Source organism: Spermophilus citellus, assembly GCF_964194105.1.
Source record: "Spermophilus citellus genome assembly, chromosome: 6".
Taxonomy (NCBI): domain Eukaryota; kingdom Metazoa; phylum Chordata; class Mammalia; order Rodentia; family Sciuridae; genus Spermophilus; species Spermophilus citellus.
Window position 1 is genome coordinate 83,982,670 of NC_138187.1, and position 118,161 is coordinate 84,100,830.

Genomic DNA, 118,161 nt, shown 5'->3' on the forward strand with positions numbered 1-118,161 from the left:
ATTTTTAAATAGAAAAATAATGATTAAGAAATAATTATTTCTGTATAATAAATACAAATTTGCCCACCTACTTGACAGGTATGAAAGCAGCAACATAAGCCCAGCACAGTGGCACATGGCCTGTAATCCCAGAGACTCAGCAGGTTGAAGCAGGAGGATCAAAAGTTAAGGACAGCCTGGGCAACAAAGTGAGACTCCATCTCATTAGGGGGGAAAAAAAGCAGTATAAGAAATATAGATAAATCTAAATAGACTATGCCAGAAGAGTAAAGAATTTCATAAAAAGTTACTTTATTATCAGAACAGTATGGTTTCCTATGTTTAAGATTTATTTATTATGTTATTTTTACAAGTAGCAAAGTCCCTCCATTTTTTTCCAGGTGAATATACATGAATATAAAAAGCTGCTGATTTCCACACTGTCCACTCCTACCCCACCCATTAGGGTCACTGGGAAGTTGTGGCCTTTGAGCAGCCTCCTGAATAGTCATGGATTCCTCTTTAACTTGGTCTTGGAACTAGCACTCAGTCATCCTCTTGCTGATTTCTTTTCTGTCAAAGGAAACCAAGAGTACACTGAAAAAGCATATTCTGATTGGGATATTTCTTCAGCCAAGATCATTGTTTCTGTCAGCAATCCAATTTTCCAAAGGCCTTAATAAAACCTTTGGTTGGAAATTTTCACAGAAAAATATGCTTTAACTAATTCAATAAGCTAATTTATCACTCTGGCTCCTGGGTTAACTGCCCTCTTCTTTTTCATCCCTATGTACATATACTCCCACACAGAAACAAACTTAGAAATACAAATATCACATTCCCCTTGAGAATCCACAGCAGAGACATCTCATAGTCCTGTGACAACATACCTACTTTACAGTTAGAAGTATTATGAATATTTTTCAAAAAGCATGCATATCATGAAAAAATTTTCTGCCATTCTAACCAATAAATCATTCATTCCTTCACTCATATTCCATTGCAAAATGATGTAATCCAGTAATTCTAATCCTTTAATTGATAATCATCCAATAAAAGCTCATGGGAGAGATGAGCAGCATAATAAATATACATATACTTTACCAGCTTAAGAAAATCTATTAGTTTGTGAGCATCTTCCCCAGTGGAGAGGTCTACAAAATCCTTGGGTAGTCGGTAGCTCAGATAGGGACTGGGCTGTACTGTAACTTCACTGTTTGTGCAACGAAAAGCTGGAGAATCCTTTATGAAGAAAAAATTTAAAAAGGAAAGTCTGTAAGTATTATCTATTCTCCAAACTAGGCTAGCATATAAATTTCAATTCCATGTTCTCTTCTTCACTACATAAGAAAGAAAATAAGATTCTAAAGTAGAACGCACCAAGATTCTAAAATAATTCTACATATTCACTAGAAAGTAAGTATAAGGTATCTGAAAACAGTATCCAATGGAGAACTAGGTCCCCCACTAAATGCTACCACAGTGTAGCCACTGTAGGCGAAAGGTAGGTTATGGATCTTGTGACCCCTCAGTGGACTGAGGACCCCAGCCATCTCTGGCCTCAAGCAATCTCATATAGACCAGAATACTTATAAATATTATTTTCTATAGGTGTACAGTTAAGAAGTACTATTTTTGAAAATAATAATAATAATTAATAATGAGGGTAATTGAGTGCTTTGGATTTCATGTCACTTTTGTACTTATCTTAGACCACTGGACTTACTATCTCTCTCTCATCAATTACATAAAAATTCAAGAATCATAATTTTAAAAATCCTCATATTCATTTCTTACTGTAATTCTTTTGCTTAGAGTTTTGCATATAATAGTTACATGCTGTTTTGTACCAAAAAGAATTTCAGAGACAAGAGGCCTTGGGTTTGGCTTCCATCTCAGTGGAGATGGAAGACAAGCTGGGTCTTCCTAGAAGAAAGAGGGTCATATCTGATGACAGACAGAACATACTTGGCAGCTAAAACATCTACTGTGTGCTAGAATTGTTCTAGGTGTAGGAGACAAACTGGTAAACAAGATTGGAAGGCAAATAAGAGTAAGTAAACAAAACCATTTCAGATAATAAAAACTGCTATGGGGCTGGGGATACAGTTCAGGTGGTAGACAGCTTGCCTTGCATGCACAAGGCACTGGGTTCAATCCCCAGCACCACACACACACACACACAAAAAAAAGAAAATGAAAAGAAGAAAGGGCTATGGAAACAAAGAACCAGGGTGATGTACTAAGAGGATAACAATATGGACTATTTCAGATGAATGGTCAGGTAGGAGTTTGCTGAGAAGTGGACAGGGTGGTGAAAGCAGCCTTGCAAGTCTGGGTGCAGAGCAGGCTCTGGTGGCTGTGGAAAAAACTAGTGCAAATACCTCAACCCAAAGTAGGGCTTCGTAGCTTTGCAAAACAGAGGGAAGACCAGTTCTCTGTGGTCTGAACTTGGAAAGACCAAGCAGGAGGAGACAAGCTGGGAAGAGCCAGGAACCAGGTGCTGTTTCCATTTTGTATACCCTTAACCTCTACCATTTAGAATAAATAAAAACTTTGGATCAGAGTTAATCTTACACAATTAACATCTGTGCCGAATAACTTAGATTCTCCTTCCTTATCTTTAGGTTTAATGGTTCACTGCAATTATACACCAGTAGGGATAAAATTCCTCCTTTTTTTTTTTTTTTTTTTTAGTACCAGGGATTGAACCTAGGGGTGCTTAACCACTGAGCCACATCCCTAGCCCTTTTTTAAAACTTTTTATTCTGAGACAGGGTCTTGGTAAGTTGCTTAAGACCTCGCTGAGTTGCTGAGACTGGCTCTGAACTTGCAATTCTCCTGTTTCAGCCTCCTGAACCGTTGGGATTACAGGCATGTGCCCGGCCAAATTCCTTTATTTTTAATTGGACAGCATTCATAGTACCTGACATTTTGGTAAGTCCTGCAGATGCATTGAGAACAGAAGAGACATTATCCCTGTTCTCAGAAACTTACTGTCTAATGCAGAACATAGGTAAATCAGCAAGCAATTTGAACAGTAAGGCCAAGTTCCAAATATTGAACTAACTCAGAGTTAGAAAAACAGGGCCAAACAGGGTCCAGGACAAAGCAAGATGAAAGGAAATGTTGGATAGATAGGCAAAAGATGTACTCAGTGAAGGTGCAGAAGCAACTTAAAAAAGCAGAAAGAGATGGAAGAGGAGAGCACGAGTTCCAGAAGCCAGGGAAGAAGCCGTGTAACAAGGAAGAGGGCACTGTATTTAGTACTACCAAGTGGTTCATTAAAAGGAGGACTGTGCTAGTCACTGCAATTCCCAGCAAGCCATTAGAGCCCCTGCTGGGAGCAGGTTCTGCTGAGACAGAGGCAAAAGCCACTGGCAGAGGGCTGAGGAGTGTGAACACCAACAGGCAGGAGGGAGACCACCATCCATAGAACCCTGATGTGTGATACACAGCCACTGAGTGGGCTAAGAAGAACAAGTCCTGTGACAGCATGAGGGCAACTATTATGTTCCTACCTATTGAAAAGTCTATGTGTATATTCATACCAAAAAGAGCCCGGAAAGCACTTGCTGAAGTGGTGAGGATTTCAAGCCCTGCCTCTAATTCTGTTTTCTTAAATGATTATGTAAAACATAAACTATAAACAGATGTGTCAAGATTCTTCAAGATTCTTCTTTAAAAGATATGCTCACTAGATAAACTAAATTATACTACTGGCTGCTCTCAATACTCCTGCCTCAGCCTCCCAAATTGCTGGGATTACAGGACCCAGCCACTGCACCCAGCTACACACACATTTTTAAAAGAAAACCAGGGGCTGGGGTTGTGGCTCAGTGGTGAGCGCTTGCCTAGCATGTATGAGGCACTAGGTTCCATTCTCAGCACCACATGTAAATAAGTGAATAAAATAAAGATCCATCTATGTTTTAAAAAAATTAAAAAAGAAAAAAATCATAAAATCATCTATGATCCTAAAATGTGAGAACCACCATTTATATTATGGTGTATAACATGCATATACACATACACTCCTTAAGGTCGTCAGCCTAGGCAACTTAGTGAGACCTTGTCTCAAAAACACACACATTACTTTTATAGGCAGAAAAAAAAATACAAAATCGTTGTTTAAAAAAAATATAGCTGTGAAGATGGGAGAAAAGAAGAGTGGCTGGGTGAGCAAATATGGTTGAAGAAAGCTCTTTTTTTTTTTTTTTTAAGGTGGGAGATATCTGAATATGGCTAGATCCTGAGGGACAGGAGTTAATAGAAAGAGAGAATCTGAAAAAATAGTACAAGAGATGGAGGGGGTGCTAAGCTGAGCAGACAAAAAAAAAATCAGATTTGGAGAGGGGAAGCTAAGTCTGTAGGTCTGATGAAAATTCAACCAGGTGAATTCTCATGAGTGGATTTTCTTTTCCTACGAAGGAAGTGAAATGACAGGAGGGAGAGTAGTGACAGATGGGAGTTCTGAGCAGGGAGAAGGTGCGGATTAGCCCCCAAGGACCATGGAAGAGAAAGCTGACCAGGAAAACTCATAAAACTGGAGGTCATGAATGAGAAGAGGCACTGCTCTGCACATGCATATAGGCGAGTGTTCTCCATCAGCATCAAGCAGCTAGGATTCGGGTCAAGTAAACAGATGTGTCAAGATTCTTCAGGTGGGGCTGGGGATGTGGCTCAAGCGGTAGCGCGCTCGCCTGGCATGCGTGCGGCCCGGGTTCGATCCTCAGCACCACATGCAAAACAAAGATGTTGTGTCCGCCGAGAACTAAAAAATAAATATTAAAATTCTCTCTCTCTCTCTCTCTCCTCTCTTCAAAAAAAAAAAAAAGATTCTTCAGGTGGGCATAACAGAGGGAACTAAAAAAGAGAAAACAAACTAGAAAAATATATATCAGACGACTATTATTTCTTTAAAGTTAAATGAATGAGGGACCAGGATGTAGTAATGGTAAACACTTGCTTTAGTATGTGCAAAGTCTTGGGTTTGATCCCCACGAAGGCAAAAAAAAAAAAAAACAGTTACATGAATGAATCACAATGTATACCTTTCTTTGATCACCTCCATGAGCAAGTAACTATTGGTATCCTGTGCTATACTCTACTTCCCAAGGGTACAAGTTACTTATATGTCATGTGTCTAAAGAATAAGCAAGTGATTGTTCAGTGGATTAAAAAGGTTGTCTTTATATCTTAAAAAATAAAGTCTTACCTGTTCCTGAGCATCTCCTTCACTAAAATCACCTTTTAAGTTTTTTCCAGATATTAGTTCTTCCCAAGTAAACAGTAGTGAATCTGTGACTTCACCAAATGGATTAAAATCAATTAGCCACACCTTCCCCTGTAGTACAGACAAAAGACAAATAAGTATAAAATAAGAACACAATCTATACTGTCTTATTAAAGGAAGATATTTTTGATATTATTTTCTGTCAAGGTCAATCTTACAAATTATGACTTATTTCAAAAGATATAATTCTTCCAGGTCTCATCTGAGAAAGAGCCATTTTTCTAAATAAAGTAGACACAGATCTAAAGGGAAGGTTGCCTATGATTGCAGAGAGAAGGGACTCAGGAAGGAAGACCTATCTTCCAACTCCTGCCTCAAGACACATTAGTATTTTAAGTCAAAAATCCAAGCAGGAAAAAAGGAAGATCTCGCAAAAAGTTCACTTGCCATACATGGTATGAATAAAATGCTTTCCAGGATGTCTTTAACGCCACTGCCAGCAGAAGCAGGCAGGGAGTTGGTGGCTCTCAGAGCACCTGAAAGGTTTTGGGCAGCTGCTATGAGTGGATTTAAAAAGAAATACTAAAGGAAGTATGGAAATACTGCTTTCTTTAAAAGTTAACATAGTATTTGTTTTTTAAGTATGACAAAGCTTGACAGCACATGAAAAGGAGATGAAAAAATACATATACCTTTGAAAGAAATGTCTCCTATCTGGTCAGACTGCCTGGGCTAGAGTCAGGTGCATGTGAGCCGGAACTGGCCAGCTCTGAGCTAACAAGTGGGAATGTGTGTAAGCCCCCAAGAAACCAGAACCACATGCTACATCACTAAGATAAGGCGTGCAGAATGGATAGACCCTTCCTTGAAGTTTTTATCTTTGCTACTCTTGGTTTTCTCACTGGCATTCATATATGTGCACTGTTTTGATGCTAATAATAATTAGGTTTTGTCTATAATGTACAGATGCCACATCTTGACCAGATGTGTGTGTGTGTGTGTGTAAAATCAGACACTCCTAAGGAGTGAAACTGGTGAGCCTCTCACAGTTCCTCACCTGGATTAAGCAAAATTATAGCAAAGATGAGACATCTCACTAGCACTTGCTTCAAATGTCAGAAACCTCTAGTGACACAGAACAAATACAAGACATTTGTACCATGGGTTACATGGGTAAAGTTCTGATTTTATTTAATTCCCAGGAAAAATCCTACAGATTATCTTGCCGCTTGTTTGCTCACTTCAGTTCAGCTCACTTCAGTTGTGCTAGAGATTGAGCTAATAAGGATCAGTATTACACAGAATCTATTCCTTCAATGAGCTCAGCCTAGATTAGAATCCCACCCCGTCCCCCCCAAAAAACATGAAAACCAACCAATGGTTACAACACAGAGGATACATTCTTGGACATGTGAAATAATATTAGCTATCAATTAATATTTTGACATGCTGTCAGCTTGTTTGGGGGCTCTATTACTGATATATTATTATACTGTATATTATTTTTACAATGGATATTTTCTAACCTCCAAACCCTCTCAACTGGATTTTCTTTTCTTTTCTCTTCTTTTTTTCTTTCTTTCTTTCCTTTCCTCCCTCCCTCTCTCCCTTCCTTCCTTTCTTTGTGCTAGGGATTGAATCCAGACCCTTGTGCTTGCAAGGCAAGTGCTCTACCATTAAGCCACAATCGCAGTTCCTCTATTGACTTTTTTAACAAATAAAACCACCTCATTATTAAAAGCAACAAAACCCCACTATTGTATCTGTTAATATAGGAGCTGAGCTTTATGAATTAAAACATGCCACACTGCAAAAAACAAAACTAAGAAACAAACTACCATTGTTAGCTGGCAAGATTTGCTCTAGAGTTCAGAAGCCATCCTCTAGTTCAAAATAATAAAATCAAACTGGCTATAGTCAGGCATAAAACTGTGAGAATTAGGATTTTATAGTGGCAACATGCTTTTCATGGATATCTCAGGCACAAGGCATCCTGAGAAAGTAATTCTATTTCAGTAATTCTGATAAGAGCAGTCAACCCAGTATTCTTCATACCAACCAAATGACCATCAGCCCAAATCAATCACTTCTGTGAATCAGACATTGTGCTAGAGATTGAGCTATAAGGATCAGTATTACACAGAATCTATTCCCCCAACGAGCTCAGCTTAGATCAGAATCCCACCCGGTTCCCCCCAAAAACATGAAAACCATCCAATGGTTACAACACAGAGGGTACTGCTCTGACAGAAGCAAGAACAGGGTGTTGAGAGACAACAGAGGAGCATGGGGGAACCTGACTGGAAACACTTTCAAAGTTCACTGGGAATTTAAAGAATAATTGTGTTGAAGATCTGGGAGGGGAGGGGAGGATGAAAGGAAAAGCAACCATTTAGGAGGAAAACAACTAGAACAATAAAAATTAACACATACAAAGACTATGTGAGGATGACCCATTCTGGGAATAGATTATTTTGGCTAAGAGTATGAAATATATGAGGGCTCCATAAATGTGGTGGGCTAGGGTAACTTCAAAAGCCTTCTGCTCCAAGCTGGATGAAATTCAGGTTAAAATTATCCTTTTAAATGTAGAGCTGTGATCATGACAAAGAGGAATCCCTAGGAATTAGAAGAGAAGAACATTAAGAAAACAGATGAGTATAAACTGAGCTGCCAGCGCCCTTGGGACAACTTTCCTCCCAGGAACCCAGGGCACAGGTGTTACTAGCACACAGGACTAGGAGACTGGCCATGAGGAAAGGACTTAGGATTAAGAAGTGATGCCAGAAGGCTATGACCTGTGAAGAGAGCATAAGAAAAAAATTCTAATGACGGGAACAGGAAATAATGATATCTTTCTCTGATGAGGTTTTGGGGATCACAGGAGAAACAAATGGAAAATTCAAACTTAATCTTTGGGATGCAGCAAAAAAAAAAAAAAAGAAAAGAAAACCACATCACTGTAGAGTTATAAAGTCAAAAGGAAAGAATATGGACGAGAGTCTGCAAATACAATAGGGATTAAAGCCAAGAACTTGGAAAAATCATCATCAACCTGAGGGACAATAAAGACAACTTGGCAAAAATCTAGAAAGAGACAGAGCTGAATTGATATTGAATACCAAACAGACAAATACCAAACAGATCAAAGGTTTAAATGAAAACCAAGAAATCATAAAACTAGACAAAACAAGCGGGGAGTTGGGGTGGCATTTAAAAAACTTTTTTTAATAAAATTCATAAATCATAAAATAAATGAACAACATATTTGATTATATTCATGGCAAAAGACTAATAACAAACTGTAATGCTCACAGAGGTCTAATTCCTGTAATAAAGATGTCCTATATTTTAAGGAAAATTAAAAAGACAAATTGGAAAAAACATAAAGCAATAATTCTCACAAATGATCCTTAAATTTATAAAAAGATATACTTCATTCTTATTCAATAAGAAAAAGAGAAAGTGAAATTATTCAGAAATATCATTTTTTTAACCCAATTAAAAAAAAAAACCTAAAAAGTTTGGATTTCGCAAGCTCTGAAGAAACACATAGGTTCTGTCATAAATTCTGGGTGGGGTTTTGTTTGGTATAACTTCTATGAAAGGTAAACTGTAATATCTCAAAATTAAAATAATCTAGCTTTTGAGTCAATATCTCACTTCAAGGAATTTATCCTTGTAGATAAATGGGCACATATATGAAATGAAATGTACAGTGTTATTCACCACTGTATAGATTGTGAAGATAAGAAACAACCTATGTTGTCCTATGTGTCCATTAACGAGGAAGTGGTTAAACGAACTATATAGGATATTAAAAAATTGAAATATTACACACTGGAAGAAAATGGCAGGGCTCAGGAGTGTAGCTTAGTGGTGGAGCTTGTGCCTAGTATTCATGAGGCCCTGGGTATGATCCTCAGAGTTGCAAAAAAATAAAAACAAAAAACTTGGAAACCTCTCCAAGAGACAGTGCTTTTAAATAGTGAAAAAAGTAAGGTGCAGAGTGTATATCACATATTGATTTGATTTTCAAACTATGTGAATGTATTGTCAATTAAAAATTTAAAAATAGTACAGAGGCTGGGGAACAAGAATGGTCATGAGCTGGGAGACTGAGCACTTCTCCATCTTCACACTTGGTGTTGGTTACACAACTGGATGTTTGTCAAGACACACCTCCACAGTAAAAAGGATGAATTTTAGTCTATATAAATTATTTCTCAAAAGTATGACCCTCAAAAATAGCAGTTTTAAGTAATTGAAAATATAAAAGGAATCAATACTCTAGGACATAAGAAACTATGATAAAAACAGGCAGATTTGAAAAAGGATTAAATAGAACCTACAGAAATGCAGCTGATGAGATTTAAAACTGAACAGACAGTCAAACACATCAGATTATACAAAACTCAAAGAGAACTGGCAAAAGAAGATGTACCTGAGAAAATGATACAGCACAGGACAGAAAAAGAGGCAGAAAAGGAAAAGAGACATGAGCATAAGGTGAGAAGCTCTAACATGCCTCCCTGCAGAGCTCCAAAAAGTCAGAAGAGAGAAAAGTGATGACATCTGAAAACATAAGAGCTGAGAATTCTCCACAACTGGTAAAGGAAATGAGTTCCTAGACTTAGTTTAACAAAAAAGGCAGACAAAAATAAAGAGTGAAAAGAAAGGCAAAGAAAAGCAAAGCAGAGAAAGGAAAAGCCAAGCCAAACAACAATGGGACAGTGTCTTCAATGTGCTAAGGCAACAGAACTGGTCAACTGAAAATTCTATACCCAGCTAATGCCTACCACTCACACATGAAAGAGGAACAACAACCTTTCAGCCAATGGATGAGGGGATGCACTATTAAAGGATGTACTACTAGAAAGAAACTGGATCTGCAGTCTGGGGTACAGCTCAATGGCAAAGTGCTAGTCTAGCACATACAAGGCTCTAGCACCATAACAAAAAGGTATGGAAGGCCGGGTGCAGTGGTGCACACCTGTAATCCCAGTGGCTCGGGAGGCTGAGGTAGTCTCAGCAAAAGCGAGGCAACTCAGTGAGACCCTGTCTCTAAATAAAGTACAAAATAGGGTTGCGGATATGGCTCAGTGGCCAAGTGCCCCTGAGTTCAATCCCTGGTACCTGCCCCCCACTGCTGCCCAAAAAAAAAGGTATGGAAAAGAGAAAATATATCAAAGTAGAAAAACAGCATAAGGGACCCCATTTCCTCCCACTCAGTTTCAACATATCAATTCATGGCCTATATTGTTTCATCTATATTCCCATTCACTCCTCCTGAATGTGTATTATTTTATATGAATCCTTGAACAGCATTTCATCTGTAAAATATAGAAGATTATTATTAACAAGTTTCGGGGCTGAGGTTGTGGCTCAGCAGTAGAACGCTTGCCTAGTACGTGTGAGGCCCTGGGTTCGATCCTCGGCACCACATAAAAATAAATAAAATAAAGGTATTGTGTCCAACTACAAATAAAAAATAAATATTTTTTTAAAATAAAATTAATAAACAAGCTTAATCTAAAGACATCTGCGGAATACTTCGTGAATTAGAAATTGTACTTTCTTTTTCAATCACATACAGAACATTCACAAGAGTGACCAAACTGCAAAGCCAATTTTGACAATACCAAGACTCAAGATCAGAGTTACTCAACCTCTAAAGCAATGAAAGTAAAAATTAATAACAATCATAATTGAAACAAATACACAAGGGGACCTGAAAAATTTCCTAAGAATCTAAGATAGTCATTGTAAACTCTAGCTGTATATTTTTATCACTTAAGAAGCTTCTTAAAATATATATTCCAATGCCTCAATCCAGACTTACTGAATGGATGGGCCACCAAAGTGACATTTATAGGCTGGTTAGAACCTATCAAAACTGAGTCAACTTCTCCAGTCACCGGAAAGCAGCCACAACAAAGTGCTGCCAAGTCCAAACACACTTCAGTTATATTTCATGAAGACTTAGCTTTCTATAAGAATAGTCACAAAATAATATATTCAAGAAAGTGTCTAACAAACTCTGATAAAAGTGCCATTGAGTAAATGCAAATGAATTTTACAATATGGTTTGAATCTCTTAACAGAAATTGTCAGGATGTTTATACTGGCACGTTTCTCACTTTTAAAAATGTAACTAGTTTCAGTTCTGCAAGATCACAGCAGTAATTAGTTATGCATATGTCCAACATCATTTTAAGACTTTCCTTAACTCTTTTACCACGTTAAACATCTGCATCTACATGTCAGCCCTACTGATTTACAGAAGACCACAACATCTGCAAGGGATAATTAAAACACCTTGTCAAATTCCAACATTTTCAACTGCCAATATATAAAATAACTGCCTCAGTTTCAGTGTCTATACTATGTGGGCAGATAATATATACTTCACAGGCTTAGATGGATTAAGTGAGAATTGAGTTAAATGAGGATAAAGCCCTTCTGGACAATGAGCTGGGTATAGTCATTAACTGCTCTGACACTGCTCGCCACCAGGTCATTCCCCGCAATGTTTACATGGCTGTCACCCTCACTTGAAGATGAAATCCTTCTAGAACGGAGGTTAACCTGTTTGAAGTTTCCTGTTAGAAGCATAGCATGTTACCGACTCTCATAATGTTGGCTCCATCAGTGGTCTGACTTGGCAATGTCTACAAGTCTGAAGCAGAGCCAGGGAGAGAGCCTTCTAGATCTCATTTTTGTCCATCCCATCACACCAGCTTTCCATGCTTTTCTACAGTTTGTTTCCACACAGTAGAAACTCTGCCAAGTAACATCCCTCTTCTTTGCTTAGTCTCATTTTATAGGCCCTCTTTCAAAGTCTTAATAACTACCATGATTCTGAGACAGGTGAAAATACAGCAATGTCTTTTGATTTAATAGCTTACACAGTTTACAGTTATTTGGGGACATGATCCAATGGGCCACAATCTTTTGCTCAAACAGTGATTCAAAGGTATCACACGCATCACTGCCAGAAGGCTGATACGTGCATGGAGAGGGACTGAAAGGTACTCTGCCAGTGTGTGGGTAACATATTAGAAAACACACCTGTCATCTCCTTAACAGCTGAGTCAATGGACAGAAATCACAAGATGACGTACAGTGACCTAAACCTCTCTAAAAAGATTACATGTCTTTGACAAGGAAATCTCTGAAGAAATTTTTTACTAAATCAGGCTTTTGTTTTCTTGTCACTTAAGTTCATGTTGCTTTTAAGATTTAACGAATGTTAGGCATTTTTCAAAAGATGATATACAAATGGCCAACAGATAATATAAAAAATAAAATGCTTAACATCACAAATCATTAGCTATGCAAATTAAAGCCACAATGAGATATCACCTCATTTCTGTCAGAATGGCAAGTATCAAAGGCAGCAAGTGCTGGCAAGGACTTAGAGAAAAGGGAACCCCTGTGCACTGTTAGTGGGAAGGTAGATTAGTACAGCAATTATGGAAACAGTATAGAGGTTTCTCAAAAAATTAAAACTAGAACTACCATACCATCTAGCACCCCACTCCTGGGTACATATCCAAAGGAAATGAAGTCAGTATGCCAAGGAGACATTAGCACTCCATGTTCACTGCAGGGCTATTCACAATAGCCAAGAAATGGAAGCAACCCAAGTGTTCATCAACCCATGAGTCAATAAAGAAAATATGATACACAATGAAATACTAATCAGCCACAAAAGGATATGAAAGCTTATTATCTATGATAACATGGAAGGATATGAAGAGCCTCATATGTTAAGTGAAATAAGCCAAGCACAGAAAGATAAGGACCACATGACTTCACCTATATTCCGTGAATCTATGACTTCCCTCATATGCGGTGCTTACCCTGATTTATACACCACACAATGTAAACAGGTATCAAAATACCACACAATGCCCTATGCACATGCGTAATTTTTATGTTTCTATATAGCAACTAAAAATACTAATTTAAATTTAAGAAATTTTAAATTGATTAAGGGTAAAAGACTTTCAAATGTAAACTTAACCTCATTTTTAGTCTAAAAAGAAAAGTGATTCAAATCATGCAAAGGCTCTTGCAGTTGGTTAAAAATAATTACCAAAATATCTAATAAAAAATTCCTGGCCTTTTAAGTATACAAAATGAACTATTTTAAGTAGGTCCCACACCTCTGACCAAAATATAAAGTAGGGTAAGGTGGACATTACCCCTGTTTGATTAATAATCCCTAAACCTACAGCACATAATTAAGACATTATGTCTCCTCATGTTAAGTATATCTTCAGGGAAAATTCGGGACCATTGTGGATTTCCCACACCTTAGCTGGTTTGGAAATGCATTTTTTGAGTAGTAGACCCTTAAATAATAAAAGATGTATACTGGCTTGCTTATAAGACCAGTCCTCATTTTAAACATATCAAATATAGCATGTACTTACCCTACTGTCTCTGTATATGTCAAAAACAACTGGAAAGGAGAAAAAAACTCAGTTATTAATGAATTAGTATTTTCATGATTTAAGCCTCAAGTGCATTTCGTTACTAAAAACAGAATGGACCTTGAGTATTTAGTGCTTCTAAATCTCAAAACATCAAATATAAAAAGGTACTCCTGCAGTGTTTTTTTAATAAGTATTTATATAATATTCTCTATCCCCAACTATAAAAACCCGTTATATTTAAAAAGTCAAACCAAACACCAATATCAAGTCAAGTAGTTCACCACTGTATAACTTATCATATAGGAATGAGGAAAGTTGTCAACAAGAAAAGTACTCATGAAAGGAGAATCTGTCATTTATTTGAGATATTAAATGAGTAAAATTTATCATACAAAAGCATAAAATCTAATTATGCTAATGGCATGATACATCTTTTTGAAAATAAGTCTGCCACCGAACCCAGTCTTGACAAGGAGGAAAAAAAGTAAAGCATAGTAGATATAAATTTTAAGATGCTTGGAAATTCTCTTACAGTGTACTTTCAATATCCAAAAAACAACCCACAAATGTTTACTTCATAATTGGTGCTATCTCTGATAATTAAAACACAGAATTTAGTTTCTATAGATGGACTCTATGAAATATAGGTCTGGTTTCTGTAGATGGACCCTATGAAATATTTGAACATCTAAAATGACAGGAGAGAGAATGGTTTTGGTATTAGAAATGAATTTTAATTAAATAAGGTGAAAATTAACATGCAAACCATGAGAAATATCAACTAGTAATATAGTAAATTTTTTTTTTCTTTTTCTTTTTCAATGCTGAGAACTGCAGCCAGGGCCTATAGCAGGCTGGGCAAGTGCTCTATCATCAAGCTTTATCCCCAGTCCTCATACAATAGTCCCATTTTTTAAAATATACTCCTTGGTGAAATAAGGTCCAGTAATAATATGTACTTTATTTCATTTCATTGTGTGAATTTAAAAATACTCACAATCTTCATCTAAGAATTTATACTGTATGTGTTTCTTGAAAAAGTCTTGAATGCATCTGCAAATTTCTTCCTTTTGTTTGGAAATATGATCATAGTATTGTGTGTAGTCCCTCTGAGAAATACCTGACAAGAAAATATTTTATATTGTTATTATACAATATTCTTAAAAAAAATACAAGATGTGATTTAAACTTTTTTGAGACAATCATTAAAGTAGGTCAGAAGTTCAATCAGATGAATATTGCATTAAACATTATTCAGTTGTCAATATTACACATAGAGAGGAATCCTACAGTTCAATATTGCCACACATTCTTACTTTTGGAAATATTTTTTTGAGCACAACATAAAGAATTTAGACACAAAATGGCTTACTAAGAGAAAATTTAAAGTAGCTATTTAAGCCTGCATACATTCAACTGATTTTATTTTTTTCCAAGAAAGTTTCCACAAATTAGTTCTCTTCCACTTTTTTGGTGAAAATTTAAAATATCCCTCACCATATGTCTGCAATATTCATTTTATTTCACAGAGACAATCTACTTTTCTTGTTTATACATGCTATTCAGGCTTCACAACACTGGTCTTTCAAGCTACGGAAAAGTAAATATTCCCCTTTTGGAAAGTGCCTTTGCTGATATGATTCCAAATACACTTGAAGGACTACTATATGAATTCCTGCAATACGCTTAAGTCCTAGGGAAAGGTGTCTGCTCTGAAATAAGGGCTTCCAGTTCCTTCATCACATGCCAATATGACTCTTGTCTTTAGCACATTTATTCTCTAGTTTTTCCAGGAATATTTAACAACATGATAAATTTGAACATAGCCCCAAGTCTCCTTCAGCTATGTTAATAAGCATCAATATCATATTTAATGAATATGATTGATTTGATTCAATTACACTTCTCTTGGTTGATCATATGTTTTACTTCACAGGAAACATGCATAACTAAAAATTTAAGGACAAACAATCTTCAATATTTAACTTGAATAAATCATAACAAACATAAAAAATAACCTGAAAGAAAAGAATATGGGTGACTTTTAGAATAACTTCTTTGTTTTCCCACATATTTTCTTTTGCTGGAATAATAAACAGTGTCCCAATAATAAAAATAAAGGTTCAGATCAGCGGCCACCATCTTGGAGAGCTGAAGTATCCACGGCCACTCTCCGACAGATTGCAACAACAAAACAGGTGTGTGTCACGCAGCTCAGCCCCCATACATAGGGGGATTTCGCATAAAATCTCTCCTAGACTTTCCGGGGGAGGGAGTTTCAGAGTGAGCCTGTGCTGAGGGCCATTACCAAGTAGGAATGACGCATCGAAATTTCCTTGCCAGTGTACCCCATGTTAAATGAACTTGCCTTGGAATTTCGCTGTTGACATTGCTTGTGTGTTTGAGAAAGATGACCCTACTCAAGGACGAGGGTGGATCCAGGATTAGGGTGTATCCTGCAGTTTGAGGAAGTATAGTATCCCGGTCCTTGGGTTTAGGGCGTTCCCAGTTTAAGACAATAGGGATTTTAGGGAAGTTGGAGGTTGAGGATTATTGCTGCTGGAAATAGGGCGTTCCTGCTACCTGAGCTCCTTTTGAGTTCTCATGAGATTCAGAGAGTATTTTGGGAAGGAAGCCTCGTGGAGTAGGTGAATTGGGTGGCAGCAGAACTGGGATTGCCCCAGAACGTGTGTGGAGGCCGGTGTGAGTTCGGGAATAAAGAATTGCTGTTTGAATCTACAAAGCTGTGTGGTGGCTCGTGATTCTGTGCCCAGCCAAGACTGCGGCAAGCCTGCATAAAGACTAAGGGGAAACTAGAGGCACCTGACCTTCAACCCCCCCTCCCATCAGCAGCCAAAACAAAACCTGTCTAGCCAGCGCTGGGGGAGGGGCAAGCAGAAAAAAATCAAAACCACAGAGTGCCGGGGATCCCAAAAGCCAACTGTGTGACCCAGGAGATCCAGGCTGTCTGATTCGCACGGCCTGCCCCGCGGCTACAGAAGGCGTGGCGCTGCAGAGAAGGGATTAACTAGCAAGCAGGGAGATAAGTGGCTGTGACACAGTGGAATCCCGCCAGCCAAGCCCGCACTGACCCCGGGGCTGAGTACGGGATTTCAGAGGGGGAAGGAAGCGGTACAGTTCTATCCCCCACAAGGGAAACAAAACAATAGAGTGCCGGGGTTCCCAATAGCCACCCTCCACACCCAACAAACGGCAGGCCCAGAGTACAGTTTGAACTGCCGAGAACCATCACTCAGGGGAAATCTGGTCTAGCAGGAGAAACCAAGACTAGCAGGAGAAACCAGGGGACTAGAGGCAAGGCCCTCGCGACTGGGCGGCTGTAAACTGCAGGCCCGCCGGCGACAGTTCACCCACTACCCGCGTAACTGGGCGGTAGGAGAACTCCCGCCCGCTGGCGACTGATCACCTGCCCGCGGCCTGTGATACTGGGAGGCTAGAGACCGCCCGCCTGCCGCGACCGGGAGCTGAAACCAAACAGAGACAGTCCAGTCACACCCCCCCATTAGGACACCCCGGCAAGGAGACGGAGGCCCGTCATAGCAGAGTAGTGTCATCACTGGAGCTCGGACGTCGGAATTCCTTCCCAGCGGAATCCACGTTAGCAGGCATAGTTTAACAACACAAAGGAGAGACATCAGAGTAATACAGAAACAAAACAAATCTATAGAAGAGAGCAGAAACACGACAATCAAATAGAGCTGGAAAGTAACGTGGACACACCAGAACATGAGAAAACAAGGGAAAAAAGGATTACAAACAATGCAAGACAATTCAATTCTACAGGAGGACATAGAAACATCAGAAACAGGGATAGGGAAAGAACTCAAGGCATACCTAACTCGAATGGAAAGGAATATTAGAGAAGACATGAGACAGCAAGTCCAAGAAATAAAAGTATATTTTGAAAATGAATTAAACAAACAAATTCAAATGGCAAAGAACGAGCTCTACCAGGAGATAGAGATCTTAAAAAAAGATTAAACAATAATCCTAGAATTGCAGGAAACTATAAACCAAATTAAAAACTCAAACGAGAATATTACAAATAGACTTGATCAAGTAGAAGTCAGAACATCAGATAATGAAGACAAGGTTTATCAACTTGAAAAGAATATAGTCATCACAGAAAAGATGCTTAAATCCCACGAGCAATCTATTCAAGAGATATGGGATGTCATAAAAAAACCAAATTTGAGAGTCATAGGGATAGAAGAAGGCACAGAGATTCAAACCAAAGGAATGGACAGCATATTAAATGAAATAATTCTAGAAAACTTCCCAGAGATGAAAGATGGAATGGATTGCCAAATCCTGGAAGCCTACAGGACCCCAAACGTTCAAAACCATAATAGACCAACTCCAAGACATATAATTATGAAGATAGCCAACGTACAGAACAAGGAGAGAATATTAAAAGCTACGAGAGAAAAGAGGCAGATTACATTCAGGGGTAAACCAATTAGGTTAACGACCGATTTCTCATCACAGACTTTGAAAGCAAGAAGATCCTGGAACAATGTATTTCAAACGCTGAAAAATAATGGATTCCAACCAAGAATACTGTATCCAGCAAAATTGAGCTTCAAATTTGACAATGAAATTAAAATCTTTCACGATAAACAAAAGCTAAAAGAATTCGCAGCAAGAAAACCAGCTCTGCAAAGCATTTTGAGCAAAACACTACAAGAAGAGGAATTGAAAAATAGTGCCCAAAACTAACAGCAGGAGGTATCTCAGTAAAGTGGAAGGAAAGTAACCAAAAACTAAAACTAGCCAAACTAAAATAAATAAATAAAGAAGCATGACTGGAAGTACAAATCATATCTCAATTGTAACCTTAAATGTTAATGGCCTAAACTCACCAATCAAGAGACATAGGCTAGTAACCTAGATCAAAAAAACAAATCCAACAATATGCTGCCTTCAGGAGACTCATATGATAGGAAAAGACATACACAGGCTGAAGGTAAAAGGTTGGGAAAAATCATACCACTCACATGGCCCTCGGAAGCAAGCAGGAGTGGCCATACTCATATCGAATAAAATCAACTTCAAACCTAAGTTAATCAAGAAGGACACTATATACTGTTAAAAGGAACCATCCACCAACAAGACATAACAATCATCAATTTGTATGCACCAAACAATGGAGCTGCAACGTTCATGAAACAAACTCTCCTCAAGTTCAAGAGTCAAATAGACCACAACACAATAATTATGAGTGACTTCAACACACCGCTCTCACCATTAGAGAGTTCCTCTAGACAAAAACTGGATAAAGAAACTATAGAACTCAACAACACAATCAATAACCTAGACTTAACCGACATATATAGAATATATCAACCATCATCAGGTGGATACACGTTCTTCTCAGCAGCACATGGATCCTACTCAAAGACAGACCATATATTATGCCATAAGGCAACTCTTAGTAAATATAAAGGCGTGGAGATAATACCATGCACCATATCTGATCATAATGGAATGAAATTGGAAATCAATGATAAAAGAAGGAAGGAAAAATCCTACATCACATGGAAAATGAACAATATGTTATTGAACGATCAATGGGTTATAGAAGACATAAAGGAGGAGATGAAAAAATTCTTAGAGTCAAATGATAATACAGATACAACATACCGGAATCTATGGGACACAATGAAAGCAGTTTTAAGAGGGAAATTCATTTCTTGGAGTTCTTACCTCAAAAAAAGAAAAAAACAACAAATAAATGAACTCACACAACACCTCAAAAACCTAGAAAAGGAAGAGCAAAACAACAGCAAATGTAGTAGAAGACAAGAAATAATTAAAATTAGAGCAGAAATCAACGAAATTGAAACAAAAGAAACCATTGAAAAAATTGATAAAACTAAAAGTTGGTTCTTTGAAAAAATAAATAAGATAGACAAGCCCTTAGCCATGCTAACGAAAAGAAGAAGAGAGAGAACTCAAATTACTAACATACGGGATGAAAAAGGCAATATCACAACAGACACTACAGAAATACAGAAGATAATTAGAAAGTATTTTGAAACCCTATATTCCAATAAAATAGAAGATAGTGAAGATATCGATAAATTTCTTAAAGCATATGATTTGCCCAGATTGAGACAGGAAGACACACACAATTTAAACAGACCAATAACAAATGAAGAAATAGAAGAAGCCATCAAAAGACTACCAACCAAGAAAAGCCCTGGACCGGATGGGTATACAGCGGAGTTCTACAAAACCTTCAAAGAAGAATTAATACCAATACTTTTCAAGCTATTTCAAGAAATAGAAAAAGAAGGAGCTCTTCCAAATTCATTCTATGAGGCCAACATCACTTTGATCCCAAAACCAGACAAAGATACTTCAAAGAAAGAAAACTACAGACCAATATCTCTAATGAACTTGGATGCAAAAATTCTCAATAAAATTCTGGCGAATCGAATACAAAAACATATCAGAAAACTTGTGCACCATGATCAAGTAGGATTCATTCCTGGGATGCAAGGCTGGTTCAATATACGGAAATCAATAAATGCTATTCACCACATCAATAGACTTAAAGACAAGAACCATATGATCATCTCGATGGATGCAGAAAAAGCATTTGACAAAGTACAGCATCCCTTTATGTTCAAAACACTAGAAAAACTAGGGTTAACAGGAACTTACCTCAACATTTTAAAAGCTATATATGCTAAACCTCAGGCTAGCATCATCCTAAACAGAGAAAAACTGAAGGCATTCCCTCTAAAATCTGGAACAAGACAGGGATGCCCTCTATCACCACTTCTATTCAATTTAGTTCTCGAAGTACTAGCCAGAGCAATTAGACAGACAAAAGAAATTAAAGGCATAAAAATAGGAAAAGAAGAAATTAAATTATCGCTATTTGCGGATGACATGATAATGTACTTAACAGACCCAAAAGAGTCTACAAAGAAGCTGCTAGAGTTAATAAATGAATTCAGCAAAGTGGCAGGTTATAAAATCAACACGCATAAATCAAAGGCATTCCTGTATATCAGCAATAAAACCTCTGAAATGGAAATAAGGAAAACAACTCCATTCACAATATCCTCAAAGAAAATAAGATACTTGGGAATCAACCTAACAAAAGAGGTGAAAGATTTATACAATGAAAACTACAGAACCCTAAAGAGAGAGATAGAAGAAGATCTCAGAAGATGGAAAAATGTACCCTGTTCATGGATAGGCAGAACTAACATCATCAAAATGGCGATATTACCCAAAGTTCTCTACAGGTTTAATGCGATGCCATTCAAAATCCCAACGGCATTTCTTGTAGAAATAGATAAAGCAATCATGAAATTCATATGGAAAAACAAAAGACCCAGAATAGCAAAAGCAATTCTAAGCAGGAAGTGTGAATCTGGAGGTATAGCGATACCAGAGGTCAAACTGTACTACAAAGCAGCAGTAACAAAAACAGCATGGTACTGGTACCAAAACAGGCAGGTGGACCAATGGTACAAAATAGAGGACACAGAGACTAATCCACAAAGTTACAACTATCTTATATTTGGTAAAGGGGCTAAAAGCATGCAATGGAGGAAGGATAGCATCTTCAACAAATGGTGCTGGGAAAATTGGAAATCCATATGCAACAAAATGAAATTGAATCCCTTTCTCTCGCCATCCACAAAAATTAACTCAAAATGGATCAGGGAGCTAGATATCAAATCAGAGACACTGCGTCTGATAGAAGAAAAAGTTGGCTACGATCTACATATTGTGGGGTCGGGCTCCAAATTCCTTAATAGGATACCCATAGCCCAAGAGTTAATAACAAGAATCAACAAATGGGACTTACTTAAACTAAAAAGTTTTTTCTCAGCAAGAGAAACGATAAAAGAGGTAAATAGAGAGCCTACATCCTGGGAATAAATTTTTACCCCCCACACCTCAGATAGAGCCCTAATATCCAGAATGTACAAAGAACTCAAAAAATTAAACAATAAGATAACAAATAACCCAATCAACAAATGGGCCAAGGACCTGAACAGACACTTCTCAGAGGAGGACATACAATCAATCAACAAGTACATGAAAAAATGCTCACCATCTCTAGCAGTCAGAGAAATGCAAATCAAAACCACCCTAAGATACCATCTCACTCCAGTAAGATTGGCAGCCATTATGAAGTCAAACAACAACAAGTGTTGGCGGGGGTGTGGGGAAAAGGGTACACTTGTACACTGCTGGTGGGGCTGCAAAATGGTGAGGCCAATTTGGAAAGCAGTATGGAGATTCCTGGGAAAGCTGGGAATGGATCCACCATTTGACCCAGCTATCGCACTTCTCCGACTATTCCCTGAGGACCTTAAAAGAGCGCACTATAGGGATACGGCTGCATCAATGATTATAGCGGCACAATTCACAATAGCTAGACTGTGGAACCAACCTAGATGCCCCTCAATGGATGAATGGATAAAAAAAATGTGACATCTATACACAATGGAGTATTATGCAGCACTAAGAAATGACAAAATCATAGAATTTGCAGGGAAATGGATGGCATTAGAGCAGATTATGCTAAGCGAAGCTAGCCAAGCCCTACAAAACAAATGCCAAATGTCTGCTTTGATATAAAGAGAGCAACTAAGAACAGAACAGGAAGGAAGAGCATGAGGAAAAGACTACAGTAAGCAAAGATGAATGGGGGGAGAGAAACGGAGAGAGAAGGGAAAGCATATGGAAATGGTAGGAGACCTTCAATGATACATAAAATTATAAGAGGTCATGAGGGGCAAGGGGAAGGAAAAAAAAGGGGGGAGTGAATTGAACAACAGCAGGGGAGGTAGAGAGGGAAGATGGGAGGGGAGGGGAGGGGAGGGGGGATAGTAGGGGATAGGAAAGGTAGCAGAATACAACAGTCACTAATATGACATTATGTAAAAATGTGAATATGTAACAGATGTGATTCTGCAATCTGTATTTGGGGTGAAAATGGGAGTTCAAAACACAATTTGAGTCAAATGTATGAAAGATGATATATCATGAGCTATGTAATGCTTTAAATAATCAATAAAAAAAATTAAAAAAAAAAAGGTTCAAAAACTCAGTTTTTTGTGATGCTTTCTAATAAGCTATTGTTAGTAATACTTTGGAAAGTTTCAAACAGAAAGAAGGTAACTTTATACAATGTCAAATTGGAAATCATAATAACCACCACTTTTATCTCTGGAATCCAGACAGACATCATTAATCAACAATACTACCTTTTTCTGTGGAAACTGATTATGGGCTCAGGATCCTTGTCAGCATAGCATTCCAGAGAGTCAGTACCAATTGGGTAGAGGTGGCATCTGAAATTAAAACTGATTGATAACCCTGTCGTAATTACTAGAAATTTATTTCCATCAAAAGTTTGTCTTCGGGCTGGGGTTGTAGCTCAGTGGTAGAGCACTTGCCTAGCACAAGTGAGTCACTGGGGTTTGAGCCTCAGCACCACATAAAAATAAATAAATAAAACAAAGGTATTGTGCCCATCTATAACTAAATTTTTTTTTTAAAAACTTGTCTTTTCCTTGATTTTATTTTTTATTTTTAGTTGATACATAATAATTGTATACTTTGAAGTACAATGTGATGTTTTAAGACGTATATACAATGTCTAATAATCAAATTAATATATTTACACTATGCAATACTATTCAGCCATAAAAATAAATATTGATATTGGCAACATGGTTTTCTTCTTTTAAAAAATACTTTCAAAGGTAGAAAGAACTCACCAATAAGCTTGTTTTCCTTGACAAAACATCGGAACTCAGCCCCAGGAATTAATTCACACCATTTTCGGAGAACAAGCTATACACAAAGAAAAAAATGTAACACAACTATGCAAGGTATAAGACAATTTCCTAATAAGACTATCCCTAATAGCTGCTATTAAAAAATGATTTTAAAAGCAGGAGAGAGCAGTACCATAGACAAGCTTGACATGAGGGCAAGGGCTATAATCTATCATTCCAATAAGAAAGGGAAATTATGCTGAAACTCTTCAGGACAAGATCCATCTTTGTCACATATTTCTGAGAGTTCTGACATAATACACAACAGCAAGGATAACCAAGTCAAATCGTATTGCCACTGTGCTATAAGTTGCCCTGTAATTTACATGTTCTCCATCCCTGTAGGAATATTAAAATAATTTCAGGGCTGGGAGGAAGGAGGTGCTTGCCTAGCGTAAACATTATAGGTATAGGTGAATTCTAAAGTTTCATATTGTCTTACCTCTGAAAATTGTTATTTTTATTTAGCACAAGGAAAGAATTTAATCATAAAAAGGCTTGTTATGGCTGGGATTGTTAGCACATTCTTCTCCACTAACTTGCAAGCTCCCTAAGGGTGAGAAAGCAGGTTTACTCATCTCTCTGTATATAATACTTAGCAGGTGCATGAGAAATTTGTTTCCCAAGTAAAACAGCAAATGTATAAGATAAGCAGCCACTAAAAATCATGTTATATGAAAATTAATGACCTGGGAAAATGCTCACACTATAAGTTTAAAGAAAGTTAACATATAATGCAAAATATTTGTAAAGAGAATACACACACACCCTCAAGAAAGGTGATGATGGTATAATTCCCAAAAAGCAATAAAAGAACAAATCACTGGTAAATATATCTTGGGGATAAATGATAATGTCTCAACAAAGATTATTCCTCGGGGAAAGGCTAAAAATAAAAAATAAAATTTCCTCATTTTTTTATTCCCAGCACAAAGTAATAATACAGTAACAGGTACTTCATAAACAGATGTTTGTTCAGTAAAATAGCAGATATGAATATATTACATAAATACAAATAATATTGTAAAAGACTGTGTAATAACATGGGAAACACTCTCATAAGGTATAAGGTGAAAAAACTTGCACAAGTAGTGTGTAAAGATCTCAATTACAGTGCACTAAGAAACACAGTAAAAATATTCAATACAGTGACAGACTTTTTTTTTTCATGTGTGTGGTTCTAGAAATGGAACCCAAGATCTCCCGCATGCTAGGCAAGTGCTCTTCCACTAAATTATATCCCCATCCCAGTAGGCAATTTTGAGAGCATGCATGTATACAAGTATTCAGAAGCAAAAGACAATGAAGAAAAGTTTTAAAAATCACCATACTAATTCTAATTGGTAGTATAAAGCCAAATAAAAGTGTGTAGCAATTATGTAGCCAAGATAACCAACAAATTTTTCTCTAAGTATTATATTCTGCAATGCAAATACAAGAATAACCAGAAGTGATGGTAAGTGAGAGTCTACCAGGGATGGAAAACATTAAAAAAAAAAAGTGTGGAGGGGTAGTTTTCCAGATTCACCCATGACTCTCAATGAGTTATTAGCTGCACTGAAGAACATGGCCCATTCCAGAGTTGTCTGTGCATGTGTACACTTTGAAAACTAGGAAACCATGGAATAAAAATTGAGGTTTGCTATGCTTAACATCATGAAAATAGCTAATAAGAGTTGTCTTGTTCACTATTCTTTCACTCTTACTTCAAAATTATTTCTAAGATTTGAGTGAACAATATTTTAAAAGTGTGTATAAGAAAAACTTATTTTTCCTGGCATATCAAGTTTAAAAACTTAACCAGGTTCATCTGAGTGGGAAGTATAAATTCTATAAGTTTATGTACGCTATATATATTTGGTATATATATATTTTCTATCAATAATACATATTCTTTTATATGTATCCTACATTTCATAAATTTAAAAATTCAGGGGTTCTTGGTTTTTCCTATAGAAATCAATCCAAAAAATTCCATTCATTTAAGTAGAAATTTTCAATACATCTTCATTTAGGATCATCAATGTCATCAAGGCAAAAGCAAAGCTTCTTACCCCATATTCCATACAAGGATCTGGAGAATCATCAGTACAATGAATAAATCTTTGGAAAGAAAAACAGTAATTGAATTTTTTAAAAAAGTTTACATACATACATTACTTATATTTAACATGAGAGTAGGATTTTATTAAAGGCAACCAGAAATAAGAGACAAATTCAAATCCAATGAACTTGTTTTATGTATTATTTGATGCTATGCATTAGCCTAAGCACCCTAAAGAAGTTATCTCATTTACCCTCAAAACATTATGAGTTCTTATAATCATTATAAAATATACAAATAGTATAATACAAAATATACAAATAGATAATATAGTATAATCTCCAATTTTCTATCAAAAGGCAAAGAAACTAAGAAGCAAAAAAAATTCCAAATTTAGTGACCAAGTTGGGTCTATAATTCAAGTGGCCTAACTCCAGATTCTCAATAAATGCAGGATGGCGCTGCCATTTTACACATTCTCATTCATTTCATCTCTGGCTGTGCCAGCAGACAGTTTACTATACATTGCTATTAATGTTACTTCTGCCATCTAAAGCTACATAAAGGTAATCTATTCCTTCTCCCACTTATCATTTTAAAAAATACTTGATGGGACTATTCAGTCCTCCATTAAGCTTCCGTCTCTAAAAACTCTTGTGTCATTAACAATATCCATACCTTTATTAAACATCTATCTATGCTAAAGGCAATTAGGCCCCAGGAATGCTAAAATGAGTAATATGCCTTTGCCCTTTATGAGGTTAGTCCTAAAGGAGAAAGGACTAACAAGTAGACAAACAATTTCAAAACACTGGGGAATAAAATACTCCGATAGCAAAAAGGAAGAAGTAATTGGTTATCTGCTGTGCGGGGAGTGAGATAAGGTAGTCAAGAAGAGGTCCACATTTAAGGCACAGAGAAATGTGTTAATATAGGGAGGGAAGTAAGAAATGTCACCTAGTATTCAAAGAACTGCAGGACATCTGTACTCGTGGGGTGTAGCATACAAGAGGGAAATTGAAGAATGATGGAGTTGGATAGAAATTTTGTACAGGAGAAGTACAGACCAATACAGTTCACCAGCCTAGGGACAAAGGGAGACCACAAAGTCTAAATATTCAAGGGAGATAGAACATTACCTTCATGTATTAAGAATGTCACTGTGGTGAAATATTGGATAGTTTGGGGAAAGGGTAGCAATGTGAGGCAAAGAGGCCAGTGGGAAGGCTTGTTGTAAGAGTCCTGGTAAGAGATGGGGACTCATGAAGGCAATGCTGGAGTGGAGAAGGAGAGGTATCACTATATAAAGATATCAGGCCAATTAATATAACTTGATGTATGACTGAAAGGAAGGGAGAAGCTTTTTAATTTCCCTGAATACATGATTAAGTGGGAATACTCTGTAATCATTATGCTTTATACTACAAACAATAACAAGTTTATTTGATTGGCTGAAATCCTGAGAACAGAGCTTCTTATACCACTAATAGTTGGGCACTGACTTATAAAACATATATTGCTAAAAAGATACATGTAGTGTGTTTTGTTAAAATGCCGGTAGGTTTTCTCTATTAGTGGGCTTGATGCACTGAACAATTAATGAACAGGCACAACATGAATCTTTTTTTATTTGCTTTCTCATTTAATTCTTCCAATAACCCTACGAGGACATGAATGTTATCTCTATCTACAGTTATCACACAAGGATACCAAGATTCAGAAAGGTACAATAACAAGGAAGTGGGGAAGAGAGAGAGCACTAAATCATAGACTGCAAGCTGTACTGTTTCTCTCAAGGATAAAGATTCTATTAAAACTCTAAAATTAAGAGGGGAAAAAGGCAGAACAAAACAAAAGCAACGCAAATACTAGTGGAACTTTAGGCGTAACCAGTATCAATACTAAAAAAAAAAAAACACACATGGGGTGGGGGTTGTGGCTCAGCGGTAGAGGGCTCGCCTAGCACATGAGAGGCCTTGGGTTTGATCCTCAGCACAACATAAAAATAAATAAAATAAAAGCATTAAAATAAAACAAAACAAAAACATACTGCTCACCAAATCCTATTTCCATAATATAAAATGGATCTTCTAAAATACCAACGTATTAACTTTCTGTTTTTATACATTCAAACACATGCTGGTGCTATATTTATTTATTTATTTATTTATTTATTTATTTATTTATTTATTTTTGAGAGAGAGAATTTTTTAATATTTATTTTTTAGTTTTCGGCAAACACAACATCTTTGTTTGTATGTGGTGCTGAGGATCGAACCCGGGCCGCACACATGCCAGGCAAGCACACTACTGCTTGAACCACATCCCCAGCCCCATGATGGTGCCATTTTAAAACCTAATTTTTCTCTGAAAAGCAAAACTCCCTTGTTTCAAATCAAACTAATATAAAGGTAAGCTACCCAGAGGAGTTAAACCCTATAACTAGAAAACTAGCTTTCAATATATTTAAAATTTGTTAAGTAAAAATTAATCTCATGTCGTTTCATGTTAATCAATTTTTATATTAAGGTCATAAACTGTCAGATTAATAAAACACAATTATTTTATCCTTAAGGAAATCCACCCTTTCTCCCCAAGATCAGCAGAACGATAAGCATTAAGAATGAAAGGCAGCAGCATACAACAGACACTAGTATGGCAATATGTAAATCAATGGAAGTGTAACTGATGTGATTCTGCAATCTGTATACGGGGTAAAAATGGGAGTTCATAACCCACTTGAATCAAAGTGTGAAATATGATATGTCAAGAACTATGTAATGTTTTGAACAACCAACAATAAAAAAAAAAAAAAAAGAATGTTTATAGGGGCTGGAGTTGTAGCTCAGCAGTAGAGCCCTCGCCTAGCACGTGCGAGGCCCTGGGTTCGATCCTCGACACCACATAAAAATAAATAAATAAAATAAAAGCACTGTGTCCTACTACAACTAAAAAATAAATATATAAAAAAGAATGTTTACAGAACTCTATGCTGTAACATTTTCTGTCATTTAAGAAAATTATGTTTGCTCACATAGCCACTATGAAAACAAGTAAAATATTCTGGATTAGATAAACTACATCACGAAGAAAATTAAAACATTCCAAGAAAACACTGGCCAAGAAATATCAAAAAATCAAAATCAAGAATTTGGGGGCTGGGGATGTGGCTCAAGCAGTAGTGCACTTGCCTGGCATGCGTGCGGCCCGGGTCGATCCTCAGCGCCACATACAAAGATGTTGTGTCCGCTGAAAACTAAAAAATATTAAAAAATTCTCTCTCTCTCTCTCTCTCTCTCTCTCTCTCTTAAAAAAAAAAAAAAAAATCAAGAATTTGGGCTCCGTACTAGCACACAGGCTGAGCATCCCTAATGAAAGAAGCAGAAATCTGAAATGCTCCAAACTCCGAAACTGTATGAAAACCAACATGACATCACAAGTGGAAAGGTTCACAATCAAAACACCAGCATACTAAAAATATTGTACAGAATCACCTTCCATCTGTGTATATAAGGTGTTTATGAAGCATAAATGAATTCAGTGTTTAAAAGTGGGTTCCATCCCTGAGGTCTTTGTATTTGCAAATATTCCAAAAAATCTAAAACACTTCTGGTCCCAAGCATTTCAGATAAGACCAATCTGTAGGCTTACAGAAAAGTCAGTTAATTAACTTCTCTGGATGGCTCTTGGTGCCTTAACAGAAAATGAGAGATGGAATTAGGTGATTACTAAAGTTCTTTTGCAGAGAATTCATCAGGCCTCCTCTTCTTCACTGCCTTTGTAGTTGGTTAACTATTTATTACATACTCAATTTTTTTAAATTCTGTGAAAAATGTGTTAAAAATTCATATAGTATTTTATTAGGGACAAAAAATTGTGTGGTAAAAGAATTATCTATAAAAGAAAAAATGTTTTTATAATACTTTTATAAATGCTTTTTCTTTTCTTTTTGTTTGGTGCTGGGAATTGAACCAAGGGCTTTTTGCATGTAAAATATGAGCTCTACCACTAAGCTATAACCCCAGCCCCATGAAGCCAATTTAAGTTTACTTTAAAACTTAATATTACAGTTTCTAACCAACCATTAGTTCATTATCAAGATAAAACTAAACTAATTGTCTATATTTTTCTCCATTTAAATGTATCTAAAAGATACAAAGAAGAGAAAAACAACTAAGGAATTAGCTTAGGCAAAATAATATGACATTGTTTTAATACTTAATGTAGTAACAGAACTGCTAACCATATTAAAGTTTTGAAATGTGATTTTAATCAGCTGGGTGCCATATTTTTATAAATCTGATAAATGAGAATAATTTCTTATTAACCTACTGTTCTATAAAGAAAAAGGTTTTAAAAAACAAGGTAGACTAGAACCTTAAGGCAAAAAAAAACTAAAAGAAACAATTCCAAGACATGGGTCTTCATTATCTAATTTTTAAAAATGCTTTTACATTCCTACAAATATTGATTTCAATCCTTGGTTAATCCTCATACTGCTACTTAAAAATAAATATATATTTTATGGACTGAGAATGTAGCTCAGTGGTAGAGCTCTTGCCTAATACATATGAAGCCCTGGGTTCAATCCCCAGCACCTGCAAAAAAAAAAGTATATATTTTAATAAATACACATTTGCATTCTATCATCCTATAACATCACTTAAAAAGGTCAGTTGGTTTAACATTTGTTATTTTAAAAACTTGACTAGTATTAGAAGGCAGAAAATATGTGGTATAGAAGAGATTATTACACAAGGCCTTATTAAGATGATTAGCCAGATGGCCAAGTATCCTTCCTGAAAGGAGAAGAAAGTGCTGATTCATCTAGCTAAGAGTGAATAGAAAGGTCAGCAAGAACATTTTCAGAAGCTCAACTGAAATACTACAAATGGCTGCATGTGAATATTTCAATTCTATTTACATTCTTGGGGAGGTGGGTTTGCTTTAAAAAAAAAAATCCACTTCTAAAAATGTTCTCCTCCATTGGTTAGTAGTATACAAATTAGTATACTAATTTGGAAGATTTCTTTAATTGAAAATTTCAAAATGACATCAACAAAAAGTAGTGTAAAACCAAAATCATTAATTTATAGTCTACATCAAAAGGACACTCCAACGTTTAATTCTAAATGCCTAATTCTAGGCAGAATAATTACAATTGCTCTAACTAGTCATGAAATCCCTAAAATAACACAACTGTTAAATAATAAATGTTATGTAATCTAAAGTGTAAATTATAAACTACATGAACTCCCAGATATAAAAAAAAAAATTATTTTAAGAAAACAAAAGCATGGGGCTGGGGATGTGGCTCAAGCGGTAGCGCGCTCGCCTGGCATGCGTGCGGCCTGGGTTCGATCCTCAGCACCACATACCAACAAAGATGTTGTGTCTGCCGAGAACTAAAAAAAAAAAATATTAAAAAATTCTCTCTCTCTCTCTCTCTCTCTCTCTCTCTCTCTCTCTCCTCTCTCACTCTCTCTTTAAAAAAAGAAAAAAAGAAAAAAAGAAAACAAAAGCAAAATCTCAAAGGTCTACTTTGATGAGAGTTACCACAAAATTATGCCTGCATATTATTAACATGTTTTGAATTTAGTTAATAGGAATTTTGGAGAGCAATGTTCTACATTCAGATTTTAAAAAAAGAGAAGAGTCTAACCCCAAATTAAAAGTAATAAGCTTAGTTATTACTAATGACTAAGAGTAGTGCTTTAGTTAGATTTTCTAAAAGTCCTTGTGACCAAAACACCTGAAGCAAGAACTTAGAGGAAGAAAGTTTATTTGGGGCTGTTCAGAGATCTCAGTTTAAAAAATGGCCAACTTCCTTGCTCAGGGTGGGTGGGGTTAGGGTTAGGTGGAAGGTGAGGTAGCACATCATGAGAGAAAGGCCCAGTGGAGAAAAGCTGCTTAGCTCATGGTTTGGGGGTGGGGATAAGGAAACAGAGAGAAGGAAGGGAAGAGGTATCCTCCTCTCAGTGACCCACCTCCTCCAGCTGCATCCCACCTGCCTACAGTTACCAACCACACAGTCCAATCAAACAGGATGGTCTGATTAAGTTACAGCTCTCATAATCTAATCATTTCACTTACCCTGCATTATGAGGAGATTTTGGAAGACACCTCATATCCAAACCATAATGAGGAGTGTCATGTTTTTTCCTTTTATTTCTACCCAAGCTCCTTCTAATTTATTACCTCAACTTAAACAAGACTATTTCTGCCAGCCAAATGCTCTTCCTGTAAGAAGGCATATCTATCATGTCCAAAACATGTTTTGAGACCAACATGCTTTTTCTGCAAATTTCATTATTATAATCATTATAATCCATCATGCCATTTCAAAGACTTCACACCTTGGAAGAGGACAAATGTAAATAGTCAGTGATGAGGATGCATGTCCAGAACTACGGGACTTGGGACACATGGATGATCAGGAAAACAGGGAATGCAAAATATGAAAAATAAGGTAGAATGTGTCCTCTGCTAGGCTATAAGGAAAGAAGGACAAAGATGAAAAAGATGCATATATATGTACTGTGATGGGTTATGCTATGATCAAGAAGTATATTTTGCAGGAAAAAGGTAGATGGAGGGGGAAATGAGAAGCTATTAGTGGAAAGCATTTGAAGATGAGCCCTGTATGCTGGACAAGGGATGAGATTCTAGCTTGGGTGATGTATGTGATTTACAGTATTACCTATTCCAATGGTGTGAGTTGCTCTCAAATTTGGGCCAGTGTGGTAGGAGCAGAGGAGGAGAATCAGAGTAATTAGTATGAGAATAATCTGTGAATTTATTATGGACTTAGATATTATCTAAATCTTATGATAATTTCATCATTTTTAAAGAAATGGACTTGAAAAATCATGGGGTACAAGGTTCTAATAGATCCAGGTCCAAACTGCTGCTGAACTTCAAGATTATAGTGGTTCCCTCCCATTTGCAATTTCAGTTCCCTGTGATCATCAAAAATATTTCTAAAAGTATGAAGTGAAAAATTCCTAAGTTTTAAATTAAGTGACATTCTGAGTAGTGTGATAAAATCTTGTGTTGTCCTGTTCCATCCTGCCCAGAACATGAGGCATCCCCTCTATCTAGTGTTTCCAGTACACATATGCCACCTACCTGTTAGTCACTTGGTTAGCTGTCTTGGTGATCAGGTCAACTGTCACAGTATTATAAGGCTTGTGTTCAAGTAACCCCTATCTTACTTAATAATGACACCAAAGTGCAAAATTTATGCTGGCAATTCAGATATTCCAAAGAGAAGTCATAAAGTGCTCCCCTTAAGTGAAAAGATGAAAGTTTACCATAGGTATATATGCATAGGAAAAAAAAACACAGCCTCTATAGAGTTTGGTACTAACTATAATTTCAAGCATCCACTGGAGGGATATATCCCCTGAAGATAAAGGACTACTTTATCACTAGTTTTGTGATAATCTTAAGGGAAAAAAAATCTAAAAATTACATTGAGTATAATTGAGTTTAAATACTAAGACAAGTGAAATTCCCTGATCTCTGGTCAATTCTATTTTTCCTCAGTCATGAGACTATCAGAGAAACAATGAATGGATTTAGTTTTCCACCCACTCAGCTTTTTCTTCTAAATGACAAGGGAATAACAGGTTTTTTTTCTTGCTTTGGCTTACTAAAGTGACATCTAATCAATAAAATAATTATTGAAAACAGCTTTATGATTCAATAAGTTTAATCAAATATAATGTTTATACTTGGACAAAGAATATAATCAGCAAAGATAACGCAGATTGATTATGTTATATGTGTTATATGTCAATCTCTATTTTTTTTTTTTTGTCTAGAGTAACAATTTGAAGAACAGGAAAAATGAAACTATATTTAATATTTTACAGCAAATTACAGCTGTGGCAGACACTGATGACTGGCCCTCTAGCTGTTCCTCATTTCCAAACTCGCTAACAGAATGTGAATTGTCCAGACACTGGAAACACTTGTGCTTCCTGATCACCTCTTGGTATGGTCTAGACCTTAAATGCCCCCCAAAAAGCCCATGTAGTAAAGGCTTGGTTCCCAGCCCAGGGTGTTACTGGAAGTAAGAATCCTGTAGAAAATGGGCCTATTGGAAGGAAGTTAGGTCACTGGGGATTTGCCACTGAAGGGGATACTAGGATCCTGGTTCTTTTCCACCTTTCCCTTTGTTTCCTGGCTGCCATTAGAAGAACAAGCCTCTTCAACCATGTGCTCCTACCATTGTGTACCATGCTGCCACAAGCCCAAAATAAACAGCCAACAAATCATAGAATGAAACTATAAGCCAAAATAAAGTTTTCCTCCTTATAAACTTTATCTCAGATATTTTGTTACAGTTATGCTAACATACCTCACTAATCCCAGGGATGCATGTATTGATCTAAACAGTCCTTAAGGCATGAACCTGGGCCAGCAGCATCAATGTTACTCAGGAACAAGTTAGAAATCATATGGTTGGGCCCCACCCTAGGAGCACTGAAATAGAAACTCCAGGAATGGGTCCCAGAAATCAGTGCTTTAGCAAACTGTCCTGATGACTCTGATGCATTCTAACATTTGAAAACCCCTCATCTAAATGGTCATGAATTCTGTTTCTGTTGCCAATTCTTGGATTAGACTAAGTAACTATGTAGTCAATGATGCCTGAGAGAAGTCTCCTGGGAAGCTTCCAGGAGTGCTTTACTTGTTCATATAGGAAATTAATCAGAGGAGATACACCTGTCTTTCCTATTTTTTTGTATGGATACTGTCATGTCTTCATGTGATAGATATTTGCAACTTTGACAGTAATCTTGTGACCAACAGGTGATAAACCCAAACACCAAGCCAATAAGCCAGGGATGGCAGAGAAGAAAGTCTGAAAGTCTTTTCCTGATGATCTTGGTGAGCTGCTGAATTAACTCTAAAAATACAGTCTCCAAGTTTCTTGTTAAAAAAATATATTTTTTAATTATCCAGATTTATTTATTTTTATTTTTTACAGTACTGGGTATTGGACTCAGGGCTTCATGCATGCTAAGCAAGCACTCTACAACTGAACCACACACACTTCTGGCCAAATAATATATTCTTTTAAACCCCATGTGTGTAAGCTATCTTCAGCTGGGCTTTTGTTATCTTGCAATCCTGACCATATCTTTGTTTTTAGTTAAGGTAAGTCTCAAAATAGTATAAACAAAATAATCTTATTTTTGTAATATTATATAATGTTACACATATTATGTATAACTATATAGTATAACATCCAGTTATACTGTATTTTGCATTTTAATTGGAAGCACTTTGAAAAGAATCTATAAATTAACTGAAAGTACAAAGAACTTTTAGAATCAGATTATTGAAACTATACTTTGATTTTGGTGGAAGAAATCAGCTGTGGAACCTTGGGCCAATTACTGACACATTTAGTCCTCAGTTTTCTAATCTGTAGAAGAAAAGGGTTAGATTAAATCACTGATATGACTCTATCTGATCTAAAGAATTACACTTTGTGTGTGTGTGTGTGTGGTGCTGGGAGTCGAACCCAAGGCCTCCTCACATATGCTAGGCAAGCACTCTACCAACCGGGCTACATTAAGAGTTTTAATCTTTTAAGAAAGATTTTTCTTAAATTTTTTGATAAGGCCTTGGGTCAAAAGTTCATCCTTTTTTATTTTTTGCAGTGCTAGAGATTGAACCCAGGGCTTTGTGCATGCTAAGCAGGTGCTCTACCACTGAGCTATATCCTCAGCTCCCAAAGTGCATCTTCAATGAGTTCTATCAATAAGGAATTTTAATGTGATGATAACTTTTACTACTATGCAACTAGCTTATTAAATGCTATGCAACTGACCACCAACAAATATTTCTAGAAAAGGGTGACACATTAGTGGTACCCACCTAAAAGTCTAAAAGCTCAGTGCTCAGTAGTTGTTCCTGCCAACCCCAACTGTTGACTCGGAGAAGAATGGCCTTTTCTGGGTAAACACTCTAAATCCAAGGCCTCAAATTCACTTGCTGAGCTAACTTCCTCCCCATGCAAAAGTCAAAAAATACAAAATGAGAAACAACTCATTGGTACCATTCATGGGAACATCAGTCAAATTAAGACAAAAAGGAAGAAGTGGGCTAAGTGGAAATAGTGGATCTCTAAATTATAAAGCTGAGTTAAAAAAAATCAGCCTCAGAACTGAAGTGATTTATAACGGTTTCTGGAAAGGCAAGGTGCTCTCACACTCTTGCTACAACCAGTACTAAAGGTATATAAAAGTTCATATCAGATGAATTATCCATGCAGAGTAATTTTAATGTAATATATTTCAAGGCCTCTTTACTTAAAGCATTGGCTGTCAGAAAGCTTTACAATGGAAAGACATGATTTTCTTTTAATCAGAGGGCATCTCCTAAAATGAAAATGCTACTGACTTATTACTAAACAAGGACTACTAACCCCTAATAGCACCTGCACCAACACAGCCATAAAAGGCTGACAACTAAATGTCAAAATAATACAGGGCTGGGCATGGTGGCACACGCCTATAATCTCAGTGGCTTGGGAGGCTGAGGCAGGAGGATCACAAGTTCAAAGCCAGCCTCAGCAACCTACTGAGGCCCTAAGCAACTCAGTGAGACCCTGTCTCTAAATAAAATACAAAATAGGGCTGGGGATGTGGCTCATTGGCTAAGTGCCCCTGAGTTCAATCTCTGGTGCCAAATATGTGTGTGTGTGTGTGTGTGTGTGTGTGTGTGTGTGTGTATGTTTTTTTCTTAAAGCCAGAAATACCAATGCAGGTAAAAGCCTGCTTCTTCCAGCTGGAAGAAGAATCCTACCCTGTGCTGAGGACTGAACCCAGGGTCTCACACATGATAACACATTATTACTGAGCTACACCCTCAGCTCCTAAAATCCTTTTATAATAAGTGTGCAAGACAACCATGCCCATTAACAGTTACATAACTTTGTTTTCTCTAATTAATATAATACTATAATTACATGCCCAAGCTACAAAACTCGGATTCAACAAAGTTCATGAAGCAAAGTTATTTATTCAGGCCAAGTTCCTTTTTAGAAAAGGATATGATGCTGAATTGGGGTAAACTATTATGGAAAAACTCAAATGAATGGGTAGGAAAGAAGTAGCATAGATATACAATATTTTTTACCTTTGTTCTCCTACTTAGCTTCTAGATTTTATGATATCTTTTATTTAAAGGACAGTTTAAAGAAGTTTGAGATAACTGGTGTAAGATAGGAAGAGAAACTTAGAAAAATAACTGCCACTTGATGATAGAACAAAAGCACAAACAGCAACTACAGCTTAATAGTGCAGATGCAGATCATACAAGGTCAAGTTCTTTAACTATAGAGTGACTGGCAAAGGAAGGAAAACAGCAATTCCACTTTTGAAATTTATTCTAAGGAAAAAATTAGGGAAGCACACAAAGATTTAACTTCAGAATATTCACTGTAGAACTTTTTTTTTTTTTTTTTGGTGGTGGCACTGGGGATTGAATCCAGGGCCTTATGCCTGAGAAGCAAGCACTCTACCAACAGAGCTATATCCCCAGCCCCACTGCAGAACTTTTTAGAAGAATTGGTCACACACATCATGCCACTGCTATTCAGGGACATATCATTAAGGTAACAAAAAATAATGAAGAATTAAGTATTTAAAGACATGCAAAGATGTCACTCTATGCTGGTAAGTGCAAATTTAGCCTACTAAGCAATATGAATTATAGGATACCATTTATATATATACAATTTATTATATAAATTTATATATATAAATAAATGCATAGACAGAACTCTGGAAGTATATAGAGCCAATTATAATGATTCATAAGTGCTTTTATATTTTCTGTTTTTGTTTAGCTACAGTTTCTAATTTTGCTTTTCTATGATAAACATATCAGTTTTATACAAGAAAAAAGAGTATTAAAATATTTAATATGCAAATACACAGAAAGTTCTTTATATTTAGGAAAATCCACTATATAAGTCATTACTGCAAAAGGAAAAGAAAGGTATGTTTTAATAGGTAATTTTGGGAACATAAAAGACTTTGAAATATAAAGCTGTTGTTTATAATAGTACTAGAACTATGGAGTTCTACCAATAGAAAAATCAGCACAAGTACTGAAATAACTGATACTGAGGGAATGAGATGCTTACGGTTGAGTGAAGTCACGAGTGATGAAATCAGAACTCTTGAAAAGTAGAAAGATGTCACTGAGGGTTTTACACTTCAGAGAACTATTCATTGCTATCCAGTATGCATCCTAAATAATAAAGCATATGTGATTTAGTACATATTCCATGTTACTTGCTCTAGTAAAAAAAGGTCTAGTAGATCTTAGCAATACTGTCAAATGTCAAATTATACTCCTTTACAAGGAAGAGCATGACCATTGCAGGACAGACCCTCAGTTACAACCACTGAGCTGGCTTGGTCCCCACATTTCCTCTTGGGGCCCAGGCACTTTCCAATGCTTTTCTTGCTGATGATGGAAGAAGGGGAAAATGAAATGTCAAAAGCACACTTCAATTGAAAGAGTAATATGGTAAAGAAATAGCCTGACCAGCTACTCTCCAAAAATAAAAGAGATCACTTCCCTTCTTCCTATCTCAAGAGTGACAGTCAAACATCAGAATTAAAATAATTAAGACCTTAAGTAATTAAGACCCATGTAAATCAAATCTAGGAAGGAAAGAGGGAAGATATTTGGAGCCATTACTCCTTTAAATGGTGAATGTCTCAAACACATCAAAAAAAGGAAGAAGAGCAGGCACACAGCTTAGTGGAACATGCCTAAAAGGTAATATTACAATTAAGTAATTTAAAAAACACTCCTCTCTTATAGATAGAACAGAAGTAGGAACACTGTATACTTTTGAGAAACAAATGATTGCAAAAAACTAAAAAGCTATTCTACATGGAAGAAAACACTGGTGTGTAGAAGAAACTCAATAAACAATAAAAAAATGAAAAAATAAATAACCACCACAAATAATTTTCCCATCTCAAGTGGAAAGTCTAAATTCAATTTAGTGGGAAAAAAATGATTAAAAAGATTGCTGTACAAATGAAAAATTGACTGTGAGAACTACAAATGAGGTCAATAATTTTGTATATTGTAATATAAGATATTGTAACTTCTTTACAATAACTTTGTGTGTGTGTGGGGGGGGGGGTACTAGGGATTGAACCCAGAAGGCCTTTCCCACAAAGTCACATCCCCAGACATTTTTATTTTTTAGCATCCTACTAAGTTTCTGAGACTGGCTTTGAACTTACAGTCCTCCTACCTCAGCTTCCCAAGCTTCTGGGATTACAGGTATATGTTACCACTGCACTCAGTCAATAAATATCTTTTTTAAAAATTTCTCCCATGAAAAAGATGATGAACTTCTGATTAAAAATAGTATATTGAACACACATTTAACTCCACTGAAATAAGTATGTACACAGCAAATTGTGCAGCTGAATAAACAAGGCAATTATCAACTCCAGGGAAGATAAAATATTGAATAAGAAAACATAAGTAATCATAGTATGGTATATACCAGATGTGTACATGTTTTTTGCATAATCACAGTAAATGAAAACACTGAATGCTGACCTAACCAAAATCAGATATAACTGTGAGGAGCATAATGAAACAGGAAGTAAAGGGGATAGGAGATGAAAGAGCTGAGTCTTCTAAGTAGGAAGCCAATAATAAATATCTAAAACTGAAAAGTCAGGAAAGAGAGATAAGTAACAAATGTACTAAAATATTTGAAAGTGGTTGCTCCAAGGAAGAGGAAACAAAGTAAAACAGGTATAGGACCTGCTGATTTTTGTGGCAAGATTCTGTATCTACTTAAAAATTTTAAACTGCATACAAATATAACTAATTATAAAGTAAAAATAAAAGTTAGATTAAATACGTTACTCATTTTATAATTAAAAGAGAAAGATACATGAGATGATTTTTGAAAATGCAAGTTAAGTCTTTAATTTCTTAAATGAGCTTTACTGGCATAAAATTATTTTCTAATGAATTAAAAAAAATAAGAGTATTTTTCCACAGATCTTAACTTCTACAAAAATCTTTTTAATAGAGTGTAAACATAAGAAAATACAAGTTGAGGGCTGGGGATGTGGCTCAAGCGGTAGCGCACTCGCCTGGCATGCGTGCGGCCCGGGTTCGATCCTCAGCACCACATACCAACAAAGATGTTGTGTCTGCCGAGAACTAAGAAATAAATATTAAAAATTCTCGCTCTCTCTCTCCTCTCTCACTCTCTCTTTAAAAAAAAAAAAAAAAAAAAAAAAAGAAAATACAAGTTGATTTCTCAAACCACTCTATTTCTACATCTTGTAGCATTCTGATTATTACTTTAAAATGAACAAAACTTTCTCTGTTAAATTGCTAAAGTTTTTTAAAGGGCAAAGAATGAACTTCCTCAGAATTCTAGAATAAGCAGCAACTTACGAGGTCTAAACTGTCTTTTTGACAGAATATATAGTATTTCACAAAACCAGTAACAGAGAAAAAATAATAAATTCCACACTATTTTCCCTAAAATTAGGAATATAATTAGTCTCTCTTTGAGGATATAAAATGAAATGAATAGCAAAGCAAAGACTATTCAAGCAATAAGAAATTTACTTATGTGTTCCTACCCTTGGGGCACTCCAGTTAAGCTTGGGAAAGACACTGCCACCTAGAGAATTGATAGCTTCCTGGACTTTAGTGGCAAACTCAGGAAATTCTGGTGCCTACAGAGAAAAAGAAGAAAGCATTAAGGCAAGTCAATATTACCACAGTGAACACAGAAAATATGATCAAAATCTCAGGGGTATACTCTATGGCATTAAAAACAGAATGCAGAATACAAACTACCATCCAAATTTCAGAACTCAATAAAATAAGTGATTAAATAATATTTACCAGAAAGAGAAATAAAATAACAAATTGCTCAAATGGCACTTTCCAAAACAATCAAAACCCACAAATTAAAAAACAAAACAAAGCAAAAAAAAAAAAAACCCACAAATCCAAAAAGATAAGAGTGGGCAACTGGAATTTAAGAAGAATGGTTCTTTCTGTATACCTACATAAAACAGGATTTATTAAGTGAAGTGACAGGAATGTCAATAGTATATATATTCCAGTTCTCAGAAATAACACCCCAAACTTAAAGGGCCAGATGCTTTTCCATCTGTAAAAGGTCTTTGAACATACCTCCAAAAGGCTTTATAAGAATGAAAAATAAATGATGTGGTAACCTGTATTTAAATACTGCTATTTCCAGACAAGTTTTAATGTAAGCAAAACTCAAAAGTCAGACCTTGGTCAAATTAAAATGTTCTTTGCTTTCTGGATGGTTCAAAAAATGCATATATATAAATAATGTATTCATTTCAACCAGGAAATTTAAAATTGAAATACTGTTGTTGAACAGGAATTTAAACTTGATTGCCAGTGTATCTGGCGTTGAACTTTCTCTTATTATCGCAGGAGCTCATGGATACAAACTAGATAAAAGGAACATTAAGAGAGGTGGAAGTGGAGGTTTCAGGAGGAACAGAACACAAAAATATTAACATAAATTCTCTACATAATCATTTAATTTCATTTATCCCTACACAGGGAGTTGCTGCCCCCTATTGGGCATCTGTAAATTCTGGGGAAAAAAATCCAGTAATTAACTTTCATATGGAAAAAAGTTAGACTAGATCTAGAATTAACTACATATTCTAAAACTAAATGAAATGGTTAGTGTGGATCCCCAAGTTTAGCCTAGCCATGAGAGAAAAGAAATTGACAGATAAGACTCTGTAAACAAACCTGCTGCAGTCTGGCTGGGCACAAATCACCCAGCCGCCACAAAGCACTTGTATGTTCAAACAGGAAACTTTATTGCCTGAACTCCAACAGCACTCCAGGCACACTCCCCAGGAACTCTCCCGAGAATGCCACCCACGTGGCCCCTCTCCGGCACACCACCCCAACCGGAACTCCCTCCACTGGAACTTCTCCAACCAATCGAACTCCCCAGGAACTCCCCGGAAAGAACTCCAAAGGCAGACAGCAGGGGTCTGTATACAATTGAATCAATCCAGCATCATCTTAATGGCTGCCTCTCAACCATTACTTCTGGCAAAATGCCAGGGGCCATTCCGACTCGGCTGTGGCTCTCAACACAGACCAAAGAAATAATTTTTTTAATGGTTATATGTCTCCAAATGAGAAACATTTTGTTTTTGTTGTTTAATGCTAGGGATCAAACCCAGGGCCTTGCACATGCTAGGCTAGTACTTTACCACTAGGCTATACCCCCAGCCCTAGAAAGAAATTTAAGCAAAAGGCTAATAAGTAGAGAAGAGAGAGCTTAAGGCCCAATTAAGCTATCTTTTTGCTACAGGTAAATCTGATCTCTAGACTGTTAACAACAATATCTTTTAATTACTTGATAGACTGTCTCCACATCTAATTTCCATTAGACTACTTCTTCAGCTTAGAATCATAAAATTAAAGTAGTATAGAGAGGCTTTTGAAGCCTCTCTAAATCAAGGGTCCTTTATTTTCTACTTAACTCTCCCCATCAAAAGGAATTATGGTTTATGTCAAGCCAATAATTTGAAGCTGCTATAGTCTGGCTCCCCTACATCTTTAGTAATAAAAACCAATTATCCAAGATCTGCATTAACAATATTTCCTATAAGTGGAATAGTTACACAAATTTTACAACATGAAGACATTCAACTTTCAAAGACAAAATAATTTAATTTTCCTATCCCATGAAACTTGACATCTAAGGATTGCTTTATATTTATGTATTGCATTTTAAAGGATGTGATCATTTCCCTCAAATCCTCAAAATTATTCAACTTGAGAAAATTCTATCAAAAGGATTCTAAACAAATATAAATTATAAAAAGCATATGTATAACAGACCATCTGGATTGTCAGATTCTAGCTATGTCCATGAGCTATTTTACAACTTGATAATAGGTAACTGATAATAATGTGAGCTTATTCTTACGTTTATGAAATTTCTATTTTGTCTGGAAGAAATTCAAGTGTCTTCTTTCCCACTCTGAAGGGAGGCAAAACCAGTTTTGCCTCATTTAAATGTTCATTTTGATATTCTTGATCTATAAATATGTCTTTGGGTTCTCTTTTAAAATAGTGTTAACATCTGTCTGGCTCCCCCATAAATTAAGTGAAATCTTTAAAATGTGTTACAGAGTTTATATCTGTATTGAAATCATGATTTCACTTTTCTGAAAATCGTCTAAAAAAAGACTTAATTAATAGGATTTTTAAAAAATACACAGCTCAAATGGTCCTTTTTCTTGCGGGGGAGGGGGGGCGACTAAGGATTGAACCCAGGTCTTGACCCATTAGGCTAGTGCTTTACTGTTGAACTACATTGCTAGTCTTCAATTAGCCAATTTTAAACATTCATGACATGTTATTTGCCTGGGGGAAATTCCCACTGAAGTGGGATAAACTCTACATTCTTCATCTGATATCCCTGGACTTTCTAAAACCATATTCATCCTAAATATCCCATAGGCAACTATCATTAGAAAATTAGGGTGAATTCTTCCATATTTATGACTTTATACTTACAATATATGTGCTTTTCTATAAAATGTGGCATTTAAAGTTTTTACATATGCTACTTTTAGCTATTTAATATTTTTGGTACCTTGGGATTGAACCCAGGATGCACTCTACCAACTTATGTTTTTATATTCACTATTGTGTTTTTGATCTCGATTTTTCCCATTTTTAACTGACTGCTTTACCTATACCAATGGACAACTCACCAGTCAACAATACTTTGGATTTTCCAACTCTATGTTCTGGCTCAAATTTTTCCTCTACTAAGAGTGTTCTACCATGAATGTTCCCCCTGCCAAACTCCATCTAATTCAACCCAACCACTTTTAAATATCATTAAATTTTTATTTTTAAATAATTTCAGACTCTCAGAAATATCATAAGTGTACCAAGAGCGTCTATCTACTCTTCACCCAGACTCCCCATTTTACGACATCCTCTTTATCATCCCATCTCCTATCTATAAATGTATCTATTTGTTTACATATACATACATATAACAGACATTTTCCCTACACTATTTTAGAGTAAACTGCAGTCAGTAAGCTCACTTTGTTGGGTGTTAGCACTGTCATGAGGGAGGGAAATTTCCCCCTTACTTATTTAATTTAATCACTGATTTATGTCAGTATGGGATCTTATATTCTTATTTTAGTCAATGGGTTATAATCTATCCCTATTTGTTATGATGCACAACTTTTTAGCCAGTGGGGGGCCATTCAAGCTGGCTTCTGAGATCTTTTTGTCATGTTCCCATCATTCTTTAAGCATTTCCTTAGTTTTTTGTATAACAAGGTACTATGGGCTCACTTTCACTCCCCTAACCTCAGTCCTCAATTTCTTTAAGAAGCTTCAATTCCTTGAGTGGAGAATGGTATTTAGAAACCAATATCAGAGCAGAAAGTGTGCTCACTGCTCTCATGATATATGTCACTGCTTCTACAACTTATTGCTCAAATTAGTGGGCAGAGTTTGAAAAATATACAAACATACACCCATGCACAATGCTTTGGTTTGAATGTTTGCGTCACTCCAAAATTCATGTTATGACTTAATCCCCCCCCACTGTGGTGATATTAGGAGGTAGGGCCTTTAATCAATGCCCTCATAAAAGAGGCTTTAGAGAGCTACCTAGCTCTTCCATCTCTTCCTCCTTGTATCATGTAAGGATGTAGCAACAAGGTCTGGGAGCAAACAGCAAAGAGCAAGCCCTCGCCTGACACTATATCGGCTAGTGCCTTGATCTTGGACTTCCTAGTCTCTTTAACTATGAGAAGTAAATTTCTATTATTTCTAAATTACTTAGTCTAAGGTATTATGTTATAGCAGCAGGAACAGACTCAGTCAAATACATACACTTGTATTATTAATTTCCATATTACCCATCCATTCATAATATTTTAAATGAGTTGAGGGGATGGGGATGTGGCTCAAGCGGTAGCGCGCTTGCCTGGCATGCGTGCAGCCTGGGTTCGATCCTCAGCACCACATACAAACAAAGATGTTGTGTCCGCTGAAAACTAAAAAATAAATATTAAAAAACTCTCTCTCTCTCTCTCTTTCTCTCACTCTCTCTTTAAAAAAAAAATTAAATAAGTTGATACTGATCCTTACTCTTTTTAAGGTCCAGGTTAAATACTGTTTATTCTTTTAAGTACTTCTGTATATCCTTTATAATGGTTCAAGCCAACATCCCTGCCATCTACCCCCTATATCATTTTTCCCCACTGGTTTATACACTCTCTAATAGCAGAAGTCAAATCATATTCATCTTTGATTATCATGCATAAAAGGAGAGTGAATCAAATGGCATCCAGAGTAAATAAAACACAAACTTCTATTTCTACATCTGGCATGCTAAACTTCTGCTGCTGAAAGGAATATGACAGTTTTAAATATATTCACTTTTTTTCTGCATCTGAACACCATATATCTCTTTCATTAAGCAGAAGTATCTTCTTATTTACAGTTGTATTGCAATGTATTCTGTTTATTTATAAGGAATTTTATAAAAAAGCCCTTCTCCTTCTCCTTCTTCTTCTTTTCTTTACTAATCTTTAAAAAATACTCTTAAAAAAGTATTTTCATGGAGCTGGGGTTGTGGCTTAGTGGGAGAGTGCTTGCCTAGCACTTGTAAGGCCCTGGGTTCGATCCTCAGCACCACATAAAAATAAATTTAAAAAAAAAAAGGTATAAAAAATATATATTTTTTTAGCCAGGCACAGTGGCGCACACCTATAATCCCAATGGCTCAGGAGGCTGAGGCAGGAGGATCACAAGTTCAAAGCCAGCCTCAGCAAAAGCAAGGTGCTAAGCAACTCAGTAAAACCCTGTCTCTAAATTAAATAAAATACAAAATAGGGCCGGGGATGTGGCTCAGTGGTCAAGTGACCTTAAGTTCAATCCCTGGTACCTAAAAAAATTTTTTTCATAAAAATATTTTAAGTTGAATTTTTTTTAACCCCAATTTTATTTATTTATTTTTATGTGGTGCTGAGGATCGAACCCAGGACCTTGCACGTGTAAGGCAAGCAGTCTACCATGGAGCCACAACCCCAGCCCTTAAGTTGACTTTTATAACAGCATTTTTATCCCAAAAGACTATATAATATGCTTGATCAACTTCTACAATTTTATATAAAACTTGGGTTGAACTCACATACTTCATTCACTTGAAATAAATTATATTTATGACATTTAAATATACTTGAATAAATAAATATAGATTTTTCACTTTAATGCCCAGCAATATGGGAAGCTCAGTGTATGCCTGGCTTAATTCCTTCTTTCAGAGTGTAACAGAAACAAGTCAGAGCATCAAATAATGCACTTTAAATATTTCCTTTGTAATCAAACAGAAAAAGTGGGCAAGCCATGTTTGCCTATTCAAAAATGATTCAAATTATTTTTCAGAATAATAAATAATAGCCCACAGACAACAAGGTATTTGAAGTGGTAAGTACATGGGAATTTGGAGAGCTGTACACTTCAACCATGAGGTAACTCTTAGGTGACAGTATGAGACTGTGTCCCCATGCTGGTGCTGCTTTGCTCTTACCGTAAGCGTGGCTGTGTTCTCATCATCTGACCACTACATGGATAAAAGGACAGGAAAACAAACAACATTAAGTTTAAATACTATAACAGGATCCCAAAGGCAGTGCTCCATCTAAACATGATACATAAACAGAAGACATCTTTCCCCAAACATAAGTATATGTAAAAATGGACATCAAAAGTAAGATTTTTGTGTAATTTCTCACTTTATCAAATGTAAGGGAAGACCTAAACATCAAAACCACTTTAGGGGCCATTTAAACTAAAATAGTCTACAGAACAGATTATTTTATTTTCTACCAACCTGTATTTCTTCTGCTTCATCATCACTGTCTGGCTGAGAGCGAGTTGGTGGATCTTCCCTAAAAAAACAGAAAGAAAAAAATTATGCAAAGAAAACCTCTGGTACCAAGTAGCCATATTCTCAAGCATGTTAAGCTTATGTAAAACAAAACAATAGATAGCCTTTGAAGTAGAGAACAAACATAAGGAAAAGTGCACTTACTGAGACAAAAGCTAATAAAAACAATATGTAATTAATGAGAGTATACTACCAATAAGAGATGACAGAATAAAACCTTCCTACTTTTCTCTCAGAAATCACCAAAAATAAGGGAAATTTTAAGAACCCTATGTCTGATAATAAGAATCATCTAGGACTCTGCACCCCAATATATGAGAAAGTGCTGCCAAAGACAGGGAAGACACAGGAAATAAACATGTGAAGAGCTGCCCACACTATTGACAGCCACCCCTGAGAGCAAAACCAACATCCTTCCTATGTACCATGAAAACTGAGCATGTGGGCTGGTGTCAAGAGTTACTCTGGATCAAGACTGGACCACTGAAAAAGGTGAGAAATAGAAAGAAATACTCAGGCATATTACCTGTGAAGAATCCGGCAAGCAAAGCAGGGTGTTGGAAAATGCCATTCAGTAGCTAGTCCTCACTGTCTAGTGGAGAAACAAAGGCTGAAAGAACTCAGAGGGAATATTCACAACACTGCACTGCCACTCCTCAACACCCAACTGCAGACAACAAGCCTAGGAGAATTCACGTTATGGGGGGGAAATCAATAAGAAAAGCCCAGGATCTATGCAAAGGCTATATGAGAAAAAAGAAGCGGGAAGCTTTTGGTCAAAAATGTGCATTTACCTCTATGTTCCCTCTTAAAATGCTACTAAAATGAAAGGAAAGATCCAAGGACAAAGATGACCAAAATAACAACTATAGAAGAAAAATGGCATGAAAAGTTTTGAACTCAGAAGACCACCAGAGGGATTACCCACGAACAGCAGGTGAGAACTTATAGATACTGTGGAAGATGGGAAGGAAGCTCTGTGCTAAACACAAGGTGAATTTGGGGCAAAAGCCATCTAAGGAGGAATAGGACATACCTAACCTTCCTTACCTTGAACACTCTAGCCACTAATCCTCTTTAACCCTTTTGGTAAACATTTTTTCTCTGGAGAAAAATATAAACTAAAGAGTGAAAGGATTCAGACACATAATGGCCCAAATGATCACAGGAGTTATGTGAAAGTCATACTTCACAATGCCACCTCTAGTCCCCTTCCTCTCACCCTATTTCAGGAACAAAGAAGGATTAAAGGATTATTCTCTGTAGGAACTGAATAGCCCTACAGCAAAGACCTACAGATACTACCATCTGGGAATCTCCCAACAATACTGGCTGGCTACTGGCACATTTGTGTCCCACCTAGGTACACAAAGTTTGCAAATGTTTGTGCAAGGGTGTGTCCTCTACTCTTATGTAAGAATATAGGCCTCAAAGAAATGGAAAACTGAAGATAAGCTCTAAGACAAAAAATGCTTTCAAAAAAGGAGAGGAAAAATGTATATACACAGAAGAAAAAAGACAACAAAGGAACCGGATAAAAATATTTTTAAAAAGCATTATTAATCCCCAAACATAAAAGACATCACATCCAGGAAAGAAGAAAAGGAGGAGGAAGAAGAAAAAGAGGAGGAGGAGGAGGAGGAGGAAGAAAAGAAAGAGAAAGAGAGAGAGAGAAAGAAAGAAAGAAAGAAAGAAAGAGAGAGAGAGAGAGAGACTGAACTGAGAGCTGGGGTTGTGGCTCAGTGGTAGAGTGCTTGTGCGGCACTGGGTTCAATTCTCAACACCACATATAAATAATTTTTTTTAAAAAATGAAGATCCATTGACAACTAAAAATATATATTAAGAAAAGACAGAACTTATAGAAAATGAAAACGTGATAGCTAAAATTTTTAATTCAACAGATTGAAAGGAAAAGTCACAAAAACTACCCAGAAAGGAAAACAAAGTAGGCAAAAAGACAATAGAAAAGAATTAATAAAATTCAAAGGAATTAAACAAACAGTCTTAACACCTAAACAACAGCAGTTCCAGACAGAAGACTGAGAAAATTATCAACGACAAAATATTTTTTAATGTCCCCAAAATGGAAAACATGTCTCTATAATTAAAGAGTCTACTAGGTACATAGCACTATGAAGGAAAAGAAAAACAAATGTATAAAAATAGCCACAGTAGTTCTGTCCACCCCTTTTTATGTGCCCCTTTGCAGGGTGACTTTGCTCCTCTTCCCATCAACAAATAGCCTTTATTTTTCCATCCCTAGAGGATAGTGGGCTATACTTTCAAAATCAGAGTGTGATTTTCTGCCTAAAATCCCATATTAAGCAAAAACTCCTAAGCACCAAAATCAAGTATAAGAGTAGAATAAAATTTTCTTCAGACATGCAACAGTCAAAAGCTGTTCCTTCTATGCATTCTAGAGCATGTACTTCAATAACATGAATAAACTAAGATAAACAAAAATATGGCATCCAAAGAAAAATCCAGAAAATCCAACTCTCAAGAGAAATTCAAAGCTGACAACTGTATACCAGATCTGAGGAACTATCAGCTCAACCTGGACCAGGAAGATACAGTGAGATTTCCATGAAAAGAAAAACAGAACTGCCAGATTTGGAACTGTCCTTGAGGATTTAGAAAAACAGCTAATAGGCTGTTTTTGTTTATTAGAACATTTGCAAAATATCAGTGATAGACACGTAGAAAATGAAGCAAAATTTGAAAACATGATTATTAGTTTCAGGGGAAACAGTTATTTTTAAAAGAAAAGGTAATCATAACATATAATGTAGCTCAGTAATCAACAGTTATGACTGTAAACACTGACTAGTCATGAGGGAGATGAAAAAGGGTGGAAGAGAGCTAAATCTCCAAAGGTGATCACAGAGAATAAAGAAATAATACTGAAGTTGGAGATTAGATTAAGGACTAATAGTGTAAGTACATTAAGATATATGAAGTGGCAAAGAATGAATCTGTTTATATTTGTTCAGGCTATACTATGTATCTTCCAAGTGGAAGCAGTCTTTAGAAAAGCACACTCTGGTTTATCAATTAATCTGTTGCAATTTTGGCTAATGTGTGTCAGTCCTTCCAAATTTTAATCATTTCTTTATAATCCTAAAGAGTTTAGTTTCCATATCTATAAGCTGAGAACCTGATTCTATAGTTGGTGGTAATAGTAACACACTGTCAATTGTGAATCCCTACCCAAGGAGCTAGCCTTTCTTTCTTAGACCTCTCATTAAATGCCATATCACGTTGTTCAATGTGACATTAACATGGTTTACTAACCTTTTATAACATAAAAGGTACCCAACAAACTTGAAAATGTGCTTCATTACTCTAAAAATCACATTTTTTTAAGTATAACAGAACATATTTTAAAATATATTTGTAATCAGTGTATCATAGTTCTACTTATTGCAATGCCACTGTAGAAGATACAACCTAAAATTTCTTCATAGTAGAATGTGGCAACATTTTCAAATTGCAAGTTTATTAGGCTTGGCTTTCTAAGGTAACCCTCAAATACTGAGGTGTGAACTGGTAAAAATATGATGCTAGTATTTAGGATTCTGTATTTTCTCTATTATATCTTACACAGAACTAGTTTGTAAGAACACTGGCTCTGGGTCACAAAGATAGTTTAAAATTTAGTTACTTTACCTTTTGTCAAAAGCTCTCTCCCAGTTCCAGCCACACAACACTCTCCTAGTCAAGAGCCTATATTCATGTTGTTCCTTTTGCCAGAAAAAGTCTTTCTTCCCACCTTCAACTGACTGACTTCCTTCTCTGTGGGAAGCCATTCTAACATGTGATTGGGTGACTCCCATTAAGGGCCTGAGGCGCTTTGGCTGTGTAGAAGCTTTCCCGACCCTTTCCTGATGAGAGAGCCCATCCGTGTGGGGGTGTGCCTGACCACTGACCCCGGGGACCCAATCACTGACCCTGACCTTGGAGTGCAGCCCCCCCTCAACCTTCATTGGATGGAATTCTCCCCTGAATCTCTTGTTTCCCAAATAAAAGGCTACTCCCAGGCGTGTTCGCTCTCTCTCTCTCCTGCTAGCCCTGAGTAATCCTCGCTGCCCTGCTGGCCGGCTAGAGGTGGGAACCAGAGAGGAGAGCCGTCTCGGACCTAGCAATATAAATAAGGTACTGTCTGTGTGTTTTATTTCGATCTCTTCTAACTAACTTTATGCCTAGAACCTCATTAATGAAACCACTGTGCAGGCCGCGTGGTAGACTTCTCCCAATCTCCACATCTCAGAGGCTCAAAAGTTACTTCTTTAAGACACTCCTTGACCCTCCCCACAATATTCAGCCTGCCCACCAACTTAATGTCAGGACCTGTCCCATCTCCTTCATAGCATTTATCCCAATTTTCACACATATATTTACTTGTATGCTTGTTTAATACTTGTACCCAGTAAGATTAATGATGACAAGGGCAGTGAATATTTCTTAAGAACATAAAATATACTGGACACTGGGCTGAACATTTTACACATTACTGTTTTTTATCCTTATAACACCCCAATGTACTAAGTTCTGCACTATCATTTACCCCATTTACAGACAAGAACCTGAGATACAGTGAACTACAAAACAACAGAGATGATCCAACCCTAGGCAACTGGACTTAAGAGTTAGCACTTATGCCATTTTGACTCCCACAAAATATGAAGCTGAACTGTCAACTCCAAAAGGACAGGTTCTGTATGTGATCTGTGCATTAGTGTACAGCATGGCACAGCCCTGTGTACTGGGAGCACTGTTAATGGTATTTAACATCCTGCTTTCCTACAACAGCAGCCCATGCAAACATCTGGCCAATGAAAGTCAATACAGGAGCTCTTTGGTAGTTTACAGTACTAAAACTTATAAAGTATCTTCTAATATTAGGAGTCATATTATTTATACTGCAGTCTCATTTATATAATTTTATTAAATATGCAATATTTGGGAATAATAAAATGTCTGTGAATATCCCAAAATTGAGACTTGTCCATTTTTTTCTACCATTTTCTTTTCTTCTAATTATTCCAAGTTAATGATATTAACAATTTTCAGGTTATTAAAGGGCTAAAAATGTACCCAAAAAAGTCCAGAACTATAATCCAGAAAAATACACTAGAAATCCATCAAGCAAATATATGGGGTCAAGTTAGTTGTTACTGAAAATAAACATAACTCTAAACATATGTCTAAGGTTCATTCATTCAACAAATGTTTATCAAACACATCCTATGTTCTAGGGACTGTTCCCAGAGCTGGGTGAACAACTGCTCAAGTCCCTGGTCTCATCAAACTTCATTCAAGGAGAACAACTAAGGGAATTATGTAAGGTAAAAGTAAGTATCATCAGAAAATAAAGGCAGTTTCAGGGGATACAGAGTGACATACCAGCAAGGGTTACTATTAGGCCATTTTAGAAAGGATAAGGAGAGTGGGACACATACATGACATGACTTCTAAGTACAGGTTTAAATGAAAACACAAGAACTTCACTAAACTCTAAGATTCTCAAACTTTCTCAAGTCTGTACTAAAAAGACTGAAATATAATCATTTTCCTCTACCCAGTAATAAAGGAACTACCTGAATAGATTCTAGAAGATAGGGGAGGGGCCATGATGGATCAACTGTGGGGAATAAAATGTTAAGGATGTTAAGGATAAATCCTCGGAAAGCTTTCTGCTTGCAAGGAACAATAAATTTTTTTAAAAAATATTTATTTTTTAGTTGTAGTTGGACACAATACCTTTATTTTTATTTATTTATTTTATGTGGTGCTGAGGATCGAACCCAGGGTCTCGCACGTGTGAGGCAAGTACTCTACCGCTGAGCCACAACCCCAGCCTGAACAATGAATCTTAAAAACTAAAGGATCTTAAAAGGGTAATTACGTGCCCTATTACCTAGCCTGCTACATTTAGAAGGAAAAGGTACCATCTTATCCCTTCTCTACAGCAAGTGAAAGGAACTGCACAATTTCACAACTAGTTATTATTAGTAAGGGAAGTACTCAATTTTCATTGAAAGGAATATGGGACAAAAATCGGCACATAATTTTAGCTAGAAAAAAAAAAGGAGCTAAAATGAGAGAATAGTGCCAAGCTAATTTATTCATTTTATACATAAGTGTTGAAATTTAATCACATTATTCTTTATAATAAAGTTTAAAGAATTCTTTCTCATATACTTACCTTCCTGAAACCACCAGAGTTCCATCATCAAGTAAATAATCCTTTACATTCTGAGGAAGTGGAAGGATGACACTGGGGGAAGAAAAAAAAGTACGCCAAAAAAGGCATCATTTTAATGACCCAGGTCATTTTTTTCCTTTTTTTTTTTTGGGGGGGGGGGGAGGGTAGGCAAGCACTCTACCACTGAGTAACATCCCAGCCCATTTTTTAAAATTTAATTTCAAGACAGGGTTTTGTTGAGTTGCCCAGGCTGGCCTTGAACTTCCTTTTTTTTTAATTGGTGCATCATAATTATACATAACAGAGGAATTCATTGTTGGCCTCAAACTTTCAATCCTTTGTCTCCCAAGCAGCTGAAATTATAGGCATGCATCACTGTATCCCACCACACTTGCTTAATTTTTGAATTATCTGTTCCCTTTATATTAATATAGAGTAGAATATGTTAATGGTGTACATTTGATGGCAGCAAACCAGGATTAGTATAATATGAACAAACATGACATTTCATATAATTATCACAACCATGTTTGTGGCAGAAAAACAAAAACAGATCCAAAGAAACAAATGGAAGTCACAATATGAAAGTAACAAGCTCAAAAGAATTCTCAGTGAGCACAAGGATTCTGTCTTTAAGAAATCTAAGACCAGCAGGTATTTGAACCAACACAGAAAATGCAGGGAGGAAAAAAAAAAAAAAAAAAAACAGAACATTAACTAAACACCTCTAAGACACACAGCAGCAGCAGACTCAAGATCTGGAATCCACTGTTTGATGGGAAATTAACACATTAAGGGCTAAGAATTCATGATCTGTTTGGATTTGTTTTGGTGGCATTCTATTCAACTGATCACCAGAGATATAAAGTTGCTTACTGAGTACATGTTAGCTTAATTTGTTTCAGTTAATCATAATTAAAGATGGCAAAGTCACATTTGAAGTCATTTAACAACTTATGGGATAATTTGTTTTTTACAATGAAGTAAAAAATCATCAAAAATTTCTTCCAGATTCCTAAAAGTAATGCTATTACTGCATTTTGATTTTGAGATGTATATTTTCTAAGAATTGAAAAAGATTATAGCCTGCTTTAAAAGAGTCAGCAGAACATCAGTGACTTATAATATGCCTCATTTATTTACTGAACAAGTTTTTGACACATTACAAATAGTTTATATACAAAGAAAAGATTATTTAAGTGCTAATTTGATTTTAAAAATCAATATTTTATTCAGCAAAGTTATAATTTCAAATTCAAAAGCCTAGTTTGTCCTCAGACTTCTTAAGTTCAACTAACAAATCTTATTATTCTGTTTGTAAATCTACTAAATTTTAACCAATTCCAATGAACCTTTGTGATTTAAAGTCTCTTTAAGGATTCAAATCCCAGCAGGAGGATTGCAAGTTCAAAGTCATCCTCTGAAATTTAGCAAGGCCCTAATCAATTTAGCAAGACCTTGTCTCAAAATAAAAATAAAAAAGTTGGGGATGTGGCTCAGTGGTTAAGTGCCCCTGGGTTTAATCCATAGTATATCTACTACTACTATATCATCATCATCATCACCATCATCATCAATAAAATAATTTAAACTACATTTAATTTAAAAATCTACTTAAGTGTCCACTTGAACATTTGTTGTCTGATTACAAATAAACCTTGCCAAATATTTAATCTTATAAAGCTGAGCAACAAAAACTATAAAAATATGGTGAATCTCAAATGTTCTCACAAACATTCTAATACTATTCAAAACTTGAAATTTTTCCTTAAATATGTTAATTTATCAATTCTAAAGCAATTACATAACTTCAATTGTAACCACAAGGCTAATCTCTTATGAACATACTAGTTACCCTCAAAATGGCAAAGCCCTAAATATACTAAAGAAATTTAATAGGAAAAAATAAATAAAACCATTAAATGTAAATTATTTCATCACCTCCATACTTAATTCTTATTCTTCCTGGGGCTAAAGATATTCACTAAAGAATTAATATCATCCCAATAGAATAAGAGATGACCTTTCCAGAGAATTTGAAGTTTACCTTCCCGGGCTTTAAAGACTGAAAGAAGTTGGCAGGATGTGAATTCTTAGACATCCAGAGTGATTTTTCTCATTGTGAGAAAACTTGATTCCAGAGTCCACATCCTTGTTTAACAAGTTATACTAACTAAGTTTGAAGTACATCAGTACTGTTCCTCTAGGTTTCATCTTACCTTGATTGGATTCCAAACATTTGTATTCTATTTGATTCAATTCTGAATTTTTTGCATACTCTTCCTATTCATCAGGTCTACAACTCTTATTCATATGAACTAATATGGAGTTGGAGTCTGCATAGTTGTCAAGAATTACCTAGTTCCACAGCCACACTATGAAGTTCATCCTAAATGACATTACCTTGCATCTATGTTATGTAAATCAACAGATTCCTTTAAGAACTCAAAGCCTCTGACATGAAAAAGACAGAAAAGCGGGGTGGGGATCACAGTTAAATGTAAGTGCTGAACTGAATGCAGATGCTTCACATGCTATCAAATACAGAAGGAAAAGGAAATGTGCCTGAAAGCCTCAGCCATAAACAAATCATTGCCAAGGAAGCTTTTACTCAGAGCCCATGTGACCTTCAAAGGAAGCTGCTATGCAGGTGAGTATCCAGTGAGGCCTGATGGAAATCAAATAATTAAATGACAGGCAAGTTACTTCTAATGGAATTTAAGAGGTAGAAAAGGCTCTTTATAAGATTAATATAATCTTTATGTTTTAGGGGGAAAAAATACACTTAGAAAGGAAAAGTAGCTGGAGGACCAAAATTCACCTAGCTAATTATTGTCAAGTCTGAGTCAAAGTCCTAGAACTTTCCAAAAAAATGAACCTGCATAATCATCTCTGTATCATAAATTAATAAACAAAAAATAAAATGCTGAGTCAATAACCAGAGTAAGGTCTTTCAGCATTAACGCTGGCAATGGCCACCACACACCTCCACTGGATTGGCTTGGATTGTGTAGGGGTACCCTGCAATCCGTGCAGTTCCAATGATACCACTAGAACTAAATAGACTGAAGAAATGGGTTTAAAGACAGAGTAAATGGTTATAGGCAACATGCCTTAGTTGTGGACTGTTAGGTAATATCAGACAATCCCATTTGTTGGTTTATTTCTCTTACATTCTTGGCATCATATAAATGGTACATGTTTTAAGTGAAATAAAATTATTTTGCTTCAACGAGGCATTTATTAAATAAAAAATGCAATAAGCAACACTTTTGTATGTTTACAATGTACCAGGAAGAGTAACAAGTATTGTAAATATTTTCTCATTTAATGCCCATGACAATCCTATTATTTTCTCAATTTTCCAAAGGAAGTTTAGGGAGATAAATAATTAGCTAAAGATGCTGATGAAACCAAAATTCAAAGCAGACAGATGGCTCTAACTTCAGAGTCCATTTCTTAATCATATGCTTTTACATCTTAAGACAAAGAGAAACTATGCTAGAGGCTATACAAGACAGGTGTAGAGAAAAAAAAATGTTAGTTTGTCAAGGGCTCAGTGGTAGAGTGCTTGCTTAGACATGCAAGGCCCTGGACTCTATCTCCAACACTGCAAAAAAAAAAAAAAAAAAAAAAAGAGAGAGAGAGAGAGAGAGAAGAACATTCAATGCAAAATGTCTGACAAGTTCATGAATGTACCTTCTATTGTGCCAACACAAAAGAAATAGCCTAACATCATCTCAGACCCAAAGCCCAACTTTGAATTATGCAAATTAATGAAGGACTGGAATATCAGGAAGATAATAGGATGTAATATCTGCTACTGCTGCTGCTGGGGGGTTTCCTCCTTGTTTTGGTGTGATTTCAGCTGTCATGAAATGCAAGGATTATCTTCCTTTTGCTACTCTCAATTCCACTGCACCATGAATAACTAGGAGCAGTATATATATTAGTTATAGTTGGACACAATACCTTTGTTTTATTTATTTATTTTTATGTGGTGCTGAGGATCGAACTCAGGGCATCACACACACTAGGCAAGCGCTCTACCACTGAGCCATAACCTGAGCCCCTAGAAGCAGAATTTTATGTCTAAATAACAAAATGGAAAAGAGCAGCTGGGGCTGTAGTTCTGTGATAGAGTGCTTGCCTAGTGTGCATGAGCCCTGCATCCAATCCAGAGCACCATTTTGAAAACATGAGTCATCCACAGCTTCTGCGTTGGTGGCATAAATTTGTGTATGTACTCAAGCAATAAAATCATTGTTTTGTTTTTTTTTAAAAAAAAAAGATGAAAAAGAACCGTTTATGAATAATCTCTATGTTCCCTTCCAACATCTCAGGAGTCCAAAACAGATAAGAATGAAAAAAAGCGATGGTTAATGTCATTTATTTAGTGACAATCTAGGCCTAAAGGAGAAGTGAGCAGTGAGGCACATTTCTGTAATCTAAGCAACTCAGGAGGCTGAGGCAGGAGGAAGGACTGCAAGATCAAGGCCAGCCTCAGCAACTTCGCCAGGCACTAGGCAACTAAGAGAGACCCTGTTTCAAAATTTAAAAAAATAAGGGCTAGGAATGTAGTTCAGTAGGAAAGTCCCCCTAGATTCAATCTCCAGTACCAAAATAGAATCAAAAAGAAGAAGAAAGAAGAAGAAGGAAGAAGAAAGAAGGAAGAAGGAAGGAGGGAGGAGGGAGGAGGGGGGGAGGAGGAGGAGGAGGAGAAGTAGTAGTAGTAGTAGTAGTAGTAGTAGTAGTAGTAGTGAGCAAAATACAGAAAATCCCATCCACGGGAACCCAGGCCTTGGATCTATTCCTGTTAGTGAGTGAGAGCCTACCCTGTCATGTTCAGACGTTATGATTGCTTTTGAACGGCTGGGGACAGGCTCCTGGCTGCCTTGCCTACATTACCATGAATTATGGGACAAAGGATGAAACAGCTAATCTTCTGCCTTTTCTGCAAACTGGGGTCAAGAGAATTATGAAACAAATACGGCTCCACTTTTTTTCTGGATAGACTGCTTCTTCTCACCGCACACACAACTCTTTCCATATACACTATCATACTGGAGCGTCACAACAGACTTGGAGGTAGGGTCTGTATAAATTGCTCTCACTCTACGGTGGCGGCGGAAAGCCATGGGAGCCGGGCGGGCAGGTCAGTGGCAAAGCCCAGACTGTCCAGTTCTCTTGATCGCCTGGCGCCTCTGGCAATTCTTCAGTTAGTACTAGTAAACTCCGAGGCCTACCCTAGGTGAAACGTGCACTCGGCCCGCCTCCGACCCTCACCGAACCAGGACCCACCCTCCGACCTCCCCCAGCACACTCCTAGTCTTGCAAAGGGGACGCCCGGCAAATGCTGACCTTCATCAAACTCCCTACTCCAAATGCCACTAAGAAATCGACCTCGTCGTTCCTATCCGGTCGTTACAAGGCCTGCACTCCTTTGGACAGAGACGGGATTCGCCCGAAAGCCGCAGTTCGCTTTTGCCAGTAGCCCGGGCTAACGTCTCCCATCTTACCTCTTGATGGTAAGGCTTCGGAAAAGCGGGTACCACGCGGAGAACTGACAGTGCAGCACCTGCTCCTTCTTCATCCTCCAGCTACCTCCGTCCCTACTTTTCCCTCACCTGCCAGCACTCTCCCGGAACCCTAGGTTGCACTTCCGGAAGTGCCCGCCAAGGTATTTCGGTTCGAAGACTCTTCCGGTCGGTAAGGCTGGCAGGCAATAGGAGAAAAGGAGGCGGAGGTCAATCGTAGGGGTACTCTTAATACGCGCACACACAAAAAGCATTTGAGTCCGGGAAGAGGAATTGTAGAAGTGTAAAAAAGGAACTTGAGTTTATGTCTCGGCTTTCATCCTAGACGCACTGCGACCCGGAAGGTAATCATTCTAAGGCTAAGTCAGCGGCGGGATTTCTACGGATGCCTCGAGGAGGACGCGTGCACATCCTCTTAGCACCGCGAGAGGCGCCGGTGTCTGAAGTCGTGCCACCGGTATCTGCAGAGGTTGCTGCTTCACGCTCGTCCTTTTTTCTTTGGTTCCTGTTCCCTTATTCTCCCCACACCTTGGAGTAGGTAAATGGGCGCGGAACAATCACCGGACGAGGTCTCTTTGGGAGTGGAGAGGGCGGGAGGGGGCACGCGTGTTGATCTCGGACAGTGCAGCAGCCGCGCGCGTGTCTCCCAATCTGCGGCTGGGCTAGAGTCCCAGCGCGGAAGGAAAACCAGCGATTGCGATGGAAGAGCCTGGACTACGGAGGAAGCAGGGGACGCCACAGTTAAATGTTTGAGTATATTGGTTGAGGCAGCTGCTAACAGGGGGAATGGTTCCTCTTCATTCGTGAGTGTTGATTTTGATAGACTGGGCGGAATTCCGCCTGTACCATCCTGCGGTAGGGTGGGAGGTGACGTTAGGTTTAGGAGGTAAAGGGGGGGGGGGCGCAGGTTAGTTTGAAAAAGCGTCAAGGGGAACGTTTTCTACCTTGAGCATCAAGTTCATTTAGTCCAGCCCCGCAAAAGTTGTTAGTCTGGAAACGTACAGCCAGGTTTATATCAGTCTCTAAAATGATGGGATCCTAAAACTGGAAGAATTCTCGTAGAACTTGTGTCATTCTTTCTTTTTTCCCCTGCCCCTAACTCCCCTTTCCACTGTTACCCCACGAAGTTGAGTTTTGTTTCAGAGAGAGAGAGAAAGAGAAGGTACTAGCTATTGAGAAACGCCTTTAAAAATCTAGTGGTAGCCTGGCACTGTGGCGCATGCCTGTAATCCCAGTGACTTGGGAAACTGAGGCAGAAGGATCACAAATTCAAGGCCAGCCTCAGCAATTTAGCGAGGCCGTAAGCAACCTAGTGAGACCCTGCCTCAAAATAAAAAATAAAAACAAATAAAATTTAAAAGGGCTGGGGATATGGGCCATTAGTGGTAAATTGTCCCTGGGTTCAATGCCCTGTACTTTAAAAAAAAAAAAAAAAAAAAAAAAAAAACCTGGTGGTTCTGTAGGTGCTTGCAGTATAAGTGCACACGCTTAGGGTGACCTAAGCAGTTTTAAATTAGAGGTAACCCCACCTACTGCAGGCCTCTTTGGGAAAGTATTCATTAGAAATAATAAACGGGATCCACTGTGTATTTGAAGTTAGAAACTTTGCCCCCAGGAAGTAAATTGTTTTTCTCAAAAATGTTACTGGCTAAGTGGTTAACTAACCACTTTAAAGGATAGCAGAGGTAAATAGATTATAATGTTGCAGTTTGTATCAATGGAGTGCAGACTGTAGTAGGAAGAAGCTGTATTTCTTACGTTCCATCTCTTAACACTGGAGAATGGTGCCAGACTGATAGAGCTAACAGACTTAATAGCAGACATGAAAGGTCACTCATACTTTTTTATTTTAATTTTTTGACTAGGAAGAAAAAGTTGCAACTGAAAGAAATGTTGGAAATGACAGAAATGCATTTAGTAAGGTATTTTCTGTATAAGATAAGAATTAACAAATATATGGGAGAAAACAGATTCTAGGAACGTAGGAACGTAGTCCTTTTGGAAGAAGTAACATTTAAATAGCCTGGGAAATATTTGAGCTTGAATACAGCATTGCAGTTTCTTGTAGAGACACAGCTTAATTTAAAAACTATTAAATATAGATCCTCAGGGAAAGAATTTGATATGTCTTTTATACCGACTGTATGCTTTAGAATTATTTTCAGTGACTTTTTTAGAAGTCTTACCCACCATTTGTTTTAACTTGTTTCACATTTAACCAGCATCAAATAAGTTAACACTACAAACAAGAGATGCTCAAGTATTTGAAATGGATACAACTGAATGAGCTTTCACCCTTTTTTAAACTACCATGGTTTAGCCAAGAAGTGTTTATATTCAGGTCTCTTCAACTGAAACCTTTACAACAGTAGGAAGTTGCTTTTTCTCCTGCATACTGACAAATGTCAGCAGTCAAGTGATTATAGAGGAAGGAGGTTATTGCACAAATCCAGAGTAAAGAATGTGACAGCACATTTACTTCTTTGAATCCATAGCATAACTAATTCTTCCAGATTAATATTTTCAACTATTGGAAGTTTTCTTCCATATGGATATCTTGCTAACACCATAAACTCTTTTTATGAACTCCCTATGTCCTAGTTTCCCTTCAAATCATCGCCTGGAAGTAGCTTGGATTTACCCCTTCCCTAGAAGTTGTTTTAGAGCAAATAATAAACTTTTCTGCGAGAAATTAAATGTTTTTTCTTTTGTCAATCCACCACCCTATTTCAAACACATGTTAATCTCTTGCCTGATCTCTAGCAAGAGGTTCTTTGCTTGGGTCATTACTATAACCAGTTAACTATTCCTAAGAATTCAGTCAGTTCACTCTTGTTCAACCAGAATCAAGTGATAAGTTACCGATCACTATAATCTCAATAAATGTTAGTTCCTTCCTGTCCACCCAACAGCTAGAGGAAAAAAAATGGTTTTCTATTAACAAATTAAGTATAAGAAGTCTGCATTATCTGAGGATGATTATCAACAGCAAAAAGGTCACTTAAATCCATTTGATATTGTGGTAACCAAAATTTTACCATATTGTACAAAAGAAGGATCAACTTTCTTTTAAACTTTCTTTTTATTTAATTATTTATTTATTTGGGGGAGGGGGTGTACCAGGGATTGAATTCAGGGGTACTTAAAGTACAGGGTATTGAACCCAGGGATAATTTACCACTAATAAGCCACATCCTCAGCCCTAGTTTGTATTTTATTGAGAGACAGGGTCTCACTGTGTTGCTTAGCATCTCACCTGGCCATTGTTGACGCTGGCTTTGAACTCACAATTCTAACTCAGCCTACCGATTACAGGAGTGAGCCACTCTCCCGGCTCTAAATATTTTCTTTTTAAAAAGTGAAGTTTTGAGTTTTATGATTGTAACCAAAATTATTGAATACAGCTATACTAATTATCTCATTCTTTTTAAAAAATATTTATATTTTAGTTGTAGTTGGACACAATACTGTTATTTTATTTATTTTTATGTGGTGCTGAGGACTGAACCCAGGGCCTGCACTTGCTTCAAGAGCGCTCTGCTGCTGAGCCACAACCCCAGCCCTAATCACCTCATTCTTTTGTTCCTAATTAAATGAAGTGGCTTTTTTGTGTAATTTTTTTGACAAAGTAGAATGACATCTTAGACATGCCCAAGTTGATGCTTGACATTAATAATACAATCATAAAGTTATTTCTGCAAAGAAAAAAACTGATCTTCTCACTTAATTTCTTTCAAAGAGCTTTGTTGATTTCTCCATTGCATTATTGTAACTGCTCTAGCTGCTGGATCCATCTTTGTCTGTCAGAGGATTTCCTTATGATCTAAACCTCTACTTTTTCAAGAAATATATTTATTTTTTAGTTTTAGGTGGACACAATTTTATTTTTTTTTATGTGGTGCTGAGAATCGAACCCAGTGCCTCACGCATGCTAGGTGAGCGCACTACCACTTGAGCCATAACCCCAGCCCTTTTTTCTTTCTTTCTTTCTTTTTTTTTTTTTTTTAATGAGGGTCTTGCTATGTTGTCCATGCTGGTCTCAAACTTGTGCAGTCTTGAGCTGGGGTTGTAGCTCAGTAGTAGAGGGCTCCCCTTGCATGTGTGAAGCACTGGGTTCGATCCTCAGCACCACATAAAAATAAATAAAATTAAAAAGTATTGTGTCCATCTATAACTGAAAAAAAAAACCTTATGGGGGCTTAAGCCATACTCCTGCTTCAGCCTAGTTAGGACTATAGGCATGTGCCAGCATACCTGGTAAACCCCTACATTTTTTATTTGCTTGAGTACTGGTGATGTTTATCGTACTCAACTTATCAGGTAGAGACTGGCCAATATGTAATTTCTTGTTATGATTTTTGCTTCACTTTGCAATCTCAACAAATTTCAGGGAATAGGGTATGATAACAATTGAGCAATAAGCCTGAGCACAAACTCCAAAGCCTGGTTTTTGAGTTCTCAGCTGTACCTCTTGAATCTTAACTCCCACAGTCTCTTATCTGTCTGTTGTTACTAGTATTAATATACCAAAGTTTGTGAGAAATCGATCATTTGTCTTCCTTCCCTTGAGTGGAAGATTGTACTTTCTGCCTACCCCTAAAACTAGCTCATATAGCAACAGAAATTATGGTGTGCCTGTCAGGGTAGAGTACTTTGTTTTGCAGATCTAGGAAGGAGACAGGGATTCACCAAATCTGTGAATCATAAAAATGTATTTGCAAATGTTAGATTCATCCCATATATGTAGAGTTTGGTTGTTTTGTTTTTTTATTTTAATAGTGCTAAACTTTTTGATAATTTTTGCCAAACTTTTTCATAATTTTTCAACCTTGTCCCAGTTAGTGTCTCTTTTTTTACTTGTAGGTTCCTTCCAGTAGGAATGCTTTCCCTGCTTTCTTGGTCTCTTATTATATCTCAGTATCAAACTACCTTTTAAAAAGTTTAAGAATTTTGTAACATTTTCCCCTCACTAGAGTTTTTTTGTACCCTTGAAAATAACACGTCTTAGACCTTCAGTGTCAGAAGGTCTGCACTACTGAACTGAATTAAAATGATTTATGTGAATTAAAACAGTGAAATTGAAGATGAGGGACAATCAAATAAAATTATAAAGCACTCAACATTATGTATATAAGTATTTTTTAATAACATGTACATGTTGGTAGTATGTAGATAGTTTTAAATTCTAGTTAAAGAAGTGGATCAAATTAAACAATTTTTTAAACCTTGAAAGAGCACTAAGTCAATTCAGGATCAGCTCTATCACAGTAGCAGAGGTAGTGGAGGATAAAGTGTGAAATTTAAACTTCCTCTTTCTTCCTTCAGCATGTTGCTTGTGACTGGCCCCAGACTGTACCATTTAGCTTGTTTTTGAAATAGTGCTAAAAATAATATTTCTTTCTTGTTTTTGAAATAGTGCTAAAAATAATATTTCTTTCTTGTTTTGGTACTATTTTTGAGGTGCTTTTATTGTCTTTTTGAAACATTTTAGGAATCTGGTAGTAAAGAATACTACATACTTTTGAAGTTGCTTGTTAATTGCTTATTTTTTGTTACTTAAACTGTTGATGGATTGCTTCAGAATACTGCTTCTCCTTGAAACTGATTGCACTAGGGAGGCCTAGCTTGTTTGCCACTGGTTTAATTTTAATTTTTTGGTATAGGCCGGTAGCTCCCCCCTCCCACCAGTCTCTAATATTTTAGCTTACATATTTTTTAACACAGTCTGTTGGAAACAACTGCTATATCTTGAGTGCTGACTGAGGATTGATCTTTAGGGTATTTGTAATTGATTTCAACTAACTTTTTAAAATGAAGACTAGCAGATGAGGAACTAGCCTTCAAAATTTCGCTCTTTCATCCCTCGGGCAGTCAATCATGCCTTTGAAAATCAGAGCGAAGCTGTACAGACAGCTGCAGAAGAGGGCCTGGCTTAAATGCCTTCAAGTTTCATGAACTCTAAAAGAACCAGTTGCGGGCTGGTATTGTGGCTAAGCAGTAGAGCGCTCACGAGGCCCTGGGTTCGATCCTCAGCACCACATAAAAATAAATAAATAAAATAAAGGTATTGTGTCCAACTACAACTAAAAAATAAATATTTTTTTAAAAAGCCCCTAAAGATACTCACATGGGGGCAGTTTTGGGATAGCAGGCTCTACTCTTCTGTGTTACATGTTGTGCCCATTTTGTCTAGGGCTTCTGGGAATCCAGATTAGATGCTTTTCATAGGAGTGACTAGATATCTGGTTCTTCAGTATTTTCTTTTTGTATCAGGGATTGAACCCAGTGGTGCTTAACCACTGAGCCATATCCTCAACTCTTTTTTCATTTTTTTATTTTGAGACAGCGTCTTGCCAAGTTGCTTAAGGGCCACAGTCTACCTAGCCACTGGAGTTAAAGGTGTGCGCCTGGATTTTCAGTATTTTCTGATGGTGCTTATGGTTTTGAAGACTGTTTCCCTGCTTTTAGAAGTTTGGGTATGGAGTCAGTGTCACTTTTAAAAAGGACATAGAGGATGGAGATATAGACCAATGGTAGATCGCTTTCCCAGCATGCACATGGCCCTGGGTTCAATCCTCTGCACTGCAAAAATACATATATGTAATCAAAGGAGGTAAAAATTTGACATAACCCAAGAATTTTATACCATTCTAGACATTTTATTTTGTGTATTCAATTGGCGGGGCGGGGGGTGGTTGCTGCTTTGTTACCTAGAAGTTATTTTCTGTTAAGAGTTAAAATTCAAAGCTTTCCTTACACATTGGCAAATTTTCTTCTCTGGTGTGTATGTTATTAATAGAAGGGCATGAATGTCTAGAAGGTAAAAACCTACATAAAGTTTTTTTGTTTGTTTGTTTTTTTATCTGAATGTAGTGCATGCAGGTAGAGACAGGTTGATTTTTCTACCTTTGGTTAGTTTTATCTGAGTCAGCATGCTACTTTGGTTGCAACCACTTCTCTCAATCAGTACCAGTGAAAAGTTTACCTAGTAAATCAGTATCTAAGACATTTTCAAAGGAATATCAACCTGTTCTCTTACTAGGCCTCTAGGTTTCAATGTGCTAAATGACTGTCTCTAAATATATAAATGTCTGTGTAGCTTGCTTTCTTATTACTTGCAAGTCTCTGTTCAGATGTCACCTTGATCATTCCATATGGATTACTTCCTCCCCCATCCTGCACATATCTTCCCTACTCTTTTTATCCTTTTTTTACCTTTTCCCATAATACTTCAAGTCACCTTTTTCTCCTCCCCACCAGAAGGAAAGGTTTATGAGGACAGAATCTGCCTCTATACTGGCCACTGTTGCATTCTAAACACCTTATCTTTAATGGGTCTGCTACAAGGTGCTTTAGCCAGGTCCATTAAGATAGTTAGACATTTGATTTTTAAAGGTACTTTATGAATATAAATATAGTTTGGGTTTTGTTGACTGTATTTTAAGATAGGGAAACTTGCTGACAAGGTAAAAATTAAAGATTTGATTATCACTTTAGATTCTGGAAGAAACTTTTTCCTTAACACAGATGATAACCAAATTGATGTTTGAAGGTCTATGCAATTGCTTCCTTATCTGTGGGTTCCACATCCATAGATTCAACCAACCATGGATTGAAAATATTGAGGGAGGGGGTCATTCTTTCTGTACTGAACATGTAGACTTTTTCCTTGTCATTGTTCCCTAAACAGCATAATATAACAACTGTTTTTGTAAAATTTACGTTAATTATAAGTAATTTAGAGATGATTTAAAATATACGGGATGTGCTGCAATTGTGTACAATGAATCAAAATGCATTCTGCTGTCATATATACCTAATTAAAATAAATTAATTAATAAAAACATATGGGAGGATGTGTATAAGTTGTATGCAAATATCATGATATTTTATCTAGGAGATAAGAGTGTCAGGAGATTTGGGTATCCAAAGGGGAGTCCTGGGTCCAATATCTGTCACCACCCTCGCAACCTGAGGGTTAACCATTTTCTCTGAAGAAAAGTTATGAGGTAGAGTAGGTTGGAGAACTATGAAATTTCAGAGTAGTAAAGGGTTAGAATACCAATTAAGAAATGTAGATAAATGAGGTAACAAGGAAATGGAAAAGAAGAATGACAACAAGAAGAATCAGTTCACAAAACTCAACAGCTAAATAACAGTTCTTAAAAGAAAGAAAAAAAATACAGAAGAGGAAATTATCAATAAAGCGATTCAAGAGAACTTCCCTAAAAAGAAGCACAGTATGAAGTTTCTGTACTGGAAGGACCCACTTGAGTGGTCCTTATGATAATGTCAGTGGGAAGACTCTTTCTTGGTCATAAGCTTCCCAAGAAAGAAAACAGGTCACATGGAAAAAAGGATGAGGAATCAGAATAGCTTCAGACTTCTTAACAGCAAGACAACTATGCAGTGCCTCTAGATGATTAACCAACTGAAAGAATAGGGAAAAAAGACTCTCAGATGGGCAAAGTCCAAAAATGAAGAAGGAAACTAAGAAAGAGGAAGTAGTGTGTGATAATAGATCAGGGATCTGCTTTATTCTTGACAGACCTTCTAGCACTAGTTGACTGTACAACTGTACTTTGATACCTGTTGAAACTGTAATATTGATAGTATACAAATGTGAGTGTGTGTAATGCCACTGAACTGTAAACTCAAAATTGTTAAAAGGATAAATCCATTTACCCCAACTTATTAAAAAGGAAAGAAGGTAAAAAAACACCAGCACAGGAAACTTAAGTTAGATATAAAAAGTTACTAAGTGAGGGCTGGGGATATCTCAGTTGGTAAAGTACTGCCTGGCATGCATAAGGTCCTAGGTTCAATCCCCAGCACCAAAAAAAAAAGTTGGTGAGTTAGTGACAGAGCTGGGATGGGTGTAGAGAGTGGTGTGTAATCTTCCCACTGTTTTCTTTTGGAAAAAAGTTTTAGATATGGAATCAGAAAACCTGATTAAGAGACTGTCCTCCAGGTGCACAGCAGAGGTTAGTGAATGTGAGTAAACTACTTTTAACTGCAAGAGCCTGGCTTCTAAATTTGCTTTTCCATCTAGGGTAGTTCCACCACATATCCAAAAAGGAGAAGCAGCTTTAATGGTATATAATTTGCCATTTGAATCTCTTGACTAGTCGCCTATGGCCAGCTATTTGTTTAATTCAGAAAAAATTTAGTCTAAACAAATTTCATTATCTTACAGCGGGAACTTCTCAGTGAGGACTAGCTGGATTGAAAATGGAGAACCAAGAACCAACAGATGCTTCTCGGAATACCAAACAGACTATTATTTCAGAGGAGGTATAATTTGTTTTTCACTTTCCTTTTCCCTTCCCACATAAGTCTAAATTTAAGAGAAGTATTTATGTTGTTTATTGTTGCAGATGGATAATTTGTAAACATTCTCCTACTCTCATTTTAGGGCTTTGGTGCTTTGTTTTTTCTTTTTTCTTTCTTTCTTTCTTTTTTTTTTTTTAAGGAAAAAGAAGTTTTATTATTTTGCTAGCAAATGAGAAACACAGGTTAGTCCTTTCCCAGAGTCTGCAATTCTGCCCATCAGTGGGAATAGGGTTTTTTAAAAAAGTGATTCAAAGGCAACATTCCAGGTATTCTCTGTCCAAAGTTATAATTCACTGTCAATCTGGAAGATAGTCATTCCTTAAATCTTCTAGTTCAAGTACTTTTTGCTATTGTGTGACAGCAATAGTTTATCCCTCTTAGTTATATGTATGGATGAAATGAGACTGTAAGTAGATTTTGACTCTTAATAGAAAATTCTTAATTCTTATTAAAATAATCTACTTCCCTGAATAGAAAGGCAAAACTATGTGGGTCTTTTAAAACTTTGATATTTCATATTTAGTTATCATATCTTAGCTGTTTGTGATCCAACATGTATGTTTAAGAACCTGAATTGGGGCTGGGGTTGTGGTTCAGTGGTAGAGCACTTGCCTAACATGTGCAAGGCACTGGGGTTCAATCCTCAGCACCACGTAAAAATAAATAAAATAAAGGTATTTTGTCCAACTACAACTAAAATATACATATTTTTAAAAAAAGAAACCTAAATTGTTAGTTGTGGACCAAATTCCACTGACTTTGTAGAACTAATGTCTGTCTTGTATGTTATTCAATTTAGTTTTTCAAGAGTCTCTTTTTGCAGGAACCATTGCAGTGGATAAATTTTAAATCCTTCATCAATTCTGATCTTGGTACCTTTCTGGAATTATTTTTTATTTAAAAGTTTTTCCATTGTCTGTGAACAGATCTGCTGATAATTTTTAGGTTGCTGCCGGGAAGAAGTGAAAGATAGGATAGTAAGAAAAAGGCTACTGCTTTAAGTATACAGTGAAACTCTCTCAGTTCAGTATAGTGCCATAAGTAAGTTAGTCCTTGTAACCAAAACTCCTCAAACAGCTAGCCTGAACAGTCCCAGGGACTTGTCTTAGATTGGGTGGACAGATCACATGTCATGGTAGGAAACTTAATCCTGGACCTGTTTTCCCCACAATTTTTTTTCCAATATAATCTTCTATGGAAAATACATTGATAAAATTTTACCCACGCGGGGCTGGGGATGTGGCTCAAGCGGTAGCGCGCTCGCCTGACATGTGTGCGGCCGGGTTCGATCCTCAGCACCACATACAAACAAAGATGTTGTGTCCGCCAAAAACTAAAAAATAAATATTAAAAAAATTTTTTTTTACCCACACATACACCTATGTAGCTAATACCCAGATGGGGGGATAGAACTTTAGTAGGAGTATCCCAGAAGACCTCTTAAATTGGTGCTCCCATCTAATTGCCCCCACTTCCTCCATCCCAGAAGTTTCAACTTTTTTACTTGTTGGTGCTGAGAATTACACCAGAGCCCTTGCACATTCTCTCTCTGAGCCACGCTCCCATTTCCTGTCCATTTTGACTGTCACTTATTTTCACTTCTTTTTTTTTTTGAGGGAGAGAATTTTAATATTTATTTTTTAGTTACTGGCGGACACAGCATCTTTGTATGTGGTGCTGAGGATTGAACCCGAGCCGCACACATGCCAGGCGAGCGTGCTACCACTTGAGCCACATCCCCAGCCCATTCACTTCTTAATAATACCTCAAAAACTCCAAAGAGAAACAGAGCTAGCCTTAGGAAAAACAACTTTGAATATTTATTCTGAAATGAAAACTTGCCCAAAATTATTGGGAGGGAAGCATGATTATTGGGGTGGGGGACCACATTATCAAAAATCTGAACAAAAAATACCTTTTAGATAAAAAACCAACTGAGTTAGAAAATTTCCCAACTTACTATCTGATCTCATTTTAGTTAATTTCAGAAGGAAAATGGGTCAAGCTTGAAAAAACAACTTACATGGATCCTACTGGTAAAACTAGGTAAACGTTTTCTTCTCTTATAAACTGATCAATATCTTGGTTCTCTGGATCTCTGTTGAATGTTTAACATAATTTTTTTATGTTTTCCTCATTATAAACTTTTAAATAAGGACTTTAATGAAGATGTTTTTCCACTGTTAAAATGTTTGGATCATTGATAACATGAATAAAATTAGGTTATAAATTTGTTACAATATCTAATCAGGAAACTATTTTAACACCATTCTCCCCAGTAGACTAGTGTGGAACTAAACTTTTGTGTCAAACCTAATTTAGTTGCCAAGATAGCAGAATAATTAACAATACATGTAAACAATACTTGTAAAACCAATACTTTTAATCTCTAAATTAGAAAAATTTAAAGAGAAAACAAAAACATAGCTGGTTTTAAGGTAACACCTAGATGTTTATACCTTGTTCATAGAAATGTAAATTGGAAGAAAAACCCATATCATAATGCATATTTTCATTCATTGTAGCAATAGCCAGAAACACATTGTACCTTTTGACCTAACAGTCCCACTGCTGAGAATGTCTAAGGAAATTATCTCTTGTTTATACTCAGATTTATACGTGAAAAATGCTCACTAAAAAGTTAAAAGAGGCTGGGTGCAGTGGTCCTTGTGATCCTCCTGCCTCAGCTGTTTGGGAGGCTGAGGCAGGAGGATCACAAATTCACAGCCAGCCTCAGCAACTGCGGTGAGATGCTAAGCAACTCAGTGAGACCCTGTCTCTAAATAAAATACAAGATAGGGCTGGGGATGTGGCTCACTGTTTGAGTGCCCCTGAGTTCAATTCCCAGTACCGGGCACAGTAGCACATGCCTATAATACCAGCAGCTAGGGAGACTGAGTCAGGAAGATCGTGAGTTCAAAGTCAGCCTCAGCAAAAGTGAGGTTCTAAGCAACTCAGTGAGACCCTGTCTTTTAGTATTTAAATAAAATACAAAATACCCTGTCTTTAAATAAAATATGAAAATAGGGCTGGAGATGTGGCTCAGTGGTCAAGTGCCCTTGAGTTCAATCCCCAGTACCCCCACCCCCACAAAAAAAAAAAATCGGTGTGGTGGCACACACCTGTAATCCCAGCTACTTGGAAGACTGAGGCAGGAGGATCCCAAGTTCCAGGCCAGCCTCAGGAACTTAGCAAGACCCTATCTCAAATTTTACAACATGAAAAAGGACTGGGGATATAGCTCAGTTGTAGAGCATTCCTGGATTCAAGTCTCCTTACTATTAAAAGAAGAAGAAAAGAAAGTTAGGGCTGGACTGGAGATTGTAGTCCAGTGATATAGATAGCCCTTGCCTAGCATGCACAAGGTCCTAAGTTCAAGCACTGTAAATATGTATGTGTGTGATTAACTAATTGTTATGGTGTATTTGAAGAAAACCTAGTAAAATGGGAAAAGTTAATATAAAAATAAAGTAGAAAATGGTACATATGCTTATTTAACTCTGCCAAATAATAAGAGAAGGCTGGGAGAAGAACTAACAAAAAAAGGAGAAAAAAAAAAAGACAGCTATGTACTTAATTCTTATTTTTCTGTTTTCCATACTTGATGTTTAGTAATCATTTCTGATAGTATTATAAACTATAATTCAGCAGGAGAGCACTTGCCTAATGTGTAAGGAAGCCCTAGGTTCCATCTGCAGCACTACAAAATATAAAGAAAATTTAAAACTATAATGTATTCAAATAGATTATTTACCTAATGAAACATAATGAGTAAAACAGAAAGTATGAAAATTAGATCACATGATTTATCCAGATTACATGATTAATATTCATTATTATAAAAATTTCATTTGTTAAGTGATCAGATAAAAATACATGGCTTCTCTGTGGGTAGACCCATCTGTCATCAAGGTGAAGAAAATACATGGACTCGCAAATTTGGACAATTTTGATTAGATCTAGTAAATTAGCACAAACAGTAATAAGACCTGGTGTTGGAGAGCTATAGGAAACATTAAGATATTTATATTGCACTGTTGACTCAAAACCCAAAAGTAAGAAAGCAAACACACTATGCCATCATCATCATCGAAGACTGTAACATTTAAAATATTAAGTGAATTTAATATTTTAAAACGTAAGGGATACGGCCAGACCCAATACAGAAATGTGGCAAGGCCAAGCTTCAGGGAGCACAGTATATTCAAATGTATTTATATTTGTGAAAATATATACAGACATTGGAATCCAATATATTATGATACGGTATGGTTTCTTTTTCTTGTAAAATTAAGTTTATAACACAAAATACAACCCTTAACACTAATTAGTCTAAGAATATGTGTTGGTTTATGCCATCTATCTCTTCACCTTGCTAGTCATCTTCCCTTCCAACAATTAATTAGGAATGTCCACCAGAGTCATTTGGGGATTTTCTTCAGAATACTCAAGTCTAGGTCTCACAGAGTCTATTTCAGTAATTTGGGAGTGGACCCTACCTTCTACCAACCTAATTGTACATGATCATTTCCATTCTTCATCATATAAGTCGTCTTGCTGGCCCCTGATGCAGTCTTATATAAAGCATTAATATTTTTGTACTGGAATATCAAACTTTAAAGACGGAATCTCTGTACTTTCTAGTAGGCCACATTCTATAAATTTATAAGAATGTGTTCTTTATTATCTAGTATAAAAGCATATGCAGAAAGGATAAAATAGCAGCTAGAGAATCCTTTGGTCCACTATCTTATTTACAGAAGAAAGGATATGAAATTAATTTTAGAAGTGTAAAGACATACTGGTGGTAAGTCCCTACACTGACATTCAGGGTAGTTCTGGGGTCATCCTTTGTTACCATCCAACCTCATGGAAACAGAATTCTAAAGCTAGAAGAGATTTTTGAGATAATGTATTTGTTCCCAGGTTTTAGAAATGAGAAAACATTTTCCAGGAGATTGTGGTTTTAGTTTAACTGGAATGCAAGTAGAGATTAAGACTCTCTTACTCCCATTGAAAAATAATCTCTCAAGAGTCCCTTTAAAATTGCTAGAGCTCTCATGGGGATACTGTTGTTCTAGTATTTCTTAAAAATACATTTATAGTTTATTGCTGGTACTTTGTGGCTCAATACTGCTTATTGACTTCATCTTGACCACTATAATGATGCTACTCTTTTTGTTTCCCTTATTCCTAGTGTATTTGGGATGGGACCTTCAGTGCTTTTTCCAGCACTATCTTCTTCAGTCTTTAGGACTAACCTTAAGAGGCAGCAGAGGGAGCTATGCCAAAAGGTGTTTTATCTCTTGGAACCTGTATTATCTACTTATCAGAAATTGCTTTTTGTTTGGCTTCTTGCTACTAACAGGAATGTTGGGCTGCTGTGAGTTGTCATAGTAGTCTTTATTTTCATGGGTTCATTTTTACATACATTTGCCCTTTAGAATTTGGGTATGATGCTGAAAGATATACAGGGTTTTTTTTTTTTTGTTGTTGTTTTTTTTTTTTTTTTGTAAACCATATTAAATATCAGAAAATTGTTTTATTAAAATGGGGCAAGGTCCAAATCTTGGGGACCACTAGATAAAAAGTATGAGCAAGAGGGTTTCTCATAATAGTACATTTCATAACCCTTACTACTGGGCTGCAGATATTGACTCCTTTCTTATTCAAATTCCCAGAGCCACCCAGATCTCTCACTTCCTTTAGAAGAGAACTAAAATTGTTTGCTTCTCCACTCCCATTTTTTACCAGTTTTTTTTATTTTTCTCTACTTAAGGGAGGAGAGCATAAAGGGAGAAGTTTCCTGTTATGCTCTTTCCCCTTTAAACAGCATGATTTTTTCAGTAACTATATTTTCTATATAAGTTTGCTCAATGTTCCTGTCGAGGAAGTGGATTAGTACAGATGTTACCAAAACCTGAAGTAACATAGCCAGGAACAGATAGCTAACAAGGAGTAAAGCCATAAAAGGGAGCAGGAATTTGCTGTTACCTCATTTTTTCCCTATAGGGACCATTTTTCCCCCTTAGACAAAACTTCGCATATGCAAAATAGAGCACTTACCTCAATTTAATAATTCCTCAGTAAATGGGAAGGTTCTACTTTCTTAAACTGTGTACTTTAGGTCATATATTTTAAAATCTATGTAAATAATGTCAGTAGTTGGCATTGTGCATGGGACAAGGCTGGGATCTTCCTGGGGCTTACTTTGCTTCACTGCTTAACAGCCTTCACAGCTGCACTCACCAGCTGCCCTGCTCACCTGCAGACTGATGATCCAAACTGAAGTGTTTTGAGAGTGGCAAAGCAAGTGCCTAGCAGGCTTTCTGTTAGATGGTGCCCAGAGGGTTAGGTGTAGGGTGGCAATGGTTTTCTTTGGTCATTTTGAAATTCTAAGTACAGTTGGCTTTTTAAATAACAGATCTTTATAGTCTTGGTCTTCTTGGTCAGTATCATTAGGACATTTGCATGCGTTGCATTTATGAAGTTCTGGTTATACATGGAAACCTAAGAACATTCTCCTTTAACACTAACAGTTTTTTTCATCTTCTCTGTCTGAACAGAACTTGGGAAACAGTGAAACGTACAACCAGGAAAGGACAGTCTGCTGATGGTATGAGTCTTATAGTTATAAGTTATAGTTATATACTCTCTTGCAGGAGAGTATTTAGTATAACCAAAATCTCAGAGAAAAGAGTTACATTCAGTTATGTTCTTTTACCTGAAAAATCTTTTTTTTTCCCCATTCTATGTAACTAAATAAAGCTTTGCTTTTTTTTTTTTTTTTTTTTTTTTTTTTTTTTTTGTATTGTTTTGTTTTGATGCCATTGGGGATTTAACCCAGGGGCTCTCTACCACTGAGCTATATCCCTATATCCTCAGATTTTTATTTATTTATTTATTTATTTATTTATTTATTTATTTTCACTGAGTTGCCATGGCTGGCATCCAGTTTAAATCAAGCTTTCTTTATAAAGAACTTCTGGTTCTTGTTTTCTAAGCTCAGAATGGTATTTTTTTAGGTGAGGTGTACATATTTTTATAGCCAAATATAAATCTTAAAGCCACCCTGTGTGTCTGTATTTGCTGTTCAAAGATCCAGGTGAGAGCCCTCAGCTTCATAAAATGATTTGGCATACCTTCCTGCCCTCAACCCCTTGCTTTTATAAGTTAATGTGAATTGGGAAAAGACACTTTTTTTCAGTTCACCTTTCCTTTCCTTTTATGAATGGTTTGACTACAAAGACCTCAGAAACAATCCTGAAAATCACTTCTGGCATTGGGGAAGTAGGTCTTTTCTTATTTTTCCTTTTTATTTTTCTGATATCTATTTTTACTATAAGCAGAGTAGTTTTGCTGCAGCTCTTGTTCTTACCTGAAGCAAAAGCATTTAAAAGGAGCCCAGGCCTCTTCCCAGATGGTTTGTATTTTCCAGAACCCAGGGGCTTTTTGTTTTTTAGTTTTGTTTTGATTAAGGCCAAGTTACTTGGGAGGAAAGACCTCTTACTCTGTTATAATCAGTCTAGTTAGCATACACTAGTAGCAGTGGAGTCTACTTGGTTTCTTGCTTAATGGAATTGCAGGAGCATAGAGATCACTAACTCACAGTGGTCTGGCTGCTGCACAGTGAGTGATGGTTCTCCCTAGAGGTCCGCGTAAACTGAAGCTTCATGTCCTTGATCCTGTGTGAAATACTTGGTTTCGGTTTGGTTTTATTTGTTAAGAAATTGAGGTGGACATGGTGACATCCACCTATAAGGCCAGGCAGGAGGATCAGGAATTCGAGGCCAGCCTGGGAACACAGGCAACATAGGTAGGCCCTCCCTCTCTCTCAAAAGAAGTGACAATTAAAATGAGCTTTTTATTTAAAAAGTCAAGCACAGAAACATGATTATTTTTTAATTACAGTTTTAAATGAGAGTTCCAACGTTAACTGCCAGCACTAAAGATTAAGTTAATTTTTTATTGCTTACTGGGAAATTCAGAGTAGATTCTGGATGCAGAAGTCTGGGGCTTTAGTTGGATTGCTCTGAGCAAATTGCTGTTCTGGCTAACCTTTCTTAGGGATTACCTTGCTTTCATTTCCTGGTGACAGGTGTAGCAGTCATCCCAGTGCTCCAGAGAACTCTTCATTATGAATGTATTGTTCTGGTTAAACAGTTCCGACCACCAATGGGCGGCTACTGCCTGGAGTTCCCAGCAGGTGAGTAGCTGAGAAGGAACATAGCATCATGTTCCTTCTCAGGGACTGTTGAGCAGGGCAGTGCCTGAGAACTGCAGTGCTTAGATCTTTAACATCTTTTCATCTGTCCATGTGGTTGTAAGTAAAACAGAACCATTTCTGTTGGGAGGCTCTACCAGGCCACCAGCCGCACTCCAGTGATCCACTGAATCCAAGAAGGTGATGTGAGGCAGGGTGCTACGGCCCACCTTTCCATGCCATCCCATCCACCTCTCTACAGTCTCTCTTTGAGTAATTACTGTTCCTTAATTTATCAACTTATTCCTTGTCATTAGCAATCTGCTCCTGATAAGAAACTTAGTAATAAGCAGGTCAGACTCAACTCCAAAAACCATAAATGAAAAAGACAATTTGATCTACCATCGATAAACAGGAGAAGGAAATTTTCTTAATTTCAATATTTTTTCAGTTATACAGTAATTAAAGCAATCCAAAATTTAGTGCATTATATTATTATAGGACTTTATTGGATTATCCCTGTCTAAAAAGATGAACTCTCATTTACTTGTCATTAATGGTGTAAGTGTTATGTTTTGGAGTGTACTTAGTGGTGAAGTGCATATTGAGCATGCATGAGGCTCTGGGCTCAATCTCCGTAACCACCACCGAAAAAAAAAAAAGAAGAAGAAGAAAAAGCCCAGTTCATGGTAACATACAGTGATAGCTATTTCATTTCTCATTTACTTGCCATTTTACTAAAGAAATTAATAAGAATCAAAATAACTGAGTAACCTGCAGTTCACTTTTTCTTGACATTGTTTTATTCCATTCAAGCAAAAGAATCTGAGTTGCCACTCTCCTTCCACTTGTCCTCTCTATTTGCGTCTCACAATAACCATAATGGTCATCTGAAGTCCACCAGCCTTCAGTTTACTCCTTTCTGGCATTTCATGATAAGACCTCAGTATTTTTCTGTGGGACAGAAAGGCAAGATAGATAAAGCTGCTTTTTGTGCTATGTCACATAGTTGGCACCCAAACCTAGCCATTTAGCCACCACCAAGTCACTTTTCCTTAGAAACACTGTGCTGTACAAAAAGACTGTTGATGTAACATCGTCATGAAAAAATTCCAGATATAAATAAGGGGAATGTCAGCTTTATCTTTAAAACCATGTTACATGATCCTCTGACTCATCTAACATAGCTGAGCTATGCTAGAAGAATGAAAAGGTGCAATGAAATTGAATTCCCCTATCCCATCTTATAAGTGATCTGGACTTGCAGGTCTCATAGATGACAATGAAAGCCCAGAAGCTGCTGCTCTTCGGGAACTGGAGGAAGAAACTGGCTATAAGGGCGACGTTGCTGAATGTTCTCCAGGTTTGTACTGCTTGCCATGTGTGCACTTTGGACAGTCTCTTGAAAATCACTAGATTCCTCTGTATAAAGGGATCAGTTATTTGGATATTCTTTATGCTCAGAATTCAAGTGACTTTTATTTCAACTAATTCACTAAAGAGAATAGTTATAATTGATCTCCTCAGGAAAGCAGGTAGAAACAAGAAGGACCTGAACTTGGAGGAGAATCATGAAAGTTAGATGCCTTTCAGAATTTCCCCCATTCTAACCTTTAGTACTTTCTCACCTTATCTACGTGCCACACTCCTCACTAGAAATATCCTTTTTTCTTGTAACTAGGTAGTGCCACCTAACACCTCAGACTTAACCAAATCTGACTCAGTAACTCTGGGGAAAATGGGAGAAATGTGTGTGAAATATATTAGTATATATATGCTCTGCAGTCCAGTAGCATGTACTGACTGAATATATAACTGTAATATTGCTTTATCAATTCTGTAACTATGAATCCCCAGTCTGTCTTCTTAGGATATTTAAGTAGTAAGACAAATGAGAAAAGGGACTAAAGCATCTGACTGGTTTCTTAAGATGAGTTGTCACTGCTCTCCGTAGTTGTATGTATGGATCCTGGTTTGTCAAACTGTACCACACACATCGTGACAGTAACCATCAATGGAGATGATGCAGAAAATGTAAGACCTAAGCCAAAGCCAGGTAAGTTGGTGTTGGCTACACTGAAGGAGGCTGAATTGCATTAAGTATCCTTTTAACTTATTAAAATTCTTTTGTTAAATGAATCATAATCTTCCATTCAAAGCACAGTCTTTTAGAGGTACTTTAGTATTCTTGTCTGTTTTCCTAACTTGAGTAGTTTAGCATTTTTCTTTCACTTGATTTTTTTTTTTTTTTTTTTTTTTTTTTTAGAGAGAGAGAGAATTTTAATATTTATTTTTTAGTTCTCGGCGGACACAACATCTTTGTTTGTATGTGGTGCTGAGGATCGAACCCCGGCCGCACACATGCCAGGGGAACGCGCTACTGCTTGAGCCACATCCCCAGCCCACACTTGATTGATTTTTATTCTTTCTTTATTTGAAATGTTAAATTACACATTTTTATATGAAGTTTATTCCCACTTAGTAAAATGAGCTACAGGCCCAAATATAAAGTGAGAAATTTCAATACCACCTTGATTTCTGTATTCCCATGTATTTTAAGAATGACAAGTATTGTTAAGGGGCAGATGTTTATCAACTATTCCTATAATTTCTTACCCTTTTTAGTTATTCCTGCTTCAGTGTTTAATTGCAACCAATTTTAAATGCTTAGTTTTTAAATTGCAAATATAACATGCTACGGAAAACAGTCTGGCAATTTCTCAAAAAATTAGGTATAGAATTACTATGAGATGGCATTTCCATTCCTAAAAGAATTGAAAGCAGAGACTTGCATACTTGTACATCCACGTTCACCACAGCATCATTCATAGTAGCCAAAAATGGAAACCATCTAAGTGTTCATCAGCAGATGAATGGATAAACAAAATGTAGTCTCTGTACACAAGGGAATATTCAACTATTAAAAACTTGGTGTGGTATGCTACAACATGTATGAACCTTGGAAACATTATGCTTAGGTGAAATGGGCCCAACACGAAAAAGACAAATGTTATTTGATTCTACTAGTATGAAGTACCCGGAACAGACAAATTAATAGACACAGAAAATAGAGATTACAGTAATTATCCATTATTTTTTAATGGGTTCCAAGTTCCTATTTGGGGTGATAGTTCTGAGATTAACAGTAGTGATGGATGCACACTGTGAATGTTATTTGATGCCACTGAACTATAACCCTAAAAATGGTCAGAATGGAGCCAGGGTGGACATAGCTTAAATTATAAAAACTAAAGATTAAAAAGTTGCCTACTGGGGCTGGGGATGTGGCTCAAGCGGTAGCGCGCTCGCTTGGCATGCGTGCGGCCCGGGTTCGATCCTCAGCACCACATACCAACAAAGATGTTGTGTCCGCCGAGAACTAAAAAATAAATATTAAAATTCTCTCTCTCTCTCTCTCTCTCTCTCTCTCTCTCTCTCTCTCTCTCTCTCTCCCCCTCACTCTCTCTTTTAAAAAAAAAAAAAAAAAAGTTGCCTACTTCTAAGAGAACTTTTGTTCTTAATAATTATATAATATTATGTCACTGATTCATAGGGGGTTAAATTAATTCTGTGGGTTAGAACATCAGAATTATTAGTGTCCATTTTCATCTAAGATCTTTATTCTCTTAACATTCTTGGTTCTATTGAAACATTTCAGTATACAAAAATACTGTAATGCAATGTTGATACCCAAGAGAAAAGCCATTAGCATATGTATGCTGGTGGTCATCATGATCAGTGTGGTACAATTTTTAAAATAACTTATCATGCCCTTCAAAAAACATGGTCAGAAAGGTAAATTTTATGTGTATTTTACCACAGTATACAGATATTACACCTATATATGTACATTATAGAACATGCTTTTAAATTTTCTTATTAAGCCCTTGATTTGGAGAATAATAACTTTGTACTGTTGGAATTTGTTTTGCCATGAGATAACTAAAGTTGGTAGAGAATCAGGTCTCTGTTAAATAGCCATTTTGATATGTCTTACATTATTGAAGCTTTCCAAGGTATTACCTTACAGTCTTGCTAAAATATTCTCCTTCTGTTGTTTATTTTCAGGGGATGGAGGTATGTTATTCGACTTCCAGTTGCTGACCACTTGTATGGCTTAGTATAGTGATGACACTACAGACATTTGGGGTTGTTTGGTGGGCTCTTGTTATTTAGCTCTGTTTTCATTTGAACTTTGTTTATTTAGAATTTGTGGAAGTAATTTCTTTACCAAAGAACGACCTGCTGAATAGACTTGATGGTAAGCATCCTTAAGATTATTACCCAACTTTCTTTATCTTAATGTCCAGTACCTAGAAACCATTGTGAAAACTGCCATTGACATATAGTAATTTTTTTTTTCCAGCTGGCATGGAATTTTAGAAAGCAAAACATTCTATATTCAAGTGAAAGCTTTTAGTAGGGGTCTTTTTTCCCCAACAAAATTGTTTTTATATTCCTGTTCAAAACTAGCCAAAACTATTCTGTACTCTTAATCTTTATTCCATAGCAGTGAAAAGGCGTAAATAGATATGGCTTAGCTTTCCCTCAACTATGTTTTGGATGGTTCTTTATGCAGGATGTAAGTTAAAGGAGAATTTAACAATATTTCTTCAACAAATATTTGTAGTATCTTCTGTATGCCATGATAAACTGATATAATGAACCAAACTAACTAGCTGTATGACCCTTTTTAAATCACTGGTCATGTAGTTCCATTCTGTAACTCTTGGCCAGTCCATCTCACAGGGATTGTATAAAAATCCTGTTATGTGGAAAGATGTCTTTCATATAACTGCCTCAGGTGATACTGCTAATGCAGACATGACAAGGGCTGTTCCAGGAGTACTCTGTGCAGGCTGGGTAGATTTCCACTCATTTACAAAGGAGACCTTTTTCAAAATTTGAATATTTTGTTGGTTATAGTTCAGGAAATTGATACCTATTTTTTCTACCATTTTTAAGTAATTATTTCACACATTAACTTGAAGCATTATTTGCTCAGAAGCTTTTTAGAGTGTCTCTTCCTTCCATGACTGCCAGTGGCTTACAATTTCACATCAAAGCAGATCACTCTGAAATGTCTGTTACTGGTTTGAAAGGTAAAATGGGTATCTTTCAAAAGCTACTGTGATTTCAGACTCTCAGCCTCTGTCCCTGCTTTACCTTTTAAAATACTAGACCTAAAGTAGAAACCACCTCAAGATCTTAAAAGCAGACTTAGAAATAATTGTATCATATTAAAAAGAGATAACCATTCCGAGAAAGCCATGTCGGTGGCTAACATGCAATACAGTTGTAATACCTGCAATTAGGAAGGTTGGGACAGGAGGATTGCAAATTCAAGGCCAGCCATACCAACTTGGGAAGGCCCTAAGCAAACTACAAAATAAAAAGGGCTGTGGATGCTCAGAGGTAAAGCACCACTGGGTTCAATCCTCAGTTTAAATAAATAAGTAAAGAGGCAATATAGCTCATAGTTGCATAATCCTTACTTGGTTTGAGGCTCAGCTGATTATTTATGACTTCAAACAAGTCTTGATCTCTAAACTTTATCTTAAAACATGAATAACAATAGCCTCTGCCTCTAAGGAGGCATGAATAAAATGGCACAATGTAGGCAAAGCACTTGGCATCCAGGTGCTTAAGTGCTACAGCCATCAGTTTTTATTCTTTCTTCCATTGAGAGTATCCTCTTTAAAAAATATCTTTCTGTGTCCTGTCTCCCACCTAATTTGCCTTTGTTTCTGGTCTTAGAAGAGGGGGAAAATAGAGCAGGAGGAGGAGGAGGGGAGGGAGGAGAGAAAAATATGAAAGAACCAGTTTGCCTAATCTTAGTAGATACAGTAATCAAGTAATTTATTCAACAAGGAACATTTGAGAAGGTGTAAGGAAGGTATTTTAAGATCAGTTTGCCACAAAGAATAGCATTCAACACTTATCGAGCATCTGAGTAGGACATGATCCCTGCCTTCAAGGATCAAATTATCTTTGAGATTGTTCCCAAACAAATGGCTAGGCAAACTACACGTTTAAAGTCTAACATCCTCCATTGGAGTGAAAAACAAGTTCCCACTAAGCCCTATTATAATATAATTCTGAGAACACATTCTTAGTTGTATTCTTCCAGGCCTAACATGCACATATTTCAGCCTGCCAAGGGGAAATGTGCACCCTCCAATGATGGGAGAATCATCACCTTGGAGTTTCAGAAGACTAAACCCAGAGCTGTAAATGAAGTATAATCATTGAATCTGTGAACTTACAGCTTTGCTGTCTTAATATGTAAAATCATTATCCTTGGTGTTCTAGCTTGTGCTGGGAATGGGATCCTGCTTTTCTGTCCTTCATTCTTCCTTTGGAGTGGGATCTCTGAAGATAGAAAATATTATTACGAGCATCTAGCCTATGAACAGGCAAATACTAATTGTACAGTAAATATTGAAAGTGTTATCCATTGTTAAGTGCATTTTCTAAGTTATATTTTTTGCTTCCTGCAGCTCTAGTAGCTGAAGAACATCTTACAGTGGATGCCAGAGTCTACTCATATGCTCTGGCGCTGAAACATGCAAACACGAAGCCATTTGAAGTGCCCTTCCTGAAATTTTAAGGCCAAAGAGGACACTGGCCCTGTTTTTGTAAATGAGACCACTAGGTCTTCTTCACAAAGACTTTGTATTCAACTTAGTTTAATGTAGATTTGAAATTAGTTTTTTCATAAAATAAAAGCAGCACAAAATGCATGTGGTGGTATGGAACTGTAATTACAGGTAGGGTACAACCTTTAAAATTTAAAAGTCTAGCTACTATTAATGGAAACAAACAAATGCAGGGTGTCTTTACTACAAGTTTTATTTCTTTAAACCCAACTACTACTTTTTTAACCTAGTCTAAAAGGTAGAGATAGGAAAGCAAACTTGAGTTCCAAATTGGGTCAAATCTTTCCACCCTGAACATCTAAAATAAAAATTCTGTTGCTGGGTATGTATACACCTGTTTTCTGCAGTAGTGTTTTTAGTTTTGAAGAAAGAGACCTATATAGGACTACTTTGGCCTCTCCTAATTGAATTGTTATATGAAGTCCAACTGGGCAATACAGTATGTAAAATCTAATAGAGAATAACATTTGTGATAAACAGTATATGATGACTTGATAACCATTTAATTACCGAAGGTGACCCAGCTTTTAGGTAATGAAAAATGGTTGATTCTACTCAATATACCAAGGCAAAGAGACTAGTGAAAATCCATGGCCCTTCATTAAGCATGTACACTATACTTTAGATCTGATTTCCTATATTTATCTCAGAATATACTTGTAAAAACAGATCCATAGGGCTGGGGTTGTGACTCAGTGTTAGAGTGCTTGCCTAGCATGTGTGAGGCCCTGGGTTCGATCCTCAGCACCACATTAAAAAAAAAAAAAAAAAAAAAAAAAAGATCCATAATAAGATTGACATGGTTTGGGGCACTAATATCGTGATGTCAAACCAGAAGTATAGGCAGTAAGATTAGCTAACACTTGAAGCCCAAACTGAAGGGAAACATGGGGATAACTGGTGCATGCCATCCCTGAAGTCCATGACCCAAGAGTTCTACCATTGTTCCAGGGCCATTTAATTTCTCAGCTTCCAACAGCTCCAACATAATTGCCTTTTCAGTTTGGCCTCTCAAAGAAGTCAGAATGAGGCCAGGCATGGTGATGCATCCTTGTAATCCCAGGGGTTTGGTAAATTGAGGCAGGAGGACTATAAGTTGCAAGGCCAGACGTAACAATTTAGCAAGACCCTAAGCAACTTGAGAGAGATCCTGTCTCAAAAAATGGACAGAGGATGTAGATGTAGCTCAGTGATAAAGCACCCGTGTTCAACTCCCAGTACCATCTCCTGTTTCCAGCCTGGATCTAGGGTAGGCCCCTCAGAACCATATAAGTAATATAAAGGTTTCAGATAAAAGCAGGTACAAAAATGCTCCAATCTATGGGTTCACCATCTGACCCAGAGGTAATATTATGAATAGAAATTTAAGCTCCTGGGGCTGTGTCTCAGCAGTAGAACGGTTGTCTAGCACATGATAGGCACTGGGTAAAATCCTCAGCCCCACATACATAAATAGAATATCCAGTTGGATATTTATTTATGTGTATGTTATAGTTATATAAATGCTGCTCATACATGTGGTGAAGAGAATCAAACCCAGTGCCTCACACATGCGAGGCAAGCACTCTACCACTGAATACAGCCCCAGCCCTCATACATGTCATACAGTAAGACTTAAGGATGGATATTATTACAGGACTCTAGAATTTTATAAATCAAGTTTACTGTCCTTCTAAGAGTGAAGATGTAGCTCCATCTCCTTGCTACAACAGTAACTTTTTCTATGCCTCTCTACTTAACTTTAAAAATCATGGATATCATGATTCCTCAAAGGATGTATCCTATCATTTCTGATATTACTCTCCTCCTTTGAAATCAAGAAGAGACTCCAGCACTCCAATTCTTCCAAAGCCACTCCTTACAGGAGTCATCTTCAAGGAGTGAGGCTTATAACCTGGCCTTTCTTTCTTCCCAAGAGTCACTTAGAAGCAACAGCTAACTCCTAGAACCATCCCTAGTGCTGTTCACATTATCTGTGAACATCAAAAGGTTGTGCCTTGGAGATTAAGTCAGAGTCTAAACACTGCAGTCTGGGTGTTTTCGCTGGTCAGCACTTAAAAAGTGATTTAACAGGGCCTGGATTGTGGCTCAGCAGTAGAGCACTCACCTAGCAGGTACCAGGCACTGGGTTCAATCCTCAGCACCACATAAAAATAAATAAAGGTATTGTGTCCAACTACAACTAAAATATACACACATTTTTTTAAAAAAAAATGATTTACAAAGAAGTACAAATTCAAATAGAGACACAATATTGTTTTGAGACCACTGTTTTCCTGTCCCCTTCCAAATATTAATCACATGAATGAGTACCTTTAAATTAGCTGCTGTTCAATAATTTCAGATTAAACATTAAAGTGTATATTACATTTGTCCTCTTTGAACAAGCATCTCAGAATGGGCTTGATGTAAATACAGTGAACTTAAACAAGTAATCTTAGAGAACACTTAATATCAGTTTCCTTTATTTTTCCAACACAACTGAAACAGTTTTATTAAATAAAAGTTTATTGTCTACTGTTTACACTCATGTTGCTGCTATAAGTACAACAGACTTAAATTCCTAGCATGAATTACTCATTGTTCACCCCCACTGAACTACAGACATTGCTTGAGAATTAGATCTTTGCTTTAGGGATTTAAAAAAAGAAAAGAATTGGGGCATATCATCTTGAAAGAGTATTCTCAAGTGACTGGCTGGAATTAGAAGGCATAGCCAATACAGTCAAACAGCACAGATTATGCTGTCCCTGGGAGGAAAGGAGGAATGAAAAACAGGAAGAGTAATCAGAAGCAATTGTTTCTGGCAACAGAAATACCGTCAATGCTTGATTTTGCTCATGTGGGCTAAGTGGCTGCTTTGGGAAGGAAAAAATAAAAGATGGGAATAGGGATGGAGCGGGAGGGGAAGGAACATGGATACTATGAATTAAAAAAGTATAAAAAGTAATTATCTAAAATATAGATTAGATATAAATGTTCCAGAACTCATCAGATAAGCTCAAAAATACTGGAAAGTGGCAATTTGAACTACATTTATTTTTAAACAAGGGGGGAATATTAAGTGTTTTGAATGTTGTGTGCAAAACTAATCCATGTCACCCTCTCACTGTTGTGATTTGACACAGCAAGGTAGATGCATTGGTTTCCAGCATTACAGGCAACACTAGATGTACACTTTTTAACGAATAATGTAAACTTCAGTTTTAAGGCAGCTGGTACTAATGCTGCACACAGGCTTAGCTCCATGCCCATTTCAGAAATGGGACTGTTAGCACTTGAAAACAAGAAACTGAGGGAGGAAAAGGGGAACCAGCATTATTTGACAAAAACGTGTCAAAATGTTTTCCCTTTCACACACACAAAAAGAAATATTTGAACATTTAGAAAAACAAAGCACCCATCCCACCAACTTCAGCCTGTTCCTTAACAAATATTTCAAAATACTGATAAATAATTGTGACTGCAAGTAGAATTCCAGTGCCAGATCCAATGGCCCCAAGGAAGTCAGCTAACACCGACAGGGCGCCAATGCACAAGCCACCAAATGCAGCTGCAGTGGGGATATACCTAGAAGACAAAACCCTTAGTCAGGCAGTGCAGCAGAATGTGAGAAGTGACAGAAATAAGATGGCAAGGTTGCTTCTCTAAAGAAATACAAATTAATCAAATGGGAAGAGTATAGTATTGATGGGTTGTACATAATGGACGACACACTGATGAGAAACTGTGATTAAGGCAATGACTTGACTCCCATATTTTTAAAAAAAGGCTAACAGCCAAAAAAGGCAATATGTAATTTTTAGGACAGAAGATCAGAACCCTGGGCTGAGATTTTAATTTTTAAACAAGTAACCTTTACTTTCCTTCATAGAGTGAAAAGTAAATTTCAAAATGCTTTCTACATGTCAACAGATGGAACAAAATTTTGAAGATCCTCTTCAACAGTGATTCAGCCTTAGTTGACATTGGAATTATGAGGAAAATTGTTTTTAAACAATGGATTTTTATTTAAAATAAGGGTGGGAGGATCTGGGGGATATAGGAAATGAAAAACAGAATGGCAGAATGATGGCAGTTCCTGAAGCTAGAGGATCATTACAGCACTCCACCAGAGTGTGCTGAAACAATTAAAAAGTTCACGTGAAAACACTAGTGCCTTTTCGACAAGTCGTGCTGGAGTAACTGGACACCCATCACACAACACAAAATGAACTCAAAAGTGCATCGCAGACCTACACGGAGAAGCTGAAACTTCTTGGAGAAAACAGGAATACAACTTGAGTTTGGCAATGCTTTTTTAGTTACTACACCAAAAGCATCCAAAACAAAATAAACTTGGGTTTCATCAAAATTAAAAACTTGTGCATCAAAGATCATCATCAAGAAAGTGAAAAGCCAGGCATGGTGGCTCACTCCTGTGACATGAATGCTGAGGCAGGAGGATTGAAAGTTCAAGGCCAGTCATAGCAACGTAGTGAGACCCTGTCTCAAAATTTAAAAGGACTAGAGTCATAACCCAGTGGTAAATCAGCTCTGGATTTAACCCACTGTATCAAAAAGAGAAAGTGAAAAAATAACCAACAGAATGGAAGAAAATATTTGAAAGTCGTATCTGACAATTGTATTAAAAAAATAAAAATCCAAACCCAATTCTTAAAACTAACAAAAAGACAACCCAATTAATTAAAAATGAGCAAGGGATCTGAACAAATATTTCTTCAAAGAACAAACAGCATAAATAGCCAATAAACACTTGAAAAGATGTGCAACATCACTGGTCATATGGAAAATCAAAACCACAATGAAACCTCTCCATACACACTAGGAAAACAAAACTCAAAACATTAAGAGCTAGTGCTGGTGAGACATGCAGCATATGGAACTTCATCCACTGCTGGAGACTGTTGCAGCCACTCTGGGAAGCAGTTTAGAAGCTCCTCAGTATATTAACCAGTTACTATATGACCCAACACTTCCCCTCCTAGACTAATGAAAATGTACATCCACACAAAACCTATACAAGTATGTTTGCAACAGCATTATTCGTAATAGACAGAAAGTGGAAACAACCCAAATTTCTATCAGCCAATGAATGGATAAACAATGTAAAAAAGTCATACAATGGAATATTATTCAAGAAAAAAAGAATAAAGTAATGATACATACTACAGCATGGATGAACAGGCAAAGTGAAAGAAGTCATCCACAAGAGTACATATTTATATGAAAAATTATACAGAATGTACAAAATAGATAAATCTATAGAGATAGAAAGTGAAAAGTAGTTGCAAGGGGTGAAGGGAGTGAGGGTGGGGTCAGTATGAAGACTAGTGGGTTAGTGAATGAAGAATAACAGTTGAGGGATGAAAAATTAGATTGTAATATTGTTCTAAATTAAAAACCCTATACTTCAAATAAGTACATCACACATTATGTAAATTACTGTCCAATAAATCTGTTAACACCCGATGACAAAACAAATCACTATTTCTGAAGGTGGGACAGTAGTACTTTATAAAAGCCCCTTGGAGATTTTATGTCCAGCCAGCCAACAATGAATACTGATCTATATCATTTTCACACTGGACTGATCATAATTTCAATTAAAATTCTTTGCTTAGGGGTCAGTTTTAATATGGAGAACAATTTAAGTTTTGCATTAAATTTGTGTTCTCTTGTGTGATGTAGAGGAGTCTACTTTTTGATAAGCATTTGAACAGATAAAGTGATAACAATTAGTGATGAAAGACTGAAATGCACCCACTCCTATGAAGGACTGACTCTAATAGGCTTGCTTACCTGTTAAGCTCATGAACCATAGAGGTATCTCTGTGACCCCTCATTACCATTTGCTGTTCTTTTAGCTGTTTAGCTACCTGCAAGAAAAGAAAATAATTTTTTTTCAAAATCAAACTTCTTTTTCTCATACTAGGTATTAAACCCAGAGGCATTGTATCACTGAACTACGTCCCCAGCCCTTTAAAATTTTATTTTGAGACAGGGCCTCCCTGCCCAGGCTAGCCTCAAACTTGGGATCCTCATGTCTCAGCATTCTGAGTAGCTGGAATTATAGTTGTGCACCACTATGTCCAAAGTCTTAACAGCTCACTGTTTGCTATCATTTCTGTGTGAAGTGCTTTCCACACACTAAAAAGTATAATGCAAGAACCTTGAAGTTAGATTTGTATCATGCCCATAAAACCTGAAAAGAACTAAGGCCTCAATGCTGCCAACTACATGTTACTCATACCCTAAACCAATGTTTCTCAACCTTTTATTTTTCTCATTATCACCTCCCTAAAGAGAAACTGAATTTACTAAGGAAAAGATTTTGTTAGGTAGGGTTGAGTTTTGGAGGAAGAAAAAACATTATATTAAGGATTTTTCACCTTGCAGGAACTGATTTCTTGCCTGTTGGGTATAATATTGCCTCATTACAGAATGTATGAACAAAACATAAGTATAAATTACAAAAGTAAGAGTATGTCTATTACTGGTTTCACACCTAAAAAAAATAAAATAAAATAATTATTTCAAATAAACCAAATACTTACATCTTTGGCTGAGGAACCAGACACTTCTATCCATGTCTTAGAAAAGAATGCACAGGATCCCAACATGAAAATGATATAAACAACCACATGGACAGGGTCCTCAAATATGGCACCCATGGACTCAGGAGGAGAAAGATAGTAACAGAGGCCGCCGACAGGGTAAGAACGAGCAGGTCCTCCCCCACTGACATCCTACAGAACAAGAATAAAGAGGACACATGTCCAACCTGACTGATCAAGAATGTTTTCTTCTTTTTTAGTGGTAGGGACAGAGCTAATGGCCTGATATATTCCAAGTACTCTACCACTGAGCTTCACCCTCAGACATTTGAGATGTTGCCCAGATTGGTCCCAAACTCCTGGGCTCGAGTGAGCTCATAAGCCTCCTGTATAGCTGGGGTTATAACAGGTTGGAATACATTTTTATGAATTTCAAATTTCTCAGATATTATTATAGTGTTTTAAGTTTAAAGTGCCTAGAGCCAATGATTCTGTATAACTACAGGAGTTAAGTTTTATTTTGTTTTGTTTTAGTTTTTTTTTTTTAAACTTTTGTTTATTTATTTTTATGTGGAGCTGAGGATCGAACCCAGTGCCTCACACAGGCTAGGCAAGAGCTCTACCACTGAGCCACAACCCCAGCCCAGGAGTTAAGTTTTGCATCTATTACTTCACTCTTTTAAAATTGTATAGCATCGATGATGTACCATGCATTTTGAATATATTAACAGAAGAGTAATTTTTTGTAAATTTATAATTATATCCTACAAAATCTTTTTTTTCAAAACCTCTTTCTGAATATAGGAATATGATCACAATCTCTTACATTCAGAACCTCAAATTTTCTAAATTATGTTAAGAGTATCCAACTAAAGGTCTTTAATGATTATTACAAGTATTAATAATACAATCAAAATGTTGACAAAAAACAGCTCATTGCCTAAACTTCATATGTTTTGTTATTATAAGAAATAGTCTTTTCAGGGTCTGCGGATATATCTCACTGGTAGAGTACTTGCCTAGCATGTGTGAGGACCTGGGTTCAATCCCCAGTACCAAACAAAGGAATAAATTTTTTTAAAATGTTGAAAAGAAATAATATTTTCATAAATATTTATAATAATGGGGTTCTTATAGAAATAAAAATGGGAATAGCATGTATTTGCTCATATTGACATCTTAGGTCAGAAGGGTAGGAAAACAATTTGGGTTTGTAATGATTAAAATATCTGGTTCCTGAATTTAAAATCTTCAAAAAATTATTTACTGTGCTCTAGAATCACAAATCCCAGATCGAAAGCACTGTTTTCAGGCCAATTCAATTTACCAATAATTCTCCCATTAAAAAGAATCTTACTCAAAATCACAACACTATCTATACAGAGCCAACTCCTCAGTACATTTATTGCTATGAAATTCCTATCATGGTAATAACTATTGCTGGATGAATAAGGGAGGGACTACATCCTCCTCCTCCTCATCTTCATCCCCTTCTCCTAGTTATAATTGCCAGAATACAAAATGTAATTAAATTTCTGTTAAATGAATAGAAAAGGAGTATTATGAATAAAAGGAATCCTATTCTCTTCAATTAACATTCTAAATTAACTGTCTTTTCTGCTAACTTTAAGTATTTTAAATTACTTTCAGTAAAAGCAGAAGGATGTTACCTCAAGTTATAGTGCAAAAGACAGCATATTAAAATAAATACTCAGAATAATAGCACCATATTCCAAGAATGAGTATTTAAAAATACTGGTTTTAGCAGAATGTGAATCTTAGAATTATATACTCCACAAAAGAATATAAGAAGTTAAGGCTTTTTGGGTTTTGTTTTTAAGTATTTTTAGTTGTAGATGGACACAATACTTTTATTTATTTTTATGTGATGCTGAGGATCAAGCAAGCACTCTACCACTGAGCTACAGCCCCAGCCCAAGGATTGTTTTTTTTTAATTTGTTTGTTTTTTGTTTTTGTTTTAAATTTTATAATTTTAAGAAGGAAACTATTCCTTTGTCAGATGATAGAAGTTTAAACAAATCAAAATTTCACCACTAGTAGAAACTCACACCTCAAAAGCAACATGGCTGGGCTGCTTTAGAAGAAGTTATTATAAAGAGGATCTATAAAAGAAAAGTCAGAATTTAATGGATTCTTTTTTTAACTCTTGTTACTTTGTTAATTACATGCTGATTTCCAGCCCAGTTAATCACAAGCTAGTTTACTGCCATTCAGGCCATAAAAATAGAGGGAAAATAGGAAAGAATGATTCTAGTATCCCATATGTTATCTGCAAATTTTAACAAAAAAAAATTGCTACAGGGGCTGGAGATGTGGCTCAAGCGGTAGTGTGCTCGCCTGGCATGCGTGTGGCCCGGGTTCGATCCTCAGCACCACATACAAACAAAGATGTTGTATCCGCTGAAAACTAAAAAATATTTAAAAATTCTCTCTCCCTCTCTCTCTCTCTCTTAAAAAAAAAAAACTGCTACAGACAACATAGGAATAAGACTACAAAATAAGAAATCACTTTTCATGAAAGCAATTGTGATTTCAGACTAATTTGAAAATGCTTCCTAGAAAGTAAATAGTAAAAACTACTTGATCCATCTTAGTTTTACAACACTTACCAATTCTAGATAAATAAACTCTGTTATAGGCAAATTAATCTGAAAATGTTATAGCAACTGCTTTAATGTCTATCTCATTCAGTTAAAAATAGAACCATGAAATGAAAATTGTATTAAGTTATAATACTTAATATAAATAAATGAAATACTCACAGCCCACTGTCCTAGTAAATTTACTAAAAAGTTGCCACTAAATCGAACAGACAGCATCTGGGAAATAACATACAGATTTGAAACCAGAGCAGACTGAAGAATAATGGGAATGTTCGAGGTGTAGAAGAGCTTGATAGGATAGCTACTGTACTGTCCTCGATACCGGGCCGACTTAATTGGCAAGTCAACACGAAATCCCTAAAAAATGAAATGAAGAGTAAGTAAAAAGAACTGTACATATCAAGAAAAGAACACAAGTAACAGAAGGGGGCATGAAAAGAAAATGCAGGGGCTGGGGATGTGGCTCAAGCGGTAGCGCGCTCGCCTGGCATGCGTGCGGCCCGGGTTCGATCCTCCAGCACCACATACAAAACAAAGATGTTGTGTTCGCCAATAACTAAAAAATAAATAAATATTAAAAAAAAAAAAAAGAAAATGCAAACCAAAAAGCTCCCCTTTTCATACACCAACTTTTTCTTCTATTTCATATACACCAATATTTTACAGCTTCAGACTAGAGGGTAAAGAATAGAATTATTTGCTTGACTTAGATCTTGAAACACTGGCAGGTTAGACACCATCATTTCAAATGGTATTCTTTAAGAACAAAATAAGAATTCACATCCCATTTACTTCAGTGAAAAGATTTTACTTACCTGAAAATATATTACAACAGCAAACACGAAAACTGTAGCAATGAGGTTCATAAGATTGGGCAAGTTCTGCCGGTAAAAAGCTTCCCTTAAAGCTCGGACTTTGTCTGTTCTGGTTGCCAACAAATGAAACAGAGCTATGACTGCACCCTCAAACTCAGTACCTGAGAAATCAAGACAGAAACAAACTGTACAGGTCTTTTCCAAAACTGTCTCAAAGGTCAAAACAAATAACCTGAAACTCCAAAGGAATTCACCACTTTTGCTTTACAAAGCAGATTCTAAACACATTTAGGTCACTGAGGCAAATCTATCTTTTTGTATAAATCTGAAGTTTTCTCAAGAGACTACTCTTTATGAAAATATCCAAAGTAGGATTCTACCAAAGAAAATATTTCATTCATGAAGATTTGCCTCCTCTTTATACTTTAGGGAAAGGAAAGGAATATTTTTAGGAAAAATAGAAAAGTAGCAAAGCAGAATAGAAATGTCAGAATCAAAGGATATAGGGTGACTCTATCAAGCTCACTTTTACGTTTATTGTAACATTAATAAACCATCATTGATATTTTCTTAAGGCTGGCATCAGAGTTTGATGTTAATCGGTTAGACAGGATGACAACTGAGAAAAATGGAGAGGGGTAAAGGAGAAAAACAGAATGGAATCTTTCAAAACTTAGATGCTATTACAAAGCCAATTAGAGGAAAAGCAAAAGTATAAGTGCTCCCTGAAGATACGGTATGAGACAGTCTTTTCGCTTCAGAAATCCTGACCCACTTTTCATCCCTTTAGGAATACTGCAGTCAGTCAGACAAGTGACTTCTGCAGCAATGGATTAAGATCAACAAACAACATTTTTAAGATCTGTTTGCAATCACTGAAATTTTAAATGAGCAGAGGCTAATACATAGTTATCATTCTTTGTGAAGTACTATTGCAGACTCTACACATCTCTGCTTATCAAGTTTTGAACAAATAGCATTTGTTGTCTCCTGGGGCAGCAAACCAGAATGGCTACAGGCATGTATTGCTACATTATGGACTCATGTCCAGCACACATCCAGCAAAACTCGTGCAGTTGCAGTCACTGTGCAATGTACCTCTGCCAGTGTTAATGGTAGTGGGACTAAAGGCCTTCCAGACAATGGTTTCACAGATGTTGGTGGCAATAAAGAGGGAAATACCAGACCCCAAGCCGTAACCCTTCTGTAGCAGCTCATCTAACAGCAGCACAATCAAACCAGCAACAAACAACTGTGGGGAAAGAAATGCATGTAAGCGGAAGCAAGAATAAACTCAAGAAAGAAGGGAGATGAACACCATGGACTATTTCAAAGTACTGGCATTTTCAATTATCAAACCTAATTGTTGCAGTATCACTATTGGGAGTTTTTGACCTGCTTTAGTTTTAGTCAAAGCCAATTCTGAAAATCAGAGGATCAGAAATATTGTTACATTATAAAGCAGACATTTCAACTTTTAAAGTATATTTATAATATCTGAATAGTTTCTCTTACAATGTTTAACCAGGGCCTATTTGAAAAAGCACACTAGAACAAATATGATCACAGCTATATAGAATTTGACAGCAAGAAACTAAAAACATCCCAAATACCCCCAAGTAAGTAAAAGGCTGAAAGAATTATAGAATAATACCAAGATGCAATTTTACAGTTTCCATTTAAGAGTAAGTATGAGGACTATGTTGATACTTCTCAAAAAGTAATATGTATATAATATTTTACATATTATAAGTACTACATATGTCTAGAATAAGTCAAAAAGTAAAGCACACATTAATTTATATACACAGGTTATAATCAATGTAAAAACACATTCTATTCTTATGAGGGACAAAGATTGGATGTAAATTGAAGACAGTTAAAAATTTGCCAGGTACTTAAGCTCATAATTTTTTTAAAAAATGAAAGCATACTAACTTTAATTTTGTGATATTGAACATTCTTAACTTTCTTCTTGGAGAAGACATTTCTGTAAAAGCATGCATCAATTAAAAACAATCCATAGCCTTGCAAGTGACCTCCTCAGTCATATGACTCCTTCCCGACTTGAATAACCTAATCAAGAGGGGAAGAAAATATGCTTCTATGCCCCCAATTTCATACAGGTCACCCCTCCTTTTTTTTTTTTTTTTTTTTTTTTTGGCAGTGGTGGGCATCTAACCCAAAGTCTCACACATGCTAGACAAGTGATCTACCACTGACACTATAAAGAGAACCTCCTACAGAAGTGAGGAAGTCACTTCAATTCCTCCCAGCTCTGAAGCCATTCATCTCATTATCTACTCACTTTATCTAAGATCACCTGTCACTACAGTACATGATTTAAGCATGCTTACCTTATACAATGTTGTTTTTTCCTTAACTCCTATTTCAGGGGTTGTACAAAGCCTAACTTTTCTACCTAAGGTCTTTTAATTTAACTTTCAATTAACTGGAAAAGGGTACAATTCTCAAAACTTCTACGAGAGATCACCTATACTGTTTGAAAACCAAGTTTGACATTTTGACAAAATAAGAGAGAAGTGAGGAGTTAGTACTAGATTTTGCTTTGACAGCAATTATGTAACGAGTGAAGACTTCAAGCACAGATACAAAAACCCATTTCCACACAGGGAATACCAGCTGTCCACAAACTGTCAAGCAACCAGACTACATTATCATGTGCTCTGATAAACGACCTGTCCCAAATCACAGGGCAGCTCTGGAATAACTGTAATTCTCCAGACCCCCTGTGTTGGAACAGTGTCAGTCAGACTACAGAGTAGTTCATCAATATCCTGTGAAAATCAGACTCAAGTATTTCTAGTGGGAAAATGAAATGATGAAGAAATCTGAGAAATGTTTTTTATAATTAAGGGAATAAGATTAAAGAAGCTAAAAATCATGCATGCCTTTGAAAAAGGAACCAAATCAGGAAGAAACAGCAGTATCTCCATGACTAGCATTGTAAAAATAGAAGAGTACCTGCATTTACATGTAGAATGTACATCTATGTACATTATGAACATCTGGAGTGAGTGTAAAAGTACCACTTCACATTTCCAAACTAGACACACACACACACACACACACACACACATATACATACACACACACACCACTTCATACAAAATATACTTACCTTTACTATATGCCGTGCACATTGATATTTTCTACTTGTGTTTTAAAGATCTTAATCAAGTCCCACTACTTAGATTTCAAAACCCATTAATAGAAAAACACTGGCCATGTGAATAAGACAAGACAAATTAAGATGAGAAATACCTTCCATAAAAGCATGCAAGCAGTTTTCAAAACCTATGTTTCTAGGTGAAAACACTGATGTCCAATCATAGCTCTTCAGTGTATCCACATATTTTCAATGTTAGCAATGCCTTGAAAAGACACAAATGTGTCACTGCCCACCTATAATCAAACATGACATATTTCTTTGTACATTAATACTAGAAGAGTTAACCATAACACAAACATTTGTACACCAGAATTTACTTGAAGAAATTAGTACATATAAACTTGTTTCATTTTTAAAATATAACAATTTTTATATTTGTGAATACTGAAAATAAATATCAAAATAGTGTAACTCCATTTTATATAAATTTAAATCCATAGTTGACTCTCTAAAAGGTCAATCCTTATCTAACTAACACAGAGTTGTTCACCTAAGGTCACTTAGGATTCCAAATATATCCTTAGGAAGGTACTAGAGAAATAATGCATAATATTCTGAGAGCTAGATGCCAGTTCTCAATGTTTTGTTATTGTTGTTTGTTGTTTGTTTTAATCAGGGTTCTTTTGGGCTGAGGGTATGGTTCAATGATAGAATATATGCTTAGCATTCTTGAGGCCCTAGATCCTGGGTATATATAATCCTCCTCCTCCCACCAAAAAAACCAGGGTTATCTTAAACTAGGGTCACCAGAAACTCAGAGGCTGAGGCAGGAAGACTGCAATTCGAGGCTAGCCTTAGAAATTTAGAAAGGCTCTGAGCAACTTAGCAAAACGCTGTCTCAAAATAAAAAACATAAAGGGCAGGAGTTATAGCTCAGCTGTAGAGCCCCCCCTAGGCTCTTTCTCCAGAACCAAAAAAAAAAAAAAAAAAAGATGGGCTACGCATGTAGCTCATTGGTAGAAGGCTCATCTAGCATGTATGAGTTCCTGTGTTTGATCCCCAGCACTATAAAATAAGGCAACAAATGGCCTATTAGTATCCTCAACAATGCCATCAGTATATGAAAAGATCCTAAGCACTGTATATTAAAATCCAGTCACCAGAGTATCTTCTCTCCCCATCCATTTCATTTTTGTCTTACAATTCCAATTATTATTCCAATTTTGTCATGTAAAAGTGATTGATAAATGAAGAAATAAATATTATTTTCTAAGAAAATGTATCTTATACCAAGTGAGAACACACCGGGGTTAGAAAGCTACCGAAAACCCAATAATCCATTAAAAATTCCTGACCTCATCAAAAGATCAACTAGTTCTATCATATTAGAAAAGCTATCTCTATTGTCAATGATGCCAATAAATATTTAAACAATTTAACTCCTTGTTCTGAATCATGCTCACTAAAACAATCTTACTTATTATGATTTGCTCCCTATGTAAGGTCTCTCATTAAAAAAAGAACACTCAACCATACCAGTCTGGGGATAGTCCTACTTCTCCATATATAACACACACACAGACACACAAACACCAAATGGTATTTGGGGCTATTTTAAAATTTATTTCTCAGCTCAATCTTTTGAATCCTAAGAAAAAATGTTCTATATTCTAATTTCATAGAGTGGCCAGGATGATACATTTCCAAGAAAACCAAGACACGATACTACTCACTATTAAATAACTTAAGCAAACTTCTTTTCAAAACACAATACTATTCTGTAATTTAAGTACAATCTACTCTTGGGTAATTTCTCCAAGTGGCTCTTAAACAATGTTCAACAGAGAAATATCTTCTAAATTTTACATCCCAAACTTTAGGGTACTTAGTACATTGATAATTATGTTGGCTTTTTAAAAATTCCATTTAAAATTGTCCTTTAAAAAAAAAACTCATATAATATACGTGTGTATTTATAGTATTTCATTAACATTAAGAAATTGCCAATAAATAAATAAATATATAAGAATAAGAAATTGTTATTTTAAACACCATTATTTTGTGTGCCAACAAAGACAATACTCCCAATTAATCTATGGTACAATATCTTATAACAAAAAATCTTCATATTCTTATTAAAAATAGATATTTTAAACTTTTATCATCTATCTTGTTTTTTCTGTGCCTTTCTATATACAAAATTGTTTTAACAATAAATTACAAAATATTTAAGACACTTCAGACAGCAATTTAACCTGAACACTTATTATATCAACAGTGCACATAACCAACTGATGTAATGACAATCTGAGCAACTATATCCAAGCAGACACTCATGCACTGCAATGACAACTTCTGTGACTGCCACCTGGCTGACAGCAATTACAAGCCACTATTAACTATAGGAAAACATCCTGATTGTAGAGACATCAAATGTGAAAAATGTATATCTCAGAATCAATGTAATTCAGGTGATCAATAGTTCTTTAAAATATTGTACAACTCTAAGGTTGTTAGAATAAATTTTAATTTTTACATCTCCCAATTTATACACATCACTTCAGAAATCAAAATATTATAATAAAATAAAACAATGTAAAAGGACATGAATATAACAATTACTAAAGAATTGTTAGAAAAGAAAAAAAAAGAATTAAACTGCCTTATTTTCTGCATATGAAAATGTAAGATTTCTTACCTGAATAATGATAAGGAGACAGATCCCAGCACCCATTTCCGCAGGGTCTCCGTACATTCCGGTCATGACATACACAATGGCTTGCCCAATGGTAATGATCATACCAAATACTGACAAAAATTGGGGGAAAAGGATTATAGGCTTACAACCAAAGACAAAAAAAAAAAAAAAAAAAAGATTACAGAAAATATCTTTGCCACAATCATTCCCAAATTTGGAAAAGGCTCTTTAATTGTATTAATGCTCACGTTTCTGGGCTCCATTGAATAGAGCTCTATCTTTGGGTGTATCTCCCACTTCAATGATTTTGGCTCCAGCTAACAACTGCATAATCAAACCAGATGTTACAATCGGGGAGATACCCAACTCCATTAAAGTTCCTGTAAGGGAAAAGAGTAAACAATTTTACTGTATACAACACAGATTAATTTAGAAACCACCAAGTCCTAAATGGCATTTCTAGGGACACATATTTAAGTGTTGGCAAGCAAATTTTCACTCATTAAACATTAATTGCTAAAAAAAAAAAAAAAAAAAGCTCTCATTTATTAACACAACACTGCATTGGATAAAAAAAATTACTATAAGTATAAAAAGAATGTTTATTTCTATAAATTCTAAATTTAAAATGTTAAAGAAATCTGTAGGAAGCCATTCTGACACGTGATTGGGTGACTCCCGTTAAGGGCCTGAGGCGCTTTGGCTGTGTAGAAGCTTTCCCGACCCTTTCCTGATGAGAGAGCCCATCCGTGTGGGGGTGTGCCTGACCACTGACCCCGGGGACCCAATCACTGACCCTGACCTTGGAGTGCAGCCCCCCTCAACCTTCATTGGATGGAATTCTCCCCTGAATCTCTTGTTCCCCAATAAAGGGCTACTCCCAGGTGTGTTCGCTCTCTCTCTCTCTCCTGCTAGCCCTGAGTAATCCTCGCTGCCCTGCTGGGCGGCTAGAGGTGGGAACCAGAGAGGTGAGCCGTCTCGGACCTAGCAATATAAATAAGGTACTGTCTGTGTGTTTTATTTCGATCTCTTCTAACTAACTTTATGCCTAGAACCTCATTAATGAAACCACTGCGCAGGCCGCGTGGTAGAGAAATCCTTTTTAAAAAGAAATCTTCCAAGGCCAGGACCACAGTTAAGTGGTAAAAGTGTGGTCATCGCTACCAATTAAGAAAAAAGAAACTCAAATTTAAAAACAAAAAAACCCTAAGATTTCTGTCCAAGTAGTTATTTTTAAAACTTAAAGCTTTTTTTATAAATGCAAAACAAAAACTGCCTAACAAGCCCAAAAATTACATACCAAGTTAATAAAAGAGGATACTGAAGAATATTTTGTAACTCTTCTAAGGTAAAATTTAAAATTACCTAGGAAGTAACCTAAACCATGCAGAATATTTAGTGACATAAATAATGCTCATGATATAATAGTGGTTAGAAAAAAAAATAGAAAATAGTTAAGTACATTAGAGTGCATTTTAAGTGGTAAATTAACTTATTATTTTAATCTAGTCATTTAGATATTTATTGTTGCTCTTCATCTCAGTGGGATTATGAATGATTTTCCCTCTTACACTTATGAATCTTTTCTTTACAAAAAATATGTATTGCATTTATAGTGAAAATTAATAAAACTAAATATGCTAACTGTTCAGGGAGATATGCAGAATAAGTAATTCACATGTTCACAACTTAGGCTTTCATGGGCCACTCTGTCACATCACTCTCTTAAATCTTGGCTTTTATAAATGCCAAAAAGTATCCTCTAATATAAAAAAAATTCTATTGAAAGAAGATTTTTTAATTAAATGTATTTTAGGGGAGAATTCTTGATGTCTTATCAGCTACCCCAACAAAGATAAAGACTTTTTATTGTTAAAGGCTTAGAGAAAGAGACAGCTTTTCAAGTCGAATCACCAAAATTTATATATAAATTTATAGATAGATAGTCTATCCTAGAAAGAGATCAAATCAAGCTTTTATGAAAATCTCACACAGGAAATATGGCACTTTAAATCAGAAGAGAAAAGAAAGATAAAAACACCTGGGCAAATGATCGGTCATTTACTGACAATTAAACCTAGATTCATTACCTATATCAAAATAAATGCTGGATATATGGAAAACTTAACAAAAGATAAACAACAAAAGAACCAGAAGGAAATACAAGTAAGTATGCTCATAATACAGAATGTTAACCAGGACAAAAAATCCTAGAAACCATATCGGGAAAGGGCTGGGGATGTAGTTCAGTGGTAGAGCACTGCCTAAACTGTGTGAGGCCCTAGGTTCTATTCCCAGCATCACCAAAAAAAAAAAAAAAAAAAAAGAGAGAGAGAGAGAGAGAGACGGAAGCTATGATTAAATACAACTATGAAGACCTCCATGCAGCAGTTACATAGTTAAAAGAAAAATATTCAAGCCAGGTGTGGTGGCACACGCCTATAATCCCAGTGGTTCTGGAAGCTGAGGCAGGAGGATTGGGAGTTCAAAGCCAGCCTCAGCAACTTCCAGACACTAAGCAACTCAGTGAGACCCTGTCTCTAAATAAAATACAAAATAGGGCTGGGGATGTGGCTCAGTGGTCAAGACCTCCTGAGTTCAATCCCTGGTCCCCCCCTAAAAAAGATAAATATTCAAACACAAATATGACATTGAGTTTCTATCTCTAACATGCAAAGTGCTCTAACAAATCAATTAAAAAGTGAACAAACCAGTTTTTTTAAAAAAATGGATACCGAGTACAGTGCAATCCCACTCAGGAGACTGAGGTAGGAGGATCACAAGTTCAAGACCAGCCTCAAAAATTTAGTGAGGCCCTAAGCAACTTAGTGAGACCCTGTCTCAAATTAAAAAATAAAAAGTTTTGGAGATGTACTTCAGTGGTAAAGCACTCCTGGGTTCAATTCTCAGTTAAAAAAAAAAAAAGGAAAAGAAAATAGCAGATACCTAATATGGCTGCTCCCAAGGATGCTTTCTCAGGAAAACACTGACAATGTAGGAGCAAAACCCCAGCAGGAAACCTGTACTGTCCTTGTACTAACCCTGAAACACTACTCGAAGCTGTTCAAGCCTCCCATAAATACTGGCAATTTGATATTCTGAACTAGGAAATAAAGAATCAGAAAGCTGGGCTGGAGTTGTAGCTCAGTGGTAGAGCACTTGCCTAGCATGTGTGAGGCACTGAGTTCGATCCTCAGCATGACATAAAAATAAATAAATAAAATAAAAGTATCATGTCCGTCTAAAACTAAAAAAAAAAAGGAAACAATCTGAAATTGAATCATGAAGAAAGGCTTTCAAGTCCTTTCAAGTCCCTGCTGCTGAGGTCTAAAAGATGCCCTGGCTTAGTAGTTTACCTGTTTGGATTTCAATAAAGAATCATATCCTTTCAATAAACACCATTTGTGGTGTTTAAACTAGTCAGTAATTTGCTATTATTTATAACAAAAAAAAATTTAAACACTACTGAAAATTTCAGTCACTGAAGAAATACAAATATTCAAAAATAAAGTTCAAGCTCACCAATATATAAACAATTGATGACAATTTTCACCTGATTGATAGACTAAGACTCTTAATAATATCCACTGCTAAAAGAGAATTGGTAATTATCATATATTGTTGATAAAGAGTATAAAATAATATAACCTTTGTGTGTGTCAGGGGTGTGGTGGTACCGAGGAATGAACCCAGAGCCTCACACAATGTAAGAAAATGCTCTGCCACTGAGCTACATCCCCAGTCCCAACCTCCTGGATGAAAATTTATCTAGTGATAATTTAAGCATACGTATCTTGTGACCAAACAGTTTAACTTTCTAGAAATTCTATTAAAACATTACAGGTATGTTGGGCATGGTGGTGCACACCTATAATCCCAGCAGCTCGGGAGGCTGAGGCAGGAGGATCACAAGTTCAAAGCCAGCCTCAGCAACTTAGCAAGGCCCTAAGAAACCCTGTCTTGGGGCTGGGGTTATGGCTCGCCTCGCATGTGCAAGACCCTGGGTTCGATCCTCAGCACCACATAAAAATAACTAAATAAATAGAAGTTATTGTGTTCAACTACAAAAAATAAATATTAAAGAAAAAAGAGGGGGCTACGGATGTGGCTCAAGCGGTAGCGCACTCGCCTGGCATGCGTGCGGCCCAGGTTCGATCCTCAGCACCACATATAAACAAAGATGTTGTGTCCGCCGAAAACTAAAAAATAAATATTAAAAAAAAAAAAGAAAGAAAAAGAAGAAGAAACCTTGTCTCAAAATAAAAAGTAAAAGGGCTGAATGTGGCTCTGTGGTTCAATACCCTTGGGTTCAATCCCCAGTATCAAAACAAACAAAAAATTACAGAACTAGCAGCATAGCTCAGTAGTAGAGCACTTGCTTAGCATGCATGAGGCCTTGATTTAGATCCCCTACACTGAAAACAAATAAATAAAGTTACAGAAGCATACAATACAACCTTCACTGTAGCACTGTTTATCTTATAAAACTGAAGGAAGAATAAACTAAATGCATGATGAGAGACCCAAACGTTTCCTATAACACATAAAACACACTCTCTATTAGTCTCCAAGCCCTTCATGATCTGATTCTCAAAACACATCTGCAACATCCTGTCCTACCATTCTTCCTCCACCTTTCTTTTTAAGTTACGCTGACCCCTCAATGTTCTTCGAACACACCAAGCAAACTCTCACCTCACAGCCTATGCACTTGTTCTTCCCTGGAGTGTTCCTCCCAAGTATTCACATGGACTTTTCTCTCACTTACTGCAGGTCTCTGTCCAAATGTTACCATCCTAGAGCATCTGTCCCCACCCAATATGCTTCATGTAGAATCTAGAACCTCAAATAGAAAATATAAACTCTGACAACTGGGACATCATCTTGTTCACTCTCTATTCTCAGCATCTAGCACAAAGCTTGGTACATAGTAAAAACTCAATAAATAATTACTGAATAAGTAATTAAATAAATCATAGCCTATCCTTATAATGGGATAGTACATGGCCACTGAATGAAGTCTCTCATCTGAGATATTAAATAAAGCAAGTAAAAACATTATATACAGTGTATCATATTTTTTACTTGAAGCATATATACATTTATATATATATGAAGGAATACACAAAGAAGTCTGGGTTAACATTCACCAACCTATCAACTTCCCACGAGCTCCCATTCACAAGTGCAACTTTCACCTTTAGCTTTATATAAATCTGTATATAAATGTCAGTAGATTTAAGCCAGGCACAATGGCATACACCTGTCATCCCAGCTACTCAGGAGGTTGAGACAGGAGGATTCCAAGTTTGAGGTCAGTTGTGGCAACTTAGCAAGAGCCTGTCTCAAAATTTTTAAAAGGCTGGGGATATAACTAAATGATAGAGTGCTCACCTAGGATGCACAGGACCACGGGCAAAATTTCCAGTACTCCATAATTAAACAAAAAATAAGGTGCAAGGTATGGTGGCTGGGTGTGGTGACACATGTTTATAATCCCAGCGACTCAAGAAGCTAAGGCAGGAGGATCACAAGTTTGAGGCCAGTTTGGGCAACTTAGTGAGGCCCTATCTTAAAATAAAAAATAAAAAGGATTGAGGATATATAGTTCAGTAATAGAGTGCCCCAGGTTCAATCCCCAGTACTATAATAATAATAAATAATAATTAATTATTAGTATTATTTAAAAAACAATATTAATTTTATATTCTGAAACACACATGCCGGCTACTTAAACAAGTGCTTTAAAAGAAAAATACAGGGGGGGCTGGGGATGTGGCTCAAGCGGTAGCGTGCTCGCCTGGCATGCCTGAGGCCCGGGTTCGATCCTCAGCACCACATACAAACAAAGATGTTGTGTCTGCCGAAAACTAAAATAAATAAATAAATAATTCTCTCTCTCTCTAAAAATAAATAAATAAAAATAAAAGGCAAAAAAAAAAAAAAGAAAGAAAGAAAAATACAGGCAATCATTATTCCTGAAATGTAAGAAATCTCATGATCCAGGCCCTACCTCATTAGCCTCACTGACCAGCATCTGCCACTCACCACTTCCCAGATTATATCATGCTGTCTTATACTTGTGGGCTTTAGCTCAGACTTTCTCTTACTGTTCTAAAGACTAAACTCCAATTCAAATACATTATCTCCTTTCTGACACTGCAGATCAGAGGTTTCTAGTCTGTGAAAAATCCAAAAACAAGTTTCTCTCTTATTACAATAAATACATGGTAGTGTCACTATTTACATGTTGGTTTCTTCTCCTAGGCCATGAATTTCTGTTCTCATATCCTCTCCCTCCCTGTAAACATTGAAAAATAATTGTTAATGCATGTGTGTATAACTATTTGATGTCACTAGTAATCTAGTGATAAAAAGAAAAGAACTACATACCTCTATTGGATGCAAGAATAACTCTCATCCAGTAGAAAGGATCTGCAGAATCTGATGACATGATTCCAAACAGTGGTATCTAAAATATTGCACAAAATATTTTATGAAAATGTATTATAGGGCTAGGGTTGTGGCTCAGTTGCAGAGTGCTTGCCTAGCATGTGTGAGGCACTGGGTTCAATTCTCAGCACCACATATGAATAAGTGAATAAAATAAAGGTTCATCAATATCAAAAAACAAATTTTTAAATGTATTATATAAATTAACTTTGCATTTCATTTATAATGCATTCATTTAATATTTGCAATACTTTATTTGTGGTGCTGGAGATTGAACCAGGGCCTCACACTTACTAGACAAGTACTTTATCGCTGAGCTACATCCCCAGTTCTTTTTAGGTAGAGAAGGTCTTGCTAAATTGTGAGGCTGGCCTAGAACTTATAACCCTCATGCTTCTGCCTCCCAAGTAGCTGAGATTATAGGCATGGGCCATCATGCCTGGCAGCAATGCATCTTTAAAAAAGATGACTCTTATGTTCTGTAACAAAACAAGCATATTTTAAGGGTAAGATTCTTAAAACAGTCAAAATTATTAGTTGGGTGCATTTCACTAGTAAACACACCTGCCAATACTGACAATGTGCAACAATACAAATACAATTAATACTATTAAACTACACACTAAAAGTGGCTACAATGGTAAAATTTGTTATATTTTTTGTTACTCTCAGGGCTGGGGTTGTGGCTCAGAGGTGAAACACTCGCCTAGCATGCATGAGGCACTGGGTTCGATCCTCAGCACCATATTAAAATAAAATATTGTGTCTACTTATAATTAAAAAATAAATATGAAAAAAAGAAAGAAAGAAATACTCTCAGCGGGGCACGGTGGCACATGCCTGTAATCTCAAGAGACTCGGGAGGCTGAGACAGGAGGATCCTGAGTTCAAAGCCAGCTTCAGCAATGGCAAGGTGCTAAGCAATACAGTGAGACCCTGTCTCTAAATAAAATACAAAATAGGGATGGGGATGTGGCTCAGTAGTCGAGTGCCCCTGAGTTCAATCCCTAGTACAAAAAGAACAGAATTATTCTCATCAGATTATAGGATATGATATCTGCCTAGTCATAGAATAATTTTGCAAAGTTATATACTAATCAATCAAGATCGCATTCATAGTTATAAAACTGAAGATTACATATATAGTAGAATATTACATACACAGTGGAATATTACATATTCGCTAAAAATTATATTACATACACAGTGGAATATTACATATTCGCTATAAATTATAATAACGCAAGGAAGAACTTACAACAGTACATACAAAACAGCTCTCAAACCAGGCACAGTGGCACACAACTGTAATCCCAACAGCTCAGGAGGCTGAGGCAAGAGGATTGTGAGTTCAAAGCAAGCCTCAGCAACTTAGTGAGGCCATAAGTAACTCGGTGAGACCCTGTCTCTAAATAAAATATTTTTTTAAAGGACTGGGAATATGATTCAATGGTTAAGCGCCCCTGAGTTCAATCCCTGGAACTAAAAAAAAAGTTCTCAAACTAGTTTACTCTTGCGTTCCAGGAGATATTTGGCAATGTCTGGAGACATCTTTGGTTGTCATAACTTGGTAGAGGTGATAATAACAGCATCTGTGGGTAGAGGCCAGCAATGTTGCCAAGAATTCTACACTACACAGGAAAGCCGTCCCCTGACAGCAATTATCCTGCCTAAAATTCAGAAGTGCCACTGTTAAGAAACTCTGTTACAAAAACAAAAGTACAGGGGCTGGGGATGTAGCTCAGTGGTAGAAGGTATTGCTCAGCATGTGCCAGAACTGGTTTCAAGTCCCAGCAATGCAAAAATAAACAAGTAAAAACAAAGATTCAAACCATATAAATTAGGGCTGGGGTTGTGGCTCAGTGGTAGAGCGATTGCCTAGCACATGTGAGGCACTGGGTTCAATTCTCAGCACCACATATAAACAAATAACAAATAAAAGTCCATCAACAAATAATAAAATTTTTTTAAACTGTATAAATTAAAAAGTTGAACACTCCCCGTATGGGCCACCAAAATAAAACAAAAAAAGTTGAACACTATAAAAAACATATAGAAAATAAAACTAGGAGTATCTTTTAAAAACTTAAATAGTGATTATCTCTAGCTAGTAGGATTATATTGACTTTTTCTTCCTTATTCAAATAGTGATCATCTCTAGCCAGTAGGATTATATTGACTTTTTCTTCCTTATTCTTTTTAGCAATTATCAAAATATTCTATGATACTTATTAATTTTTAATCAGGACAAAACAAAATACCTGAACTATAGATTGCTTCCTATCATGTGACTCATGTTTAGAATACAGCCTTTAGTCATATCCCTTCTCATCCACAAGAAGATCAGACAAAGAAAAATACATTGCTAATTTCAAAAAGTTCTCTATATGAAACTTGATCTTTTAAAAAATTTCAAAAGATGCTACCAGTAATTTTATTTATTTGCTTATTTATTTATTGACTCAGGATGTTGCTATGTTACTGGCCTCAAACTCATGGCCTCAAGTGATCCTCAACCTCCTGGGTAGCTGGGAAATATAGGCATGTACCACTACACACAGTTCCAGCAATTTTAAACAAACTAGACTTTTTTACTGTTCAAATTCATTATCTAGGTAACAAAGTGAGTGAAGTATGAAGCATGGATATTTCATGTATACCCTGTAGCTGTAGAAAACTTTTCAGTTAAGGTGAGGGATGAGGAATAAGGACAGTCTATATCAAAGTATATGCTAAATAGTAAAGAATTTTATTCCTTAATAGGCACCCATTACCTCCATGGTTAACTGCTTTGTGGGAAACTGAACAAGAAAAAGTCAACCAACTTCCCCTAAGCAATGGTCTTCCATCTTTTCTGTAGTCACTAGGATTATTAAATTTGGTTCTAATTTTATTTCCCCATAAATTCCAAAGCTACAGGATCATGTAAAACAGTTGGGCAGAATACAGAGCTATTTTCTATTAATATGTCATAGCTGAAGAGTTCCAAACTTTCCACTGTAATCATACATAATCAGTTTCAATTTGTTAAAAAAAAAAATATATAAGCAGGAGGCCAATTAGCCAGGGGTGTTTCCATACCGGGAACTTCAGGAAGGCAAAATGAAACGGAATTTAAAGGCATTCCTTATGATTAATTTTGGAATCATAGTCAAACAGTCAGTGGTTCTATAGAGACCACCCACTGGACCATACAGAAATAAGAGAAACAGCTAGCCATAGCCAATCAAATAATTTCTTTACTTCCACGTTCAACCTGTAAGAGCTCACTACCCATGCCTCTGGAACAGAGCTCTCTATACCTCTTTCCACTATTGAGTGAAGCCAGCCAGATACATGATTCCTTTAATGCTCAATTAAACTGTTACATTTATTTTGTCTAATAACAAACTTGGTAAAATACAGTATACTATTTTAGAGAAACAAAGCAGTCCATGCTCTAATGGAAACATGAGTTGATCAAGTGAAAAAAATTAAAAATTAGCATTAGGGATTTTCAAAGGTACTAGGAACTGAAAACCAAATAAGATAGGTCTGTGTTAAGATGGAAAGTTGCAATCACATTACAGAATTTTCCTCCTCTGGCACATAACAAAGCACATTTTAAAAAACAGTTAAAGTTATAACAGGAATGAAAGAAAACTAAGAGAAACAAAAAAGCAAAAAATAATCTGGACAGGATCCAAACAAGAAAAAGGATTATAAATCTGAAGGACTGGTGATAATGAGGAGAAAACACCAGACATCTGAGCACTCAGTACAAAGGTACGCCTAACGATCACACTGGGAAGTTAAAAGAATCCTCTGAATTCCCACCAACATTCCAACTATACAGATATCCTTATCTTGTTCCCTCCTTTGGTTAAGAGGAAACAGAAATAGCTGCTGGAAAAAAAAATGAATGAAAGAAAAATGAGTAATGTAGCTGATCCTGAAGTATGGAATTAAAGATTATAGGACTGCCCTAAACCAGAACTCAGGAATTACCTTTAGCCTGGAATGGAGTACAGTTTTCAGCTCAGGTGATGAGAATCCATTCAAGATAGTTAACAAAAATTTAAGAAGAAAGCAGAGTCCTGGTAGAATTTAATGCACTTAGTTTAACTCATTTCCCATCACTTCCTCAAGCTAGAGAAAATTAGCTTGAGGCTGTTTGAGATTCACTGGAAAGAGAATTAAGAAATCACCCACACTAGGCAGATCTGTCTAAGCATTAGACAAAAAGAAACATCTTAGCAACTATGTAAACACAAAAAAATAAAATAATAAAAAAATGTATAAATTAATTACAAAGAACCGTCCTGAGAAATGTCTTGAGTACTGCAGATTGAACCAAGGGTGCTCTACCACTGAAGCTACATTTCCAGTTCTCTTTGAGACATGATCTCACTAAATTGCCCAGGCTGGCCTTGAATTTACAATCCCCCTGCCTCAGTCTCCTGTATTTCTGTGATTACAGGAATGCACGTGGTGCTAACGTCATTCTTTTCCAGTGAGAAGTGTTACTTTTTCCTTTGTTTTTTTTTTTTTCTTCCTGGGTTCTTGGATTATGGCTGCAAAGTCCAAAACATTTGCTCTCTGGGATTTTACAGATGTCTGTTGACCTCTGAATAATCAGATTCAGTATCAAGATGATAATTCTCTTAAATTAACCTATAAACTCAAAGCAATACAAATCATAATCCCTGCAGGCTTTCTTGTAGAAAATGAAAAGCTAATTTAAAAAACATATATGAAAGCCAGGCATGATGGCACATGCTTGTAATCCCTGTGGCTCAGGATGCTGAGGCAGGAGGACCTCAAGTTCAAAGCCAGCCTTAACAAAAACAAGGCACTAATCAATTCAGTGAGACCTTGTCTCTAAATAAAATACAAAATAGGGCTAGGAATGTAGCTGAGTGGTCGAGTGTCCCTAAATTCAATCCCTGCTACCCAACCCCCCAAAAAAGGTATATGAAAATATGAGGGACCCAGAATAGCCAAAACAATTTTGAAATTGGTTGGGGAACTTTTACAAACCGATTACAAGACTTCCTATGAAATTATAGTAATTAAAACAGTGTTATGGTTTGGATATGAGGTGTCCCCCAACAGCTCACATGCAAGACAATACAAGGTTTCAAGGAGAAATGATTATGTTGTAAGAGTCTTAACCCAATCGGTGATTTAATCCCTTGACAGGGTTTAACTGAGTGGTAACTTAAGTGGTAGGGTGTGGCTGGAGAAGGCGAGAATTGGGACATGGCTTTGGGTATATATTTGTATCTGGTGAGTGAAGTCTTCTCTTTTTCTCTGTGCTTCCTGATCATGATGTGAGCTGCTTCCTTCCACCACACTCCCTAGACATGATGTTCAGCCTTGCCTTGAGCCCCAAGGAATGGAGCCAGCTTACTATGGATGAAGACCTCTGAAACCATGAGCCCTCAAATATAGTTGTGCTGGTTGGGTCATTTAGTCACAGCAGCAAAATAGCCAACTGAAACAAACTGTGGTTTAGTATTAATGATAGACCTAATGAGGAATGCAAGAGAGTAGAGAAAAAGAACCATGCTATGTGATGACTTTATTTTCAACAAAAATGCCAACATAATTCAATGTGGGTATTTTTCAACAAATTTTTCCAGAAATGGATATCCATGTAAAAAGAATAGACTCCTATCTCGTGCCAAACCCAACTATCAATTTGAAACAGACACAAGCTGAAACTAAAATATTTAGAAGAATACATGAAAAATTATACATGACCTTAAATATGTAAAAAGTTATTAGTTATGAAATCAAAACCAGGAATGACCAAAGAAAAAGATAAGACTGCAGCGTAGTTCAGTGGTAAAGTACATGCCTAGTCCTGGGTTTAATCCTCAGCACCACAAAACAAAACAAAATAACAAAGAAAAAAAAATAAATTGAACTTCATCAAAACTAAAACTTTCTGTTCTCCAAAAGTCATTGCTAAGAATATGAAAATATAGTCAGGCAATATGGTGCACACCTGTTATTCTAGCCATTGGGTGGGCTGCGGCAGGATTGTAAATTCGAGACCACCCTCAGCAACTTAGTGAGACCCTGTCTTACTATTTTGTTTATTTAAAAAAAAACAACAACTGGGTGTGGCTCAGTGGTAAAGCACCCCAGGTTTAATCCCTAGTACTATAAAAAATAAATAAGGGCTGTGGGTATTGTTCTCTGGTAGACTCTTGCCCAGTATGTGGAGGCCCTGGTTGGACCCCCAGTATAGCAGGGGGAAAAAAAGAAGTATCATCATTGGATTTACCCTACTTTCTTTTTCTTTTTTGGTTGTGTTAGGGATTGAACCCAGGGCTTCATGCTACGCAAGCATCTTACCACTGAGCTGCAAGTCCAAGCTGAGGTTTATTAATTTTTTTAATATTTATTTTTATATATCTTTATTTTATTTTTATGTGGTGCTGAAGATCAAACCCAGTGTCTCATACATGGTACGCAAGCACTGTATCTCTGAGCCACAATCCCAGGCCCTTATTAATTTTTAAACAGTAGATATACCAAGGTTCTAAAAATCTGTTTTAATGAAATATTTAAATTAATATATGCTATTCACAACATGAAAAAAAGTAAACTGGAAAAATATTACAATATGTTACTTTTACATACAAAAAGGTATCCAAATCAATAAGGAAAAAAGTGTCTTTAAAAAAAAAATGGGCAAAAACCATGATCTGAAAACAAAAAAAAAAAAAAAAGAAAAAGAAAAATTGTTCAAACTCACAAGTAAACCAAAAAATAGTCAGAACAAGACAATCAATTTCAGGCCAGATGTGATGGCACAGTCTATAATCCTGTTACTCCTAGGAAACTCAGGCAGGAGAATCACAAGCCAGCCTGGGCCACATAAGGAGACCTTGTCTAAGAAAGAAAGAAATATCACCACTTTCATAATCAAAATCATTCAGGTTAGGGCTGCAGGAATAGCTCAGTGGTACAGAATTTCTCTAGCACTCTTGAGGCCCGGATTTAATCCCCAGCACCATATACAAACAAGTAACAACAATAATAAGAATTCAGATAAAAAAGAATAACAATGCTTAATATAATTCAGTATATTTATTATTTTAACTAAAACATGTTTCTCAAACCTAATCAAGACCTTAGAACAACAATACAGACACTCATTTAATATTATGATTGGTTACATACCTGACAACATACTAAGAAAATGAAGAGAGTTATAGCAGTCCATAATACCTTCTCTCTAAACTGGATCTGTACAACAAAAACCAAAGAATGATCAATCCAAGCCAAGAATACCAAATTTAAAATAAAAATCCTTTTAAAGCACAATCAACATTCCATGCCATGACATGTTTTTATTATTTACTGTTTAAATGTCCCTTTCACCCTAGTTTGTTGCAGGTAAAATAAACAGTTAAACTTCTCAAACACTGTTATTTACTTTTCAAAAAGAAGAATTAAATATAAGCAGTTTTCACATGCACCGTACCATGGAAAATGAAACTGAAAAGGTGGCAAAGCAAAACACAGGCTGCAAACGTATAGACTTCAGTTAACACTGTGCCATGCACACCTAGGACTACGTATGATGCTTTACAGCTTTATAATATTAAATAGGTAGTCTTAGAATATTCTAAAAACTGAAAAAAGCTAGGGTTTCTTGGGATGTCTTAAATACAGCTGGAATGACTATTTTTACTATCTCAAATCATTAAAACACAAATATACTTCTAAATAAAACAGTAAGTTTAACAAAAATTTTACCTATCTCTTTCTCCATTCCTATGCCTGCTAGTTTTATAAGAAATTAAAACTTCAGGGGCTATGATTCTAACTCAGTCGTAAAGGCTTACCTAGCATGTATGAGGCACTGGGTTCAATCCTCAGCACCACATAAAAATAAATAAAAGTTCAGAATAGGAACATATGGAACTGGCCAGTTTGGAACTAACAGTATTTCTGGAATTTAAATATCTTAGCTCCAAAAGTGCACAATGATGGAAAATGATCCAATCATTCCTATGATTTTTCTTTACAATGAATAAATCAACACATGGCAGGTATATAGTTGGACAATTATAATTATGGAAAACAATTGTATTCATCAAAAAATACCCCAGCAGTTTGGTCCATTTATATTCCAGCAGATCACATCATTAGCAAGCACAATCTATACCCTATACTAAAGGAATTATAAAGGATTACCATGGACAGGAGAATACTGTTTGTTAACTAACATGTCAAAGACACCCTTGGCTTGGAAATGTTAAAACTTTAAGAATAGTCATTTTTGAAAGCATGAGGAAAATGTCTAGACTTTAGCACACCTATACTAGTTTTATTCATTTTCCGTCTCTTTCATGGAAGATGAGTAAGATATATTTTTCCAATTTCAACCAGAAAAGGACTGGGGAAATAAATCAATCTTGTTGGTTTAATAAGATACTTCATTTAGCTAGCCAGTATATTACTAAAGTATTTTACTTACTTTCCTTTCAGGTTTCTGTATTTCTGGTAGAACTGCACAGAAAGGCTTGATAACTTCTAAAAATTTGACTGTAAAAAAATTTAAAAAAAAAGGTCTCTATTATAAAGTTTTTTTTTTTTTTTTAATGTATCTTTTTGCCAGGCACGGTGGCACATGCCTATAATCCCAGCAACTTGGGAGGATTGCAATTTCAAAGCCAGTCTCAGCAATGGTGAGACACTGTCTCTAAATAAAATACAAAATAGGACTGAGGATGTGGCCCCGGTACAAAAAAAAAAAAAAAAAAAAGTATCTTTTTGTAAAATCAAATATAAATGTTCTTTAACTTTGAACAGCAATTTACCCCATCCCCCCCAAATTAAATAATCATGATGCTCTCCATTTCAAATGAATATATAAGGGAACTGATATAAAGAATCCAAATGGTTTGATGGCTTGTCAATAAAATAAATCAAGTGTTCTTTCACTATAACTTTGTTTCCTCACACTTGTATACAATTTTCTGTATACACAAAAGGAATTATTCAGAGCATTACTATGTTAAAAAAAAAAAAAAAAGAGCAGTTTAGTATGGTACCCGAAAGGCAATGCATTGTGGAAGAAAGTAGACATATAAGAGGAAGAAGAAATGAGGATACCTTCTCTACTTAGGAAAGGAAGGAAGGAAATGGGCTTCACCTGCAGCACTAACTTACACCAAAAGATACCAAGATGTGTTAAGTGAAAACATCATAAAATCCACCCCCTACAATTAATCTTTTTCTTTTCTTTTCTGTAGTGCTGGGTATAGAACCTAGGGTCATGCTTATGGTAGGCCACTGCTCTACCACTGAGTTAAACCCCCAGCCCTAAAGATTTTTGATTGTTTTTTCCCCTTCTGTTCTGAGGATTGAACCCAGGGCCTTCCACATGCCTACCACCAAGCAACTCCCCCAGCTCTACAGTTAACTTTGTAGTACAAAATCTCTGCTTCATTTCATTAAGCCACATCTCAATGTTTGGTCATCCACCCTATTAACAGCATCAAAACATACATGCAAGGCCCTGGGTTCAAACCCAGCGGGGAGGGGTGGGGGGGGAAGACTGCCTTCAGGATTAATTTAAGTCTTGTTAAATAACTGGAGGATAAAGATGACAATCTCTTAAGCTTTAGTCCTTTGCAGTCTATAATGGATTCAAACACAAGCCATAGCTAGCTGTTAGAATCTTCTTCCCAACATTAATTGGTTTCTGTATACCAACCTCCTTAAATAATTTTAAAGCACCTCCATGGCTGGCCAGAAGTTGACTATACTATCTTTAAAAAAAAAAAAAAAAAAAAAAAAAAAAAAACTCTTAAAAGCAGGGCATAGAGACTGGGGGTTGTAGCTCAGTGGTGGAGTGCTTGCCTCTCAGGTATGGGCAATGGGTTCAATCTTCAGCACCACATAAAAATAAACAAAATAAAGATTAAAAAAAAAAAAAAAAGTGGGGCATGGTGGCCAGCACCTGTAATCCCAGCAACTTGGAAGGCTGAGGCAAGAGGATCAAGTTCCAGGCCAACCTTGACAATTTAGTGAGACCCTTTCTCAAAATATAAAATAATAAAGAGCTTAGGATATAGCTCACTGGTAGAGGGCCCCTGAATTCCATCCCCAGTACTGGGGGGAAAAAAATCAACAGTAGAAAATTCCATCTTTAATAGAAGAATTCAGTAATTGTCATGGACATATGTTTGTGATCTAGGTACCATTATGAAGTGTCTGGAAAGTAAATCTGAATTATGAAAGCAATCATCTCTCATGCAAAACAAGATCATCACGGCAGGAAACTTCGTAGACTCTCTTTAACTCTTGTATTTTCCACCTCAATTCAAGCCACTCTCCAGGATTTCTTAGCATTTTATCATCATTTGTATTAGGTTATTCATGTTCAAGCAATGCTTCTGTATGCATTTGTCTATGCTTGTGTTGCAGAATTTTACTCCTTACAGGTAAATTCAAAGCCAGCGATCTCTTCTTATACTTCATTTCCAGTTTTCCCCAAATGCCCTAGTTAGCCGATGAGTGCACCTGAGTATGCAGTTATTCATTCAGGAAACAAACATCTGAACAGCTAGGTTAAGTATCTATGCGAATATACGTGGGGTTGAGTGTTTGGGGGGAGGGCACTCAAAGGATTCCCACAGTGTGAGGCCTTGTCCCTAAGGCTTACAGACAGGGCCCTACACAGTTTCCAGTAAATGCTACAGAATGACTGGAATGAAGCAGGAAAATGTTGTGCTGTCAATCACATTCCTTTCCTCCCCTAAAACACATGCCATATATCACTTTATTTTTTTTTAAACGAGTTAAGGAGACTTATTCATCACAACCAACGAAAGGTGATTCGGGAATAAAAAATACAGCTTTCCTAAGCTCCAGAAAAATCACAAGTGGTCCAGGGTTAGCCTGGTGCCTTAACTCCCCGCCCCTAAAACGAATGGCCTCCGGGCACCATCCCCGCTCCTCGCCACATCTCCAGCGCAACCCGCGGGCCTCCGGGTCCCGGTCCCCCGCGGCTGGCCCGGGCGAGGCCTCGCACGCCAGAAGGAGCCTCGGCGGAGGCCCCCACCCGCGCCCTCCGCAGCAGCCCGGCGCGGCCCGCGCATCCATCCCCGGCCCGCGGGCTGGACGACCCCCGTGGGCGCCGGCCCTACCACCTCCAGCCCCCGCGGGGCCCGGGCCCCCGCTCCAGCCCCGCTCCAGCCTCCACTACTCACTGCCCATGGCGGCGGCTGGGGAGGCCCAGCGGGGCACAGCGGCCTCGGCGCTGCCTTCGCTCTGCTCCCGCGGCTCGGGCCTCGGCACCGGCTCCGGACGCGTTCCGGCTGGCCCCACGCAGGCTCCGCCCCGAATCACGTGACACGCGCCCCCGCTCCGCCCAGCCCCGCCCCCAGACCGGGCCCCAGCCGTTGGCCGACGTCCGCCGCGTCGTCATGGTCACCGCCGGCGCGGAGGCCGGGCGGGGCGCCCGGAGGCGGGGATGGCCGCGCTCGTGGGTGTGACTCTGGGGTCTGAGGGCTTCTGCGGCTTCCGAAGGGCAGGGGCGGCCCGGGTTTTACCTTTCTGAGCAGGTGTCTCAAACCAGCGCGGAGAAAGGACAGTTTCCTAGCGCCCGCGGGCGCCTCTGCTGGTCCCTGAGACCTGGGGCCCGAGGCCCCGGGAGCTTCTAGTTGGTTCAGTCTTCTAGTAACCTTTTGGTATTTTGTAAAAGAATTGTTACACATTGTGTATAGCTTAGGAGACTCCTCTTTTCTGCCGGCCACTAATACTCCTTCTCCATCGTCTTCCAAATGAGTGTGTCAGGGTTTTAGGCCCCCTGCGTCGTGCCCCTTCCTGGAGCCAGCGTTTTCTGACCCTGTGGGGCTCCTGTTCTCCCTTCTGGGATGGGTGGTTAGAAAGCTGCCCTACCTTTTAAACACTCGGCTGCTTTTGAATGGCTTTAGGCTGTCAGCCATTCACAGCTACACGGATAACATAAGGATCCATGATACCCACTTCTAAGGGTGTGAAAGTTAAAAAACTAAACTCAGCAATTGGCACATAGAAGGCCTCCAATTTTATTTTCCTTACTCAAATTTTGAACCCCTGCAATCAAACTTCTGCTCTAAAGTCTGCTGAAACAAACTATTTTAAAGGTAACTAATGACCTATTATCACCAAATCCGAGGATGTGTTCTAATGTTCAGCTAGACGTCCAAAGGAAATTATATAATTTATATCAAAAGGCACTCTCACAAAGCCGGTATTTGATACCGTCTGTGAGCTTTAACGCCTCCAAATGACTTCTCCGTGTGGCATGGGCTTCCTTGCAACATGGTATCTGGGTACCAAAGGATTTCCTTGGAAGTGCCCCAGTGTCTCTTTCACTACATGGTGTTTGTAGAGGCAGCCAGGAAGGTCTGCTCAACTTCAAGAGGGCAAAGAGACACCACTCCTAGAGGAGGGAGTGGCAAGGTTCTGGAAGACCCTGTCTGACTCATATATTGCTGTGGCCATTTTTGGAAAATACAATATGCCACAGTCAGACTCATTCTTACCTCACTTTCTTTGTATTAATCACTTTCATACTTGTCTAATCTCCCTTTACATCACAGTAAATTTTGGGAGGTGGAACTTAATCCCTGTGTCTGCAAATGATTGACTTAAATGCACTTTTTCCGTGAAGGACACTTAACCACTGGGCTACATTTTCAGCCCTTTTAATTTTTTTCATTGTGAGACAGGGTCACACTAAATATTCCAGGTTGGTCTCAATCTTCCTCCCTCAGCCTCCTGAGTTGCTGGGATTACAGGCATGAGCCACCGTGCCCAGCTTAAATATGATGTTGACACAAGATTGTCAGCTAATTGCATGAACACAGTATCCTTAAAATAAAGATGCACTAAATTGAAAAATCTGACAACACAGTTTACCCCTCTTTACTGCCTATGTCTGAGATAGCTCCATATTTGAAGAGTGAGCCTGGGAGTGAGAAACTAATGTGACTCCATTTTTTTTTTTTTAAGAGAGAGAGAGAGGGAGAGAGAGAGAGAATTTTAATATTTATTTTTTAGTATTTGGCGGACACAACATCTTTGTTTGTATGTGGTGCTGAGGATCGAACCTGGGCCGCACGCATGCCAGGAGAGCACGCTACCGCTTGAGCCACATCCCCAGCCCTTTGTGTGTGTGTGTGTGTGTGTGTGTGTGTGTGACTCCATTTTTGAGAAACCAGCCTCTACCTCAGAGCAAAGCCTGTCCTAAGGAAGGGGGCATGACCCTTGTCCTTGGAAAAACCCACAGAGCACTCCTAAGCACCTTGCTGAGTTGTTTGTAAATAACAGGAGAGGTCTGAGGCGCCAGGTGTCCCTGACTCAGTT

At 36.8% G+C, this 118,161-nt stretch overlaps 3 protein-coding genes across 13 annotated transcripts; 1 reads left to right on the forward strand and 2 right to left on the reverse strand.

The window, feature by feature from the left end:
* Positions 1-311: 311 nt before the first annotated feature.
* On the reverse strand, positions 312-58,532 carry CDC123 (cell division cycle 123). 2 transcript variants are annotated; one of them, XM_081298603.1, is made up of 13 exons: positions 58,306-58,532; positions 52,787-52,858; positions 46,520-46,577; positions 46,217-46,249; positions 40,206-40,301; positions 37,709-37,815; positions 25,550-25,598; positions 23,436-23,511; positions 14,657-14,779; positions 13,657-13,685; positions 5,198-5,326; positions 1,084-1,221; positions 312-552 (listed from the first exon to the last, which is right to left on the reverse strand). In XM_081298603.1, the coding sequence occupies exons 1-13, from the start codon at positions 58,377-58,379 to the stop codon at positions 526-528; spliced, it is 1,011 nt and encodes a 336-aa protein (XP_081154729.1). In that variant the 5' UTR covers positions 58,380-58,532; the 3' UTR covers positions 312-525. The 2 variants fall into 2 exon arrangements, with proteins under 2 accessions (XP_081154729.1, XP_081154730.1); XM_081298604.1 differs by lacking the exon at positions 52,787-52,858.
* Positions 58,533-58,704: 172 nt separating this feature from the next.
* On the forward strand, positions 58,705-82,602 carry NUDT5 (nudix hydrolase 5). Of its 7 annotated transcripts, XM_081298605.1 has the most exons (10): positions 58,724-58,861; positions 67,520-67,617; positions 69,635-69,702; positions 72,854-72,952; positions 74,223-74,272; positions 75,755-75,862; positions 77,127-77,222; positions 77,814-77,915; positions 80,067-80,120; positions 82,360-82,602. In XM_081298605.1, exons 2-10 carry the CDS (start codon positions 67,555-67,557, stop codon positions 82,467-82,469), a joined length of 750 nt encoding a protein of 249 aa, XP_081154731.1. In that variant the 5' UTR covers positions 58,724-58,861; positions 67,520-67,554; the 3' UTR covers positions 82,470-82,602. The 7 variants fall into 7 exon arrangements, 2 of the variants coding, with proteins under 2 accessions (XP_081154731.1, XP_081154732.1); XR_014022560.1 differs by lacking the exon at positions 69,635-69,702 and having other exon boundaries at positions 58,705-58,857; positions 72,854-72,950; positions 79,928-80,120; XR_014022561.1 differs by lacking the exon at positions 72,854-72,952 and having other exon boundaries at positions 79,928-80,120.
* A 2,741-nt stretch (positions 82,603-85,343) lies between these two features.
* SEC61A2 (SEC61 translocon subunit alpha 2) lies at positions 85,344-116,161 on the reverse strand. 4 transcript variants are annotated; one of them, XM_081298600.1, is made up of 13 exons: positions 116,019-116,161; positions 113,279-113,346; positions 111,976-112,041; positions 104,740-104,818; positions 98,595-98,726; positions 98,347-98,456; positions 93,614-93,767; positions 92,516-92,676; positions 91,933-92,057; positions 91,435-91,504; positions 89,076-89,267; positions 88,321-88,397; positions 85,344-86,088 (listed from the first exon to the last, which is right to left on the reverse strand). In XM_081298600.1, exons 1-13 carry the CDS (start codon positions 116,023-116,025, stop codon positions 85,902-85,904), a joined length of 1,428 nt encoding a protein of 475 aa, XP_081154726.1. In that variant the 5' UTR covers positions 116,026-116,161; the 3' UTR covers positions 85,344-85,901. The 4 variants fall into 4 exon arrangements, with proteins under 4 accessions (XP_081154726.1, XP_081154725.1, XP_081154728.1 ...); XM_081298599.1 differs by lacking the exon at positions 91,435-91,504 and having other exon boundaries at positions 91,860-92,057; XM_081298602.1 differs by lacking the exons at positions 91,435-91,504; positions 91,933-92,057.
* Positions 116,162-118,161: the final 2,000 nt, after the last annotated feature.

Coding starts and splice junctions, on each gene's coding strand:
- SEC61A2 (XM_081298599.1), bottom strand. Junction 112,042..113,278: donor TACAGAAACCTGAAAGGAAA/GTAAGTAAAATA, acceptor TTTGTTGTACAG/ATCCAGTTTAGAGAGAAGGT. Junction 89,268..91,859: donor ATTTACTAGGACAGTGGGCT/GTGAGTATTTCA, acceptor CTTGTTCTGTAG/GATGTCAGTGGGGGAGGACC.
- CDC123 (XM_081298603.1), bottom strand. CDS start 58,379: ATGAAGAAGGAGCAGGTGCTGCACTGTCAGTTCTCCGCGTGGTACCCG. Junction 46,578..52,786: donor ACTCTGGTGGTTTCAGGAAG/GTAAGTATATGA, acceptor CTGTTTTTTTAG/GGAAGATCCACCAACTCGCT. Junction 1,222..5,197: donor AAGGAGATGCTCAGGAACAG/GTAAGACTTTAT, acceptor TTCTTCATAAAG/GATTCTCCAGCTTTTCGTTG.
- NUDT5 (XM_081298605.1), top strand. CDS start 67,555: ATGGAGAACCAAGAACCAACAGATGCTTCTCGGAATACCAAACAGACT. Junction 67,618..69,634: donor AGACTATTATTTCAGAGGAG/GTATAATTTGTT, acceptor ATCTCATTTTAG/TTAATTTCAGAAGGAAAATG. Junction 69,703..72,853: donor GATCCTACTGGTAAAACTAG/GTAAACGTTTTC, acceptor CCTTATTCCTAG/TGTATTTGGGATGGGACCTT.